At 40.7% G+C, this 103,530-nt stretch overlaps 3 protein-coding genes across 7 annotated transcripts; all 3 read right to left on the reverse strand.

Annotated features, from left to right (window-relative positions):
* Positions 1-6,066: 6,066 nt before the first annotated feature.
* On the reverse strand, positions 6,067-24,827 carry LOC142836407 (vomeronasal type-2 receptor 1). Of its 3 annotated transcripts, none has more exons than XM_075950666.1 (6): positions 24,592-24,827; positions 19,473-19,764; positions 15,681-16,553; positions 10,745-10,975; positions 8,340-8,463; positions 6,067-7,049 (listed from the first exon to the last, which is right to left on the reverse strand). In XM_075950666.1, the coding sequence occupies exons 1-6, from the start codon at positions 24,825-24,827 to the stop codon at positions 6,067-6,069; spliced, it is 2,739 nt and encodes a 912-aa protein (XP_075806781.1). The 3 variants fall into 3 exon arrangements, with proteins under 3 accessions (XP_075806781.1, XP_075806782.1, XP_075806783.1); XM_075950667.1 differs by having other exon boundaries at positions 19,473-19,777; positions 24,599-24,728; XM_075950668.1 differs by having other exon boundaries at positions 24,601-24,617.
* A 3,808-nt stretch (positions 24,828-28,635) lies between these two features.
* Positions 28,636-48,413, reverse strand: LOC142836380 (vomeronasal type-2 receptor 1-like). 2 transcript variants are annotated; one of them, XM_075950631.1, is made up of 6 exons: positions 48,187-48,413; positions 44,889-45,180; positions 42,155-43,024; positions 32,490-32,720; positions 31,002-31,125; positions 28,636-29,618 (listed from the first exon to the last, which is right to left on the reverse strand). In XM_075950631.1, the coding sequence occupies exons 1-6, from the start codon at positions 48,411-48,413 to the stop codon at positions 28,636-28,638; spliced, it is 2,727 nt and encodes a 908-aa protein (XP_075806746.1). The 2 variants fall into 2 exon arrangements, with proteins under 2 accessions (XP_075806746.1, XP_075806744.1); XM_075950629.1 differs by having other exon boundaries at positions 48,178-48,413.
* Positions 48,414-60,014: 11,601 nt separating this feature from the next.
* LOC142836276 (vomeronasal type-2 receptor 1-like) lies at positions 60,015-74,994 on the reverse strand. 2 transcript variants are annotated; one of them, XM_075950413.1, is made up of 6 exons: positions 74,768-74,994; positions 71,196-71,487; positions 69,323-70,192; positions 65,081-65,311; positions 62,340-62,463; positions 60,015-60,997 (listed from the first exon to the last, which is right to left on the reverse strand). In XM_075950413.1, exons 1-6 carry the CDS (start codon positions 74,992-74,994, stop codon positions 60,015-60,017), a joined length of 2,727 nt encoding a protein of 908 aa, XP_075806528.1. The 2 variants fall into 2 exon arrangements, with proteins under 2 accessions (XP_075806528.1, XP_075806527.1); XM_075950412.1 differs by having other exon boundaries at positions 74,759-74,994.
* Positions 74,995-103,530: the final 28,536 nt, after the last annotated feature.

The following is a 103,530-nucleotide window of genomic DNA, read 5'->3' on the forward strand; positions in this document are numbered from 1 at the left end:
GTGGGGAATCTGTCGGACTGGCAGTTACCCATATGCCAGCTGAATACTCGCATGGGCTTATTCACCCTCTTCCTTCCTACTTTTACTTTTCTCTACCCCTGTGTTGTAACCATCTCGAGGCCTGAGACTCCTGCCATGAACTAAGCTATTCCTGTACCAACTGAAGAAGCTTTAGGAGCTGTGTCAAACCAAATGGTAAGTCAACTCATTTAACAGCACTGTTGCCAAGAGCACTGTAAGGCTATTTTGTCCTCTGAGCCTTGTGGCAGCCTTGGGCCTTGTTTATAGTAAAGTCACAAGACTTTAGGGAGGCTGGTTATTTCTTTTTTATTTATTTATTTTGGTTATTTATATGTCACATTCAGAAGCACCAAAATATGAGTTGTTGAGAAACCCGAACCCCGAGTATCTAGTGGAGTCACACACCTTTGAAGAACATATCATACTCTTGTTATTTTTGTTTTTAATCAGCTGTGACTTCATTACAATCTTCACATGTAAATGAGTGTGAACACCTGAACATATTTTTGATAAAGCGCTATTTTGTAACTGAAATAAATAGCATTTGTAGTTCCCTATGTAATTGTCAGTGACGTGCTGCCATGTCTTTGTTGCAATGATCTCACTAGAAAATCGGTTTGCTACGTTAATGTGAAATGACATTTGTCTTCTGTAAACTTCATAAAGGAGGAAATGATTTCATAATTTGTCTTTAAGTCTTGGTGCTTATAAAAACGAAACGAGCAAAGAGGACAAGACATATTAAGGTTGTCAAGAAATTGCATACATTATCAGGGTTCTGGACAATAAGCGTAATCAGCTTCACTTACGTGTGCAGGAATGGCGACATCTTGTCCACTGTTAACAGTACACAACTCTTTGGGTAGCTTTGTAGTTCAATGATCAGCTAAAGATGCATATATGCATGTGTGCTTCTAAAATTAGCCACAACCAAGATGTTCTGAATATTCATCTTATGCATTTAGTCTCTGAAAATATAGATTACCCTTACTAATGTGTTGTATTTTGTAGTGCTGGGAGTCACGCCCAGTGTGTTTGGATGATAATAAAAGTGTGTGTTCACAGCTATACTATAAACGCTGCTGCGCTCTTGGAGCTGTATGAGCAGCACACACCCATCTCCTGTTAGAGAAGATTAGAGGAAACTATGGGCAGAAACAGTTGAGCTAGTGGTGCTGACACTGGACTCTGCCTTGTCAGTGCTCCTGCTGTTTCAGAAAATTTGTTTTGAGTAGTTTTGCTATTTTACCACAGCTTAAAATGAAGGTCGCTTCTGAGTTTAAATGTGAAGATTTTATAAATCAAATTGTCACTGTCCGTTTCAGAAATACTGTGGTTAATATCGGGGCTAAGTTTTTTTGTTGATTTTGTAAATTATATGTGGTTTATATTGAAGAGTTTTTGTAGATTAGGTTCTAAGGAAAGAATCCAGGGATCCTAATCTAGCCGTGATACTGTGTTAAATCTTCAGAGCACTGTGCCTGTGTTACCCGCATCACTGCCAAATTCCCAGCTCAACTGCTTTTGTGAAATGCTGGAAAACACAAGATCCCTTTGTCAAAGTGTCTTTGCCCAATTACATTACAACGGCTGTCATTTACTCTAAGAAGAGTGTTTGTGGAATAAAAAAGTATTTAGCTAAGTGCAAGAAATTTCCATCTTGTGATTCTTTTATAGATTGTGAATGATGAAGGCACAATAAACTGAACTAGATTTTTATAGCATCTATTGGGGAAGTGCCAAAAGTCACACACGTGTGTGTGGTCAAGCCTCTTTAAACATTTGGAAAGTTTTAAGCAGAAAATGTCTAGCAGTGCAGTTCTGATCAGTCTCCAAGTTCTGTGTAACCATGTGAGGCACAACCGGTTGTTCCCTGAAGTCGGCAATCAGTTCTCAGAGTTTTAAGTTGACACGATGGCGTTGAATTTAAACAATGGCTCTGCTGCTTCCTAACCTAATTTCACTCCAGTTTCTACTTAAAACAATGAACTATTAATCCACTATTGAGCAAGACATGTTTTTGTGAGACAAGGTTTCCCTGTAACCTAGACTGGCTTTGAACTGGCTCAGAAGCCTCAGGCTACCCTTGAATTCCTGATCGTCCTTTGTGCCTGCATTTCCCCAGCACTGGAATTACAGGCCCGTGCGCCTCACACATGAAACATTTTGACTGGTTTCATGGCTTTTCCCTTTCTGATTAGGCTCTCCCTACTCTGCCAACATGTTGTAGGACTGTTTCCAGATACTCGAGAGCTCAAAATGAGTAGGCATTCTGCTTACTAAATAAATGACATTTCTGTTTTTATCTCATTTGGGGTGGAGTGGGGGAATAAAGAACAGTGTTGGGTTACCTCAGGACCTGTATGTTCGGTTCCTGTGTGAACTTGGGAAATGAATCCTAACTGCAGATCTTTGAAAAAGGTTTCATGTACAGAAAAAGTTAAGAGGGTTCATCAACCAGGGTTGATTACTTATGGGGTCCATAGCTTATCAAGCCATTGCCATCTCATGCTGATTTTTGTAGTCCTGTTTCTGAGACTAAGAATAGGAATATTTGTGTTTGGAGCTGCTGAGCAAAGTTAATTGGGACATAGATGTTCTTTAAAGCATGGCCTCTCCTTCTTCGAACCGTATTAAGATGAAGACGTTGACATCGTCCTCAGGAACACAGTGAACTTAGAAGAAAAAGCCTAAAAAACAGAGAAGATGCCATTGAGAAGCCGAGTAGCTATACCCACATCACCAATTGTGGGAATAGAGACTTTATTTTTTTTCACCCCCCAGAAACCTTGGTTATAGGTCATCGTTAACATGTTTGCATTCAATGTACAGAAGACTTTCTATGGCCAGGAACCCTTCTTTCTCCTTGGGGAAACCAGATGTGTGAGCTTTAAGTCAGGGTCAAGTGCATACGCACAAATCCAGTGACTGAGGGTTCCCTTCACGTTTTCCTCTGGAAATTGTGCAAATGTTTGATCCATCTAGTGACAGTTCATAGGACATACTAATTACAGTGTTTGCAAATGACGCCCTAAATAGAAATCTGCTTAAAGATACTCATAATGAGTATACCCTAAAAAGCAAACATTCAGTATTAAAAGAACTGAAAACCTTGCTTACACTCACTGGTAATTGTATCTGTGCAACTCCTCTGACAGTGCTCAGTTAAAACCTGTATGTACGGTCTCTTGTAGTGGCCTCTTTTTGCTTGTTTTGTTTTGTTTTTTTTTAGTCTTTTTTTATTTGTTTTTTAATTTATTTATTAAAGATTTCTGTCTCTTCCCCTCCACCGCCTCCCATTTCCCTCCCCCTCCCCCAATTAGGTCCCCCCCCTCATCAGCCCGAAGAGCAATCAGGGTTCCCTGCCCTGTGGGAAGTCCAAGGAACCCCTACCTAGCCTAGACAGTTTGGATGCTCAACTTACAAGTGGCCTCTTTTTGAAGCAGTTATTTTTTTGTTGTTGTTTTTTGTTTGTTTTACATGAGCAGGCTCGGTGGAAAAAGCAAATGCTCTGAGCTAGTGTAACAGGCTTTTTAATCCATAGACCCTGGAATGAGTTGTTTAAAATTTACCAAGGTAGTGGTGGGTGACATTTGCATAGTTTCAGAGGGAGCAAGGGCCTGTGGGTTATAAGACACTCAGCAATTAGAATATCCATACAAGATTTGTTGTTTGAATATACTCTTGTTAATGTGCAAGTTAAACAGGCTCATCACCAAGCAGGGAACAGTTGTTTGCGCAGAAAGGCTACTGCAGGGTTCTGCTGTGGGATTTTCTCTGGTGAAGACGCTTCTGAAGCTTGCAGGTGGGACCCATGCCGGTTTTGAAGCCCTTCAGCTGTGGCCTCATTGATTAGAGGACCTGGAGATCCTTGAGAGCATAGGCCAGTGGCTAACCTACGTGTGGGTCCAGTCACAGTAGATTCTGAGGCCAGGGCCACCCATTCATGGGGTCTCTAGTTCTCTCGCTGGTGGGCATAAACGCCGAGGTCAGAGAAACTGTGTCTTGAGAAAATAACTATGCAATCCCAAGGGACCATTCCCAAGTTTCCAATTTTTTTATATTTTTTTTCTCTCTTTTTTTTTTATTTTAATTTATTCATTAAGGATTTCTGCCTCCTCCCTGCAACCGCCTCCCATTTCCCTCCCCCTCCCCCGATCAAGTCACCCTCCCTCATCTGCTCACAGAGCAATCAGGGTTCCCTGACCTGTGGGAAGCCCAAGGACCGCCCACCTCTATCCAGGTCTCCTAAGGTGAGCATCCAAACTGCCTAGGCTCCCCCAAAGCCAGTACGTGCAGTAGGATCAAAAACCCACTGCGATTGTTCTTGAGTTCTCAGTATTCCTCATTGTCCTCTATGTTCAGCTAGTCTGGATTTGTCCCATGCTTTTTCAGACCCAGGCCAACTGGCCTTGGTGAGTTCCCGATAGAACATCCCCATTGTCTCAGTGTGTGGGTGCGCCCCTCGCTGTCCTGAGTTTCCAATTTTTGTATTTCATTGGGCCTGTAGCTTGCTCACAGGTTATGACTGGTTCTCTAGCCCTCAGCAACACCCCGGGGTTCATTAGCGAATCAAGACCAGGTGACCTGAGCTGCCAGGTGACCTGCTAGCAGCTTGCTTCTGAGGCCTAGCAAACATCAGAGCTGCCTGGTAGCAAACTGACATTTCACATTCATTACCTTATTCCAAGTCACATTGAATGGTTTCTAAGCAATATTTTATCCAACAAGCAACTGTTATTTGGATAGTCAGTCACATCTGTCAAGTCTGTGAGCTGCTCATTCTAGAAGCTACATATTCTGGGAGGAGGGTTAATTCAAGAGCTCTGTGGATAACTTAGTTCATACTTTTTAAAAGATTTATCTACTTAACTCTACTTTATGGGCATGATTTCTTTGCTTGTAGGCACGTATAAGCGCTGTATGCATGTAGTGTCCTTAGAGGTCAGAGGTGAGTGTCAGAGCTTTTAGAATTGGAATTAAGAGTCATTGTTAGGCAACATGTGGGCATTGGCACCCAAACAAGGGTCCTATGCAAAGAGAAGCAAATGTTCTAATAATTGAGCTGTCTTCACAGCCCCATCTTGATGCATACCTCATGTTCATAGCCATAGCCAAATAAGGTTAAGATACAAAATGCACTTTGAGTTCTGATGTTTAAAGGGAAGTATTTGAAGTGGAAGTTTTGCATTAAAACAAATTCCCTTAAACACGAACTAATATTTTAACCAATATTTCTCACTGTCATTCACACACACACACACACACACACACACACACACACACACGTAGGTTGATGATAATGACTCAGAGAAGGAATGCTAACCACCTTGTTCCGATTAGTTTTTGTCAACTTGTCACAAACTAGAATCATCTAGGAAAAGGAAGCCTTAACTGAGGAATTGCCTCCATCATATTCCCTGTAAACATCTATATGGAACATTTTTTTTATTAATGATTTTTGTGGTAGGACCCAGTCCCCTGTGGGCAGTGGCACCCCCGGGCACATTGTCCTGGGGTGTTGTATAAGGAAACAAGATGAACAAGCCACAGAGAGCAAGTCAGTAAGCAGCATTCTTCTGTGCTCTCTGCTTTGGCCCTTCAGCTCCTGCCTCCACTTCCAAACCTTGAGTTCCTGCCTTGGTTTCTTCAGCTATTAAGTGTAACCTGAGAGATGCTCGATGAAATAAATCCTTCCCTCCCCAGTTGGTTTGGGTCCATGTTTTATCATAGTATCAGAAGCCAGAGACATTAAACTTGACCAACAACACTTTACATACTGAAGTATTTGTCACATCCTCTATTGTAAAAGACCCAATGAAATGTTTTTAATGAAGTAGTTAACAATTTCAATGATGTCATATTATACTCCTTGACAAATGGTATTTTGCAGACTAAGGTTTTATTCACTATACTAAGACTACATTATGAAGGGAAAAATTCCCAGTACCCCAGAGCAACAGGCAGCTGCTTCTGGAGCAACCTGACAGGGAAGGTTGAGCCAGGTCATCATCCAGCTCTGCCAGTCCCCTAGGACTCACGACTCTACTCATCCAGAACAGTCGACACTGTGGTGTTGTTAAGCTCACTGCTCACAGAAGCTGAGGTCAGCTGGATGCTCCTGTCTACAGTGGGGACTCTCCCACCAACAGTTTCATCAGTGTTCCTCTTTGGTCTCAGCAGAATAATGAAGCACTTGGGAAGAAATATACAGCCTAACAAGCCATAGCTGGATGCCAAAATGGCAAATATTTCCACGGCCACTTTGAATTTTCCTTTGGTGCTCAGGTACGCAGGGACAAAAGAGATCCAGACAATGAAAAAGACCAGCATTGCAAACGTGATGCATTTCCCTTCATAGTAGTTATCTGGCAGCTGGCGAGCTACAAATGTTGTAAGGAAACACAGTAAGGCCAGAAGGACATCAAACCCAAATATGAAGCACAGGAACTCTATAGAACCTTCATTGCATTCAAAGATGATCTTTACATTTTGAGGTTCAATGTTCTTGAACATCCTCGGAGGTTCCAATACCAAGTAAGCTGAGCATGCACCAATCTCCCCCAAAACACAGACCAGAACAATGAGTTTTCGAATAACAGGGTGCATGGATATAAGTCGAGTTTTGGATATGGAAATCCTGTAGGCAAAAAAGAGTGAAATAGTCTTTCCGAGAATGGAAGACAGACAGAGGCAAAAGCCTAGCGCCAGAGTGACCTGGCGGGCCATGCAGGACCAGTTCAGTGGCTTGCCTATGAAGAGCAAGGATGAGAGCACCGTGATGAGCAGAGACATCTGAATGAGGAAGCTCAGCTCCCGGTCATTGGCCTTCACCAATGGAGTGTGCCTGTGGATCACATACACCACGATGACTGCCAAGACCACGAGTGCCCCCAAGATGGAGAGGATGACAAGGGTGAACCCCAGGGCCTCCTCATAAGCGAGGAACTCCACCTCCTTTGGCACACACTTGTTCTTCTGTGCATTGGACCAGTCGTCTTCCCCACATGGGTCACATTCTCTTTGGCCTATTGAGAAAGATCAGAGAATTGATTGTAAGGAACCCAGTTGTCACCTTTAACTGTGAATAGTGCAGAGCAGTCAAAGGCATGAGCAAGGTGTGTGTGTGTGTGCATACATGTGCATGTGTGTGTGATCTTAAAATTAGTGTGGGAAAATGTGCTTGGTGCCTATAGATGCTATGGCAGATTGAGAGTTGCTTTCAATTTTAGGAATTGCACATTTCTCTCCAACCCCAGGCTTTCTTGAATTGGTCTTTTCCCGTGATGTGCTCCTGTCTTTCTTCTCTATCTATCTATAAAAGGTGTGTCTTTATCAACCTAAGAACCACCCAGCAATGAGAAAGTCACAGCTACTGAGGTGAGACAATCAAAAGGACTGGAACGCAATCTGTTAAACCCCTTGTGTTTTCATTCTCTCATTCAATATCCCCTCATGGAGGAGAATTGTGCCCAATCAAATGTCGTCAACTCCAGATGCTCAGTTGAATGAGTGGTGAGGATGAGGGTAGGAAGAAAAACAAAACCATCACCTCTAGTCCCTGAGGCTAAGAAGGCCAAGTCTGTATGGATGGAGGCTCTAAGAGGAAGCATTGGTGATCAAGAAAGAGCTACTTTAGCAGATGAGGGGATGGGTCTACCCAATGTAATTTAAAGATCCAGGGAAAGACTGGTGTTTCCTTTCAGTCACTCTGACTCCCGGGCTGGACATCTGTGATGGAATTCTGGGTGGACCCTGGGGACCTGTAGCCAGGGAGCTCTGTAGGATAATTGTACTACACTGCAGACCATTTTTTCCTTTCTACATGGTTGTTCTTAAGGGACATGTAACAAAAGTCAAGTGAATTTTTGTTCCTTCAACAACAAAAAAAGGAGAAATGTATATTGTCCTGTTTCAACACACTTCACAAAACCAAGCTGCTTAGGTCACCTCCAGAGAGCAGCAACTGAGCGAGCTGTTGCAGGAGCTTCTGCAGCAGTGCTGTGCCCCGCATGTGTTCTCAGTGCACAGCACCTTAAGACAAGCGAGTGACTCATATCCAGCTCTAGTTAGTGCTGAGTCCATTTTAGAAACAATAACTTGAACATTTTATTAGTTTATTCATATTTCACATTTTATATGTTTTTTAATCCTTTATCCACACTGCACAGAACATTCAGTAATTTGATTGATGTTAATAATTTTTTGTCATACACTGCTTGCAATTTTGTAAAAATATGTTTCCAAGGACCTTTTTGTTCATTAATGTTTAATTAATGGACAAATGTGAAAAAGTGTGAATAAGTGCCCATCTCTACCTGGTTTCTCTGACACATATCCATCAGCACATGGGATGCAATCAAAGCAGCAGATGGGTTCCCCTTGTCGAATCCCCTTCCTGGTCCCCGGAGAACACTCGTCCGTGCAGACTGAATAGGGACGCTAACAAAGACAAAGACTGTAGATATAACAAAGCCTTGAACCTTTTCCACTTGTGAAACTGAGAATGTTCCCAATTGTATTTCCAGGGAGACGTGTGTCTTATTTATAAAGGAGATGAACCCAGCATAGCGAGCAAAGATAGCAAACAAGGCATGACAATATAGAGAGCTTAGAAAGAACTTCTACTGAAGAACAGTCTTGTGATTGACTCTGGAATGCCAAGCAAACGCTAATGGCAGCTCTATGTAATCTTGGTGTTTAAGATCAAGCTAATATCACATGAGATACTGTAGATGAGACAGTTTGCTAAGGCTGTTCCCGTTTTAGGAGAACTTAAAACTCCAATAATCATCCTGAAAACCTGAAACATATATTCTCTGAGCAAAATAATTTCAACATAATATTAAATTAATGTTTTATAAATGGTAGGAAAAAAATTTAAAGTCAATTCAAGGGAGCAAATTTAAAAGGCATAAAACAATTGCAGAAGAGAGGTAGTTTAGGAATATTTTCTTGCTATGTCAGGTTAGAAATTTTAGGGGCCTTCTTTCATATCATGACTCATAAAGAATTTTACACATTGAAATACAGAATAATAGTGATATTTACAGATGAATTTATATCTGAATCTGGGGGTGGGAGGGCATTTCTTTTTTCACTTAGCTTTATCCTATAGTGTATTTTGATGGTGTTTTACCTCCTCTCTCAACTCTTCCCAGAACTTCCCCTCCTCCCTAGCCATCCTACCTCATGTTCTTTCTCTCTCTCCCTTTTATAAGGAGAAAAAAGTGAAAATCAGAACCAAAAAAAAGGAATAAGACAGAATAAATCCCCCCAAAAAATTTAAAAGCTCTTCCCCTAATACCCTAGCACGCGCGCGCGCGCGCGCACACACACACACACACACACACACACACACACACACACACACACACCCCACCATCACCATAGAGTTCATCTTGTATTGGTCAACTACTGTTGGGCATGAGACCTGGAGTGTGGATGATGTACACAGTTGCACTCCACTGGAGAAAATTGTTTTTCCTTTCGCCAGCATATTAATTGAAAAACAACATTTTGGTAAGGGATGAACATGAAACTCACTTCCCTCTCTCAGTGCTGGGACCCCATCTGGCTTGAACCTGTATAGTTACAATGTGTGGTGCCTCAGTCTCCGTGAGTTATGTATACATCAGACATGTTGTGTCTGCAAGAGTCATTCCTTGGAGTCGTCCACCACCTCTGTCCCCTAAAATCTGTTCAGCCCATCTTCTGCATAGATCCCTGTTGGCCAAAGGGGTCTATCTCATGGACCACTCTAACACCACGGGATATTGCCAAGGCTACTGGATGCTCTCCATATTCTGAGTCTAAGGCCCTATTGCTAAAGACAACACTTAAGCTATCAAACAGAGAAGTAGAGCTGGTGCCCAACTAGAAGCTTTACTCATGCTGACTAGCATTCATGGTGCTAGCCAGTATTCTGCATGCTGCCAGAGGAGAAAATTAATCATCAACACCAGCTAACTACAAGTCCTATTACCTATAGCATCAACCTCCCTGCAAAATGAGAGAATGCATTGGGTAAGTGATATAGAGGAGGAATAGGAGCATGGCTTTGGTGAAGTGCTTCCCAAGCACAAGAGCCTCCGTTCAGATCCCAAACACCCAATAAAAGCCAGCATGGTAGAACACATGTGTAATCCCAGAAGTAATGAGAGAGCCAAGCAAATCACTAGCAGTCACTGGACAGCCAGCCTAGCTAAATAGGCGAGCTTCAAGTTCAGTGAGAGACCCTGATCAAATATCTTAACAAGAGTGACTTAGGAATATCCCAACATCAGCCTCTGGCATGCACGTGCATGCACAAATACAACCGCAAGCATGCATCACATCACACATGGGCAAGCATGCACACCCCTCACCACTATGTAAACAGAAAGAGGAAATGAAACACAAACATGGTCAAAAATCATAAAGAGTGCTTGAGACTAAATCATACAGATTCTTATGCTTAATACTAAAATCCAAGAAAATATTAAAAAATTAAGAACGTGAATTTTCATATATTTTAAAATATGCTGTATTCAGGAAAACTGATTTGTAATTAGGATAATTTCTAAATATTTTACATTTCATTAGTATCTTTAAAAATAGTTCCAGGACAGGCTCCAAAGCCACAGAGAAACCCTGTCTCAAAATATATATATACACACACACACACATATATATGTACATATACATATAGCTATAAATCAAATAATCTATCAGTGTCACTAACCTTTGATGACTCGGTGTTCCAAAACAGTGGAGAATCCCTCCAAATGATGATCTCACGCTTGTTGCTTTTGAATTTGAATTTCCCAACTGTCACAAAGGAAACTTCTCCATTGTTGTCTAATTGCCAGTTTAGGATGTCATAGTGACCTCGTGCCACATCGCCATTTTCATCCAGAGCGAGCCACTTGTCATCGTGTGTTTTAAATTTAATTTCCTTCATATAGTACATCAGCTAGAAAGCAACACAGGCAATAAAAATAAGAGAAGATAGCAAGTTGTCAAAAATTCAATGGTTCTATAAAGAAAATCATTTCAAATTTATATTTAATTTTTGAAATTGTAGCGCTTCCTCTTGGTCTCTCCATTACTTTTTTTTATCATCTATGACAACCTCTAGCCACGTGTGCAAATCAGTCATGATACACGGCTGGCCACAAGGAGAGGAACTCTGAATGTACATACACACAGCATTATAAAGGTTTCACTGGGAATATTCTGGTAAGATGGCAGGGTAGAAGCTTTTGCTGTGTAAACTAGTGAAAGTCAGAATAAGAAAAAAAGTAGACTCCAGCCCAAAATCGAGCGGCTCAAAAATTCACAGAGAGAATGAAGTAATGAAAGAACGCTTGAGCAATGCAAAGAAAAGAGATGAGCCACACACGACAAAGCCATAAACCAAACACAGCCTCCACCATGAAGTCACCTTGCACAGAGGGAGGAAGCTTCCTCTAAAGGGAGACCTGGGTGAGAGGCAAGCAGTCCCCCCACCCCAGGAGCAGGCTGTAGCCTTCGTTCCTTTGGCAGACGGGTTAGTGATGGAGAAACAGCCCATTTTGTCTCTTTATGTGTCTCACAGTCTAGCATCTGAGTACTGTCTCCCGTTGTTCAAATGGAGCCACCCTGGGAGCCTAAGATTAGGGAATAATCATTTGGCCTGTCACACCTCATGAGTGAGGAGACAGATCAAGGAGTCAGTTGTGGAGATCAGAGCAACAGATGCTGACTGGAGGACATAGCAGGAGCCCCAGCATTGGTTAGGAAGTACATAGGAAGGGAGAGCACCAACCCAAGTCAACAAGAGCAAAGTCTACCAGCTGAGACCAACCCTGGAATTTGATTGTTCTCAGGTTCAGGCCAGGGGGATAATCAGTCCTGGAGACACCTATTTGTTCTCTTTGACTGTAGGACATAAGTTCCAGGGGTATTTATAATCCCCACAGCTGCATCCTTCCAGCAGGGGGATTCAAAGTTGTTGAAGGTGTGAACACAGATCCTTTCCATGTCCACCTCAGTACTATAGCTGCTTCCTAAGGTGTGAACACAGACCCTTTCCATGTCCACCTCAGTACTATAGCTGCTTCCTAAGGTGTGAACACAGACCCTTTCCATGTCCACCTCAGTACTATAGCTGCTTTCTAAGGTGTGAACACAGACCCTTTCCATGTCCACCTCAGTACTATAGCTGCTTCCTAAGGTTGCTATGCACATAGGACACATCTCATAGCATATTGCACATAACACATAGCACATTGCTATGTACATAGGACACACATCAGTTAAAGCAAGAGTCACCCTAGAGAACATAATCTAGGAAGTCTCCTGGGAGCAGGGGAGGGGGTGCAGAGCACCTCCCCAGGCCACAGAATACAAGCTAAGTGTAGACAGCAGAGGCCCCTGTAAGCAAAGAAGGAATGTTAGTGAGGCCAAGCCAGCTCTGATGGGAACAAGACACTTGTCCAGTACTGACCACAACAGCATTTCCATAGGAAAGAAAAGTCCACATATTCAGGGGACACGTTTGCCCTATGCATACGGCTGTCACCTCTCAGGTCCTCTCTTCATTCTCCCTCTTGATTTTTTTATTTACTATACCCTCATCACTTTTTTCACCTTACTGTATTATTTAAATTTTTGTGTTTTTAATTATTATTCACCTTAATAATGTATTAAATTTGTCTACAATTTTTTTCACCATTGAGGTTGCTTTTGTTGTCGTTGTTTTAATCTTTACATTGGTGCCCTTTTGTGTGTTTGTGTTTGTTTGTTTGTTTTTGCATGGTGAAAAAAACCCTATATCTTGATCTTCATGCATGCCTGGGCAGATGAGGTTCATACACATAACCCAAATGCAGCTTGATCAAGCTCCCTTGCGTACTGACACAGAACACTTTTTCTTTATTTATTAATGGTAATCACAGCATACAGAGGAGAATCCCACATCAACTGGGGCATTCCCACGGGTAACAAACTGATGAACAGGGAAAACAAGTGGCTTAGCTTCTGCTTCAGGTTGCCTTAGTTCCCAATTTTGCTCTCCAATATCCTCACTGCATCCCTCGGTGGAGCTCTTTTCACAGATGACAGAGTTCCTTATGGTCAGTTTCCAAACTTTTCCCAACCTGTTGTCAGGTCCATCCGAAAGGAGTCCTCAGACCACTTTCCTTTACAGCCTCTCCAACATAGCGAAGTATGCCAGAGGAAAATTAGAAAATAGGGTTCATTCACCTACCTCTGTGTTAGAGACTCAAATACCTATTAGTTCCTTTGAATACCTTTACCAGGTGGATAGCGGCATTTCCAACAAAAATGGAACAGGACCTCAGAGATAACAATCATTCTTATAGAATACATTATCCTTCATTTTGGGCTTTTCTGGTTCGCAGACAGATAATGAACCAGTTTTCATTTCTAATATTACTTTCTTTTTTGTTGTTGTTTGCTGTTGTTGTTGTTGTTTGTTTTTGTTTTTCGAGACAGGGTTTCTCTGTAGCCATGGAACCTGTCCTGGAACTAGCTCTGTAGACCGGGCTGGCCTCAAACTCACAGAGATCCACCCACCTCTGCCTACCGAGTGCTGGGATTAAAGGTGTGCCACCTTTTATTCTAATTAAATTAGAATTAAACTAATTAATTTAATCACCAGCTGGCATTCTAATATTATTTTCAAAATTAAGTATTGTCTCTATGCAGCATGACATCCCCATCTTTGGCATTTTTTTGTTGGTTGGCCTTATTTTGTTTGAGTCAGGGTCTCATAGCCCTGGCTTGTCTGTAACTTGCTTTGTAGATCAGGTTGGCCTGGAACTCGCAGAGATCAACCTGCCTCTGCCCTCCAAGTACTGAGATTAAAGGCTTGAGCCACAGTGGTTGACATTCCCTGTCTTCCAGGAAGGTAGGAAGGTCCAGATGAACTTGGGAGAGATCTTACTAAACGTGCACTCAGGACAATGTTCTTAGCCCATTCTTCTCCCACTTGAACTGTAATGATCCTATATTTTCCAAGTCTACAACCTATCTCAACGTCACTTAAGTCCTTTATGGTAGCTCCTTCCTCCAGGTCAGACCTCCTGCTGGACTCAGAAGTCACTATCCATTTCAGTATGTTGTACCTTGCAGATAGATAATCAAGACTGTCACTGAGTACCAGGACAAGAACAGCCTCAAGTGTAACCTTACCTTTTCATGATCACCTCCTTACATTAACTTAGGAGGCTAGGTCTATCTTAAAATCATCCTTCCTGACAAATGACCACTCAAAGCTCTGTGAACGGGACCTTAGCAAATCTTCCTTCTGTCTTAAGCTGCAAGGGCTGGTCCCTGTGGATTCATTGGTCTAGAGTTAAGACTGTTCTACACCCAGAAGCTCAGACAATTCTTCTGAGTCTCCTGGAAACCTCTGTCTCTCTTCTGACAAGACCTAGGTGAACGTCATCCACAGACACCCCAATACCTTCATGAGTAGCTAAGATTCTCCCTCACCTCTCTGAACTTTAATTTACAAGCTCTTCCTCTCTCTTCCTCATTCTGTGTCCTAATAATCAAGACCCAACTGATTGAAGAGTTCATTTTAGACCTGTTTATTTAGAGGGGTCTCCTAGATTACAGAAGTAATCACTTACCTTTATTTAAAATATATATCTACTTCTATAAGAAATTCAAGTATGGTGGAATGCTATATCAGAGAGTTGCTCATTGTCTTTTTACTCATATGTCTCCACATTAAGGAACTGATCCCACCACCAAAAAGGCACACATACACAGTAATAACAAAAAAATAAAGAATAATTTCAGTGAGTGCTAAAACTCATCAGTAAAATGTATAATTAAAAGCAATATATTTTCAGAGCCTCAAAATGTTGTCCAACAAGATAATTATTACTTCCCATTGAAAATATAGCAATTTCATATAAAAATGGTGATATTACAGTTAAGCTACCAAAGTTAATAGTATTAGCAATAATTGAAAATGAATGTCTCCGGGAAATTCAAAGGTCCCAGCTATAGCAGCCTCTGTTGTATCGACAGAGAATTAAAATGACGATGCTCAGTCAAGGAAGAAGTAACAAGTTAGAGACTTGTTAGGGGTTACTATTGCTGTGAAGAGACACCATGACCACAGCAACTCTTATAATGAAATATTAAATTTAGGGTGGCTTGTTTATAGTTTCAGAGTTCAGCCCATGGTTATCATGAAGGGGAACATGGCAGGACGCAGGCAGACATGGTGTGGGAGCTGAGAGAGCCGCATCTGGACTCAGAGGCAACAGGAAGTCACCTGAATGTCGCCCTGAGTGAAGCCTGAGAAAAAAACCCTCCAAGTCCATCCCCACTTTCAAGAGAAGATGTGACTCAGATTAAAAATGTGCCCTCCAGCATCAAGGTTACTCTGAACCAATGTGAATTGCTTAATATGAGATGAAAACCAGGAGGCATGGAAGTGAGACTCCCAGGTAATGGTCCAGAACAGCCAGGAAAGTTACAGAAAAAAAATGTGTCTCAGGAATAACAAACAAACAAAAACCATCCCAGTCAAACAGGCAAACCATTTCTTTAAGTGATCATATAAGGAGATGTGACGATCAAAAACAATTGTAAATAGCTTTAAGGTCTTGAATACTTATGAATGGCATGCTATATCATGAAGTAAAACAACTCACCTGCCAGAATTCAAAGGTGGGTATATATGCACAAGACTTATCTGGCTCATATGGACCGTATCCCTCTTCACAGTTACTGAGACTATCTAGGGCGTAAGCCATAGCATACACAGCTTGTCTGACGTTGTTGGTGATTCTGAGCTGAGACACATCCAGATAGGTGTTTTTCAGGTCTTCCAGCTTCTCCTCTCCAGTGCAGAGCTGATCAGACATGTCATACAACCTGTCTTCTTTGCCAGTCATATTCACTCTGTGGTCCACGTTGTAAGGCACACTGCTATTGGGCCAGGTACAGTTAAAAGCAGTTTGCCAGAATTCAATGGTCAGGACGTCATTTGGATCCTTGCTAGGGTGCACGTCATAAAGAAACTCTTTCAGTCCTGGTATAACGGTTCTTGGGATTGCAAATCCAATAGTTCCGCCAAAATAGGGGAAGTACTCGGGCTTTGCAATGAGGGCGGAGGTAATCCAGGCTTCGCTGGCTATCCATGTCCTGTTAGTTATGTTATGATGAACCACCTCCAGCACAAAGGGGATGAGGTCAATGTCAGAGGTAAAGAGCACAATGACTCTGGCCGTGGAACTCTTCACTGCCTTGACGGCCTTTTGCATTTTCTCATTGGAGTAGACTTTGGGAATGGTTTCAGAAAATGCAATACAGCGGTTGAGACTCTCCATCCTTTCCTTAAAATCTTTTACTCCATATTTTCCATAATCATCATCAGCTGCAATGGCGCCGACCCAGACCCAACCAAAGTGTAGGATAAGACTCACCATGGCCACAGACTGGATCTTATCACTGGGTATTGTGCGAAGATAAGATGGAAACTGGAATTTGTCACTAAGAATTGAGGAGGAAGAAGTATAGCCAACCTACAATTGAAAATATTTATAGTTATTAGGAGGCCAGCTTCAGAATATTCTGAGAGGGAAGAACTGAATAGTTCTTGAGTTTCCCTCACATTTTTTCCATGAAAAATCACTTTCTGCTCCTACTGAGTGAGTGAGGTCCATCAATGGAAGTCTTCAGTCTTCCTTGCCAATACCAAGGGGGTTAGGGCTGCCTATTATTGATAAAATTCAATGTAGTATTTTCATGAATGGCCTTGACCAAGATGTCATTTGCTCTTTCCTTTATCCTCTCTGGAGATCTGTGACTCCTCTGAGTCCTGACATCCAGACTCTTTGTCACCTTCAGTATCTCACGCGCAAAGATGATGGACTGAGCCCACTCCCCATCCATTTGGTAGCGCCGATTTGTCTTGCCTACATTCTCTCACTCCTCTGTCACCCCAATTAGTTTTGTTCTTTTCTTTCCTTTTGTATTTTTCTTTACTTATTTCATTCTGCCAGGACTTCTACACGAGTAGATGCTAAAAGGTAGTACCAGTGTCACGTCTAAGCAAGCATTTTTCTGCAACAAATTTTGACACTCTCATTTTATAGGCCTATAATTATTCACATGAAGTACACCCTTTTGTTGTCAGTCAGTAATCCTTGTACGTATTTCCCACTTTTGTTGGGAGCTGTAGATCCCTGGCCCCTTGACTGTCTTTGCCTGCCTCTGACCCTTTGCCTGCTGGAGTGAACGGAGCAATACACCTGTGCCTGCAGCTTCTCTGAGCACGAGACCTTGATGGCAGGGGAGTGGATTCTGATGAGGCCTGCTGCTGAAAAGATCCCTAGAGCTGGGATGTGGCTATCAGTTAAGGATCCCTATATAAGCTTCCCTGGAGCACAATACAATTGGCATTCTTGTATCAAGGATGACCCGTGTCCACGTCTCTCTCTGTCTGTCTCTGTGCATGTGTTTTAACTCTCCAGTCCCAGTTCCTGGCTTGCTCACCGAGCTGTAGTGGCATGGGTGCGACAGGCATAGGACTGTAGATCATAGAGTGAATGCTGTGCTTTACACACCTTTAGGGACCTGATAATGGAATTTAGTTTGCCATGTGTGGGTGACCATTTTTGTGCACTTCTGTAATTTAACTCGGCACGTCACTCATTCTCCTTATTCTCCTTATTATGCTACTCCTGTATCACTTCCAGTAGGGTCTTCATTATTACAAGTCCACAGCTCCAGAACTGTCAGTTCCCTCATGGAGTCCATCACTTCCTAGGTTCTCTTTTCTTGGCCTTTCATTTCATTCTTAATCCTCTGGCTAACACTGACACTCTTTGTTAGCGTAACACAGGCAGCAACATCATGGAAGCTATCTACAGGAAAGAACATTTTTTTAAAAAAGCTAAGACAGGACTGGGGTGATGGATTAGTGGGTACAGTGCTTGTCATGCAAGCCTGATGACCTAAGTTCAGTTCCCAAACTCCAGGCAAAAAGTGGATGCAGTGGCATACATCTGTCATCCCTGCACATCTGTAGCAAGGTGGGAGACAGGGAATGGAGAATTGGCCAGAAGCTCGCAGGATACTTAGCCTTGAGAATACTAGACAGAATCACTAATGAAAAATTTTGCCTCAACCAAGTGGAAGGCAAGGAACGACTCTCTAAAGTTGTTCTCTAACCTCCATATTTATGTCATGGCAGTCATGGATGTATATGCTTGCACATGCACAATAATCTGTAAAGTTGTTTCAGCTTTTGGTAGTATCCCAAAAGGACATCCATTTTGTGAAATTCCAAGACCCATCTTAGACTGTGAGTGTGATGATTTAGGTGGTCATTGACAAGCATCTACAGAAACCAAAACCAAACCATGCCTTATTCCAGCTAGGGATCAACCACCAACTGTGCATCCCGTTCTCTGGAGCATGGTGACAGTGAAAAGTATTTAATCTCTGCATCCATCCCTGCAAACAGAATGTTCTGGGTAGAGTCATTGCAATCCCCTCTAAGGAAGCCTCAGGTCTCATGGCTGAGGAACACTTGGAACGTCGTCACACCCATCCTAAACTGTCTTTGTAGCTCATCTCAATGTCTTTCGCATTTCTTATTTTCTTTTTTTTAAATTTATTTATTTATTAAGGATTTCTGCCTCCTCCCCGCCACCGCCTCCCATTTCCCTCCCCCTCCCCCGATCAAGTCACCCTCCCTCTTCTGCTCACAGAGCAATCAGGATTCCCTGACCTGTGGGAAGCCCAAGGACCGCCCACCTCTATCCAGGTCTCCTAAGGTGAGCATCCAAACTGCCTAGGCTCCCCCAAAGCCAGTACGTGCAGTAGGATCAAAAACCCACTGCGATTGTTCTTGAGTTCCCATTCTTCCTCATTGTCCGCTATGTTCAGCGAGTCCGGTTTTATCCCATGCTTTTTCAGACCCAGGCCAGCTGGCCTTGGTGAGTTCCCGATAGAACATCCCCATTGTCTCAGTGTGTGGGTGCACCCCATTTCCTATTTTCAACAGTTTCTACACACTGTATTTTTTAAAAATATTTTTTGTTTGTTTTTCAAGACATGGTTTCTTTGTGTTATCCTGGTTGTCTGGGAACTAGCTCTATAGGCCAGACTAGCCTCCAACTCAAAGATCTGCCTGCCTCTGCTCCATACACCCCGAAGTGCTGGGATTAAAGAGTGTGTGCCACCATTTTCAAGTGTATGCCTGTCTGTTTGCGTTAGTTTATGTGTACTGCATGTATCCAGCAGCGCGTGAAAGCCAAAGGAGGGTTTCCGATCCCCTAAAACTGGGGTTTCAGGTGGTTGAGAACCACCATATAAGTCTTAGGGACTGGATCTAGGTCCACTGAAAGAACTGCAAATGCTCTTAACTTCTTAGCCATCTCCCCAATCCCCATTTCTATTTCTTTACAAGCACTCAACACAATATTTCGAGATACCTGAGGCATGTAATATAACCCAAAAATTCTTGAAGCTGCAACTGACAAGGACGATCCCCCTGATCCAACTATTCCTGCAAGAATCGATCCAGTGCTGTTTCTAAAGTTGGGTTGGTATTCTTCCTGCCCTGTTAGAAACACCAAAGCTGATTCCATTGCTTTGGTGATGGAATAGCAGGAATCGAAGATCTGATAGCCCAGAGTGTGGTTGGGCAAAATGTCGTTCCTCTCGTTAATCTCCTTGATGGTGTGGATCATGGTTTTCATCCAGCGGAAACCTCGGAAGTAAAACCTGGAAAGGAAAGCTTTTGTGAGGGACTGGCCACTGCGGATAAGGGAATGGGTGGGGGTGAGGATGATGTTGAGGATTGGGTGGTGTTAAAGGTGGGGAGGCAAATGGGGGTGGGGTGCAGGTGTGGGTGGTGGTGGGGATAGGGGTGGGGGACTTTTCCAGGAAGGATATTCAGTTACCAAGTGATTACACCTTTTTGCTGAAGCAGCAATAGGTACCTCAGTTGTCTCCTCTTCAATTGACATTACAATCTTCAAATATAAAATCATATTAACTATTGATTAGTAATCTTGGGGATCAAACATTTGGGTTTTTATTCACACACACACACACACACACACACACACACACACACACACACACACATATATATATTCTGTAGTTTTCCCAAATGGCCAATTATCTCTTTTTTCACAAAAATATACTTATAATAATTGTTCCCTTCACCAACAGTCCCCCTTGTTTTCCACTCTCATAGGAAGTCCTTGAGGCCATATGATTCTTCTCCTTATCTTGACCTTTGTTCTTCTGATCATTAATAATAATTATAAAAACGACTAGAATACATTAAGAGCAGTAAGAAGAACAGATTGGTGCCTTGCTCAACTGCCACCAGAGGGCTTCATCCAGCAACTGACAGAAACAGATGGAGACCCACAGTTAACATAAGGTGGACCTCAGGGAATTCTCTGGAAGAGGGGAAGAAAAATTATAGGAACCAGGAGTGTCAAGGACACCACAAGAAAACCCACAGAGACAACTAATCTGGGCTCACAGGGGCTTATAGAGACTGACCCAACAATTAGGTTCATGGGACTGATCTAGGCCCTCTGCATACACTTTACAGTTGTGTAGCTTTGTCTCCTTGTGGGACTCCTAATAGTGGAAGCAGGGACTATTTCTGACTCTGTTGTCTGCTTTTGGGACCCATTCCTCCTACTAGATTGTGTAGACAGAAGTTTCTGCCCTGCTCAGTCCTGCAGCCATTCACTCCCAAATAAACACATAGAGTCTTATATTAATTATAAATTGTTTGCCTATTGCTCAGGCTCATTACTTACTACCTCTTACAACTTAAATGATTATATAATTTTTGTTTATGTTTAGTCACATGGCTTGGTACCTTTTCTCAGTAAGGCATCTTCATCTTGCTTCCTCTGATTCTGGCTGATGTCTGTGTCTCTGCCTTTCCTCTTCCCAGAATTCTCCTAGTCTAGTTGCCCCACCTGTACTTCCTGCCTGGCTACTGGCCAATCAGTGACTTATTAAACCAATATGAGTGACATCTTTACAGTATACGAGGGCATCATCCCACATCAGGATTGCCACACCCAACCTTAATAGGAGAGGAGGTGCCTAGTCTGACTCCAACTTGATATACCATGGTTGGTATATCAAGTTATCCATGGGAGGCCTGACCTTTTCTGAAGAGAAACGGAGAAGGAGGAGTAGGTGGGTGGGGAAGAGATATGAGAGGAGAAGAAGAAGGGGAAACTGTTTGGGATGCAAAACAAACATACAAATAAGCAAACAAATAAGAAAGAAAATAAAATGCCTTTACATACTTAAAAAATCAATAAAATACATTAAGACACAAAGCAAGAGTACGGAAACACATTACAAAAATTATGTGTAATACAATTCCAATTGCATATCCTTCTAAGATTTTATTTTTAATACTGAAGGATATTTACTATGATATATCATTCTTTTAATTCTCTAGCCATTAAAATAAGTATTGTGGGTCACGACCACATTTTGCAATTCCTCCTATATATATATCAACTAACTCTTCTATTTTCTTCTGTCTTCAGTGTTAAAGCACATTTTAATTTACTAAAGGCAAGTACTTCAGCATGACCTTTGTGCCTTAAAATCTTCTGTAGATATTTAACTTCATCTTCTTCTCAGTAATTTTTTTTAATTAAATAGCTAACAGTAGGAAGTTGGGGAGATGGCTCAGCATTTAAGACCACTATTGCTTTTTCAGAGGATCCAGGTTTAATTCTCAGCACCCACATGGAGGTCCATAATCATCATAACTGTATGAGGATGTTCTCTATCATTACAAAGCAATCATCCAAGAAGTGATGCGGTGCTGAGAAGACAGCTGTGAGGGAAACAGGGAGCGTGAAGACGCTCTGTAGCGGAGCTGCATTGGAAGTATTTTAGGAATTAACAGGGAAATCATTTTAAATCATCACAGGGGAATTACTAAAAAAAAAAGGATTTGTGGCAAAGTTTCCTACATTCGTTAATTTTTATTATGAGGTTTTCAGTATTTCATAATGTCTAAATCTTCTTTTTATCACTACCAAACAAAAGTTAAATACACCTTTTTTTTCTCCATCTCATTATTTTCCTCTATTCTGAGCAACATTTTCAAAATAATACAAAGACTCTCTGTTTTATGCACTTTTAACAATTGGACAGCTGAGACTAGTGCTGCATTAACGTTGTTTATTTCAGAGTGAAACTGCTCCAAACCCCAAGCTGGAGTTCTAAATCAGTTAGGGAAAGTTTATGATTCATTTTTTTTTAAAACTTATTTTTATTGTAAAACTGGTTTTGTCTTATTTAGATTTGTTTTTTTTTCTTTTTTTTATTTAATTTATTTATTTATTAAGGATTTCTGCCTCCTCCCCGCAACCGCCTCCCATTTCCCTCCCCCTCCCCCGATCAAGTCACCCTCCCTCATCTGCTCGAAGAGCAATCAGGGTTCCATGACCTGTGGGAAGCCCAAGGACCGCCCACCTCTATCCAGGTCTCCTAAGGTGAGCATCCAAACTGCCTAGGCTCCCCCAAAGCCAGTACGTGCAGTAGGATCAAAAACCCTCTGCGATTGTTCTTGAGTTCTCAGTATTCCTCATTGTCCTCTATGTTCAGCCAGTCCGGATTTGGTTTCTAGCCATAAATAAAGGACATTGGGCTTATAATGCATGTTCCTAGAGAAGCTAATAAGAAGGTGAACCCAAAGACAAACACATAGGCATCCTCATGAATTTTAACCTTCCTCAGGCGATGAAAGGAGACAGAGACAGAGGAGCACGGGACAGAAATCTCAAGGTCCAAATCAGGAGCAGAAGGAGACGGAGCACGAGCAAGGAACTCAGGACCGCGAGGGGTGCACCCACACACTGAGACAATGGGGATGTTCTATCGGGAACTCACCAAGGCCAGCTGGCCTGGGTCTGAAAAAGCATGGGAAAGTTTATGATTCAAAAAATAAATTAATATTGCTTATTTTGACCCTGGATTCTGAACACTACATAGACCATTGGAAGGAAAAGTTGAATCCCATGGAAGAATAATAAAAGGCTTGGAGAACACTGGGACTGTAAGATAGAAGGAACAATTGACAGATACTGGTGGAAAATAATTATAAAATCTAATTTTAAAGAAATGTATTTTTTAACATAATAAGACCCAGATGCAGTCACTGAAATCCTAATTTCAATGATTACACAAATCTCAAAATAGCCCTAATTAGGGAGTTATTTTAAATAGGACATACCTCTACCATTTCAACTATGGCGCATTAGCACATTATTTTTAAGGGAAGTAAATTCATATTTTAAAATCTGTGTATTGTCTTTACCATCTAACATTTCTGGGACAGAAACCTTCAGAAGTTCCAGTAGAGAACCAATTAAGTACTTCCATTTATAAAATATCAATGTATTGAATTTTGGTGAACTCTAAGTTTTCATTTTAGGTGACTGGGAATTAAAGAAGTGAAAACTCATATGATAAATAAAATTTGACTCTACAATCATCTCTTTGTAAGTAAAATCTGTGTATTCTTCCCCATTCTTTTGGCTTCATTGTGGAAAGCAATGACAGGCTTGAGAATGGGATTCTTTGTCAACCTTCCTATTTTCTGATTACTACCCTTCACACAATGACATCTCAGATATGGAAAGTGAGACACATCATGGGAAAGGTGTAATCGGTAAAGATGTGAGTTGTCAGTAACTGCTAAATGTTTACAGTGTACCCTAACAACTCTGATGGCCACGAAGCTTCATGGAAATGCTTAGCGTGTTAGGTAAAAGGTGCAGCTAAAACAGTGTTTGTGCTTCCGTTACAACTATTTAGAGTGTGATGATGTGTCTGTGTGTGTGTGTGTCAGGGTGTGTGTTAGTGTGTGTGTGTGTGTGTATTTTTTGGGGGGCAAAGAAACAATACAGAAAAACGAAAAATTGTTTTCTGATAAAAATAAGTTGTAGGCAATTTGCTTTGCTTTCTTCAATTTGTGGCATTCTTTTCATACTAAAGTGGTTGTGTGTACGTGTATGCATGCGTATGTGTGATGTGTGTCTTGATTATGAACAGATAGCTGTCCTATCCATGTTTTGCATTTCTCACAGCTGATTATTGGCAAATTCTAGTATCAGGCATGGATCCTATTTTCTGAGGAGGCAACTTGGAGGTGCGAACACTAAGGGCAAAGCCTTCCAGCAGCGTAGGTCTTGCTCAGATAAATCCATGCTCCCATGAAGTGTGCTTCTCTTGAAGAGGGTTTCAGACTTTACTAATTAACAATAGAGCTGCAGTGCTACCTAATTCTGCATCTGTGCTTCTCAGTCCTCAGTGTGCACGGGAATCAACAGGAGTCTTCTCAAAACATAGGTTCTCATTTTGCAAGTCTAGGATGCAGCCCTAAGTCTCCATGCCTAACAAGCTGCTGCTGAACCACAGAGCGCTCTGGAGAACCAACCATTCTGTACAGCATTGAGACTCCACCTGGAGACCCAAGCCCCATAACCACCCCACTCCTCCCCCACCACCTGAACTGACAAGAAAGAAGATTAAATACTGACTTACCCTTCACACATGGGTGATACTGGCTCCAAAATAGATTCATCTACTGGGATGGTCCTGGAGTGAATGGGAAACAGTCCTGCAATAACAAGCGAGTGGTTTTTGGCATCTACGTATCCAGACAAATTAAACTTAGCCATCAACCTGCATTGGGGTTCCTCTGTTGTGTTTTGAGTACCCAATTCAGCCCATAAAAATGCAAGAAATCCTAGAGCCAAGTATATCTTTTCTCCGGCCATGTTAATAAGGTGTCTGAAGAAACCGACTAGTGTGGAAATCACACACATTTTAGTGAAGCATCTTGATTGAGCATTAGAGTGTGTGTGTATCCCAGTGGACTTGGCTTGCCACTACTTGCTACATAATTTTCGTGTCTCAATCACAGGGCTTGCAATCACTTGCAATTTGTGGATCTGGACTGGGAGCCAAGTAACCCTTGGAGAAGATACTTTGGAAAATCCCCTTATACTTTGTAATAATAAATGACAGAGATGTGGACTCTGGGTATGAGCCATTTGATTTTTTTTTCACTAAGACAAAAAGACAAAATCACAAAGAGTCATTTGATTTTGTAGAAACTGTCCCTCTCTTGTCCAGCACTGTTGGCTTCTTCAATTCTCCCTACAACCAATTCTGTCGGATCTTCTCTATGCCAAAGATGAGAACAAAAGCATCCTGCTTCATCATAAGGTATCAAAAGTGTGCAGCAGTATCATTACCTCATTGATGACTAGGATACTAACAAACGACCTTAGGGAAAAAAACCCTGTAAGGCCCTGATATATTTAATGTGTTTATTTCATGCATACTGGTTCCTTTACCCTTCAATACCACATGCAGTGCTTTCTCAGCTCCCACTCCATAGATTCAGGCTCATGGCTCTGATTTCTTCTGAAAAATTCTACCCCCATTTCTCCCTTCATCCTCTCCCCTGCTTCTCCCCTCTCCCTTTCCCATGTCTACTCTCCCCTCCTCCCCACATACTACTTCTGAGCCACACGTCTAGTTCATCCGCTTCCTTTCTTACGAGGTCCAGCTCAGAAACAAACCTCTCTTAGGAGATGGACTCACCCTTCTTCTTAGTCCTCCTCTGTTGCCCTATTATCCCCTTTTCAAATTCTCTCCTTCAAGTACATAATTCATAGTATTTTCAGAGTACAGTCCAGGCAAAGTATTAGATCTTGAAAATTGTGCAGACCATTTTAGCATGCAACTTTTCTCCAGAGTACCCTCCTTACAGATGCAATACAAACCCATACAAACTTGATGTACGGTGGTAACAAATACAGCTTCAATTGTCATTCTAAGACATAGAATAAGCTAAGAGTACACAATAAGGAGATTTTGAGTCATTTATGGTCTAGTTCCATGATGGAATGCAGCACCTTTTAGGTCTTGTTCTTAAGAACAAAAGTACAGCCCCTCACCAGTTGCAGCACTCAGAACTGACCCTGCACTTGCTGGGCAGCTTTGTAGACTCAGGTGTGGGTGAATCGGTCCTGAGGGCATGAGAGGGGCATAGCTGGTACCGTTTTCCATGTGGTGATGAGGGTGAGGGAAAGATACCATCCCCCCCTGTTTCCTCTTCCACATGTGGTGGGCAAGGGAGCTGACCCTCCCGCTAAGCAGTTGTAACACTCAGGAAAGTGGACCATGCACTTTGCCTGGGCAGTATAGTAGAGCTGATACTATTGGGTGTAGGTGAACCAGCCTGAGAAGGTGAATGGGGGAGATCTGGTCTATCCCCTCATCTGCTATATAATAGTGTGGGCAAAAGAGAAAGGCCCTTCCCACCCCCTCCACCTCTCACCCTTCCACCAGCCACCTCCCTACTCCACCCCTGTCCCTTGCCACCTATGGCAAGATGGAAAAGCTGGCCCGGAGGTCATAAGAGCAGGATTGCTGTCCCTGCCTCTCACCAGCTACAGCACTCAAGAGAGTGCCCCCAACACTCACCTGAGCAACACAGTAGAGCTAGCCCTGATGGTGTGGGTGTGGCAGAGCCACCCCAGAGGGTGTGAAAGCTAGCCCTATCCCTGTTCATCACTTCAAGGGTAAACCAGCTGGGGCAATGTTGGAGAGCTCACCCTGGTGGTTAGGATGGGGCGGGGGAATGGGGGAACTGGCATGTGGACCAACACAGCAACTACCTAGGCCCAGAACCAGGGTTGTGAGTTGGCCCACTCCATATCCACCCCATCTATGATCTGCAGGAGCACATGAAGTTGTTGGTCCTGCAGACCCAAAGCTGCAGGATCTCCCCAACACAGGGCAACAAACAACAGGATATCCAAGAGGAGTCCCAGTGAGGGTCCAGCATCAACAGGATGCAGAAACCAGAGGCCTGGAACCAGACCAATGACCCTTTGAAATGAACACTTGCAAGTAAAGATAAATGTATAAAAGCGTTTACTGTGTGACTCAGTGAGTCCCACTACAGCTTCCTAAATGAGATTTTTCCTTTCTTCTTCATTTGTCTTTTTTTTTCCTCTCAAATTTTATTTCATTTTTTTCCCCCGTGGGAGAGGTTGCAAGGGCAGACGGTGGATATGAAGGGCATGGATCTCCTGGAGCTGAAGTTACAAATGTGGGAGCAGCCTGACATGGTAGATGGATTTGTAGAAAATGCTGGAGTTCATTTTCCCTCCAATAAATATGATCACTTCTGAAACCTACTGTCACTTGACAGAAACTCATTTAAGTTGTAGGAAGGTTAATGTGGGAGGTTGTTCTGTTTATGTATTGCTTTTATTGATTAATGAATAAAGAAACTGCCTTGGCCTGTTGATAGGGCAGAGCTCTAGGTAGGTAGGTAAAGGTAGACTGAATGTTGGAAGAAGGAAGGGCCGAGTCAGAGCGATGCCATGGAGCTGCAGGCAGAGTCAGACATGCTGAAATTTTGCCGGTAAGCCACTGCCACATGGCGATACACAGATTAATAGAAATGGGTTAAATCAATATGCAAGAGTTAGCCAATAAGAAGCTAGAGCTAATGGGCCAAACAGTGATTTAATTAATACAGCTTCTGTATGGTTATTTTGGGGCTAAGCTAGCTGGGCGCCAGGAACTGGGCAGCGAGAACCAACAAAGCGGCTCGCTCCACCAACAGAAGATCATCATTATTCTCCCCCCCCCATCTGGAATGACAACCCTGTAAAAAAAAATCAGTAAATAAGCTCGCAATGTATTCTGCTAAGCTAGCCATACTACTTCCAACTTTTGCTCCACCATGCCTGGGTGCATCTGTCCATTTCATTTGATTGGGATAAATGAACATTATAAAACTCTCTGAAAGACAGAGCACTTTCTGTTCCTCATGTCGTTCTCAATTCAGATATTTACTTGTAGTTTTGTTGGTCAGTATTTTGCAAGTTATGTTTCTTCATCTATGTATCTGCATATCTATATTTATATTCCATTTATCCAAAAGAATAGGAGATTAAAACCATTTTGTAACATTTTCACAGGGGAGTAAATTCTACTTAACTCTGTGCAATGACATGACAAATATTACTGAATTTCTCAAAAACCTAGCATCTTATGACTTGTTCTGTGTTAATTTTTTTTAAAGTCAAGGCCTTTATTATAGATTAGACATAACTACTATCTTGGTGTCTTAATGTTCTTTCTTTTTGCTTCTTCGAGTAATGTTTTCAAACCAACACTTTTGCACTTATTTTCTCTAGGAAATTCCATGGAGGGCATCATCCCTTAGAGAAGGAATGAGGGGTTAAAGAAAGTATGTTTTGTTAATAAGGTTCTATGGTTTCTTGTCATTTTGGACAAGTTGTATCTGTCACATCCTCTATTGTAAAAGACCCAATGAAATGTTCTAATGAAGTAGTTAACAATCTCAATGATGTCATATTATACTCCTTGACAAATGGTATTTTGCAGACTAAGGTTTTATTCACTATGCAAGACTACATTATGAGGGATAAATCCCCAGTACCCCAGAGCAACAGGCAGCTGTGTCTGAAGCAACCAGACAGGGAAGGTTGAGCCAGGTCATCATCCAGCTCTGCATGTCCCCTGGGACTCACGACTCTACTCATCCAGAACAGTCGACACTGTGGTGTTGTTAAGCTCACTGCTCACAGAAGCTGAGGTCAGCTGGATGCTCCTGTCTACAGTGGGGACTCTCCCACCAACAGTTTCATCAGTGTTCCTCTTTGGTCTCAGCAGAATAATGAAGCACTTGGGAAGAAATATACAGCCTAACAAGCCATAGCTGGATGCCAAAATGGCAAATAATTCCACAGCCACTTTGAATTTTCCTTTGGTGCTCAGGTACGCAGGGACAAAAGAGATCCAGACAATGAAAAAGACCAGCATTGCAAACGTGATGCATTTCCCTTCATAGTAGTTATCTGGCAGCTGGCGAGCTACAAATGTTGTAAGGAAACACAGTAAGGCCAGAAGGACATCAAACCCAAATATGAAGCACAGGAACTCTATAGAACCTTCATTGCATTCAAAGATGATCTTTACATTTTGAGGTTCAATGTTCTTGAACATCCTCGGAGGTTCCAATACCAAGTAAGCTGAGCATGTACCAATCTCCCCCAAAACACAGACCAGAACAATGAGTTTTCGAATAACAGGGTGCATGGATATAAGTCGAGTTTTGGATATGGAAATCCTGTAGGCAAAAAAGAGCGAAATAGTCTTTCCGAGAATGGAAGACAGACAGAGGCAAAAGCCTAGCGCCAGAGTGACCTGGCGGGCCATGCAGGACCAGTTCAGTGGCTTGCCTATGAAGAGCAAGGATGAGAGCACCGTGATGAGCAGAGACATCTGAATGAGGAAGCTCAGCTCCCGGTCATTGGCCTTCACCAATGGAGTGTGCCTGTGGATCACATACACCACGATGACTGCCAAGACCACGAGTGCCCCCAAGATGGAGAGCATGACAAGGGTGAACCCCAGGGCCTCCTCATAAGCGAGGAACTCCACCTCCTTTGGCACACACTTGTTCTTCTGTGCATTGGACCAGTCGTCTTCCCCACATGGGTCACATTCTCTTTGGCCTATTGGGAAAGAGCAGAGAATTGATTGTAAGGGACCCAGTTGTCACCTTTAACTGTGAATAGTGCAGAGCAGTCAAAGGCATGAGCAAGGTGTGTGTGTGTGTGTGTGTGTACACATATTTGCATGTGCCTGTGTGATCTTAAATTTATTGTGGGAAAATGGCCTTGTCGCTGACAGTTGCTGTGACAGGTTGAGAGTTGTTTTCTATTTTAGGAATTGAGCATTTCTCCCCAACCCCAGGCTTTCTTGAATTGGTCTTTTCCAGTGATGTTCTCTTCTCTTTCTCTTCCATCTATCTACAAGGAAAGAGGAGTGTGTCCTTACTAATCCCAGAACTGTCCAACAATGAGAAAGTCACAGCTACTGAGGTGAGACAATCAAAAGGACTGGGACACAGTTGGTTAAAACCCTTGTGTTCTCTGCCCCTCCTTCAGTATTCTCTTGTTGAGGAGAACTGTGTATATATATCCCTAATGAAATGTCCCCAACTCCAGATGCTCAATTGAATAAATTGGGAGGCTGAGGGTGGGAGGAAAAACAAAACCATCACCTCTGCCCCCTGAGGTTAAGAAAGCCAAGTCTGTCTGGATGGAGGCTCCAAGAGGAAGCACTGATGAACAGAAAAGAGTTACTTGAGGTGAGGATATGGCAGATGAGGGAATGGGTCTACCCAATGTTAATTTAAAGATCCAGGGATCGACTGGTGTTTCCTTTCAGTCATGCTGACTCCCAGTCTGGACATCTCTGATGGAAATCTGAGTGGACACTGGGGACCTGTATCTAAGGAGCTCTGCAGGAGACAGGGTGCTTGTTTTCCAACTCTGACCATTTTATCCTTTTTACATGGTTACTCTTAAGGGACATGTGACAAAAGACAAGTGTATTTTTGTTTCTTCAACAGCAACAAAAAGTAGAAATGTAAATAGTCCTGCTCCTACTCACTTCACAAAACCAAGCTGCCTAAGTCACCTCCAGAGAGCAGCAACTGAGCGAGCTGTTGCAGGAGCTCCTTCAGCAGTGCTGTGCCCTGCATGTGTTCTCAGTGCACAGCACCTTAAGACAAGCGAGTGACTCATATCCAGCTGTCGTTAGTGCTGAGTCTTAGGAACAGTAGTTTAGACATCTTATGGCTGTATTTATATATCACATTTTATATTTTTATGGTATTTCCTTATGAAATTTATGGTGGTAGGCTTTTTTCTTACTTCAGAAATGAAAACTATTATTTTCCTTTATTCATACTGAAAATGGATACTTTTGGGGGTTTCATGATACTTGTTATAGGTTGCTTATATCTTTTCATAAAAAAGGATTGCATGTTTTCTGACAACACTTGGTTATTCTAAGTGTATTACTACCAATGCAAAAGTGCCCATCTCTACCTAGTTTCTCTGACACATATCCATCAGCACATGGGATGCAATCAAAGCAACAGATGGGTTGACCGTGTCGAATTCCCTTCCTGGTTCCTGGAGGACACAGTTTTGTGCAGACTGAATCTGGAATCTAGTAAAGACAAAGACAGTAGGTTGTGAAACTGAGGACATTTACAGTTGTATTTCCAGGGAGAAGTGTGCTCTATATATAAAGGAGATGAACCCAGGATAGTGAGCAAACATAGCAGACAAAACATATCAATATAGAGAGCTTAGAAAGAACTTCTACTGAAGAACAATGTTGAGATTGACTCTGAAAGGCCAAACAAACACTAATGGCAGCTCTATGTAATATTGGTGTTCAAGATCAAAATAATATCACATAAGATGCTGTGAATCAGACAGTTTGCTAAATCTTTTTCTGTCTTGATGAGACCTGTGATCCTATCTTCATTATCAGCCCCAGAAAGATATTTATTGTCATTAGTGCATCCCAAAATATTATTTATTAGTTAGACATTGATCATAAGTGGCTGGTAGCAAGGAAAAAAATAAGGTCTGTTGCATGAGAACTATCATGAAGGTACAAAAATAATATAGAGAGGGCATAGCTTGGAAAGTTTTCTTGCCATCTATGTTTAGAAATTTCAGTAGTAACCACAGGCCTCTTTATGTTTTTATGTTCAATATGGATGTGCACCTTGAAATCCAGAATAAACCTGATATTTGTTCATCAGTTTTATATTAATCTGGGGAGATAATTATTAATAGAACAGATAAAATATGCTTTCTGAGCCAGGAATAGTGACAGCTTGAGCTACATACTAGTACCCCAGTTAAAAAACAAAAACAAGGGGGCTGGAGAGATGGCTCAGTGGTTAAGAGCGCTGCGTGCTCTTCCAAAGATCCTGAGTTCAATTCCCAGCAACCACATGGTGGCTCACAACCATCTGTAATGAGATCTGGTGTCCTCTTTTGGCCTGCAGGCATGCATACAGGCAGAATACTGTATACTTAATAAATAAATAAATCTTAAAAAAATCATCTAGAAGATTTAAAAATAAAACACAAACTAAACAAAAAAACAAACAAAAAACCTAGAAAATTTAAGCTTACAAAACTGTCTACCATTTAAGACATAGTACACATTTTTGGTGCTATTGGTAAATTTTAAATTTGTTTGAATTACCTACAAAACAACTTCGTTATATAAATATAACTTCAATCTTAGTAGAGAAGACAAAATAAAATTACTATGTTCCGTTGAAGCATTCTCAACTATTACTAAGTTATGATAAAATTCTCATGAGTTTTAGTATAACATAGATTCTTTAAAGTCTAAGTAAACATGCAGCAACATGGGAAAACATATGCTGCACTAAGGAAATTTATTTGGAATATGACAAAAAAGTTAGGTGTTTTGCATTTACTTAGTACCTGAAAAAAATAAATTTCTCTTTCTATATGAATAAAAAATATGGCAGACCAACTAACCCTTGAAGATTCCGTATTCCAATATAATGTTGAGTTCTGTGGAAGAACAAGTTCAAAACTTGACTCTTGGAATTTGTATTCTCCAATTTTGACAAAGGCGATTCCTCCAGTATTATCTATTTGCCAATTGAGGATATCATAATATCCAATATCCAAATCTCCATTGACGTCAAACTGTATTTTTCTTCCATCATGGGTGGTAAATTTCAATTTGTTTAAGTATATCAGTAGCTAAGAAGGAAGTAGGAACAAATAAAAAGCAATGTATAAATATTTTAATACTTACAATTTTAATATTTACAAAGAAATTAGATTTGAATTCATATGGAATTATATTTTATCTTTTGCCACCCTTATTTTTGTTACCAACTGTGATATCCTCTAGCCACAGGTGGCAATTCATACATAAAAAGTGATTGACTGAATTGAGATGTGCTGTGCATGTAATAAGCATATTGGATTATAAATAATGGAAACTACCCTGTTAATAATTTCATGTTATTTTAATAGCATGACAGCACATTAAATTATGATAACACAGTAAATAATATTTTAGACATACTGGTTTAAATAATTTGCTTTACTTGTTTTTACCTGTTTTTCTTTAACTTTGGCTACTGGACAATTTTAGATTACCTCTGATATATATATTAAAATTGTGTGTTTTTGTTAGATTAACATAAGATTATAATAAGGCTTAGCCATATTATTTCTCCATACAAAGGGACAGGAGAATATTCAGAATATTTTTCATTCCCCTTACCCCACTTTCCCTATGTAAAGTTACAAAGGTTTGCAACTATTACCTTCCTTTGAAAATCTCACAGTCTTGTAGAGAGACTACACCATCAGGCATGGAAAGTTAAATTCAATAGAGATTAGATTGTTGTGTAACAGTTTTCCCCAAACTGAAGCATTTTATCCTTGAAGGGAAGCTCTTTAAGTTTTAAGATAAACAACTCAAAATAGCTTCAGGAAGTCCCTGAAACTGACCAGATGCACTAGGTCCCTCCCTGCCAGAGTAAACAATGAAAGCTGAGAGTCCCTTCCAGACTACTTGAGCAAAACTGCAAAGAAGCCTCCAGCAAGCCAAGCTGCAAAGAAAACTGTTGACACCAGTCCATCTGCTGGGACGAAATAGAATCCAGTTGTGTTTCCTGGAAGGTCTTTAGATTAACTTTGAAAGAACACTCCTATGAGCTGCCTGAACATTGTCGTAGATTTGTATACTGTGTGAAGGCATATTTACTGTGGTTGGTGTAAAAAAAAAAAGCTGAATGGTCAATAGTTAGCAGGAGGTATAGGCTGGATTTCTCTGGAGAGAAAGGAAAAGGATTAGGAAACTAGGCATGTGGGAGATGCCAGGAGACATAGAGAAAAACCAGGATGTGCAAGATAGAAGAGAAGTAATGCCATGTGATAGAACATACATTAATATAAATGGGTTAATATATATTATAAGAGCTGGTTAGGTAGAAGCCTAAACTAAAGGCTGAACTTGCATAATTATAAGAAGTCTCTGCATCATTATTTGGGAGCAGGCTAGAGGAACGGAGAAGAATTATTACACTTTAAGGCTGTGGCATATGCTCCAGGTTCCCCATTTTTGTGAGCTGTCACCGTGCTAGGGTAGGCCTTGGTGATGCAGCTGTCTTTGAGTCATTTACGCTCCTGTAAGTAACCCCTCACCCATATTCCTGTTAGTAACCTCAGTAAAACTCATTGGGTCACTAAGTTGGATTTTAGAGGTCTCCAAACTTTGATCTGTTGTGGGCTCCCTATCTGGGTTGAGTAGATGTGTGTGTGTGTGTGTGTTACATCTCCCCAAGAATAGTTTTGTCACACAACAGTTGCTATGGCAGAAGAAATGTTGAAAGGGCATAGGTGGGGCAAAGACTAATTAGCTCAGGAAATAGAAAATCCTTCATTTCTCAGAAAGTGTCCACTTTCGTTGGGCTAAGCCAATTAGCAGGAAATTTCTTTGAGAGTATGTCCCTGCATTCTAAGTTTCCGTAGTGCAGAAAAGGATGTGGCCAGTGGTATAACAATTCATGGAAAAACCTACAGGATCAAGACTAGACATCAACGAGAATCTTATGAGAAAATAACCTTTCTCTAACTCACACTTTACCTCATTAATTTTAAATAGGTAGGAGCATGTTTCTTTAGCATACAGGTAACCCATCACTCAGGCATATCCTTGATCTTCATCTGTACTTGGATTTCTTAATAACCTAGTGTGGTCACCAGCTCTCCACAGACCAATAAGGCTGCAGAAGCTGGTAGACAGAGCCTGGATGAAGGTCTCTGAGGGTCTGAAGTCTTTTGGTTCTTGTAAATATCTTGACCATAAGTAAGGCACACACTCAACAAGCATTATTTGCCTGGTCTGTGAAGGGAAAATAATTATTCTTCTCTGTCTTTGTGATAGTGATTAATGCTACATAGCTGGAAGAATTTACTAAGTGAATACACCGAGATAGTGTTTCAGTCACCATTCACCCCTGGGACTGCGTTCTGTCACCTGGCCTCTGGTTTCTCTTTGCCTCTTTTCCTCTCTGTTCTTCTCAATTCCAATGAAATATATGTCATAAATCATGAAAATTCAATTTCTATTGCTACATCTATGAAATTCTACCCCTTTATCAAAGAGTCAAACAAATAGTCAACGACTTCCACACTCTGCTCCTTCCCTAGTGAAGCCTTCCCACAGTTTCACATGTCTGTCCATTTTCGGATGGTAGAACATAAATCTCCTCTGTCATATATTTCTTAAGGGTTTAAAAATGCCAGATGAGTGTTGGGCATGTGTCTAATCCCAGAAATTGATACAAAGTACATACATAGCATGAACTTGTCTCAGAAGGAGAAGGATGGGAAGGAGCTGGAGAAGAACACAAGAAGGCAGAAGGATTCAGGAATGTTCAACTAAAGAACAGAATTTCAAAGGTTTTCTTGTCATGTCTGTTGGTAGGATAAGCTTGACACTAAGTAGACTGTGTATTCATTTTGTTTTCTTAAGCAAATATTTATGTTGACACGTTTACCAGGCTTTCCTATTTGTATATTATTCTATACCATAAGGACCTAATTGTTTTTACACTGTTGACATATGGTTCTGTGGTGATATTTTGTTTGTGGTCTAACAAAGTTTGCCTAAAGATCACAGGGTGCAGGTAAGTCACTAGTGAGCCACAGAGGCCCAGCAGTGGTGGTGAATACCTTTAATTCCAACACTTGGGATGCAGAGGCAAATAGATCTGTGTGAATTCAAGGCTGCCCTGGGCTACAGGGGATTTTCAAGTTTAAAAGAGAAACAGAGACAAGTAGTGATGGCTCACACCTTTAATTCCAGTACTTGGGAGTCACACATCTTTAATCAACGCACTAAGAATGGGCATGCTTGGTGAGAGAGGGGAATATAAAGCAGGAGGAGACAGGAACTCGGTGAATTTAGTCTGAATATTTGTAAGGGCCAGGCTCACCCCTTTGGTCTGAAGAGTCAGTAGAGGTAAGAACTAGTTGGTGGCTGTTTCGTTTCTCTGATCTTTCAGGATTAACCCCTATATCTGATTCTGGGTTTTTACTATTAAGACCAATCAGAATTTGTGCTACATTGTTCTATGGTCAACCCTTGCTACAGACAACTGCTGACTTTTATCTTGACACTATGTGGGCTTTAGACCATCTTTAAAGCTTGTTTCACTTGCAGTAATTGTTTCTTTGAGTAAATTTAAATTTAGCATTTCAGTGTTCAGATAAGCTCTAGGATCCTCATTCAGCAGGAAACAGTATTCTTTATTATGACAAATGTATTCTAAAGACTTGTAAAATTAGACTTTTGACATTTATAATCTAATTTAGTTTATCATTGTGCATCCATCACAGCTTTCTTTGGATCAGTAAACGTATCTGTTGTTCTAACATTGTCCTGTTGCTATGACAATAACATGACCTAAGGCAACTTGGGGAATGAGTTATTTGGTCTTCATTTCCAGATCACAATCCATAGCTGATGAAAATCAGGTTAAAATCCTGGAGGCAGGACCACAGAGGAGTGCTGCCCACTGGCTTGCTCTCTGGTGTATGATGAGCTACCTTTCTTATAAAGTCCAGTCCCACCTGCCTAGAGATGGTGCCACTCAAAGTGGAGTGAGCCCTCCCACATCAATCATTAATCAAGACAAGCTCTTATAAACACAGGGCAATATGATCTGAGACATTCTTTAATGGAATGTCCCTCTTCCCAGGTGATTCTAGCTTGGGTCAAATTGATAATAAAACTCTTATCTGCATCCCCAGTATTCCAAGTTAATAAACGGAAATGGCACACTCTACTGAAGTAGCTCACACTGAAGCAAGGGCAGAGAACACACAAATGAAGCTGTAATGTTAGGAAATTTCAAATATGGGAAATTCTTAGAGATGATAGAGGGAATTTCAATAAATAGAACAAGAGCCAACTCAAAGTGGCTTCCAGAAATCAAATTTGTGAGCTCTTGGCAGCAAATAATAATAATAATAACAACTCAGAATAGATGTTTCCTTGAGTCCATCTTGATATCTAAACTGGTAGAGATAAAATAGAAGTCCAGATAACATGGGAATGAAATGAGTGAAATAGCAAAGAAATCATTTTTCAAGCAGCAATGGAAAAGACAGTTAGGGAAAGAAAACTTTTAAATGGATGGTTAAATTGGTGGGGAAAATAATGATGAAAAGCAAGAGCGTTTTACCGGCTGGAAAATGTTGCCTAGAAAGATAATTACTGTTGTCATTTTGTTTTGATTTTTGAGAGATGGCCTTACTTTGTATCTCTGGTGGCCCTGGAATACACAATGCAGCCAGTGTTAGCATTGAACCCATGGCAATACTGTCTCAGCTAGAATAGAAGGCACGACTCACCACACTTGACTCTCACAGTTAACTATTAATTCAGCTAAGAAACATAGTATCTTTCTGCTGAGACATCTCTTAACAGCAATAATAAAAGATAATTATATCATTTGAACTCTGATATGCAATATTTAAAAAAAACAATTTAAGCTGTAGAAATGTCTCATATTTATAGAACTTGTTGATCTTGAAGATGACCAAAATTTGATTTACAACTCAACAAGGCAGCCCATGATTGCCTATAACTCCAGTTCCAGGTGTTCCAATGCCTTTTTTTCTGACTCCCATGGCTCGCTACAATGCATGTGGAACATGCAAACAAAACATTTATATGCATAAAATAAAATGAATCCCCAAACAGACACAATATCCTCTCTGTCATTTTTCCAAATAATGTATATGTACAACCTAATCATGATAAAAAATTGGGCAAATGCAAATTGAAAACCAGTCTAAAAATGCCTTGTCCAGTGCTGTTAAAAGTGTTATTGATAAGGAGTTGGAGGAATGGATCAGCGGTTAAGAGTATTTCCTGCTTTTCAGAGGACCAAGGATTAGTTCTAAGCACTCACATGGTGCTTCCCAACCATCTATAACTTTTTTTAGGGCATTTGAGCCCCCCTTTCTGACCTCTGTGAGTATAGCCATGCTTGTTGTGCACTTAAATGCACACAGCCAAACACTCATGTGATGTGAGATTTCCCTCTGTATGCTATGAATATGTTTTATTTCCATTGGTTAATAAAGAATCTGCTTTGGCCTATGGCAGGGCAGAATATAGGTAGGCAGGAAAGCTAAACTGAATGCAGGAAGAAAGAAGGTGGAGTCAGGCAGATGCCATGTAGCCCCCAAGAAACAAGATGTAAGGTAACAAACTATGAGCTTCATGATAAAAATGTAAAATAATAGAAATGGGTTATTTTAAGATGTAAGAGCTAGTTAGGAATATGCCTGACCCATCGGCCAAACAGTGTTCTGATTAATATAGTTTCTGTGTGATTATTTGGGTCTGGGTGGTCGGGAAATGAAAGTGGAGTCTCTATTTACACTTATGCACATTAAGTGAAATAAAATAAAATAGAACTTTAAAACAAGGTATCAAGGATAGGGAAACTCTCAAAGAATGGTCACAGATTGAGTGGTGTCAGCTGGAGCACTAAGAAGAGCCGGCAGTAAACGCAGGGAGGGGGTAATTAGAAAATGAAAGTCAAAGAAAACGCACAGGTCCTAGCCACTGTGGCCTCTATTAAATTGATAGACTGTGATTGATTACTTTACAAGTAAAGTGAAGATGATCAGACAAGGAAGAAGAGATAAGTTAGAGACACTAAGTGGGCCTCCTGCAGGACTGCCAGGGCCAGGGCAGGGAGGCTCATGCTCTATAATTTTAGTAAGAGGGAGGCAAGGATGGAATCAAGCAGGGAATCTTGGGTGAGCTCACTCAGGCTACAGGGCACCAACAGGAGTTGTTTGACAGGAGATGAAGGACAGGCAGTATGGATTTGAATATTCCAGATAACTCTCTATAATCCTCACCCCCTGACATTCATGCTTTTGTGTGGTTCCTTCTATATTGTACAAAGACTTTATCTTCTAGGTTTTTCTTCAAAGTGAGAACCAGAAAAAGTCTATTTATCAATTTATTAAGGGGTGCAATGGAGTGCAAACTAATGAACATAGAGCAAGGGAGACACCGCTAATCCCTGCTGCTGCTGTCTTGCCATTCTCCTGAGTGTGACGAGTTCTGAGCAGCCAACAGAGCATATGACCCTCTTCTCAGTTTCTTTAGATTGCATATTCAGAGAAAACCATGCCCATGACGATTTACTCCCAAATGTCATTGGCTAATAGGATCAAACTCCCAAGACATTCCACCTTTTTTTTCTAATTACATATTTTATCAAAGATACTTCATCTACCGACAGCAGAAAGGAGTTTGGACAAAATGAAGTCTACTTTCCCAAGAGCTGGGGGATGTGGATGGTCTTTAGTTATTTGGCAGGTTATGAATGTTTGTGATATTTAGGAAAATATAGGAATATTGGATAAAAAGACAACTGTTAATCTCAGATATTTTATGTTGACATTGATTTTGGTATAGTGATACAAATTTAAAGTTAATTTTGTTACACTGTATATGTATTTCTATTCTTGTTTCTTTAAGGATTTTTGTGTATTGATACAAATCTAAGGTTGTTTTTGTTACAACATATCATATGTATATTTCTACTCTTGTTTAAGGAGTTATATTTATGTAGTTCATTTAAAAATGCAATGTATAGTTAAGAAATACAAATTATGAGGTCTTGTCAGTTTCCTCTAATTTGTATTAGGGGAAACAAGATCTCCTGAGAAAATTAAGAGGGGGGTGCCGAGAAGGGAGGATGGAAGGGGAGGGTGAGGAGAAAATGGGAGGGAGGAAGAGAACATGAGGGATTGGGAGGCTCAAAAGAGGGAAGGGCAGTGAGGGAGAGAAAGGAAAGAGATATCTTGATTGAGGGAGCCGTTAAAGGACTATCAAGAAACATAGCAGTAGTGAAAATCTCAGATGACCCAAGCTAAGACTCTAAATAACAGTGGAGAGGATGCCTAAACTGGCCTTTCCCTATAATCAGACTGATGACTACCTTAATTATCATCATAGAACCTCCAGCCAGCAACTGAGGGAGGCAGATACAGAGATCCACAGCAAAACACTGGGCAGAGGCACCTGAGATCAGCCCACGAGAGGGAGGAGCGATAATATGAGTAACGAGGTCAAGACCGTAATGGCGATACCCTCAGAAACAACTGAGCTGGTGAGAGCTCACTGACTGTGGACTGATAGTGGACTAACCTGCATAGGACTGAATTAGGCCCACTGAATGTGGAGGATAGTTGCAAAGGTTGGGCACCCTGTGGGGCTCCCACTTGTTGTGGGAGGAGGGAAGGAGTGGAAACAGGGATAGCTATATAAAATGAGAAAAGATTGTATTAAAAATTCTTAATAATAAAGAAAAAGAAATACAAATTAATAGTCATCTATGATAGTCAAACTTACAGTCAGGTTTAGTTAGGTTTTCTAAATATGTAGAAATATACTTCAGATGGATAGTAATCTTCAAACACTTAAAATACCTACAGAATATGACATCTAAAATATTTTAAGAACTTAGACTTTTTTTTTGAGACTGAGACACTGGCAGCACCAATAACTTCAAGAGAATAATGGACATTGAAGTAGCTCCTATGGAGTTTGCTTTCAATATGGAAAGGTTAGTCATTTGGGCAAAAAACTGTTCTTGCCTGGACTGCGAAAGTATGCTCTATAAACTGGATATGCAGGACCCACAAGAAAATGATTGCTGAACTTGCCAAAACATGGTGAGGTTCCTGCTTCATGAAATAGTCTGCTAGACCTTCTGACACACACAGAAGAAAGCAGCTGACAAAGTTTGCCAAAATAGGTGGAACAGTCCTTCAAGTTTTCTACTTCACTGAGAAATCTGGCAAACACTATAGGCCTGTAGGCTGATTATGGATGCCCCAATGTCATAGAAGAACTTTGGGTGACTGTCCAGGAAGAGAGAAGTCTCTGCAATTTTAGAGTTCTGGAAGTTGCTTATAATGCACTTCCTGTTACTCAGGTAATATTAAGTCCTTCTAGGGTCTTTGATGGAGTATAAGCCTAAATAGTTAGAATTATAGTTTTTCTTAGTTATGATAAAAGATAAATTAGACACAAAAATTTAGACTCACAAAGATAAAATAGATGATAGAGTATTTTCTTTAATTCTGCCAAATTCAAATAGACTAAATTTTGTAAGTTTAATTCTTGCTTGATAACTTTTGTCATGTGTAATTTTACAATGTTAAAGTTAAATCCTTCCTTTTTGAATTAGATAGAAAGGGGGGAGATGATGTGAGATGCCCTTCTTTATGCTGCCAATATGTGTTGCTCTTATTGATTGAAGAATAAAACTGCTTTAGCCTATAGTAGTACAGAATATAACTAGATGGAAAATCCAAGCAAAGATACAGGAAAAAAAGAAAAAGGAGTCGAGAGACACCAGCAGCTGCCAGAGAAGCAAGATGTGAGGTAATAAGCCATAAGCTTCATGGTTACATATTAAAAAAAATAGAAATTGGTTAATTTAAATGTAAGAGCTAGCTGGTAATAACCCTGAGCCATTGGACAAACAATTATTAATATGAAGTTTCTGAATGTTTACTATATAAGTGGTTGTGGGACTGAGTGGGACACAAAAAAAAGCCTTTATCTATTTTCCTTTGAGATAGATAGATAAGACTAATGGCTAAAATAAAATTACTGGAGTGTAAGGAGAATTTTTTATAATGGCCAGGAACCATTCTAATATGGATGGACATATATGTCTTTGCCTAACACGACACTGATGTTTTGGGTTAGATTACAAGTCCCATATTGTGTTCAGGAAACAGAAAAAAAAATGAAATAACCAGAGTCACTAAATCATGTTTCCTCCAAGATACCTTTAAATTTAGTTTCTGTAAAGAAAAAGAGGTTATTTTGTAAAAGGCATTATTATAATTTGTTTTGGGGGATAGAATTTTTAAACATTGACAAAAAACCTCATAATTTGGTAACAAGTGAGGACTTAAAATGGACAATCAAGCCATTCAGACAAGTCATTAGGGTAAGTTTGATGCTATAAAATTGTATGGAAGCAAGTCAACAGTTTTAATGGTGTAAATTTGGCAGCAAAACCTTGAATTTTTCTTATTCTATGTCATAGAATAAAATAACTTACGTCCTTGGGCTCAAAGTCAGGTATATGTGAACATTTTGTGTCATTTTTATTATCTTCTGGTATGTCACATGTACTGAGGTGATCCAGGGCATAAGCCATAGCATACACAGCTTGTCTGACGTTGTTGGTGATTCTGAGCTGAGACACATCCAGATAGGTGTTTTTCAGGTCTTCCAGCTTCTCCTCTCCAGTGCAGAGCTGATCAGACATGTCATACAACCTGTCTTCTTTGCCAGTCATATTCACTCTGTGGTCCACGTTGTAAGGCACACTGCTATTGGGCCAGGTGCAGTTAAAAGCAGTTTGCCAGAATTCAATGGTCAGGACGTCATTTGGATCCTTGCTAGGGTGCACGTCATAAAGAAACTCTTTCAGTCCTGGTATAACGGTTCTTGGGACTGCAAATCCAATAGTTCCGCCAAAATAGGGGAAGTACTCGGGCTTTGCAATGAGGGCGGAGGTAATCCAGGCTTCGCTGGCTATCCATGTCCTGTTAGTTATGTTATGATGAACCATCTCTAGCACAAAGGGGCTGAGGTCAATGTCAGAGGTAAAAAGCACAATGACTCTGGCCGTGGAACTCTTCACTGCCTTGATGGCGTTTTGCATTTTCTCATTGGAGTAGACTTTGGGAATGGTTTCAGAGAAAGCAACACAGAGGTTGGCATTCTCCATCTTTTCCCTAAAAGATTTTACTCCATATTTTCCATAATCGTCATCAGCTGCAATAGCGCCTACCCAGACCCAACCAAAGTGTTGGATAAGATTCACCATGGCCTCAGACTGGATCTTATCACTGGGTATTGTGCGATAATAAGATGGAAACTGGAATTTGTCACTAAGAATTGGGCAGGAAGAAGTATAGCCAATCTGCAATTGAAAATATTTATAGCTGTTAGAAAGTCAAAGCCTAATTTGAACGACAGCTTCAAAAATTTCTGTGAGGGAAGTACTGAGTAGTTCTCTCTTGCCCTAACATCTTTCCATAGACAATCAGTTACTATGGGTGGGGACTATTCTGGTTAACACTTTGGTTGCCCTCCCAACACAAAGTGACAGGGCTACCATTTTTTTTTTAAGACGAAGCCCACCAATGCACTAGTTTTCATGGGTGGGAGCACAGCATTGCCAGGGAGGCCACTTCTCTTTCCTTTATCCTCCTGGCCTTTGGTGACTCTTCTGAGTCAGGATATCTGGACTCTTCATCAGCTTTAGCATCTCACATGCAGAGAGGATGGACTGCATGCAAGTCTTTGGCTCCGTGCTCTCTCCTGCTCTCACCTCTGCTCCCTTACTTCCCTTCTGTTCTCTCTTTCAGTTTCCTCCTGGACATCTCCTGAGTATGTAGATCCTAAAACTTGCCCTGATGCCTGGGAGATGAGAGAACGTGCTCACCAACTGGATGTCTAAACACCATTCTTTAACAAAGTTACCTGAAACTCTCTTTCTAATGTATGTAACTCAAAAAAGAAAAAGAATGCTTTCCTCACTTGGTCAGTAGTCCTTGCTTGTATTTAGCACTTAGGGGGAACCTAGGCATGGAGATCAGGGAGCCCATATTCCTGACAACCTATCATGTGTCTTTGCTGTCACCAACCCTCCATGTTGCTGTCTTACACCGCAAAACATGTGTCCTTCTCCCCATCCAATCTCATGTCACCAATGAGTCACCCCCAGTCTGATCGTCTATATCATACACTATAGCCCCAGACAGGTGACTCCTTCATGAGTTCCGCATTATTCCTGTGTTCTCCTTTTCTTTTTTTTTAAACTCTTATTCCACTGGCTAATGTTTGTGTTTTTCTTTTTGGCCACACATGTAGCAGATTCATGAGAGGTATTATGTAGGTATTTGCAAATCTCTTTGGGAAGCAATTACATCGGATTTCTTAGGTTTGCTAAGTTGTTTATCATATAAGATCTTGTTACTTGGACCTCTTGTGTCTATATTTCCCCAGAAGAAAATGACCATGATGATAATCTAGATTTTAAGGTTTCTTAACATCAAAGTATTAAACAGAAGGTTTGTTTTGTCTTTTCCTTTCTAGATTTACTATAAGACCCATATTCACATTTGAAGCTCTCTTAGTTAAATACTGAGTTGGGCTGAGGTTGTGCATCATTAGTGCAGGATTTGTCTACTATGAGCCAGTCCCTGGATTTTATCCCCAGGATCACAAGAGAGAGGGAGAGGGAGAGGTAGAGAAGAGACACACACACACACACACACACACACACACACACACAGAGAGAGAGAGAGAGAGAGAGAGAGAGAGAGAGAGAGAGAGAGAGAGAGAGACCGAGCTATGTGACTAACGTATACTAGAATAATGGTCTGGTATATGTTATAAGAGCTAATATGAAACCTGAGCTAATGGGCCAATCAGTTTATATCTATTGTGGACATCTGTGTGATTCTTTGGGGCTAAACAGCTGTGGGAACTGGGCAGGACAGAAACCCCAACAAACAGGACCTCATGTTACTCCTTCCTTCCTTCCTTCCTTCCTTCCTTCCTTCCTTCCTTCCTTCCTTCCTTTCTTTTTTTTGAGACAGGGTCTTTTTGTGCAGCCCTGGTTGTCCTGGAACTTGATCTGTAGAGCAGGCTGGTGCTAAACTCACAGAGATCAGCTTGCTTCTTTCTTTTGAGTGCTTGAGATAAAAGTTATGTACCATCCCCACCTGGGCATAGCATTTGTACGTCTTTCTAATACATAGCACAGTGTTCCAAGATACCTCAGGAATGTAATACAAGCCCAGAATTCTCGAAGAGGCCACTGACAAGGATGATCCCCCTGATCCAATAATTCCTATTAGATATTTTCCGGTACTGTTTCTAAAGTTGGGCTGGTATTCCTCCTGCCCCGTCAGAAATGTCAGAGAAGTCTCCATTGTTTTGGAGATGGAATAGCAGGTGTCAAAGATCTGATAGCCCAGAGTGTGGTTGGGCAAAACGTCGTTCCTCTCATTAATCTCCTTGATGGTGTGGATCATGGTTTTCATCCAGCGGAAACTCCGGAAATTAAACCTGGAAAGGAAAAGCTTTTGTGAAGCACTGGCCACTGGGGGAAGGGAATGGGTGGGGGTGAGGGTGGTGCACTTTTCTGGAAAGATCCTCAGTTACATGCGTGATGACAGCTTTTGCTGAAGCAGCAGGTACTCAGTTGTCTGAACATGTCAATTTTCATAAATAACATTACAATCTTAAAAGATCTAAATATTAGTCATATTCAGCCTTTATAAGTGACGGTTTCATGTTTTCTTGCCCTTTATGTCTCTTATATGCTATAATGTTTTCAAATTTCTGGTTATTTCTCTTCAAAAATTGTTATTCTGGTGACAATTCTCTTTATTAAACACACCCTAAATTTCATAGTACATACTTTCTCATTTCTTTGGAGGGCCCTAGAGCCATGACTTTCCCTCCTTGACTAATTTTCTTCTGAACATTAATTATAATGAAAAATAAAATTTTAAAACATTAATACTTATGGCAGAAGTTATTAAAAGCAGTATGTAAATTTTGTATACTATGACTCCAATTCCATCATGGAGCTTGCTGCTGAGAGGGTTTAACTGAGGCTTTCTTCTTACTGTTCTCACATACAATCATAAACGTGAGCCTCCTAATTTTTATTCTGCAGCCACTAAAATGGGAAATATTCTCCTGAGGTCTATCACCATTTTGTTTTTAAGGCCTTCTGCATGAAATATCACCAAAATCCCTCTTCTATTTTCCCCTTTCACCGGAATTCTAGCCATATTTTGACAACATTGTGAAAAATGATTATTTAAGTAACTGTTATTTTATTACCCTCAGTAGCTAGCTGTAGTAACTAATTTTATGGTATTTAAATTCAAGACCTAAAAGTAAATATCTGCATTCACAATTTGAGATCTTCCTTCTGGCCTGTGTTGTGTGCACATTCTGACACATGTGGAGCAGAGATGTCAAGGTCACCTTTCTTCCTCTGTCATTCTCTGCCTTGTATTCTGAGAGAGGGTCTCTCACTGAATTTGGATCGTGACTTGGCTAACCCAGCTGGCCAGCAAGCCCTAGTGATCTTCCTGTCTCCCTGCTACCGAGCACTGGGATTAAGGATGGCCTCCCAACCAAAGTTTTTGTGTGCTTTTGGGGGTTTCTGACTCAGTCCTCATTCTTGCAAGGCCAGGACTTTATCAAATGAGCCATCTTTCCTGGTCGGTCTATTTAATTCTTGTTTTGGCTTAGTTTTACTTTTCATTTAGTTCATACCTGTTGAGTTCCCCTGGTGTTGTATACTATAAATATAGTAACAAAGAGCCTGTTTTCAATTTCTTTACCCTGAAAATATTGATTTATGTAAGGAAAGGGAAAAGTATTCAAGCAAAGTGATGGAAAACAGCGATGGGAATAGAGGTCTGAACAATGAAATACAAATGAGCCAGCTGAGAGCAATGCCAAGGCTGGAAGGGCAATAAAGAGGTAGGAGAGGGCTGCAGACAGACTGACAGCATGAGGAGAGAGGGCTGCAGACAGACAGCAGACAGCTGGTGAAAAGTTAGCACAACCAGAGAAGGTGTCACATACAAGGATGGAAAGATCAGCATTTTTAGAAGGCAGAGTGAGGGAGGTAACACAGTAAAAGTAGCCAACAGAAGGGACCAGACCCAACTTCACACTGATGGCGTAATATAGCTCCAAACTCAGCGCGGCAGTGCCTTCCACAGGAGGACAGCATTTCATCTCAAGCTAGAAACATCCCCACCTGCTTTGTGTCTGTAACTCCACCTTTAACCTAGCCGAAGAAATAGGTATCTTTGGATAAAAGGATAAAGCTTCCTTCTCCAAACTGAATTATTTACAATATTGTAAAACTAGAATAATCTTATATTTTAGTTGTGGTTTATCAGTTCTCTGGGAATATTGCCCCCCCCCCTTTAAAAAACCTGAACTTCTGTGGAAAATAAACTTCAGAAGTTCCAATAAAGATTGGAGACCAAATTAGGTCATGCAGTCCATGAAAGTCTAGTGTGGTCCACGATGATAGAAATCTAAAGATGGGAAAGCCGTGATGCAGTGATGGGCTGCTGCTATGACAACCGAGCAGCCCCTCAGTTCTTCTGGAGTCTTTGCCTCCCCATGCGGATGGAAATAATCAGAGGGAGGAAGAAAGTGATGACTGCGGACTCATCACAGACTTTTCACTTTGTCAACAACAGCGTGGAAGATGGTTCCTTCCAGTAATGACTCTAACACGACGCATGGAATAAAAGGAAAGGAGCTGTTGCTGCTACAGGGATGAAAGACTGCAAACTTCAGTACGTGTCTACAGGCATAATGACCATGCAGCATCGGGAAAGCCTGATGTAGGAGGTAGTATGTCCCAAATAAACAGCGCTTGTGATTTTTTTTAAACTATTTAAAATTATAAATTTATTTTTAAAAGATCTAGAAAGGGATATAAAAATCATAAAAATTCTGCTTTGTGATGCCAATAGAATTGTAGAGGCCTTGTCTTTTCTTTTCTTTTATTTTTGGAATATATCAGATCTAAACTCCCCCTTTTTCTCCATCTCCCTGAGAGAGAACAATATAGCAGAAGGGACAGAAGGTTTTCTGCAGATCACTTTGCCTCAGGAACAAACCTGCACACTTGAACTTGAGTTTGGAACAATTAACAGTGATTGTTACTGTTACTGTGCCGCTGCAGCCACAGTCTGCAACATCTGTGCTTCTCAAACCTCAGGGTCTTCTCAAAGTGTGGACTCTGTTCAGCAGATGAGGGATGCTATCCCTGAGCCTATGTGTCTAACAAGCTTTTAGATGCTGCTGCTGCTGCTGCTACTGCTGCTTCTGGCCCCCAGAGACCCCTCTGAGGAGTGACTTTCTGTGGAGCAACCATACCCCCACTCCCAGTCCGCTCTGTAAAATGAGATAAAGCCATGCATGATCAGAGAACTTCCCCTGGAATCCAAGCTCATGCTAACCATTCTTCTCCAGTCACCCAAATAAATTTGTAGAAAAGATTAAACAATGGCTTACCCTTCACACATGGCCGATACGGGGTCCCCGTCTGGATCATCTACTGGGATGGTCCTGGTGTGAATAGGAAACAGTCCTCCAATAACAACTGTGTGGTTTTTGGCTTCTACATAGCCAGTCAAATTAAACCTGCGCAGCAACCTGCATCTCCCAGTCTGCTTTTCCTCTTGAGCATGTAATTCAACCCATAAAAATGCAGTTAACGCCAGAATCAAGCACCTCTTTCTGCTAACCATTTTAGTATGGCAAGTTTGAGGATAACGAGTGTTGAAATCACCCACGTTTGAAGGAAGCACCTTGATGGAGCGTGTGTGTGTGTGTGTGTGTGTGTGTGCCTCAACCCAGTGGCCCGATTGCTGCTCCTTGCTGCGTAATTCCACGTCCTTGTCACAGATCTCTCAATCACTTGCAATTTATGGATCTGGACTAGGAGCTGAGCAATCGTGTGAGAAGAGACACCTGAGTATTCTGTGTGCTTTGCACTGGTAAACAATGACAGAATCATGGGTTTCAGTGTGAAAGTTTTTTTTTTTTAATTTGTAATTTGTAGAAACTCTTTTCTAGTTCAGCATTGTCATTCATCAAGCCTCCCTGCAACCAACTCTGTGGTCTTCTCTACCCTGAAGATACGGAAAAATATCCTGTTTCATTCTAAAGTACCCAAAGAGGGGACAGCAGCACATGCTTTCTCCTTTAGTTACAAACAAATGAGAATGAAGCAAATGAGTAGAAAATATAAGAACCGGAATAGATTTCAAGTCAAACCTGTGTTCTGCCCCTTTTATTAGCTTGATGGTAAGAAAGTCACATGGTTTCTGTGTCACCTTGTCGATGGCTAAGCTACCTTAGAACAATTCTGTTCAGCCCCAGGAAATGTGCGTACAAGGCGGGCGCTCTGCTCCTGGCCCCCCCTCCAGCCACTTCTGCTGCCTCACTTGCTAGGCCCCAAGCAGTTTGTCACGATTTCTAGTCTCCCTGTCATCCCCTCTGCTCCTTCTCAAACATCCCCCAACCTTTAGAATTCAGCTTATAGCACATACTCAGATTGAAATTCAGCACAAATTTCTGAATTGTGGAAATTGTGTAGAACATTGATCACATGGGTTTACTCCAAAGGATATTTTAAGAAACCATTGAGATCTAAAAAAAAAATCTTGGTATATAAGTTTTACTTACAACACTAGAATCTATAACAAACTAAGAGCACCACATAGGGATTCTGGAATAAGGTTTATCTTAGTCACCTGATGGGGTATGGGTTCCTGTAGATCTTGTTCTTAAAAGTATTCACTGGCCAAAGAGAATCCCCAGTGCAATGAAAGCGATAATAACTGATATCAGCTAGAGGGGTCCAGGTCACCAGGAGAACACGGCCCACAGAATCCGCTAAGCAGGGCTCACAGAGCCTCACAGAGATTGTGCTAGGCCCTCTGCATACAGGCTGTGGTTGCCTAGCTTTGTGTTTTTTTGGGAATCCTAACGGTGGGAGGGGGTGTCTCTGGCCCTTTTATTTGCTCCTCGGACTGTTTTTCTTCCCCTGGGTTCCCTTGTTCAGTCTTGCTATGAATGTTTGTACCTAGTTTTATTGTATCTAGTTGTGCCTGTTTGGTTGATATCCTTGGCAGGCCTGCTCTTTTCTGGAGGGATGTGGAGGAATGGTGGATCTGGAGGGAGAGGACAGGTGTGGAGGGGGACTGGGAGGAGCAGAGGTAGGGATGCTGTGGTCTGGATGTATTGAATGAGAGAAGCCATTTCTAGTGTTTTATAGTTCTTCCCCTGTGGAGTGTCTTTAAAGGACTAAAAAGGAGTCTCTGTGAGACAGAAGTCAGAAGAAGGGTTTTCATCTTCCCTATTGTTTCACAGCCGATCATCTTTGTATTTCCATATTCATTTCCAGGTCCTATCAGTGCTCACAAAACACGCTGGAGAGCAATATTTTGCATACATTTTTAACTCTTTCGTGTTTCTCTTTATTTCATAGAATATGAGCAAATAGATTCGATTTCTCTAATGAATAAAAATATGCCAGGAAGAAGGAAGAAAAAAATTCCTTCTTCTCATTTTTAAATACAATTCTTCCACACGTGCTCCTCCAGCTGTAACCCCCACCATGCACATGTTTCTCACATGATACCATTAGGATCACCAGTCACCTGGACCACACCTCGCCATGATGCCCATTGCCTTCACTGCATCCTCTCTGTAAGATTTCTTAATTGTTGGTCAACATAGTCCATCTCCCACTTGGCCCTAGAGTTTCCAAAAAGAAAGGTTCTCATTTCTAGCTCACTGGTGAACTAGGAGCCTATACTCATTTCCCTACAGTTGGCTCCACCTTCAGAGTACTCCTGCCTTGACCGAGTGTCTAGGGAGTCTTCACCTTCCAATGTGTGGGTGTTTCATATCGTCTCCCCTTGTACTTCAAGATGTTGCTGACAAAACTTAGTGAATAGATAGATTCTCTCAGGACTTGCTCCCTAGATGCCCTTCAGAGTTTGGCTTCATGTAATAAATTATTGCACGGGGTGAGTGACCTCTCCTCACTGCTGACAGTATGGGAATCCCTTCCGAGTTTATAAGCTTAGTCCAGTTTTCGCAGCATGTTTTCGAATGATTCCTCACTTCTGCTTGTCCTCCCTTTCTTACCAGAAGGCAGCTGCTTCTGAGCAATTACCCTTTGGTTGCCAAGGATACCCCTTGGCAACGGTATGTTTATCACCCACAGTGAATGTCCTAATCCTCTCAGGAAATGCTGTCCTAGAGACCATAAAATTATCAGTATGTATTATGCTAAGTTGTATTATTGTTTTAAAACTAGTATTTTATACTTTCAAATGGTCTTCCCATTCCTTAGTCTTCTTCTAGATTAGGAATTTGTAGTGATTTTTTTATTTGTAGTTTAATAAATAAAGCTTGCTTGAAGATTATAATATAAAACAGCCACACTGTCAGTCATACAGCCCAGGCAGTGGTGGCACACATCCTTAATTCCATCCTTAATTTTGGAGATAGAGTCAGAAGAATCTCTGGGATTTCAAGTCTACCTTGGGCTACCCAGTATGGATCCAGAAACAGATCCAGGCTGTGGTGGTTCACACCTTTAATCTCAGAGTTTGGGAGCCACATACCTTTAACCCCAGCACTAGAGTGGTGGAGACATGAGCGATATGGCTGGGCTTTTATTTTAAAACTAGTATTTTATACATTCAAACTGTCTCCTCATTCCTTATTCTTCCTGTACATTAGGAATTATTTTCAGATGCACCAGCATCTGGTATCCAGTTGCAGAATCATCAGAACACTGTTATGTTTTTCTCAGGGCCAGAGCTACTGCATCCTCCCAGTGCCAAAGAAATCAGCAAAGAAAAACCAAAGATGACCAAAAACCACCTCTGTGCTCTCATGGGGGCGGTTGGAATTGGGAAATAGAAACTGATGTCTGCTCAATGCCTCATTTCCCAGGACAAGTCCTCAAGTGACTGATTTTTTTTTTTGTTTGTTTGTTTCATTTCACAAGTGAAGAGTCATGCACTCACATGGCTAATACACACTGAAATACAGAGACAAAGGCATGTCCTCTTTTACATTCATGAGAGAAAGGACATGAATGAAGTCTAGGAGCGTAGATTCTAGCTCTACTCTCTCCACTAGCTGGCCCTTTTTTCCTTTCATCGGATCCCGGGCCCCTTACCACATAGCAGGGCTCTTTATATCACAGAGTCTTGTTTTTCTGTTTTTTTTTTTTTTTTTTTTTGTCTTTTTGACTCTGAGGATCCTAATGAGTCAGAAATTCTCTGGTTGTGGAGGAGTCTTTCTGAGACTCAAACTCAGTGGCACACTAGCACAAATACAGCCCAAGTTAGCAGGGGCAATGATCACCTCTCAAGTTGGGATTGTTTCTTTCGCTGTATTTAAGAATCCCTGACTCAGGCAAAAGATGGCATATCAATGCTGGCACAAATGGCTATGAGTGTTTACTGACATGTGAATACACGTAGCCCTTTGGCTCTGAGATACAACTTTATGCTCCTCCATCACACCTTGCTATCTCTCATCCTTGCAGATCCCTAAGACCTCTGGGAAAGTGCTGCTGCCCTCCTGGAATAGTGACAGATTTTGCCCGGACTTGTCTTTGCCCCCAAGCAAGAAAAACACCTGATCTCACAAGACTCTCGTCAACACAGACAAAGAATATTCAAAGGTTTGACTACCCACAGCTTGTCAGATGTTACATGTCTTTTACCTTTCCCCAACACCATTACTTCAGATGTTTGGCCGTTGTGAATCCCATTTATTATTTGTGCGATGCCAGTGTATGCATGGACACACCAATCTTCATCTTGTTTCCTATGTAGAACTGTCCGAATCAGTAGGGAAATGAACACTTACCCAGTTATGCGTGTTCAGGGTGTTCATTTCTTTTTGGAAGGCGTTGATATCAGACAGTCTTCTGGTCTAAGTCATTCCATATTGGTGCAAAACAATGCTCTTTCAGACTTTGCTTTGCCCCCAAGAGACTCCATTTTCCAAGCAGCTTTTGATTGTGTCTGAGAATGGAGTTTGCCTGTCTGTCTGGAAGATGCTTCTAGAAAAGAGAGTATGGCAATGATCGGTTTGGGAAAGCAGCTAATACAAAATCAACCTTTAAAAATGAGCTTTATTAAGTGAGAGGGTCTTGCAACTTTGAGAGCCTTTGAGTTGTGAGAATGTCACACAGGGAGAATATGTCATACTTGAGACCTCAAGATGAAACCATAATGGGAAAGAGAGGCTTCTCTTAGAAGCCAGGGAGGGACCTTTATTAAGAGGAATATCTTACAGTAAGAGAATGGTAGCCACCATAGACAGGGTGTGTTGGGTAATTTTTGCCCCCTTGACACAATTAGAGTCACCTGGGAAGAGGGAATCTCAAACAATTGCCTCCATCAGATTGTCTTGTGGACAAGTCTTCATTGCTGACCAATAAAGGAGAACCCATCCCACCATGGAAGATACGATCTTTATATACGTGGGTCTGGGCTAAATAAGACAGGTTGCTCAGCAAGTAAGGGGAAGGAAGTCAGTCAGCGGCTTTCCTCTATGGTCTCTGCTTTACTCCTTACCTTCAGATTCCTACCTTGACTTAATCTCAGTGATGGTCTGTAACCTGCAAGCCAAGTCTACCCTTTCCTTTCCAAGTTGTTTCTGGTCATGTTATTTATCAACATTATAGAGAACCAAAGGAGAGCATCATGACAGAGTATGGTGGAGGAGATGGAGACTCTGCCTCACCTTGTTGTGGACCTAGGTTTCCTCTATCCTGGGGGCTCTCTCAGGTCCCTCTTCTAGCTCCTTTCCATTTCTTTGTTTCTATCTGGGAACCCAGTGGCCACACCAGGCTGAAGTCAGGTAGGTGATGTGTATTTCATTGAGTACAAAAAGTCAGGCTGGTGCCTAATTAGAAATTTCACCCCTGTTGGTACTGGAAGGTACTCTGCTTGATACCAGAGGAGAAAGGTAAATACCAGCTGTTATGATTTGGTCGGTGAGGGACAGACGGTGCGTGAGAGATAGACTCACCACACAGATAGAACTTATGTGGGGTGTTTTCTTGGGGGGAACAAAAAGGGGTAGTGAGAGAGAACGGGAGCACAGAGCAGCCTTGTGAAGAGAAAGGAGCAGGAGGGAGAGAGAGAGAAAGAGCAAGCAAGACAGAGAGATGCAGAGAGGGTGAAGAGGAGAAGGAAGAAGAGGTCAGTGAAAATGAATGTACAAAATCCCCAAACCTATGGGACACTATTAGAGCAGGACCAAGAGGAAAGTTCATAGCACTACATGCCTACATAAAGTAGTTGGAGAAATCTCACTTAACTGGCAACTTAACAGCACACCTGAAAGCTCTAGAGGAAGAAGAAGTAAACGCACCCTGGAGGAGTAGACACCAGGAAACAATCAAATTGAGGGTCGAAGTCAATAAAATAGAAACTAAGAGAACTATACAAGGATTCAATGAAACAAAGAGTTGATTCTTTGAGAAAATCAACAAAAGAGACAGACCCTTATGAAACTAACCAAAAGGTAGAGAGAGACTATCCAAATTAACAAATTCAGCAATGAAAAGAGGGACATAATAACAGACACTGAGGAAATCCAGAGAATCTGCAGGTCACACTTCAAAAACCCATACTCCACAAAATTGGAAAATAAGAAATGGACAATTTTCTGGATAAGTACTACATACAAATAGTTTCTTTACTGCCTCTCTATCCCTCTGTCTATCTCTCTGTCTCTCTATCCCTCTGCCTCTCTATCTCTTTATATTTCTCTCTATCCTTCTGTCTCTCTATCCCTCTGTCTCTCTATCTCTGTTTCTCTATCCTTCTGTCTCCATTCCTCTGCCTATCTCTCTGTCTCTCCATCTCTCTCTCTCCCTATCCCTCTCTTTGTGTCTCACACACATCTGTGTCATCTCTCTTGTTAAATTGAGATTCCACATGATTGAGACCATGCAACACCTAGACTTTTATTTTGACCTGTAAGATCCAAAGCAATGATTTGTCAACCCTAGTTTACCTTGGTAAATGTCAGCTACTGTGCTACTAAAATGTCTTTGGGATTCCTAAGGCATGTAGAATTATTTTTTGCCTTGAAATTCGGAGGGTGTGTTTGCTACATGAGTTTTGAATTTTGGCCTTTGTGTTATTCCTCCCCTTCCTCCTCTTGATAGCCCTCTCATTGATGTAAGTATTTCTTGAGGCCACAGGATGCCTGGCCCTAATAGTTTTTTCCATCTAATTTTCATCTTTATTCAGATGAGAAATAGGAAATAAGAAAGTCAGTCTAATGTAGATTATAATCAAGAGAGACCATTTAGACCATGAATTCAGGTATTCTCCCAAAATTTGTGGTATCTTATTTGTTCATTTGATTATTGGTTGTGTTTTGTCTAGCAAAATTTTGGAAAACCTCTCCCCACCAAAAAAATCAGCTGTTGTTCTTTATAGTAATGTTTCAATCTTCTTGGGGAAGTCCCAGATCTGAGATTGCCCCATGCTGGTGTTTATCTTGGGATAATCCTTAGAGATTTTTGAAAACCTAAGTGTGTAAAATAGTTTTTTAAAAATGTTGATGGATTTTATGAATTTCTCAGCCAAACAGGACATTCTCTCACAAGAAACATTAACAAAGGAAACAATCATTTCTCTTCATAGCAGAACTGCAGACTTGTTGACAGATCATTTTTTACTTATTATTGCCTTGGTTCTTTGGTCATTTGTCAAACATTCACAATTATTGTACAATGAGGTGGCATTCCAAGGGGCAACTTGGTATATTTGTGGATTTTAAATACATAGACTGATCTAGTTTATTCAACTCTATGGAGATGGTATTAATTTTCCCACTTATTGTCAGAGAAAGAAGATAAACATATATAGAGGAGTTCGGTCGCAGATGGACAAGGATGAAGCCCTAAGCACCTAACCCCTGAGCCCTCATCTGTGACTCTGTTATCCTCGTAGTTGGAGACATTAGGGATCCACTATCAGACCCCACATTATCTTACACTGTTGTGTCTGTTAGGTTTTCTTCATTTTGAACAGTTTATACAGGCCACTAACTGACCAAAATAAACCATAGACATTTTGGAGGAAAAGGTCTTCACCCACCCCACATCAGATAGAGGTCTGATCTCCAAATATACAAAGAACTCAAGAAATTGGTCATCAAAAGATCAAATAATCCAATAAAAAATGGAGTACAGACCGAAACAGAGAATTCTCAGCAGAAGAATCTAAAATGACTGAAAGACACTTAAGGAAATGTTCAACATCCTTAGTCATCAGAGAAATGCAAATCAAAACAACTCTGAGATTCCACCTGTTAAGAATGGCCAAGACCAAAAACACTGATGACAACTTATGCTGGAGAGGTTATGGGGTAAAGGGAACACTTCTGCATTGCTGGTGGGAATGCAAACTGGTACAGCGTCTTTGGATGTCAGTATGGCGATTTCTCAGGAAATTAGGAAACAACCTTCCTCAAGACCCAATAATACCAATATAGCCAAAGGATGTTCTATCGTGCCACAAGGACATGTGTTCAACTATGTTCATAGCAGCTTTGTTTGTCATAGCCAGAACCTAGAAACAACCTCAATGCCCCTCGACAGATAAAGAAAATGTGGTACATTTACACAATGGAGTACTACACAGCAGAAAAAAATAATGACATCTTGAAATCTGCAGGCAAATGGATGGAGGTAGAAAACATCATTTTGAGTGAAGTAACCCAGACCCAGAAAAACAATTATCACATGTACTCACTCATAAGTGGTTTTTAAACATAAAGCAAAGAAATTCAGCCTACAAATCACAATCCCTGAGAACCTAGACAACAATGAGAACCCTAAGATATATATAGAGAGATCTAATCTTCATAGGAAGTAGAAAAAGACAAAATCTGCTGAGTAAATTGAGAGCATGGGGACCTTGGGAGAGGGTTGAAAGGGGCAGAGGGAGGGAGGGAAGCAGAGAAAAATGTAGAGTTCAATAAAAATCAATAAAATTAAAAAAAAAGAGTTTTGGAGGACTGAGGACCAGATGGAGAGACGGAAGACAGGACGTAGTACAGTGGAGTTTAGGGAGGGTCTCAGCGTTTTTCGGCTCACGGAACTGGAGATAGATAGATAGAGAGATAGAGATAGAGATAGAGATAGAGAGAGAGAGAGAGAGAGAGAGAGAGAGAGAGAGAGGCACCCTGGTTGCTTCTCTGCAACTTCTCTGATCATTCGGGTTCTTACCCTGATATCAGACTCCTCAGTGTTTATTGATAAAGAATAATTAGATAATCATGCTAATAATTAGACATATAAAACATAGATCTCAAGTTCAGTTGACAAAATACATTGCAGTGTGACAACAGTAGCCAGAAATGGCAGTGGACAGAGCTAGCATGAGGAAGAAAATGGCCAGTGATGTAAAAGAGGCACAGAGTCCACAGCACTTGTTTACAGTGACAGGGGAACGGTGTCACACTGACACTTGCAACGTTACAGGCAGGGGGCTAGGAAGAATGCAAGTCTGGGTCCTTCTTCTCCATATGACTAGTTCTTTCCTGTCCTTCAGAATTGTTTCCCAATGTCAGTTCATCCAAGAAGCCTTCCTTGACTCTGAATAGCCTGCTCCTTCTCTATCAGAATCACAACTTTATCACATCAAACAGAAACTTTCAGTACCTGATTTACCATCACTGAGACAGCAGATTCCTGAAGGCAGGGATTGATGCCCTGTCATTGCAAACTTTCTATGTTCAACCCTGAGTCTAGTACTTAGGGGTGGTTGGACAAGCAAATGGATGGATGGGTGGATGGATGGACAGATGAAGGGATGGACGGATGGATGAATAGATGTTGGGTGGATGGATGAATGTGTGTGTATGGATGGATGGAATACTGCTACATTGTTAAATGAAAATGGAACAATGTAAGCTTGGAATTAAAATGTGGAACTCCAAAACTGCAAGAGTGTAACTAGCTTGTGCTACAAGGATGTGGGTAGAAAAGTAGCAGGTGACAACCGCTGGAAATAATGATGGCTTGAGAGGACCTTTCACATCGGGAATCAGTTAGACCCAGGTTTTCATGGAGAACGGAAAGCGCCTGAAACCAGGAGAACAGTAAGAGAGGCAGCCAAATCTGTTATGTGAAGGATGCTAATTAGGAAAATGGAATTTCTGACCTTCAGTCAGAAATTTCATTATTGTAAATTAATTTGTCAATTATTAATTAACAATATTAATGGGCAAGGATTTAATCTTGTGGTGCCTGTGCTGTAAACATTTCTCTTACTAAAAGAGCCCATACGTATCAGGTAATGTTGTCTTAAAGGTTTTGTCACTTCCCATACCAAAAACCTCATAATTTTGAAGCAAAAACTAAAGATTATTTGGCCTCTCCGTAAGGCCCATGACGAGCTACAGCAAATGCTCAGATACAGTAAGTAACATCACGACCAAATTCTAGTAAAGGTTTTCTTAAAAGCCACATATATGAGTAGACAAAGATTCAGTTGTTAAGTAGAAATAATTTTTTTAAAAAAGTTTTTATTAATATTTGAGAATTTAAAACATGCCTACAATGTATCTTGGTCATATTTATCCCCACTTCCTTCCCTTAATACTTCCCAGACCCATACTCCCCTCCTCTATCCCCTCCTAACTTACACTTCATTTATTACACCCTGAGTTCAATTTCTCTTGCCCGTATGTAAATGGGTGTAGGACTATCCCCTGGAGCATGATCAACTTATCAGGGTCCTCCTCTTTAAAGAAAATTAACTTTCTTTCTCCCAGAATCCATCAACTGTCAATAACTCTTCAGCTAGGGATTGGGACTTGTGAACTTCTCTCCCCTTCAGGCTGGAGTGTTTATTGGCTTACTCTAATGCTAGATATAGTTTTTAAATGTTATATTAATCTACAAAATATTCCAATATTATGTGAAATAATTTTATGCTTGATATGTAATTAATAACAAAATAAAAACACTACAAATTAAACAATTTCTTTTGATAATAGCATATTTTTATTTTAACTGCCATCAGCCAGTTCTATAACAATACTTTTGTGCTAAATTAGCAAGAAATAACCTCTAACTGTTTTTCCTTAAAAGCATAGAATGACATAAGCATCATAAACATCATCATTAAATGCGAGAATCAAATTAATATTTTGTTATTGTGAGCTTTCTATCTTTAATTTATAGAACTTGATGTTGATTAGAAAAGTAATTGAAATGAGTACAAGATTAATAAGATAGTATTACTGAGAGATATGGTATGAAGGAAATAAAAAGGCAGATATTAACCAGATGGGCTTCTGTTATTAACTTTATAGAGAGTATGTGTTAAATAGTCAACATCTCAGAAAAGTAATGGATGACATTGAGAGGAAGAAATTTTGAGTTTGAAAACAAGCCACATCATTACCAATAAATCACCTTCGAGCTTTGTTTTCACCTTGAAATGGATTGTTAAGAACCTCCAAACTGCATGCATAATTGAAAAAGATGTTGACTTACGGATTTTCATTTCCTATATTGCTCTACAGTTTGCAATCATTTTCTCTTTCCTAGAGTGTAGCCCTGAGAATAAAAAGCCTAATAAATAGACAAATACAGTAAAGCAAAGATGGACAAAGAAAGCAATTTGCCTCCTCTTCATACTTGTGAAATAAACTCAGTTAATGATTGTGAGGGCTATGATGAACGCTGGGAAAGTATTCAGTAATGGATAGATGAACAGATGACTGTCTAGAACATACTTGTGTGCACTGGCCCTCCAACAAGTGTGATCACTTTTCAGTTTTGCCAAGGCTTGATATAAACTTCCCATTTAAATTATGGGAAGTGCATTCCCTTTATCTGGTCTAGAATTTTAAATCAGTAAATGAGTTCCTGACTTTCCTTGCTTAGCCAGTCATCATGGTTTTACTTTCTGCTCTAACGCACCTGCAGAAGAATCTATCTCTTCTAGAACAGAATATCTAGAACAGATACTCGTAATTAAAAAAACATTCATGAGCTATTTTACTACAATATGAGATGAATTCTGTTGATGTATACACTATCCTTTAAAATTTTGATAAAGTAGTTTCCAATTTCGATCATGAATGCCATTCTAATCTGTGCTCAATGCATCTCACAGAATGAGACTACATTCACCATGTTAACTTCAAACTAACACAGCCACAAAATACCATGACCCCAGAGCAACAGGCAGCTGCTTCTGAAGCAATAACCTGACAGGGAAGGTTGAGCCAGGTCATCATCCAGCTCTGCCAGTCCCCTGGGACTCACGACTCTACTCATCCAGAACAGTCGACACTGTGGTGTTGTTAAGCTCACTGCTCACAGAAGCTGAGGTCAGCTGGATGCTCCTGTCTACAGTGGGGACTCTCCCACCAACAGTTTCATCAGTGTTCCTCTTTGGTCTCAGCAGAATAATGAAGCACTTGGGAAGAAATATGCAGCCTAACAAGCCATAGCTGGATGCCAAAATGGCAAATAATTCCACGGCCACTTTGAATTTTCCTTTGGTGCTCAGGTACGCAGGGACAAAAGAGATCCAGACAATGAAAAAGACCAGCATTGCAAACGTGATGCATTTCCCTTCATAGTAGTTATCTGGCAGCTGGCGAGCCACAAACGTTGTAAGGAAACACAGTAAGGCCAGAAGGACATCAAACCCAAATATGAAGCACAGGAACTCTATAGAACCTTCATTGCATTCAAAGATGATCTTTACATTTTGAGGTTCAATGTTCTTGAACATCCTCGGAGGTGCCAATACTAAGTAAGCTGAGCATGCACCAATCTCCCCCAAAACACAGACCAGAACAATGAGTTTTCGAATAACAGGGTGCATGGATATAAGCCGAGTTTTGGATATGGAAATCCTGTAGGCAAAAAAGAGCGAAATAGTCTTTCCGAGAATAGAAGACAGACAGAGGCAAAAGCCTAGCGCCAGAGTGACCTGGCGGGCCATGCAGGACCAGTTCAGTGGCTTGCCTATGAAGAGCAAGGATGAGAGCACCGTGATGAGCAGAGACATCTGAATGAGGAAGCTCAGCTCCCGGTCATTGGCCTTCACCAATGGAGTGTGCCTGTGGATCACATACACCACGATGACTGCCAAGACCACGAGTGCCCCCAAGATGGAGAGGATGACAAGGGTGAACCCCAGGGCCTCCTCATAAGCGAGGAACTCCACCTCCTTTGGCACACACTTGTTCTTCTGTGCATTGGACCAGTCGTCTTCCCCACATGGGTCACATTCTCTTTGGCCTATTGGGAAAGAGCAGAGAATTGATTGCAAGAGAATCCACTTGTCCCTTTTAACTGTGAAGAGTTCAGGATAGTTAAAGACTTGAGTAAGGTGTGTGTGTGTGTGTGTGTGTGTGTGTGTACATACATGTGCATTTGGTGTGATCTTAAAATTAATAATGGAAAAATGACCTTGTTGACTACACATTCTGTGATAGGTTGAGAGTTGTGTTTGATTTTAGGAATTGTGCAGTTCTCTCTAACCTCAGGGTTTATTGAATTGGTCTTTTACAGTGATGTGCTTCTCTCTTTCTTTTCGATCTATCTATAAGGAAAGAGGAATGTGTCCTTATCAAACCCATAACTGTCCAGCAATGATAGTCACAGCTACTGAGGTGAGACAATCAAAAGGACTCAGACAATGTCTGTTAAATCCCTTGTGTTTTCATTCTCTTATTCAATATCCCCTTGTTGAAGAGAAGTGTGCATGTCCTCCATCCAATGTCCCCAACCCTAGATGCTCAGCTGAATGAGTGATGAGGTTGAGGGTTAGGAACAAAAACAAAACCATTACCTCTGGTCCCTGAGGCTAAGAAGGACAAGTCTGTCTAAATGGAGGCTCTAAGAGAAAGCATTGGTGAACCAGAAAGAGCTACTTGAATGAGTTTATAGCAGATGAGGGGATGGGTCAACCCAATGTTAATTTAAAGAGAAAGACTGGTGTTTCCTTTCAGCCATGCTGACTCCCGGTGTGGACATCTCTGACGGAATTCTCAGTGGACACTGGGGACCTGTTATCTAGGGAGTTCTGCAGGATACAGGGTGCTTGTTTTCTAGTACTGACCATTTTCTCCTTTTTACATGGTTACTCTTAAGGGACATGTGACAAAAGACAAGTGCACTTTTGTTTCTTTGAGAGCAACAAAAAGAAATGTAAATAGTCCTGCTCCAACACACTTCACAAAACTAAGCTCCCTAAGTCCCCTCCAGAGAGCAGCAACTGAGCGAGCTGTTGCAGGAGCTCCTGCAGTAGATCTGTGCACTGCATGTGTTCTCAGTGCACAGCACCTTAAGACAAACGAGTGACTCATATTCAGCTGTCGTGGGTGCTGAGTCTATTTCAGGAATATGTAGTTTGAAGATTTTGAATTTAACCATATTTCACAGTTTACACATTTTGGTTGGTGTTTTCTTATGAGCTTCATAGCTTTAGGCCTTTTTTTGACTTCATAAGTTTGAAAACTAATATCCTCCTTTATTCATAATGTATATTAGAGAATTTTAGGTGTTTCTTGTGGATCTTTCCTACAACACTTTGTTATTCTAAGTACATTACTACTAATGAAAAAGTACATGTCTCTACCTTCTTTCTCTGACACATATCCATCAGCACATGGGATGCAATCAAAGCAGCAATGGGGTTTCCCGTAGAGAATCCCTTTCCTGGTCCCTGGAGGACACAGTTTTGTACATACTGAATCTGGAAGCTAGCAAAGAAAAAGACAGTAGGTATGTAATAAAGCTTTATTTGTGAAACCAAAAATGTTCTCAATTGTATTTTCAGGGAGATGTTTGTCGTCTTTAGAAAGGAGATGAACCCAGGTTAGTGAGCAAAGATACCAGATAAAGCATGAGAATAGGGAGAATCCAGAAAATTCTACTGAAGAACAGTCTTGTGGTTGACTCTGGAAATGTCAAACCAACTCTAGTGAGAGTTATTTGTAGTCTTGGTGTTCAACCAAACTAATATCACATGAGATGCTGCAAATCAGACAATTTGCAAAGTCTGTTCCTGTTTTGATGAGACCTATGACCCCAATTATCATTGTCAGATCCCCAAAGATGTTTATTGTCAGTAGAACATCTCAAAATATCATTTATTATTTAGACACTGATCATAAGGGACTGGAAGAAAGGAAGAAAAATAGGTCTGTTTCATGAGAAAAATTGTGAAGATCAAAAGATAATCGAGAGGGCATAGCTTGGAATGTTTTCTTGCTATCTATATTTAGACATTTCAGTAGTAACTGCGACAAACCACAGAATCATTCAATAATTAATCAGACTCATTTCAGAAGCTCAGTCATTCAGAGCCTAGGGCTTTGTTGGAAGATCAGACCAAGATGCAAAGCAAGTTGGAATTAATGCCTTATGAATAAAGTGACTGTTTCTTGCTGTAGATTTTTTTTTGTAGCTTAGCCATTTCTGTTACAAATTTGGGAATAATTTCTCATAGTTCAGCACTATTTGATCATTTTCTGAGCACAATCTTCCCTGTGCTTTTAGTGTTTACTCATTGAATCCCCTAGTTATGTGCGAATACAATTTCCCACTGGCAGGCCTCTGTTACTCCCTCCTATGTAAACGCAGGGATCTGCCTTTCTGAAATCATCTTTATTGACAGGCATTTGATCAGTGTTCAGGGTCCAGGCAAAAGCATTCCATTTAAGGCATTACCAAATATCCAAGGGCAAAGAATTACTACTGGCACAGGCTGTTGATTCCAAGCTGTTCAGATAGATAGAAAAAAATTACCATGCCCTGGTTTTACCTCACTTATAAAGAAAGCAATGACCCAAAGCTAAGCTTGTATTAAAAGATTCCTAACTCCTCACGCTCACCTTCATCTCTGTTTATTGCTGATTTTAGTTCAGGAAATTTACTACTTGTGTTCTACTCTCAGAGACAGCAGGAGAAATAATTAATCATTTGTCCACAGCCCAGAGAGAGACCTCTTTTCCACTGGTGCCACAGACCCACACCACCAACGATCAGAGAGACCGATAGACATCAAACCCCAGATTTGATAATTTAGAGGTTTGCGTCTCATCTTTGTTTTAATCACGTAGAGCAAAAGGTGTAAAAGTCATATCTTAAAGTCCTTTAGAGTTTGTGACATTTGGTGAATATGCTAATAGATCAAGGGCCATAGCTTGCTCTGTTTATATACACAGGTTGCCTGGTTAATCAATCCTCTCTATGCATGCTGGGAAAAATGTGATGTGCTGGGTTAAAAACACAATCATTGCCTCACTTGTGATTTTATTGAATGGAAAATTTTAACCTCTTTATCTAACCACTTAAAAATGTAACGTAGCACACTACTCTCCCCTTCTAGAATTCCTTGATGATAATCTCTTTATTAACTAACTTCCTTAAGCAGTTCATGAGATGGTCACTAAAGCACTCCTATCTTTGAGCTGACAGTCGTGGATTTGTGTAAATCCTTATCTGTCTTTTATGGTGCTAACAAATTCCACTTCTGGACCCTGCTTGGGCTGGGGAATTACTGGTTATAAGGGTATATAAACTAGAAACATTTGTAACAAAGTAGAACCATAAAAGAGACGTGCTGAAGAAGAATCACATGTGAGTTATTTTGTTTCCCCCCTCAGATCAGTTTAGCAATTTTTCTTTCAGTGAGTGTATTGCCCTAGCTGGACCTGGAAGGGGCTAAGGTACTAGTACCCCAAAGGACCCTGTTTAGTAACCACAGGTCTCTTTATATTTTTATATTCTACATGGATGTATATCTTGAAATTCAGCATAAATGTGACATATGTTAACCCATTATATATTAACCTGAGGAGATAATTATTTACTGGATGAATAAAATATGTTTCCTGAGCCAGGCATAGTGGCAGATTGAGATACATAGCAAGACCCCCAGGTCAAAAACAAACAAACAAACAAACCAAAATCCTAGAAAATTTAAGCTAACAAAATCATATACTATTCAAGACATAGAATGCATTTTTAGTGCTATGGAAAATTTTAAATTTGCTTGAATTCCTATAAAACCACATCATTATATAGATATAACTTCAATTTAAACAGAGAAGATAAAAATAAAATTACTATGTTCTATTGAAACATTCTTAATATATCAGTACATACTAAATTTTGTTAAAATTCTCATGAATTTTAGTGTAACATGAATTCTTTAAATTCCAAATACACAAGAACAATATGGACAATCATCTGCTACACTAAGGAACTTGATTTGGAAGAAGGCAATAACTTTAGGTGCTTTACATATATTTAGTTCTAGATAAAATAAATTTCTTTCTATGTATGAATAAAATATATGGCCGATCAACTAACCCTTGAAGATTCAGTGTTCCAAAATAATGTTGAGTTCTTTGTAAGAACAAGTTCAAAACTTGATTCTTGGAATTTGTATTCTCCAACTTTGACAAAGGCGATTTCTCCAGCATTATCTATTTGCCAGTTGAGAATATCATAATGTCCAATTTCCAGATCCCCAACTCTGTCAAACTGCATTTTTCTCCCATCATGGGAGGTAAATCCCAAACGCCTTAAATAAACCATTAGCTGAGAAGGACAAGGGAGAAACAAAAGCAATGTATAAACATTTTATTACTTAGAAAATAAATATTCATAAAGAAAGTAGATTTGAACACATATGTAATTACGGAATTCTATTGTATTTGTTTGCTTTCCCTGTTTTTGTTACCAATTCTAGCCAAGGGTTGCAATTCAAACACAAAAAGTGATTGGCTAAATTGAGATGTGCTGTGCATGTAATATGCATACTGGATCATAAAGATGTAAAAAGAATGGAAATTCCCCCATTAATAATTTCACATTATTGTTTGAATATTATGATAACACATTAAATAGTATTACTGTTTAATTATTTGTTTAATTTACTTTTACCTGTTTTTCTTTAACTTTGGTCACTGGAAATTTTAATTTGCCTCTGCTGTAGATTAAAACTGAGTGGTTTTCTTAGAATAATGTAATATTATACTAAGGCTTAGCAGTATTATATCTCCATATTAAGAAACAGGAAATTGTTTAGAATATTTTTCATTCTCCTTACTCCACTTTCCCTATGTAAGGTTACAAAGTTCCACAACTATTTCCTTTCTTTGAAAAATCTCACAGCCTTCAAAAAAAAAAAAAACAAACGGGCTATAATGGCACATGCCTTTAATCCCAGCACTCAGGAGACAGAGGCAGACAGATCTCTGTGAGTGTAAGGCCAGTCTAGCTTACAAGAGCTACATCCATGGATGGCATGCTCTAAAGCTACAGAGAAACCCTGTCTCAAAAACCCCAAAAGAAAGTAGGGAAGAAAGAAAGAAAGAAAGAAAGAAAGAAAGAAAGAAAGAAAGGGATCTCTTTCTGAAGGAAAAAAAACAGCATATAATATAGACATGATGTGAAAAAGGGTGAATTGTTGAGTCTACTTTAAAACAAGCACTAGTCTCAAATATTTTACTTTGGTGTGGATTTTTGTATATTGATACACACTGAAGGTTACTTTTTAAATAACATACTGTATATATGTTTCTATTCTTGTTTAAGATGTTGTACCTGTGCAACTCATTTAAAAATAGTATTTGAAAGCTATTTATGATAATAAAGAAAGACAGGTTAGTAGTTAGTCATCTATAACAATCAAACCTTATAGTTATGTTAGGTATGCCTTCAAGGTCAAACAGAGACATACTTTAAAGAGGTGAATGGTCTTCAAACACTTCCAAGACCTACAAAATATGGCATTTAAAATGTTTTAACAACATAAGGATTTTGTTGTTATGAGATACATAACAGTGAGATACATCTGCTCCTGGCAGGAGTGATTTACTTCAAAAAAAGATGTTGGGCATCAAAGAACTTCATATGGAGTTTGCTTTACCTGTGGCAAAGTTAGCTTCAACTGCTGATCTAATGCTGTCCAAACTGGACAAGGAGGACACAAAAGAAAGTGATTGCCAAACTTTGCCAAAATGAGGTAGGATAGTTCTTCAAAATTCCTGCTTCACAAAAATGTCTGTCAGATATTCTAGGCCTGAAGGCCCTAAATGGGTACTCCAATGTTGTAGAGGAACCTTCGACGACTGTCCAGGAAGTCAGCTGTTTCTGTCATTTCTATAGTTATGTTAGTCTCTGCACTTCATGCTTACCCAGGTAAATTATATCCTATTCAAGTCTTAATGGGGTTGAAGACCACATACTTATAGTTACAGTTTTCCTTGTTACCAAATTCAGGAAAGAAACTTACATAAGAGATACAAATCTTATAAGAGTGTAAACATAAAAGCTTATGTTGTTCATCTAAGATGATGTTTTAAGGTCTAAAAGTATAGTTTTAGGATGACAATAAATGTTATGGTAGGAAATGGTTTAGGTATAAAATTTTGGACTCACTAAGATAGGATTGATAATACAGTACTTCCTCTGAATTTGCCAAATACAAATGGCCTAGATATTGTGAATGTATTTTTTACTCAATAATTTTTCTTATTGTATATAGTTTTACCATGTTAGAGTTAGAACCTTTATGTTCTATTTAGAGAAAAAGAGGGGAAGGCTATGGGATCTTTGTATACTGTGTGAATGCACATTGCTGTAACTGGTAAAATAAAATGTCCACCTAAAGAACAGAATGTCAATGACTTTCAAGCCATGTCTGTTGGTAGGATAAGCTTGAAATATAAGTAAAGTGTGCATTTCTTTTGTTTTGTTAAACAAATATGTAATACTGACACGTTTACCAGGCTTTCATATTTGTATATAATTCTGTACTGCAAAGACCTAACTTTTTTTTCACTTGTTGATGTATGGGTCTATGGACAACCCTTGCTATAGACAACTACTGACTTTCATCTTGACACTATGTGGTCTCTAGACCATCTTTAAAGCCTATTTCACTTGCAACAATTGCTTCTTTGAGCAAACTTAAATTTAGCATTTCAGTGTTCAGATAAGCTATAGGATCATCATTTAGCAGAAAACAGTATTCTTTATCATGACAAATGTATTCTAAGGGCTTGCCAAATGAGACCTTTGACATCTACAAGATAATTTGATTTATCATTATGTATTCATCACAACCGTGATCATATTGGTCCACTTTGTTCTACTGTGACAATATCATACCCAAAGCAATTTTGGGGAAGAAGGAGTTATTTGGTTTACATTTCCAGATCCCAATCCACAGAAAGTAGGTTAAAAAGTGAAGGCAGGACCACAGAGGAGTGCTGCTCACTGGCTTGCTCTCTGGTGTATGATGAGCTACCTTTCGTATAAAGTCCAGTCCCACTTGCCTAGAGATGGTGCCACTCAAAGTGGAGTGAGCCCTCCCACATCAATCATTAATCAAGACAAACTCTTATAGACACAAAGCAATATGATCTGAGACATTCTTCAGTGGAGTGTCCCTCTTCCCAGGTGATTCTAGGTTGTGCCAAGTTGATAATAAAACTCTTATTGGCATCCCCAGTATTCGGATCCTTCTTTGTTTCTAAGTTCCAAGTTAATAAATGAAAATGGCAAACTCTACAGAAATAGCTCACACTAAAGCAGGGGCAGAGAATACACAAATGAAGCTGTAATGTTAGGAAATTTCAAATATGGGAAATTCTTAAAAATAGTGAACGGAATTTCAATAAAAGAACAAGAGCTGACACAAAGTGGCTTCCAGCAGTCAAATTTGTGAGCTCTTGGTAGCAAAATAATGCTCAGAATAGAAGTTTCCTTGGGTCTATCTTGATATCCAGAATCGGTACAGGAAAATAGAATCCAGATAATATGTGGATAGGATGAGGGAAATGGAAAATATAACTATTTTTTTTAAGCAGCAAAGGAAGAGGCATTTAGTGCAAGAATGGTTTTAAATGGATGGTTAAATTGGTGGGAGAAAATACGATGAAAAGCAAAAGAATTTTATAGCTGAAAAATATTCCCTAGCAAAATAATTACTGTGGTCATTGGGTCTGATTTTTGAGAGAGGGTCTTGCTCTATCTCTGGTGGATCTGCAACTCACAATGGAGCGACTGTTAGCGTTGAACGCATGACAATAATGTCTCAGATAGTATAGAAGACACACTTAACTCCCACACGGTCACTATTTAAACAGAAGAGAAACATAGTGTTTTCCCGGTGAGAAAAATGGTGATGTCATTTATGGATGCCCAGGAATCATCCTGAACTAGTGGGATGCATGTCTTCACCTAACATGAGCAGTATAACCTGAGATGGATTACAAGTCCCATATTGTATACAAGACACAGAATAAATGAAGAAGCCAGAGGCACAGAGTCATGTTTACTCCTAGGCACCTATAAATTCAGCTTCTGTAAAAAACGAGAGACAATTTCTTTGTAAAAGGCATTATCATTATAATTTGTTTTGTGGGACAGGGCTTATAATCATTAGCGAAAAACCTAATAATTTGCTAATAAATGAGAATGTTAAATGAACAATCAAGTTATTCAGCAAGTCATTATAGTAAGTTTGATGCATTTTAATGGTGTCAATTTGGCACCAAACTTTGATTTTTTTCTTATTATATATGATATAAAATAACTTACGTCCGAGGGGTCATAGTCAGGTATATGTGAACATTTTATATATGTTTTTTCTTCTTCTGTTAGGTCACATCTGCTGAGATGATCCAGGGCGTAAGCCATAGCATACACAGCTTGTCTGACGTTGTTGGTGATTCTGAGCTGAGACACATTCAGATAGGTGTTTTTCAGGTCTTCCAGCTTCTCCTCTCCAGTGCAGAGCTGATCAGACATGTCATACAACCTGTCTTCTTTGCCAGTCATATTCACTCTGTGGTCCACGTTGTAAGGCACACTGCTATTGGGCCAGGTACAGTTAAAAGCAGTTTGCCAGAATTCAATGGTCAGGACGTCATTTGGATCCTTGCTAGGGTGCACGTCATAAAGAAACTCTTTCAGTCCTGGTATAACGGTTCTTGGGATTGCAAATCCAATAGTTCCGCCAAAATAGGGGAAGTACTCGGGCTTTGCAATGAGGGCGGAGGTAATCCAGGCTTCGCTGGCTATCCATGTCCTGTTAGTTATGTTATGATGAACCATCTCCAGCACAAAGGGGCTGAGGTCAATGTCAGAGGTAAAAAGCACAATGACTCTGGCCGTGGAACTCTTTACCGCATTGATGGCGTTTTGCATTTTCTCATTGGAGTAGACTTTGGGAATGGTTTCAGAGAAAGCAACACAGAGGTGGGCACTTTTCATTTTTTCCTTAAAATCTTTTACTCCATATTTTCCATACTCGTCATCAGCTGCAATAGCGCCGACCCAGACCCAACCAAAGTGTTGGATAAGATTCACCATGGCCTCAGACTGGATCTTATCACTGGGTATTGTGCGATAATAAGATGGAAACTGGAATTTGTCACTAAGAAGTGGGCAGGAAGAAGTATAGCCAATCTGCAATTGAAAATATTTATAGCTGTTAGAAAGTCAAAGCCTAATTTGAACGACAGCTTCAAAAATTTCTGTGAGGGAAGTACTGAGTAGTTCTCTCTTGCCCTAACATCTTTCCATAGACAATCAGTTACTATGGGTGGGGACTATTCTGGTTAACACTTTGGTTGCCCTCCCAACACAAAGTGACAGGGCTACCATTTGTTTTTAAGACGAAGCCCACCAATGCACTAGTTTTCATGGGTGGGAGCACAGCATTGCAAGGGAGGCCACTTCTCTTTCCTTTATCCTCCTGGCCTTTGGTGACTCTTCTGAGTCAGGATATCTGGACTCTTCATCAGCTTTAGCATGTCACGTGCAGAAAGGATGGACTGCATGCAAGTCTTTGGCTCCGTGCTCTCTCCTGCTCTCACCTCTGCTCCCTTACTTCCCTTCTGTTCTTCTTTCTTTCAGTGCACACTATGGCCTTGACTGAACAGAGTAACTGAGAGCCCCATCCCATTCTATGTTGTCTCTGCAGCTTAGCCTCTTTGGACCTCATTGCCTTTGCAATAATTTCTATACATTATTTGCATTTTTCTTCAGTCCTTTTTTCTTTCTTTCTTTCTGTCCTTCCTTCCTTATTATTATTATTATTTTGGTTTTTCGAGACAGGGTTTCTCTGTGGCTTTGGAGCCTGTCCTAGAACTAGCTCTTGTAGACCAGGCTGGTCTCGAACTCACAGAGATCAGCCTGCCTCTGCCTCCCGAGTGCTGGGATTAAAGGAGTATGCCACCACCGCCTGGCTAGGGGTATTATTATTATTATTATTTTTTTGAGATAGGATCTCTTTGTTTAGCCATGGCTCTCCTGGAACTTAATCTGTAGACCAGATTGACCTTGATCTCACAGATATACTCCTGCCTCTGTGTCTTGAATGGCAGGGATTAAAAGCATGGGCCACCCCACGTGGGCACAGCATTTGTAATTTTTTTTTCTAAGCACATAGCACAGTGTTTCAAGATACCTGAGGCATACTGGATAAGCCCAGAATTCTTGAAGAGGCAACTGACAAGAACGATCCCCCTGATCCAATAATGCCTACTAGATACTTTCCGGTGCTGTTTCTAATGTTGGGCTGGTATTCTTCCTGCCCCGTAAGAAACGTGAAAGTACTCTCTATTGTTTTGGAGACGGTATAGCAGGTGTCAAAGATCTGATAGCCCAGAGTGTGATTGGGCAAAATATCCTTCCTCTCGTTAATCTCCTTGATGGTGTGGATCATGGTTTTCATCCAGCGGAAACCCCGGAAATTAAACCTGGAAAGGAAAAGCTTTTGTGAGGCACTGGCCACTGGGGGAAGGGAATGGGTGGGGGTGAGGGTGGGGGTGAGGGTGAGGGTGATGTACTTTTCTGGAAAGGAGCCTCGGTTACATGAGTGCTGACAGCTTTTGCTGAAGCAGCAGGTTCTCAGTTGTCTGAACATGTCAATTTTCATAAATAACATTACAATCTTAAAAGATCCAAGTATTAGCCATATCCAAACTTTTTTTTTATAAGTGACTGTTTTATGTTTTCTTGCCATTTGTACAATATCTTCTAATTTCTGGTTCTTTTCAAAAATTGTTCTAGTCATAATTGTCTTTACCAAATGATACCTTAGACTATGCCTTCTCATGGGGTAGGGCACAATAACATGATTTTTCTCTCCTTCTTGACTTATTTTCTTCTGACCATAGTTATAATGAAAAAATAGTTTTACAACATTAATACTTATGGCAGAAGTTACTAAAGCAGTATGTAAATCTTGTATACTATCACTCCAATTCCATCACGGAGCCTGCTGCTGAGAGGGTTTAACTGAGGCTGTCTTCGTACTGTTCTCACATACAATCATAAATGTGAGCCTCCTAATTTTTATTCTGCAGCCACTAACAAGGGAAATATTCTCCTGAGGTCTATCGCCATATTGCATTTAAGGCCTTCTGAATGAAATATCACCAAACTCCCCTCTTCCAGCCCCTCCTTTCACCTGAATTCTAGACATATTTTAACAAGATTGTGGGAAACAATTATTTGAGTAACTGTTATTTTACTACCCTCAGTAGCTAGCTGTAGTAACTAACTTTTTATCTCTGGCTTACAAAGTATTTTAAGTTCAACACCTAAAAGTAAATATCCGCATTTGCAATTTGAGATCTTCCTTCTGGCCTGTGTTGTGTGCACATTCTGACACATATGGAGCAGAGATGTCAAGGTCACCTTTCTTCCTCTGTCATTCTCTGCCTTGTATTCTGAGAGAGGGTCTCTCACTGAATCTGGATCGTGACTAGGCTAACCCAGCTGGCCAGCAAGCTCTAATGATCTTCCCGTCTTCCTGCCATCGATCACTGGGATTAAGGATGGCCTCCCAACCAAAGTTTTTGTGTGCTTTTGGGGGTTTCTGACTCAGTCCTCATTCTTGCAAGGCCAGGACTTTATCAAATGAGACATCTCCCCTGGTCGGTCTGTTTAATTCTTGTTTTGGCTTAGTTTTACATTTTATTTAGTACAGAGCTGTTGAGTTGCTCTGGTGTTATATACTATAAATGTAGTAACGAAGAGCCTGTTTTCAATTTCTTTACCCTGAAAATGTTAATTTATGTAAGGAAAGAGAAAGGTATTTGTTCAAAGTGATGGAAAACAGCGATGGGAATAGAGGTCTGAGCAATGAAATACAAAGAGCAAGCAGCCCGAGCCAGCTGAGAGCAATGCCAAGGCTGGAAGGATAGGAGAGAGGTGGGATAGGGCTGCAGACAGACAGACAGACAGCATGAGGAGAGGACTGCCTACTGACAGACTGACATCATATGAGAGGACTGCAGACAGCCCGACAGACAGACAGACAGCATGGGGAAAGGGCTGCAGACAGCCCGACAGACAGACAGACAGCATGGGGAAAGGGCTGCAGACAGCCAGACAGACAGACAACATGAGGAGAGAGGACTGCAGACAGCAGACAGCTGGTGAAAAGTTAGCATAACCAGAGAAGGTGTCACATACAAGGATGGAAAGATCAGCATTTTTAGAAGGCAGAGTGAGGGAGATAACACAGTTAAAGTAGCCAACAGAAGGGACCAGACACAAATATCTTTAGCATCCTGTGCCTTCCATTTTTACAAGTTCACACTGATGGCGTAATATAGCTCCAAACTCAGCGCAGCAGTGCCTTCCACAGGAGGACAGCATTTCACCTCAAGCTAGAAAAATCCCCACCTGCTTTGTGTCTGTAACTCCTCCTTTAACCTAGCTAAAGAAATAGTTATCTTTGGATAAAAGCATAAAAAATTTCTGGCCCAAACTGAATTATTTACAATAGCAAAAAACTAGAATAATTTTCCACGTCTAGTTGTGGTTTATCAGCTGTTTGAAAATATTGTCCACGATTCAAAAAAAAAACCCTCAACTTTTGTAGAAAATAAACTTTCAGAAGTTCCAATAAAGATTGGAGACCAAATTAGGTCATGCAGTCCATGAAAGTCTAGTGTGGTCCACGATGATAGAATCTAAAGACGGGAAAGCCGTGATGCAGCGATGGGCTGCTGCTATGACAACCGAGCAGCCCCTCAGTTCTTCTGGAGTCTTTGCCTCCCTATGCGGATGGAAACAATCAGAGGGAGGAAGAAAGTGATGACTGCGGACTCATCACAGACTTTTCACTTTGTCAACAACAGCGTGAAAGATGGCTCCTTCCAGTAACGACTCGAACACGACGCATGGAATAAAGGGAAAGGAGCTGTGGCTGCTACAGGGATGAAAGACTGCAAACTTCAACATGTGTACAGGCATAATGGCCACGCAGCATCATAGGAAAGCCTGCTGTAGGAGGTAGTATGTCCCAAATAAACAGCACTTGTGGTTTTTTAATACTACTTAAAATTATATATTTGTTCTTTAAAAGATCCAGAAAGTGATATAAAAATGCTTGTTTTGGGGCTTGAATTGTAGATAATTGTTTCATTTTCTTTTTAATTTTTGGCATATTTCATATCTGAAGTCCCCCTCTCTCCCTCTCCCTGTGTGTGTGTGTGTGTGTGTGTGTGTGTGAGAGAGAGAGAGAGAGAGAGAGAGAGAGAGAGAGAGAGAGAGAGAGAACAATACAGCAGAAGAGACAGAAGTTTTCTGCAGATCAGAATCTTGGGATGAACTTTGCCTCAGAAACAAACCACACTGCACACTTGAACTTGAGTTTGGAACAATTAACAGTGATTGTTACTGTGCAGCTGCAGCCACAGTCTGCAACATCTGTGCTTCTCAAACCTCAGGGTCTTCTCAAAGTGTGGACTCTGTTCAGCAGATGAGGGATGCTGTCCCTGAGCCTATGTGTCTAACAAGCTTTTAGATGCTGCTGCTGCTGCTGCTACTGCTGCTTCTGGCCCCCAGAGAACCCTCTGAGGAGTGACTTTCTGAGGCAAACACACAACCTCTCCCCCTCTGTAATCTGAGATAAAGGTAGAATCAGAGAACTTCCCCTGGAATCCAGGCTCCATGCCAAACACGCTTCTCCAGACACCCAAATTAATGTGAAGAAAAGATTAAACAATGGCTTACCCTTCACACAAGGCTGATATGGGTTCCCCATCAGGATCTTCTACTGGGATAGTCCTGGAGTGAATAGGAAACAGTCCTCCAATAACAACTGAGTGGTTTTTGGCTTCTACATAGCCAGTCAAATTAAACTTGCCCAGCAACCTGCATCTCCCACTCTGTTCTTCATCTTGAGCATGTAATTCAACCCATAAAAATGCAGTTAACCCCAGAATCAAGCACCTCTTTCTGCTAACCATTTTAGTATGGCAAGTTTGAGGATAACGAGTGTTGGAATCACCCACGTTTGAAGGAAGCACCTTGATGGAGTGTGTGTGTGTGCGCGTGCCTCAACCCAGTGGCCTGATTGCTGCTCCTTGCTGCGTAATTCCATGTCCTTGTCACAGATCTCTCAATCACTTGCAATTTATGGATCTGGACTAGGAGCTGAGCAATCGTGTGAGAAGAGACACCTGAATATTCTGTGTGCTTTGCACTGATAATGACAGAATCATGAGATTTAGTGTGAAAGTTTTTTTTTTAATTTGTAGAAACTCTTTTCTAGTTTAGCATTGTTCTCATTGAGTCTCCCTGCAACCAACTCTGTGGTCTTCTCTACCCCAAAGATGTGAAAAAGTAGCTTTTTTCATCATAAAGTACCAAAAGATGGGACAGCAGTGCAAGCTTACTCTTTCAGCTGAAGAACAACTGAATAGAAAATTGGAATAGAAGACTGCAAGTCAAACTTGTGTTCTGTCATTTTTACTAGTTTGATGGTAAGAAAGTCACACGGTTTCTGTGCCACAGCAACCTCGTCAATGGCTAAGCTACCTTAGAACAATTCCTTTCAGCCCCGGCAAATGTGCGTACAAGGTGGGCGCTCTGCTCCTGGCCCCCCCCTCCAGCCACTTCTGCTGCCCTTCTGCGAGGCCCCACTCAAAGACAAATCTCTCCTTTTTAGATCAATTCGTCTCAATCCATCAATTCCCAGTCTCTTAGTCATCCCCTCTGCCCCTTCTAAACACCCCCCAATCCTTAGAATTCAGTTTATAGTGCGTAGTCAGAGTAAAATTCAGCACAAATTTCTGGATCATGGAAAATGACAGAACATTCGATTGCATAGTTTTACTCCAAAGAACATTTCAAGTAACCAGCAGAGATCTAAAAACAAAAGATAAACGAACAACAACAACAACAAAAAAAAACCCTTGATGTGTAAGTTTTACTTCTAACACTTAAATCTGTAATAAGCTAAAAGCACCGCATAGGGAATCTAGAATCAGGTCTCTCTTAGTCACCTGATGGGGTACGGGGTCCTGGAGACCACGTTCCTGAAAGAATTCACTGGCCAAAGAGAATCCCCAATGCAATTGAAGCGAGAATAACAGATATCCATTAGAGGGGTCCAGGCCAGCAGGAGAACACGGCCCACAGAATCAGCTAAACAGCGTCCACAGAGCCTCACAGAGACTGAACCACGGAGACTGCAGGGTTCTGCGCTAGGCCCTCTGCATACAGGCTGTGGCTGTTTAGCTTGGGGTTTTTCTGGGAGTCCTAAGGGTGGCAGTGGGGTGTCTCTGACCCTTCTGCCTGCTCCTGGGACACTTCCTCCCACCAGGTTGCCCCATTCTGCCATCTTATGGGGATTTGTACCTTGTTTTATTGTATCTTACTGCGCCCTCTTTGGTTGATATCCCTGGGTGTCCTGTTTTGTTATGAGAGGAAATGGAAGAACAGTAAATCTGGGGGAGAGGGGATGTGTGGAAGGGACCTGGGAGGAGTGGGGGGAGGGGAGGCCCTGGTCAGGATGTATTATATGAGAGAAGATTGAAAGAAAGGAAGAAAGAAAGAAAGAAGGGAAGGAAAAGAAGGAAGGAAGGAAGGATGGAAGGAGAAAATAACAGTTAACAAACAGCACTTAGCATTCCAAATTTCTATGATTTACCAGTATTTTATATTTCTCCTCTACATAATGTCTTTAAAATGTTAAAAAGGAGCCACTGTGAAATAGAAATAAAAAAGGGAGTTTCATTCTCCTATTGTTTTTTATAGTTAATCGTCTTTGTATTTCCATACTCATTCAATCAATGTTCACATATCACACTGGATGACTATTTTAACAGTGAAAATTTTAACTTTTCCATATTTCTCTGTATTTTCTCATAGACTATGAGAAAATTGTTTCTATTTCTCTAACAGAAGGAAATATACCACTGAAAGAAATCCCTTCTCATTTTTTTCAACTGTGACCATTCCATGCTGTTTTTTCTTTTTCTTTCTTATGTTTTACATACTAACCACAGTTTCCCCTCCCTCCTCTCCTAAGTCCCCTTCCCCACCTCCTTCTAGCCCTCCATCCTATCCACTCCTCCTCTCTCTCCATTCAGATGGGATAAGCTCTCCCTTGGATATCAACAAAGCATGGCATATCAAGTTGAGGTAGGATCAAGCTTTCCTCCCCTCTGCATCAAGGCCTAAGAAGGCATCCTACCATAGGGTATATGTTCAAAAAACCAGCTCCTGCATCAGGGACAGGTTCTGGTCCCATTTCTGGGGGCCTCACAGAAGGTCAAGCTGCACAACTGTCATCGAGATGTAGAAGGCTTAGCTGGGTTCCATCCGGCTCCCTAGTTGTCCTTCCAGAGTCCCTGTGCTGCCACAAGTTCAGGTCAGCTGTGTTTGTGGGATTTCCTGTTCTGATCTTGACCACCACCACGCTTCCCCACCCCCATTCTGCTCATATAATCCTTTCATCCTTTCTTCAACTGGACTCTGGGAGCTCTGCCCAGTGCTTGGCTGTGGATCTCTGCATCTGCTTCCATCAGTTACTGGATAAAGGCTCTATGATGACAATTAGGGTAGTTACCCATCTGATTACAGGGGAAGGCCAATCCAGTTACTCTCTCTACTATTACTAGGAGTCTTAGCTGGGGTCATCCTTATGGGTTCCTGGGAGTTTCCTTGGTATCAGGATTTGCCCTCACCCCGTAATTGCCCCCGTATCAAGATATGTCTTTCATTACTCTCTCCTTCCATCCCACCTCATCTCAAACATCCTGATCCGCACCCTCCCTGATTAACTCCACCCACCTCTCCACCCACATTTACCCAGGGCATCTCATCTAGTTCCTCTTCTCAGGGAGGTTGATGTGTACTCTTGTTACCTAGGGAAGCTCCTGGTTACCTAGCTTCTCTGGGGCTGAGGACTGTAGCCTGGTTATGCTTTGCTTTACATTTAATATCCACTTAAAAGTGAGTACATACTGTGTTTGTCTTTCTGGGTCTGGGTTACCTCACTCAGGATGATATTTTTTAGTTTCATCTATTTGCCTGCAAATTTCATTTTTCTTTTTTATGGTGAGTGATAGTCCATTGTGTAGATATACCACATTTTCTATATCCATTCTTCAGCTGAAAAGAATCTAGGTTGTTTCCAGTTCTTGATATTGCAAATAATGCTGCTATAAACATAGCTGAGCAATTGTCCTTGTGGTATGGTTGAGCATCCTTTGGATATATGCCCAAGTGTGCTATTGCTGGGTCTTGAGATACATTGATTCCCAGTTCTCTGAGAAATCGTCATAATGATTTCCAAAATGGCTGTACATACAGGTTTTCACTTCCTAGCAGTGGAGAAGTGTTCCCCTTACTCTCCATCTTCTCCCACATAGGCTATCAATAGCGTTTTTTTTTTTTTTTTGGTTTTTCGAGACAGGGTTTCTCTGTGGTTTTGGAGCCTGTCCTGGAACTAGCTCTTGTAGACCAGGCTGGTCTCTAACTCACAGAGATCCACCTGCCTCTGCCTCCCAAGTGCTGGGATTAAAGGTGTGCGCCACCACCGCCCGGCTGATGTCTAGTTTCTTGAGTTCTTTATATAAGTTGGCTATCAGTCCTCTGTCATGTGGGATTGGTGAAGAACTTCTCCCATTCTGTAGGCTGTCATTGTCATTTTGTCTGGTTGACTGTGTCTTTGGCCTTACAGAAGCTTCTCAGTTTCAGAAGGTCCCATTTATTAATTGTCGATCTCAATGTCTGTGCTATTTGTGTTATATTTAGGAAGTTGTCTCCTGTACCCATGCATTCAAGGCTACTTCCCACTTTCTCTTCTATCAGTTTCGGTGTAATTGGATTTATGTTGAGGTCTTTGATCTCTTTGGACATGAGTTTTGTGCAGGGCAATAGATATGGATCTAATTGCATTCTTCTACATGTCAACATCCGGTTACGCCAGCACCACTTGTTGAAGATACTTTCTTTCTCCATTGCATATTTTTGGCTTCTTTGTCAAATATTAGGTGTTCATAGGTGTATGGCCTTATGTTGGAGTCTTTCATTCAATTCCATTGATCAACCTGTCTATTTTGTGCCAATATCAAGCTGTTTTCATTACTATAGCTCTATATTAGAGCTTGAAGTCAGGAATGATGATGATACCTCCAGAAGTTCCTTTATTGTATGGGGTTGTTTAGCTACCCTGGGTTTTTGTTTTGCCATATGAGATTGAATATTGTTCCTTTAAGATCTGTGAAAAATTTGTTGAGATTTTGAGAGGAATTGCATTGAATCTGTAGACTGATTTTGGCAAGATTGCTATCTTTACTATGTTAGTTCTACTGATCATGAGCATGGGCGATCTTTCCATTTTTAGGTATCTTTTTCAATTTTTTCTTCAAAGACTTAAAAATTTTTGTCATATAGGTCTTTCACTTGTTTGGTTAGATTAACCCCAACATATTTTATGTTATTTATTGCTATTGTAATGGGTATTGCTTCTCTGATTTATTTTTAAGTCCATTTATAATTTGTATATAGGAGGGCTACTGATTCTTTGAGTTAATCTTGTATCCAGCCATGTTACTGAAGGTGTTTATCAGTTGTAGGAGTTCCCTGGTAGAATTTTGGGGGTCACTTATGTATACTACCATATCATATACAAATAGTGAACGTTTCTGCTTTTGTTGTTTTGTTGCTCTAGTTAGAACCTCAAGTACTATATGGAATAGATATGGAGAGAGTGGACATCCTGTCTTTTCCCTGATTTTAGTGGAATCTCTTTGAGTTTCTCTCTATTTGATTTGATGCTGGCTGTCGGTTTCCTGTATATTGCCTCTATTTATGTTCCTTGTATCCTTGCTCCCTCTAGAACCTTTATCATGAAGGGGTGTTGGATTTTGTCAAACTTTTTTTTCAGTGTCTAATGAGACGATCATACGATTTTTTTTCTTTCAATTTGTTTATATGCTGGATTTCGTTAACAGATTTTCATTGTTGAACCATCTCTGCATCTCTGGGATGATGCTGACTTGATCATGGCAGATGATTTTTTGATGTGTTCTTGCATTCGATTTGCCAGTATTTTATTGAGTATTTTTTGTATCAATGTTCATGAGTGAGATTGGTCTGTAATTCTCTTTCTTTGCTCCATCTTTTCTTTATAGGGTGACTATAGCTTCATAAAAAATGTGGCTATGTTCCTTCTCTTTTTAGTGTGTGGAACAATTTGGGAAGTATAGATAATCAGCTCTTCTTTAAAGTTCTGGTAGAATTCTGCACTGAAAGCATGTGGTTGGACCTGAGGTTTTTTTTTTTTTTTTTTTTTTGGTTTTGAGATTTTAATGACCGTTTCTATTTCTTTATGGGTTATAAATCTATTTAAATTGTTTATCTGGTCTTGATTTAGTTTTGGTAGGTAGAAACTATTAAGAAAGTTGTCCATTTCTTTTAGATTGTCCAATTTTGTGGAGTACAGGTTTTCATAGTATAGCCTCATGATCCTCTGCGTATCCTCAGAGTCTGTTGTTATGTTCCCCTTTTTTGTTTCTGATTTTGTTAATCTGGATATTATCTCTCCACCTTTTGATTAGTTTGGTAAGGGTTTGTCTATCTTGTTGATTTTCTCAAAGAACCAACTCTTTGTTTTATTAATTCCTTGTATTGTTCTCTTTGTTTCAATTTTATTTATTTCAGCCCTCCTGGGTATTTTTTTTTTTTGTTAGAGCTTTCAGGTGTGTTATTAAAACACTTGTGTTAGATATCTTCAGATCTTTTTGTAGGCAGTTAGTGCTATGAACTTTCCTCTTAGCACCGCTTTCATTGTATCCTTTGACTTTCTTTAAGGGATTTATTGATTTCTTCCATTTTTTTGTTTGTCTTTTCATAACTTCATTAAGGAAGTTTTTCGGTTTTTTTTTACAGCCTATATCATCTTTAAGAAGCAAATTTAAAATTCATTTTCTTGTGTTTCAGCTGCATTGGCATATTCAGGTTTTGCTGTTGTAGTGTAACTATGGTGATGCCATATTTCTCTTTTGGTTGTTGAATGTGTTCTTATACCAGCCTTTTCTCATCTTCTCTTCCAACTGGTATAGCTTGTGCCTGTACCTCTTCTTGTAACTGGTGTGGTTTGCACCTGTGCCTATGTAGTCTGCTGTTTTCCCAAATGGTAGTTTGCCCCTGTACCTATGTGGGGATGCAAGGGAGGGCTGGCCAGGGGTAGCATGTTCAGGTGTGTGCAGTTAGGTAGAAGAGTGGGTCTTGGCTGGACAGCATCCAGAGGTGGCAGAGGTGGAAGCACAGCCTACAGGTAGGTATCTCACCTGCTTGCAGTCTAGAGGGTTTACTCTCCGAAATCTCAGACTGATGGGGGAGATCCTGTCTCTATGAATTCTCAGACTGAACAGGTGAGATACTCTCTCTAGAAAATTTTCAGACTAAATGTCCTTCTTCTCATTTTTAAATAAAATTCTTCCACACGTGCTCCTCCAGCTGCAACCCCACCATGTACGTGTTTCTCACATGATACCATTAGGATCACCAGTCACCTGGACCACACCTCGCCATGATGGCCATTGCCTTCACTGCACATGTTTCTCACATGATACCATTAGGATCACCAGTCACCTGGACCACACCTCGCCATGATGGCCATTGCCTTCACTGCACATGTTTCTCACATGATACCATTAGGATCACCAGTCACCTGGACCACACCTCGCCATGATGGCCATTGCCTTCACTGCATCCTCTCTGTAAGATTTCTTAATTGTTGGTCAACATAGTCCATCTCCCACTGGCCCTAGAGTTTCCAAAAAGAAAGGCTCTCATTTCTAGCTCACTGGTGAACTAGGAGCCTATACTCATTTCCCCACAGTTGGCTCCACCTTCAGAGTACTCCCGCCTTGACCGAGTGTCTAGGGAGTCTTCACCTTCCAATGTGTGGCTGTTTCATATCGTCTCCCCTTGTACTTCAAGATGTTGCTGACAAAACTTAGTGAATAGATAGATTCTCTCAGGACTTGCTCCCTAGATGCCCTTCAGGGTTTGGCTTCATGTAATAAATTATTGCATGGGGTGAGTAACCTCTCCTCACTGCTGACAGCATGGGAATCCCTTCCGAGTTTTTGGGCTTACTCCAGTTTTCGCAGCATGTTTTCGAATGATTCCTCACTTCTGCTTGTCCTCCCTTTCTTACCAGAAGGCAGCTGCTTCTGAGCAATTACCCTTTGGTTGCCAAGGATACCCCTTGGCAATGGTATGTTTATCACTCACAGTGAATGTCCTAATCCTCTCAGGAAATGCTGTCCTAGAGCCATAAAATTATCAGTATATATTATGTTAAGTTATATTATTATTTTAAAACTAGTATTTTATACATTCAAATGTTGTTTGTTTCTTAGTCTTCCTCTAGGTTAGGAATTATTTTCCGGGGAAGAACTTTCTTCCTTGTGCAACGGCATCTGGAATCCTGTTGTTGAATCATCAGAACACTAACTAGTATGTTTTTTTTTAGGGCTACACTGGCTGCATCCGCTAAATGCAAAGAAAGAAAAGCAAAGGTGACAAAGAGCCACCTTGTGCTCTCAGAGGGTGGGGTCTTGGGAAAAGCACACTGATGGCTGCTCAATGTCTCATTTCCCAGCACAAGTCCTCAGGTACCTGGTTTTGGTTTTCTTTATTTCACGAGTGAAGAGGCATGCGCTCACATGGCTAATACACACTGAAACACAGACACAAAGGCACCTTCCTGGTTTAGATGCCTGAAAGAAAGAACATGAATGAAGTCTAGGATGGTAGATTCTCTTCACTACCTGGCACTTTTTTCCTTTCTTTGATCTCAACCCTTTATCCCATAGCAGGGCTCTTTATACCAGAGTCTTGTTTTGTTTCTCAACTCTGAGGATCCTAAAGAGTCAGGAATTCTCTGGTTGTGGGTGAATATTTCCAAGACTCAAACTCAGTTGCACACTACCACAAATGCAGTCCAAGTGGGAAGTCGTTTTATTTCCTCTGAAGGAAGGATTGTTCCTTTCACTGTATTTTGAACTTAGGTTCAAGAATCCGTGACTCAGGCCATGTGAATATTGGCGCAAATGGCCATGGGTGTTTAATTGCACATGATAAACATAGCCTTTTGGGTCCAAGATGCGACTTATGCTCTTTTTTCATTCCTTGCTGGGTTCCATCCCTGCAGATCTCTAACGGCTCTGGTAAAGGTCAGGCTGCCCTCTAGGAATAGTGACAGGTTTTGTCCTGACTTGTCTTTGCCTCTTAGCCAGGAAAACACCTGAGCCCAAATTACTTTCATCAACACAGACAAAGAGTATTCAAAGGTTTGACTACCCACAGCTTGTCAGATGTTACATGTCTTTTACCTTTCCCCAACATCATTACTTCAGATGTTTGGCCTTAGGGCTCAGGGAGGTATGTGGATGATGAAGCAGAAAATTCTAAGAGCCAGCGTGGATGGAAGACACCAGGGAAACAGTGCCCTGATTACTTTTATGGGCCCAGTGATGTCTTCACGGACAAGGGGGCTACTATACAGGAGCCAGCGTGACTCAGCATGACTGGGATGCTCCAGCCTCTAAGTGAAGCCAGGAAAGTGGCTCCTCAAGGCTTCTAGGAGGTGGATCACCCTGCACTTTGGCCCAAATTCAGTGGACCTGAGTTAGACTTAACAGTTTTCAGAAGTGTAACAGCATAAGTCTGTTTTCTTTTAAGATTGTGATAGAAATGTGTTTAAAGTAGCAGACAGTAAGATAGTGATGGGTTGGAAATAACCTAAAACCCGACAATAGGAGCCAAAATAACCTGGAAATCCAAAAGTAGGGGTTAATTATAAATGTCTCCAGGACAGAATTGCTGATAAATCTCCTTTCTAATCTTTTCTTCTTTGCCTTCTTTCTTTTTCTTTCTTTCCTTTCCTCCTTTTTCTTTTCTTCTTTTCTTTCTTTCTTTCTTTCTTTCTTTCTTTCTTCTTCTTCTTTCTTTCTCTTTCCTTTCTTCTTTCTTCCTCCCTCTCTCCCCCTCTCTCTTTCTTTCTTTTTCAGAGGTGAGGTGATAGCCCAAAGCCCTGTGTCTTATGACTCAATTGGATCTAATTTGACATTGAAATTTACAAAATTGGTAAAACTATTTGAACCACCAGTTGTTCCAAAGCTTTGGGGCAGAAAGAAGGGTCTCTCTCTCTCTCTCTCTCTCTCTCTCTCTCTCTCTCTGTGTGTGTGTGTGTGTGTGTAGCTGCCTAAAGAAGTGATTAAATATTTAGTATTTTTTTTTTGATTTTTTGAGATGGGGTTTCTCCGTAGCTTTTGGTTCCTGTCCTGGAACTAGCTCTTGTAGACCAGGCTGGCCTCGAACTCACAGAGATCCGCCTGCATCTGCCTCCCGAGTGCTGGGATTAAAGGCGTGCGCCACCACTGCCCGGCTAATATTTAGTAATTTTATGGGTAGACTAATTATATTGTAAATGTTAAAATCCAGATTTGAGTAAGCAAACGATTATATCAAAACCTTGACCAAAGAAAGGACACAATGTCATCTTTACCAGAAGTTTGGGTAAAAATCCAGATTAGGATTAATTTGTCAACTAGGAATATATCAAACAACTTCCAAATGTCTTTTAAATATAACAAGATTTAAAGTGATGAGTAAAAATTCTTTTTATTTAGGTCAGAAAGAGTTGTCTTTTATTGAAAGCTTTACTCCAAACAGCATCCCTTTCGGCCACTGACACCTCAGAGTACTATGGTGTCTACTGAATCACATGGTCCAAGTGGTAGAGCAGCCTGAACAGCAGCCTGGACCAGTTGAAGACCCTGCCTGAGTCACTTGATAAATGGGCTTGTGTAGACATAAATTTCTGTTCCACCTGGTCTCATAGTCATTCAGTCCCAAAGAAACACACAGAGACTTATATTAATTATAAACTCTTTGGCCTAATAGCTCAGGCTTATTACTAAGTATAAATTAAATTAACCCATAATTCTTATTTATGTTTAGCCATGTGACTTGGCACCTTTTCTAAGTAAGACATTCTCATCTTGCTTCCTCTTTCCAAATGAGATTAGTTATCTGCAGATGATGGTAGGGCCCTGCTCTAAAACCCCAAAGGTCTCTTCTGTGATTCATATAGAGAAGCAGAAATGATATATGAGATTAAACATTTCAATATGACTGGTTAATTAAGCCTTTCCAAAAATTAAAATGAGCCCTTTCTATTTTACACATTTGTTTTATTAATATCCCCTAACCTTCCTAAAATATCAAAAATACAACCTCCAGAGTTCCTGTTCTGCCATTTGCTCTTTTATTTACCTCTCTTATAAACTAACGCAGTTTAAAATTAATTTCCACACTCCTTATTGGCATCCTCACCTATGCTTGTAGTTTTTCCTTAGACAGCTGTTTTGGATCTTGAATCCATGGCCCCCCTCTAGTCTGAGCGCTGACTCAGTTCCACATGCCACACAGACTTCTGGGATGTCTTCCTGACACAGAAATCTGGATACAAGCTTCTGACCCACAGACCAGCATCCGACTTCCTGCTATGAGGTCAGGAGGCCTCATCTTAATTCTGCTACATCCAGTACAGCTCTAAGAAACCAGAGACTCAAAGCTGGCACCCATCATTCCTTGTATCTCTCATCTAATTTCCTTCTTCTGTAAAATCATCCTTCCGTTTCTTTTTTTATATAAGCAGGCGGGGAATGCTAGATCCCGGACTGCCAGCTGCTTGTCCCAAGAATCAGGTCATTCACGCCTCCCCTCCAGCTCTGTCTCACTCTTTCTTTCTCCTCCCTTTCGAGTCTCCTCATCCTGTTAGCCATGATGGCTCTGTCTTTGCCGCTCTAATTTTTCTCTTCTAATATTCTCGTAAATGCCTAACTGCTCTCCCACCTCCAGTCCCAACACAGCCCAGTGGTTATAAGCCTTTCTCTCCTAATAAAACTTACTCTAAATGGTAATTGGCGGGTCTTACTCTTCTGGAACTAAATGAACCAACATCCCATAAATTACCAGAACCACTTCCAATATGCAATGTTTCCCAAAGTAATACTTTCTGAGATGTTGGAGGCTGTTGTTTATATTAGACAACAAGCCACATGTTTTCATTTTCTGAAACAAGTTTGGTTGACTCATATGCACCAGATGTGTTTGATCCCATGTAGGCAGGAAGTATGTCAGGATGTATACTTGCCTCTGATTGGAGGAAGGTGGGAAGTACATAACCTTATTGGTTTGCCTTGATAAGCACTTGGCCAAAGTAGCTCATGACCATTTTCTGGGAACGTTGGAATGGACCTGGCCATAAACCATTATTCCGGCTAGTATTTAATTAAAGCTTGCTTCAAATTAGGCTCAGAATTGTCGCAGTGGTCTTATTCTTCAGGGGAATTAACTGAGTAATTTGGGAGCATGGGGACCTTGGGGGAGAGTTGAAGGGGAAGGGAGAGGCAGGGATGGGAGCAGAGAGAAATGTAGAACTCAATAAAAAACAATGAAATAAAGAAAAAAAGAAAATAACAGGCTTCTAAGTGATCATAACAAAATAAAATAAAACAAAAACCATTGCATAGCCATTGTACAAGGCAAACAGAAAGAAGAGTCCCAAGAGCAGGCACAAGAATCAGAGACCCACTGGTTCACACACTTATGAGTCCCATAAAAGTACTAAACTGAAAGCTATAATCTACATGCAGAGGACCTGGTACACAACCATGAAGGCCCTGTGCTTGCTGCTTCAGGCTCTGCAAGTTCACATCCTGACTCCAATCTCTGCGAGACTAGTATAATGAAGACAGACATGTGGACTGATGGAACGGACTGAGATAATAAACTCTTACATTAACAGTCAGTTTTTCCCAAAGGTGCCAGAACAATTCAATTGGAAAAAAATAGTATGTCAAAAAAAAATCTTCCAATAAAACTGATGTGTTTAGGAGGAAAACAAAACAAAACAAACAAACAAAACCCTTAGGTCTTAGTTTATCTCATAGGCAAAAAATCAGCTCATAGGAGATCATGAACATAAATTTAAAAATTAAAAATTTGACACCATCTTAAAGAATGCGCATAGCCTTGGTTTTCTTTGAGATACTCCCACTAGGGAAAAGCAAACCAAAACACATCGAGAGGTGCATGAGAATAGAAGCACAGGAACAACTTCCCAAAACAATGTGATACTAAGCGTTTGCAGAGAGCTGCTGATATCAGAAGTATACAATGCCATGGGAGCGAAGAAATGTCCATTCACTTCAGCAAACAATTAGGAAGGTTTCCAGAGATAAACATGGTCTTCACGTGATCATGTCCCTGGATGTTTGTCAAGAGAACAGAGAACATATACCTACACATTATACTAAAATGTTTATAGTAGCAATGCTTATAATACGCAGGATGGAAAAAGTCCAAATACATGTCAACAATGAAATGGTAAATACATGTAGTGAATTCTCACAAGTTGCTGTTATGAGGCAAAAAGAAAACAGCTCAGTAAAAAAGGAAGAAAGTACTGTGACATGCTTCAACATGGACAGAACTTGAGAAACGCTTTAGCGCACCCGAGAAGCCAGTAAGGAAAGCTACATAATGTCTGATTTCATAGGTGCAAATTTCCAGAGGAAGAAAGTATTTCATGAGAGAAAAACAAATTAGGGTTGATCTAGGTCTGGGGATGGTGCTGGGGTGGATTGGGGATGGGCAGACAGGTTGAAATATTTCCTTTTGGTTGGTGAAAACATCTAAAGTTGGTCCGTGTGATGGCTGCAGATCCTCACAGGTAACAAACTTCATGAGATCAAGCTTTTCAACTGGATAAAGTTTGTGGTGTGTAAATCTTCTTAAGTTATTAAAATGCAGCACTAATATCCTGCAACAGAGATAAACTTAAATACACGATTTATATGAAAAAACTAAACACAAAACATGTTGCATAATTCTTTTTAAGTGAAATGTCTAGAGAGGGCAAATATGCAGGCATGGAAGGTGAGGTGTGTGGCTGCCTAGAATTTAGGGTGAGGGAGGACTGGTAAATGGAGTTTCCATGTTGAGAAGAGGAAAATGTTGTAAAGGTAGAGGATGGTGGTAGGTGTACAACTCTATTAATATTGAGTATCAATATTCAATACTAGGCAAATATTGAATTGTATATCTTAAAGAGTTTAATGGAATGTAAATTCTTTGATATAGCTGCGAAAATATTTTAAAATCACCTGTAAGCTGACATGGTCAACTTGTAGCGTAGAATTGACTCGAATTTATAGCGATATTTTTATTTGTGTTTTAATAAATAAAGCTTGCCTGAAGATCAGAGTGCAAAACAGCCACACTAGTCAGCCGTACATGCCAGGCAGTGGTTGTACACGCCTTTAATCCCAGCAGCTACACTAGTCAGCCACAGAGGCCAGGTGATGGTGCTGTACATCATTAACTCTGCACGAGAGATGAATGTAAGACTAGAGGAGACAGGCCTCGCTTTCAGTCTCAGTTTGTGGATTCGTGGAGGCCGGATCGCCCAGTTTTGGTCTGGGGTAGAGGTAAGAGCCAGTGGCTGGCCACTTTGCTTTTCTGATCTTCAGCTTGAACCGAAGTATCTATCTCTGAGTTTTTATTATTCGTGCTACAAGAATTGGCAGGCAGATAAACATGTTCAATTTTTTTTTTTAGTTTGGAGTTAAATGTGGCCCTTTCTCCTTACTTTAAAGTTGCGCATTTGCTCTCCACAGGTAGGATCACGGTCGTTTGCTCTGTGCTTTGTCTGTTGCCTCTGTATAACTGACCACATTCCTGAGAGAAACACTGATAGGTTAAAAGATTTATTCTGGTTCCTAGCTTCAGAGGGTCCAGCCCAAGGTCGCTTGGCCCCATGAGCGAGGGCAGAGCTTCAGTGGAAGAACGGCAAAGGGGATTCTTCGCTTGCTTCATTCGGACATGAAGTCAAGTGAGGAGGCGGGCCTAGGAACCAGAATATCCTTCCGTGAGAACCAGGTGACGCGCCTCGTGATCTTCCTCCTGCTAGACCGTACTTCTTAAGGTTTACAGAACCTTGCAAGAGCGCCACCAGAAGGGGACTGGGTTTTAATACATGACCCTGTGGGGACAGAATATTCAAACCAGAACCCATATTATCTTCACAATTTCCATAGAGCCACAGCACACGGCAGCTATGCCACGCGCCCGCACCTGAGAAGAAAGAGGACCCTCTAGGGTCCATATGCTAAACCAGAAAAGCTTCTCAAATCAGCTAATCTCATGGCAGGTGATTAATTATGATGTCAAACTGCTTCCGTCAAAATAGATGCCGTAAAAAGAGTAGCTACTTGTGGTTCATCAAAGCCAAGAGACATGTTTATGCCTGCAGTGTCTGGGTGCCTTTCATCTTGGGTATAGCTGAGTGCTGCCTCTGTTTGGACGCAGAGGGGCCCTCTGCTGGGACAACAAGTGTGTGCTGGAATATTCAAAATCCAAAGTCTCTTTAGCCTGTCATGGCCTCCTATCAACAACCTGAGTTTCATAATAATATGTTTATGAGAACAGTATGCTTCCACTGCTCTTAAATCAAGATACAAGTAAGATAATATTATGTTACAAGGCTCAAATTACAGGTAGTAAATGTTTAACTGTTTTTAGAACAGCGAGTATGAATTTCATGTGTGACCGGAGGAGGCAGCAATTAGCCCAGGTGGAATACGGTGGATGTTGAGGAAAACAAAAGCTGAGCACCTGACACCATCAGGAGCCTTTTCCACACTAAAAGCTTAGAGGAAGATTATGACTAAAGCAGGAGGAAGCAATTTATAAACCATGAAATCCTTTGAAATTATTAATATAACTCGAAATAGTAGAAGCAAGGCAAGTAAGAACAAATGATTGGCTGCTGTGTTAATTTCCTATCCACTTGGACGGTTTGCACATGAAAGAAAAAGATGGAGGAGATCAATGTATCCATTCATCTGCTATCATCGAATGGGAATTAGAATTGCAAGTGCTTATAAAACGGAGGGAATGATGAAGAAGCATCTGAGCAGCAAGCAGTCTTCCAACCTGCGTTCACCGCAGTGGCTGTAGCGCCCAGGGGCTGGAGTCTAGACGTCTCCCAAAATCCATACAATAACCTTTAAGTCCTGTTTCTCTGAGTTGATGAGAGAAAGGCCTCTAGGGGCTCTGGTGTTTCCTTTGGTTAGGGGAAAAGAAAAGTGGTCAGAATCTTTCCCTGTTCTTGGAAGCGTCCTTAATGAGCTGAAAGGAACAAACACAGGTAGTATTTACTTGGACATGTGCTTTCACTTAGACACAGAGTCAGGCCCCACTTCATGGTAGCTCTCTCTTCAGGAGAGAGAATTGGAAGCAGTTGGTGCTATGACTTAACAAGTCTTAATTTATGGTACCTGGCGCCTCCATGCGCTCTCCTGTGTATGCTAAACTGAACTAAATCCCACGATGTGCAACTTCTACCCACCCCCCAAATGTTGCTGTGAGCTAGATTCCGCGTCGCCCTGGGGATTGGTCTGCAGGTTTCTGTGGGAGTGGGGTCATGGGGGTGTTAGTTCAGGGGTTGTTCTGAATGCTTCTCTCAAGAGGCTCCTCTGACTTTCTCCACTAGCCTTTTCATGGCGGTATTCACTGTCTCTTTCTTTATCTCTTTCTTATTCTCACTCTTTTTTTAATGATTTATTTAATTTTATTTTATGTGCATTGGTGTGAAGGTGTCAGATCTCATGGAACTGCATTTTTAGACAGTTGGGAGCTGCCATGTGGGTGCTGGGAATTGAACCCGGATCCTCTGGAAGAGCAGTCAGTGTTCTTAAGCGCTGAGCCATCTCTCCAGCCCCTTATTCTCACTCTTTTATTTGTTTGTTTGGTTTTAGTTTTTCTGTTTGTTTGTTTTGCAAGACAGGGTTTCCTGTCCTGGAGCTCACTCTGTAGAGTAGGCTGGCCTGGTACTCAGAGATTCACCTGCGTCTGCCTCCCTTGTTCTGGATTAAAGGTACGCACCAGCACCACCTGGCTCTTATTCCCACTTTTAATGAAGCTCTCCGCAGCTTTTAAAGTGAACTCTCTCCCCTTTAACACTCACTCCCACCTCAAGGACCATTTTTGGCCTTGACGTTCTTTAAGCCTCATAGACTTTGTACCTGAAGGGGACTATCCTGGCTGATTCTATGTCAACTTGACACAAGCTAGAGTCATCAGAGAGGAGGGAACCTCAGTTGAGACAATGCCTCCATAAGATCAGACTCTAGGGCACTTTCTTAATTAGTGATTAGTGATGGGGAGAGCCCAGCCCTTTGTGGTTCTTTGTGGTTCTCCCAGCTTGTGGTTCTGGATTCTACAAGAAGCAGTCTGAGCAGGCCATGGAGGCAAGCACATAAGCAGCTCTCCTCCCTGGCATCTGCATCAGCTCCTTCCTCCGGGTTCCTGCCTTGCTTGAGTGCCTGTCCTCAAGGTTTTGATGATAAACTGTTCTATGGAAGTGTGAGTGAAATAAACCTTTTCCTCCCCACATTGCTGTCTCATCACAGCAATAATAACCCTGACTAAGACAGGATTGTGTTTTTCATCTTCCTTTCTGGGCCAATGGCTGCTGTTCTTTTATTATATGTAACTGTGGAGTGAGGCATATATTCGGTTGCTGTCTCTGATCTAGGAATCTGAGTGGAGACACACATGATTAAACCCCAATGGCCATTTTAACATTTATCGGGTTGTTTTTTTTGCCTCCATTGTCAGAGCTCTGTGAAAATGGCACCTGGATGTCCGTCAGGGGAAAATCAACCTTACTTTCACAGGTGACAAAGCAGCTTGCCATTGCCTCCTCTGACATTGTTATTATGATTTAAAAGATAAACTATTCAGCACTTAATACATGTACTATTGAATCTGACTCTTGAAAGGCTCACCTCCAGCCAGAGCATTCCTGACTCATCGGGACCCTCAGAGTTCTGGGTAAGGCTCTTTGTTCTAAGGATCCCTGTTGTGCGATGAGAGGCACAGGGCCAGGAAAGGGAGAGAGTCAACCTGTGAGCAATAACCCACCTCTTGGACTTGCCTTATTTCCTTTCCACAAAGTCTAAAGCAGATCACCGGCTTCAGTCTCTATCTCAGCGTGTGTTAGCTACGTGAGCTCAAGGCTCTTCCTTTGTAAATAGAACTGAAAGCAAAAGTTGCCTGAGGACTTGTGTTGGAAAATGAGGCACTGAAATTTATCCATCCACCTGCATTTCAGAAGACCCTTCCTGTGAGAGCGCAGAGATGGTTTTCTAGGGTCTTTGCTTTGTTGTTGATGAGACCCATGACATTCGGAGGGTGCGATCTCTGTGGCCTTGATAAAATACTTCTTTCCTGAATATTCCCAAACTGGGTACCAGATGCTGCTGCCCAAATCAAGAGCCTCCTCAACCTGAATCCAATTCATGGCCCAGAAGAAGAAGAGGAATAAGGAACAATTTATAAGCATAAAATGGTAGCTTTAAAATATAAATATAGTTTAAAATAATGTATGCTCATGATTTTATGGTTTCAACCACAGAACCCTCTCAGAGGATTTGGACAAATCACTGTGTGTGATAAATATACAATTGCCAAGGGGTATCCTTGACAACCAAATGGTAGTTGCTTAGGGACAGCTGCCTTCTGGTAAGAAAGGGAGGCCAAGCAGGAGTGAGGAATCATTTCAAAGCATTCTGAGAAAACTGGACTAAGCCCTTAAGCTCACAGGGATTCCCATGCTGTTAACAGTTAGGAGTGGTCACTCACCCAGTGAGACATTTTATTAGAGGAAGCCAAACTCTGAAGAACATCTAGGGACAGAGAGTCCTCTGAGAATTGAGCTATTCACTAAGTCTTGTCAGCAACATCTTGAAGGTATAAGGAGAGTTCACAATGTGAACACTTTAGATATTTGGTTATTTTAGATATTTGGTAGACCTAGGTGCCATTTGAACACGGTCATTTGGAAAAGCATATCACTTACAGGATCACTCATGAAGGTAAATCCAGCTGTGAGGAAGTGGGTAGAGGCCCATAATTCGTCAGTGAGTTAGGAATACTGACTTTCTTTCATGACCAATACCATCACATTAACATACTAAAATGGGCCTAGGAATTTTACAAGATGGGTGCAATTTGGGGCTACTAATTTTTATAGCTTTGCAAATTATTTTAAATTCAGAGAGAGTGACACATTTAAACATAAAATAACAAATATGCAGCATGGATTATACAAAAACATTATACAAATAATGAAAGCTTAACTTCTTCCTTTCCAATACGAATCCCCTTGATCCCCTTATGTTGTCTTATTGCTATTGCTAGAACTTTAAGTACTATATTGAAGAGGTATGGAGAGAGTGGACATCCTTGTCGTGTTCCTGATTTTAGTGGGATGGCTTTGAGTTTTTCTCCGTTTAATGTTAGCTGTCGGCTTGCTGTAAATAGCTTTTATTATATTTAGGTATGACCCTTGTATCCCTAGTCTCTCCAAGACCTTTATCATAAAGGGGTGTTGAATTTTGTCGAATGCTTTTTCAGCATCTAATGAAATGATCATATGGTTTTTTCTTTCAGTTTATTTCTATGGTGGATTATATTGATAGATTTGCGTATGCTGAACCAGCCCTGCATCTCTGGGATGAAGCCTACTTGATCATAATGGATAATTTTTCTAATGTGTTCTTGGATTCGGTTTCCCAGTATTTTATTGAGAATTTTTGCGTCGATGTTCATGAGTGATATAGGCCTGTAATTCTCTTTCTTGATTGGGTCTTTGAGTGGTTTTGGTATCAGGGTAACTGTAGCTTCATAAAAGGAATTTGGCAATGACTCTTCTGTTTCTATATTGTGAAATACATTTAGGAGTATAGGTATTAGTTCTTCTTGGAAGTTCTGGTAGAATTCTGCATTGAAACCATCTGGTCCTAGGCTTTTTTGGAAGGGAGATTTTTGATAACAGTTTCTAATTCTTCGCGACTAACAGGTCTATTTAGATCGTTCACCTAGTCTTGGTTTAGCTTTGGTATATGGTACTTATCTAAAAAAATGTCCATTTCTTTTGCATTTTCCAGTTTTGTGGCATATAGGCTTTTGTAGTAAGATCCAATGATTCTCTGAATTTCCTCTGTGTCTGTGGTTATGTCCCCTTTTCATTTCTGATCTTATTTATTTGTGTGTTCCCATGATGGAATATTTATAGTTCAGTCTTACCCAGGTAATTACTGTTTCTATGAGGTCTGGGGTACAGCAACAATGCCATAGAAGACAGTATTTCACAACACTTCTTCCTATGTTCCCATACTTAAACTTTTTTTTCTACTCTGTCTCCCTCAATGTTCCCTAAACACCTTTGAGAAGGTAGAAAAGATATATTCCATTTAGGCCGAGCATTCTACAGTCACTTATTCTCAGCATTTAACCAGTTATGAGTCTTTGAGTCTCGAAATTAACTATCATCCATGGCAAACAGAAGTTTCTCTGATCAAGGCTTAGATTAGTACTAATCTATGGAAATCAACACAAAAAATTTAGAAGGTAATACAGCAGTAGTGGATTCTCTTAGGAGAAGGCTTTGACTAGATGCACAGTACTAGGCAAGAATTTCCTCCTGGGGTATGGGTCTCAAGTCAGAAAGAAGTTCACTACATTTTCTTACTTGAAGATTCTCTGGGAGGGCAGGGTTTGGAGAGAGAGGAATGGGGCTTTCCAGATCAAGCAATAGTGAGCTGGAGGTTCCAGCTGAACACTCGTAACTACTGAACCATCTCTCTAGCCACAAGCAACAAGATTTTATGTGGCTAAATCTTTTAAAATATTTCATTCAGAATTTCATACAACTCATTGTGATCATGTTTTCTTCAGTCCCACTCCTCCTAACTCCTTCCAGATCTACCTCCACCTCTCTACCTTCTTCAATTTCACACCTTTTTTTTTTTGTCTTCTTAACCCATTGAGTCCAATTTGTTCTTTCCACGCCCTCCTCTATAAGGGGTTGATCTACGAGGAGCCGCACTTGTGAAGGAAGCTGACTCTCGTTCCCCCAGAATTTTTCAGCTATCCACGTCTTCTCTGATAGGAATGGGAACCCATGAGCTCCTTTCCTTCCCATGCTGGGATGTTCACTGACTCGATAGTGTGCAAACCTTGTGCAGGTAATCATAATCTCTGTGAGGACAGGAGCGCAACAGTCCTGCCATGTCTACAAGACATGGGCTTGTTACAATCCTCCCTGACCTATGAATGTTAATGACCCCTGTCTGGGATAGTACCTGAGTCTTGGCAAGGGGCTTATGATATAGATGTCTCCTTTGTGGTTACACTTTGTGGTTGTGTCTTTCACTTCTCTGATGAAATCTCCGAGATCCACTAATCTACAGGTAGAGATGGGAAGTTAGAGAAATGTTTGATATTAAATCTATTCATCCGAATAATACGGCTGAATGAGAACTAGTAAGTCCACCCTTAGGGCCTCCAAAATCCCCAACCACTGATTCTTGGTCACATTTATAATACCAAGAATATTTGTCTTTGTGTGGAGCAGGCTTTAAATTCAAATCAGAAATTTTATGCCATTATTGTACCCATGAGTATATAATCTTTATGCGATTATTATACCCATGAGTATATCTTATCATGCAGATATTATTACATTTCAGAGGGTTCATAATTGAAAGACTGTTGGTGACCTGTCACCCCAGCAGGCTATATAGCACCTGCTAGTACAATGGAAGCTAGCCAGCAGGAAGGAAGCTTCCTGGTGAGTACCAGCTTCGCATCCTGTGATCAATGCGGGTGTCTTATCTTCATCAGTAAGATCTTACCATTGAGGTCTCGTGGACAAGAACAAGCAATGGTAAAGCCTATGTTGTTTTAGGGGTTTCTGGAGGCACCTCTGACCAAACTTTGAGAGGAGAGATCCCACACCTGGCACTGGACTTCTTCTTTAGAAACCTTTGTCTTCCACGATGAGCATACTCCCTTGAGTAGGGGAGTTTTGTTTTGTTTTATTGAGACAACATTTCTCTGTGTCTGTCTGACTGTCCTGAACATACTCCGTAGACCAGGTGGGCCTCAAGCTCACAGAGATTCGCCTGCCTTTAGCTTCTGAGTGCTGGGATTAAAGGCGTGTGCCACCACCATCAGGCCAATTGTGCTAGTCGAAAAGTCTGACATTTACACGATTGAACAAAAGCAGTGTTTGCTGGAGATGGAGACTGAAAAACGGACACCACTATATCCTAGATTGTCATCTGGAGAATAGTGGAGAAATTACACTGGTCAAGTTGGAGAACACACGTTCCTAGGCCTAAGTTCAAGTTTACTCCCCCAAAGTGTCCAGGAATCATGAAGGGTTAGTTGCTGTAATATATTTATGTATACATAGAAAAGTGAAGTTTTACACCTTTTTCAGCCACAAATGTACTGTAAAATATCAGAGTTATTTCCAGGAAACAAACGCATTTCTCTAAGTGCAGTAATCTTATTTCTGTGTAAATATTCAAGCTGTGTTGGATACTTTCAGAGATTGCAGTTTTAAATATTAGTTTTGCTATTTTGTCTTTATTCTCCAAGCATCCCAAACATATTTATGTTTGACTCCTCTAGTTTATTGCTTTTACTCCACTTTCTCTCAGTTGTTTTGACTTTTCCATCTTATTCCTATATTCTTTGTGCAATGGTTTTTATTAAGTTTATTTGAAATGTTTTCTTTCTGAAATCATTATGGCTTCTATATTGATTCTCTCATTATTTTTTTATATATTTTTTGAGTTTCCTTCCTGAATAAAATTAATCTTTTAATTTTCTCCATTTTTTATTTTTTTATTTAAATGAGAAAAGGAAAAAAAGTTTTAGCCTCTTCCCAGCCTCCCATTTCCCTCCCCCTCCTCCCACCCTTCTTCCCCTCCCCTCACTCCTCTCCCCCTCCCTCTCCAGTCCAAAGAGCAGTCAGGGTTCCCTGCCCTGTGGAAAGTCCAAGGTCCTCCCCCCTCCGTCCATATCTAGGAAGGTGAACATCCAAACTGGCTAGGCTCCCACAAAGCCAGAACTAGACTTTAAAATGCTAATTAACCCAATTAAAAAATGGTGGACTGAACTGAACAGAGAATTCTCAACAGAAGAAGTTCAAATGGCCAAAAGACACTTAAGGTCATGCTCAACCTCCTTAGCAATTAGGGAAATGCAAATCAAAACAACTTTGAGATATCATCTTACACCTGTCAGAATGGCTAAAATCAAAAACACCAATGATAGCCTTTGCTGGAGAGGCTGTGGAGGAAGGGGACCCCTCATCCATTGCTGGTGGGAATGCAATCTTGTGCAACCACTTTGGAAATCAGTGTTTCAGTTTCTCAGGAAATTCGGGATCAACCTACCCCTAGACCCAGCAATTCCACTCTTGGGAATATACCCAAGAGATGCCCTATCATATGACAAGAGCATTTGTTCAACTATGTTCATAGCAGTATTATTTGTAATAGCCAGAACCTGGAAACAACCTAGATGTCCTTCAATGGAAGAATGGATGAAGGAAGTGTGGAATATATACACATTAGAGTACTACGCTGCGGTAAAAAACAATGACTTCTCGAATTTTGCATGCAAATGGATGAAAATAGAAAACACTATCCTGAGTGAGGTAACCCAGACCCAAAAAGATGAACAGGGGATGTACTCACTCATAATTGGTTTCTCCATTTTTATATACATTTATTTTTCAATTTCTTTTTTGCTTTAATTTAAAAAATACGTGTAAACACACATGAGAAATAAAAGTTGTAAATACCTAGAAGTATTGTGTGATCTTGTCATGCATGCATTGTGTGATATTGAGGTCATGTTAAATACATGTCTTCTCAAATAATTTATCAGGGCTTTATGGTGAAAATATTCAAGTTTTTAAATGTGGCATATTATTGCTATCTATAGACATTTTAATATGCAATTGGACACCAGAACATCTTAATACCATCCACTGTATCTTAGTATCAATTAACCAACTTTTCCTACTCCCTCCTTCTGTATTATGCTCTTTATCTTATGGTAAGTATATACTATGTTTTTCATCTCCAAGGAGATCAACTCTTAAAAATTATTTCACTTGATATAATGATCTTGTTTCATCCATATTGTTGCAATGATAGCATCTCATTCCTGTGTGCATAAATATATTCTATTTGAGCATATATACTACCTTTTCTTTACCCATTCGTCAGCTGATGCTATGAACCATTTCTTGGGTCCTGTGACTGGCGATGCATATGAATGTGGAAGTAGAGATGCTTCTTTGTGATAAACAGATGTAATCTCCTTTGGCTGTGTACACATTGGGATTGCTGGATATGTAGTGGCTCTATTTTAAATTTTTGAGTGATTTATATAGTGATTTCCATATTATCTGTACTAATATACATTTACACTGTCCATATAAAGTACTAATGTGTGTTCACACCATCCATGTAGAATACTAACTCACATTTGCACCATCTATGTGAAGCACCAATGCTTGTTCACACCATCCATGTGAAGTACTAAATCACATTCACACCACCCACATAAGCACCAACACACGTCTGCACATGTATGTGAAGCACTAATGCATGTTTGCATTGTCTATGCAAAGTCCTAAGGTCCTTTCGCGCCTTCCGTGTGAAATACTAATATGCATTCCCATTGTCCACGTGGAGGCCGAGGCTATGTTCCCATGGTCAATGGGAAGTGTTGATGTGTTTTCCCACCATCCATGTGGTACTGTCATTCATGTGAAGTGCTAATGTGCGTTCACACTATCCATACGAAGTGTTCTGATTTCTCCACATCTCCACCAGCACTGCCTTTTCTTTTTCTGATAATAGCCCTGCTTGCTGGCGAAGCTTGGTTTAATTTTCCCAGCAGCTACAGAAGCCTGCCCTTTCTCCAGCTAATGTTCTTAGAGCCTTTGTCAAAAATCTTTTGATTGAAGAGGCACAGATTTGCATCTAAGATATTTTTTATCATCCATTGGTCTATGCATCCTATTTATGCCAGCATCACTTTGTGTTGGTTCTTATGATTTTGTGCATGTATACACACACACACACACACACAATGTATGTATGTTCATTATTCAAATAGTAAGCCTCCTTATGGCATTTTACATAAATACACAAGGCATTTAAACATATTTGCCCCTCTATTACCCCTCTTGTCTCTCTCTGGTCCCTTCCCCTTTGCAAACATCTACTTTGATTTTAATGCCTTTAAAAAAATACAGGGTCCAATACGAGTGAGAAATACAATATTTGTCTTTTTGAGTCTCCCAGTCCCTTTTAACATTTTGGAGGAATTTAAAGAGGAACCATCATTATATCATTAGATTTACTAACACTTTAAACATGACTTCCTGAGAAGCTATTTCTTTCTGGACTTTTATTTAACAACAACATCTCCAAAAGTGTTGCTGATTCAAATTCATGATAGGTCCACTGAGACTTCCTTTCTCCCTGCCTCCTTTACATTCTTTTAGTTAAATCTCAATAAACCGTATGTGCTCAGGAGCGGGTCAGTTTCATCTAGGTTACCAATACAGGTCTATAGGCCTTATACTTGTAAGAACAGCTTAGCTTAATCAAAGGTCTTCTGTCTTCCACCAGCAGACCCCCTGCTGATGAACTGGCTCAACAAGTTCAAGGCCTGCTCAGGATTTGGTACACAGCAGTTATGGACCAACAGACTATCCTAGCGTTCTTCAAAGGGACTAACCATCAAGTAAAGGAGTAAGATTCTGCATAAGCTTTAAAAAACACACAACCTTCAGAAAGAGACCCTATTTTCCTGCTTTCCGAATACCCCCACCCCCACCCCGTGCTCTGCAGAGGGTCTTTTTCTCTGTGTCTGGTGCATGTTTCCTACCCTCACCCCCATACACACCTGTCTTCAGCTGCTGGTTTGTCTGTGGTGGTTGAAATTTCTCTACTGCCATCTGCTGCCCTTGAGATATTTCCTACCTTTTAACTCTTGAACTGGCAGAGAAAACGAACCCAATCAACACTCCTAGACTGTATCAATTAAGCATTGTATTTTTGGTCTCTTATTTATTTTTGCTTTGATTTTTATTATGTCTTTTCTTTATGCTAATTTTGGGGTTGATTTGTTATTGTTTCCCTAGCTTTCTGAGTGACAGATTGTTTATTTTCTATCTCTACTTTCCCCAATGTAGACATCAGTGGATATAAACTTTCCTATTAGCACTTGGTTTTTTTTTTTAAGTTTTTTTTCTTTTTGCTGTGCCCCATAATTTAAAATTTTTCTTTCATTTTTTTCCCCCTTCTTAGTTTTCTATAAATGTTAGGCAAGTGCCCTTTTACCAAGCTATATATAGAACCCTTAAGTTTTAAATTCTTATCAAAGGCAATTTTGTTTATCTTCAATTACTTTTCTAAGAAAATTTGTTTCGATTTTAATTACTGTGTTTATTAGAGCAGTTTTTTTATTAGTGATGGTGGTGGTTGATGGTGATGGAGGTAGTAGTAATTTTAGTAGTTCATTTGCATATTTTGGAAGAGAATTAGTATTTGCTGGAATATTTTAATTTTGAGTCTTTATTTTCTTCATACAGTGGATTTGACAAGGATGAATGTTTACCGGTTTCCAAAGTCTCTATTTCAAGACTGCCCTCTACTGGCAAAGGAAAGCATAGTTTCTTTCATGGAAACACTTGTGTAAGAATTGAATACTTCTTTAGACTGCTTGTTTTAGATCAGCTCCGTATGATGATTAATTTTCCCTCCTACTTCTTTACTATTTTATTAGTATCCAGAAGGACATGTGTTGATCTCCTCATCTTTGTTACGTATATTCAGTTCCCACAGAAGTGGCTTCGTGCTCGGTATCCCTGTGAGTCCTATTCTTCTGCCTTTTCCCTAAAACAAGTGCTTCGTTCTTGAGGTTCTTTGTAACACTGTATACATTTTTAATTGAAATACAATAAATTGCTTTTTTCCCTTCCATTTCTTTCCTCCGTCTAGCCCCTCTAAAGTCCTCTCTCTCCAACCCCTTCTACCCCCTTCACTCTCAAATTGATAGCTTCTTATCAATGATATATACTGATTCTGTTTTAGTGTGAATAAGAACATTATTTTGTTTCAGAATGGTTCCATCCGCTCTCCATAAACCTTGGGTTCTGTGCTCTCTTCTGCTTCTTCTTTTTACATAGTTCTTTTCAGATTCAGAGAATTTTTCTGCATATCTAGGGTTGAAGAGGCAATTTCTGAGACAGCTTTATTGAAATTAAATGCTTACTTCTCTTCTCACGAATACCTTGAAGTTTCTGCCACTCAAAGGCTCTTTGTGATGTTGAGTTCATGGGACATGTGTGAAGTTTTTCTTTTAAATTCATGCTGTCTTTTCTTAGGATGTGTGGTGATTTCTCAAATCAGCACATAAAGTTATCCTGGGACCACCCTGGAGCCTTCCCTTCCCTCTGGAAGAACCTCATTTCTTTCCTGTTGTCTTGTCACATATTCTCAGGGAAAATGAATAGGCAGGGAGGAATTTATGGAGATATAAGTCAAGGCAGAAAACCTAGTTACCAGGGCGTCCTATGTATGTGTACAAATGCATTTCGAAAAGTTTGAACATATCGTTAGAAAGTTTTGTTCTGGACAGGCAGTGGTGGCACACCTTTAATCAGGAAGCAGAGACAAGCAAATCTCTGTGAGTTTGAGGTCAACCTGGTCTACAAGAGCTAGTTCCAGGACAGGTTCCAAAGCTACAGAGAAACTCTGTCTCAAAGACAAAACAAAACAAAAAATGTTCTATTCTGGAATAAACAACAGTCGAGTCTTATAACCTAATTTTTTTAAAAGTTATCTTGAGAGGTAATAGTAGTCAGGGTCTTGAGTAGGTACACTGGTTTCTGTTTGTTTTGATTTTTTAATGTGAAAGCTTATTCCAGAAAAGTCTATTCTTTTACTATTGTCTTTATTGCTACTTATTATTACGACAGTCCTATATACTCCCTCTTCTATAGTTGTGGATATCAAAACCAGAATTTTACACAGCATTCTACCAGAGAACTGTGTCTCTGCTCCCTCTACAACCACAGGAGGGCTTTGATACACAAATTCACGGCCTGAAACAGTGAAGTGTTTGGTGAGCTACGGACTATCTCCTGGTTTACAATGTGGAAACAATACCTAGAGGCATCCTGGAGATCAGGGCCTGCTTGTGCAGGCCTATAATCCAACCCTAAGAAGGCTGAAGGACCACAAATGACAGGCCAGTGTATGGCACACACTGAGATGAGGGAGAGAGATTATTCTGGAGAGAGAAAGAAGAGAAAGAGAAAGAGAGAAAGAATAAGAGAAATGTTGAAAAGCCAAACAAAAACCCCGTCACTTGCTAGAAATTAAGAATGCTATCTTGCAACAAACAAATGAATTTATTCTTATCTTTAGTGAAATCTTATTTCAGTGAAAGTAAAACTATAGAGCAATGACCTTAGAATACACTAATGAGCCGACCCTTGGGGATACAGAAAAATCATAGACTATAAGGGAAAGTGAAGCTATCTGGGAAATCTCAGAATGGAGGAGCTTACCATGAGCAGTGAATAATGAGAGAGTATGTGTACAGTTAGGGAAACATTGCTGCTTCAGAACTTTCTGGCATGGGAGGACAGAATAGGGAAAGGGTAACCCCACTACTTGAATATGCTCACTTGCAGTCCCCAGTCTTACAAGATTTTGGGGAAACCATCTAAGAGCAAAGTACAAGGAGCTCAAGATTTTTGAGCTCTTATTGGGTGCCAGACACCGACAAGATCTTTTTCATCAATCAGTTACTTTAAATGTTCCATGAATAAACATATCCAGGCTTATACACATTCACAAAAGTACACACACAGACACACATGCACACACACACACGCACACGCACACGCACATACATTCCTAAGTCTCTGTCTTTCTCAGCCCATCCTGAAGCAGTACTTGACTATATTATGAGTATAATACAGCTTGTCTGTATTTGCCACTGGGGTGCCAGTGCTCTCTGCTGCAGGCCTTTCTCTGTCCAGCTGCTCTGTCCAATTTTTGGCCCTTAACTACAGATAGCTTTAAGAGGGAAACTAATTAAACCAGGGCTGGGAGTACAGCTCAGTGGGAGATTGCTTGCCCAGCAGGATTGAAACCTGGAGCAGGAGCCCAGCACCAAAACACAAAAGCTGAACAAATAAACCAGACCATTGAACTATTGAACAGTAGCGTTACTAAAATATCAAACCTCCACTCAGAAAACAAAGTTGAGAGTAAGACCAGCGCTGGACAGCACCAGGACAATGTGGGGATGCTACATGAATTTTCTGGAAAAATCTATTTTCGGTCAGATAGATGCGCCAATAATAGAAGAAGCAATTCCACTCCCCTTTAGTTTGGTGAACCAATGAGTTTCAATCACAAGGGCATAGATGACATGTCATTTCTAGAAGAATGGCCATCTACTCTACCAGAGAAGGGTCTTGGTCCTCCTTCCCAGGAATTGCTAAC

Source organism: Microtus pennsylvanicus, chromosome 16 (assembly GCF_037038515.1).
Source record: "Microtus pennsylvanicus isolate mMicPen1 chromosome 16, mMicPen1.hap1, whole genome shotgun sequence".
NCBI lineage: Eukaryota > Metazoa > Chordata > Mammalia > Rodentia > Cricetidae > Microtus > Microtus pennsylvanicus.

Excerpts from the sequence above, each read along its gene's own strand:
- LOC142836276 (XM_075950412.1), bottom strand. The coding sequence starts at position 74,994 with ATGGTTAGCAGAAAGAGGTGCTTGATTCTGGGGTTAACTGCATTTTTA. Across the intron at positions 71,488-74,758 it reads ATATCAGCCTTGTGTGAAGG|GTTTAATTTCCGGGGTTTCC; the intron begins GTAAGCCATTGT and ends TTTCCTTTCCAG. Across the intron at positions 60,998-62,339 it reads ATATGTGTCAGAGAAAGAAG|GCCAAAGAGAATGTGACCCA; the intron begins GTAGAGACATGT and ends CTTTCCCAATAG.
- LOC142836380 (XM_075950629.1), bottom strand. The coding sequence starts at position 48,413 with ATGGTTAGCAGAAAGAGGTGCTTGATTCTGGCGTTAACTGCATTTTTA. Across the intron at positions 45,181-48,177 it reads GTATCGGCCATGTGTGAAGG|GTTTAATTTCCGGAGTTTCC; the intron begins GTAAGCCATTGT and ends TTTCCTTTCCAG. Across the intron at positions 29,619-31,001 it reads ATATGTGTCAGAGAAACTAG|GCCAAAGAGAATGTGACCCA; the intron begins GTAGAGATGGGC and ends CTTTCCCAATAG.
- LOC142836407 (XM_075950666.1), bottom strand. The coding sequence starts at position 24,827 with ATGGCCGGAGAAAAGATATACTTGGCTCTAGGATTTCTTGCATTTTTA. Across the intron at positions 19,765-24,591 it reads GTATCACCCATGTGTGAAGG|GTTTTACTTCCGAGGTTTCC; the intron begins GTAAGTCAGTAT and ends TTTCCTTTCCAG. Across the intron at positions 7,050-8,339 it reads ATATGTGTCAGAGAAACCAG|GCCAAAGAGAATGTGACCCA; the intron begins GTAGAGATGGGC and ends CTTTCTCAATAG.